This window comes from Opisthocomus hoazin, chromosome W (genome assembly GCF_030867145.1).
Source record: "Opisthocomus hoazin isolate bOpiHoa1 chromosome W, bOpiHoa1.hap1, whole genome shotgun sequence".
In the NCBI taxonomy this organism is placed as follows: Eukaryota; Metazoa; Chordata; class Aves; order Opisthocomiformes; family Opisthocomidae; genus Opisthocomus; species Opisthocomus hoazin.
Window position 1 is genome coordinate 36,595,981 of NC_134453.1, and position 115,555 is coordinate 36,711,535.

The 115,555-nt window shown below is 51.5% G+C and overlaps 1 protein-coding gene and 7 long non-coding RNA genes across 10 annotated transcripts in view; all 8 read right to left on the minus strand.

Annotated features, from left to right (window-relative positions):
- Positions 1-9,724, minus strand: part of LOC142365581 (uncharacterized) — a 122,170-nt gene extending 112,446 nt beyond the window's left edge. Inside the window, exons 1-2 of one of the 2 annotated variants that reach the window (XR_012766496.1) lie at positions 8,789-9,724; positions 5,842-7,219 (exon numbers count right to left, since the gene is read on the minus strand). The gene's annotated coding sequence lies outside the window, so the exon portion shown is untranslated. Of the gene's footprint in view, positions 1-5,841; positions 7,220-8,788 lie in introns of those variants that run through there. The other variant, XM_075446479.1, reaches the window with a different exon arrangement.
- An 8,861-nt stretch (positions 9,725-18,585) lies between these two features.
- Positions 18,586-21,761, minus strand: LOC142365693 (uncharacterized). The gene is made up of 2 exons (XR_012766562.1): positions 20,858-21,761; positions 18,586-19,486 (listed from the first exon to the last, which is right to left on the minus strand). It is a non-coding gene; the product is annotated as an uncharacterized LOC142365693 (long non-coding RNA).
- A 15,351-nt stretch (positions 21,762-37,112) lies between these two features.
- Positions 37,113-39,661, minus strand: LOC142365638 (uncharacterized). 2 transcript variants are annotated; one of them, XR_012766515.1, is made up of 2 exons: positions 39,575-39,661; positions 37,113-38,011 (listed from the first exon to the last, which is right to left on the minus strand). It is a non-coding gene; the product is annotated as an uncharacterized LOC142365638 (long non-coding RNA). The 2 variants fall into 2 exon arrangements; XR_012766516.1 differs by lacking the exon at positions 39,575-39,661 and adding an exon at positions 39,388-39,568.
- A 9,716-nt stretch (positions 39,662-49,377) lies between these two features.
- Positions 49,378-52,376, minus strand: LOC142365632 (uncharacterized). The gene is made up of 2 exons (XR_012766514.1): positions 51,653-52,376; positions 49,378-50,276 (listed from the first exon to the last, which is right to left on the minus strand). It is a non-coding gene; the product is annotated as an uncharacterized LOC142365632 (long non-coding RNA).
- A 9,248-nt stretch (positions 52,377-61,624) lies between these two features.
- On the minus strand, positions 61,625-64,712 carry LOC142365631 (uncharacterized). The gene is made up of 2 exons (XR_012766513.1): positions 64,166-64,712; positions 61,625-62,523 (listed from the first exon to the last, which is right to left on the minus strand). It is a non-coding gene; the product is annotated as an uncharacterized LOC142365631 (long non-coding RNA).
- A 21,513-nt stretch (positions 64,713-86,225) lies between these two features.
- On the minus strand, positions 86,226-89,290 carry LOC142365691 (uncharacterized). Its single transcript, XR_012766558.1, has 2 exons — positions 88,497-89,290; positions 86,226-87,124 (listed from the first exon to the last, which is right to left on the minus strand). It is a non-coding gene; the product is annotated as an uncharacterized LOC142365691 (long non-coding RNA).
- A 9,244-nt stretch (positions 89,291-98,534) lies between these two features.
- Positions 98,535-101,531, minus strand: LOC142365688 (uncharacterized). Its single transcript, XR_012766557.1, has 2 exons — positions 100,985-101,531; positions 98,535-99,433 (listed from the first exon to the last, which is right to left on the minus strand). It is a non-coding gene; the product is annotated as an uncharacterized LOC142365688 (long non-coding RNA).
- A 9,252-nt stretch (positions 101,532-110,783) lies between these two features.
- LOC142365649 (uncharacterized) lies at positions 110,784-113,742 on the minus strand. The gene is made up of 2 exons (XR_012766524.1): positions 113,059-113,742; positions 110,784-111,682 (listed from the first exon to the last, which is right to left on the minus strand). It is a non-coding gene; the product is annotated as an uncharacterized LOC142365649 (long non-coding RNA).
- Between the last annotated feature and the right edge of the window lie 1,813 nt (positions 113,743-115,555).

Below are 115,555 nucleotides of genomic sequence, written 5' to 3' on the forward strand. Positions count from 1 at the left end.
GAAGTACATACCCAGGGATGAGCAGTGCTTTATATCCCTACTTTCAGTCAAAAAGCTCAGTTCCGTTACAAGCTAGAGGCAAAAGGTTACAGCGCCAGAAAACCCAAAATAGCCTACCGCGCCCTATCAAGAGGGAAAGAGTCTAGTAAATTAGGAACTAATTACAGGTACAGTTTAGCATACAGAAAGCTTCCCCAGTACTTACAGATTCACCAGAACCTTCTGCTTCAGATAACCTGATAATTGGCTCCTTAGGCATGACTAGGAAAAGCGTCGGAGCTTGGGGTGAAAGATCGCGGAACGCAAGGCACTGGAGGAAGAGCAAACAGTTACAACGTGATTGGCTTCAGAGAAAGGCAATAGCTTAAGCAAATCAATATGCCCCACTGAACTCGTGCAGAAGCAGGTTACCGGATACCCCAAACGCAAGCCGAAACGTTGACTTTTCTTACGTGATATCAATACTTTCTATACACAAAATACAACGTATTTACAGAGCCCCCTCCAGAAGCGGGATTCAGCATGCAAGATGATGGGGGCAAGGAGACGGGCCAGGACTTCACATTAGCGACCTCCAGTATGTTTTGATTTGGGTTCACCATTTCCTAAGCACTTTTTCCATTCGATGTGGTCCACGCAGAGGCAGGAGACAAAGGGCTTAACTGAATCAGCAAAGAATTCGGCGAAGTGGAAGATCAGCAGCCATTTGTTTTCCATGCTACAGAGAACTCCAGTACTGAGCAAAAGCATAATCACAGGAAGCCTGCAAGTGCAGCGTACCAGTCTGTCTTCTACATTGCACATAAACCCTACCTTCAAGAGCAGAAGACATCCCTAACTGTTAACTGTCAGCAGTTTAATAACAAAATGATACGGGATACTAACTTAAAGTTACCATCGTGTAGGTAAGGGCTGCTTCCCCCCCCCCCCCCAAGTCTGAGCAGCTCGCTCGAGTTCCTAGCACGTCGTGGTGCACCAGCATCCGTGAACCTTGCAAGCATGCTGTTATCACGGCCCCACCTCACCACAGCAACGAGATCTGGGAAGCTTTTGCAGCCTGCAGGATGACCGGTTTCTAGATTGTTTTTTTTTTGTTTTGTTTTTTACGAAAAAGAAGAAAAGCTGTAATTCTTTGCTTTAATAATCCAGTTCGGGGCTTCAGAACCAAAGCCTTGCACAGCAGAGCTGTGAAATCTCTATAATGCTATTACGAGGCACATCAGGACCTGCATTTCTCCTATGCAGAACTAAATCCTTACGGTCGCTACTCAGACGTCCACTGTTTACACACCCCCCACATCCCCACCACCCCCCCCAGCCGAATCCCCGAGGACACTGACTGCGTGTGCTTAATCTACGGTCTTCAAGACTATCATCCTACACGAGGCAGGACCGCTCCCATCCCCTCGGCAGCAAACTTTGCACGACTTGCAGTGCCAAAGGGATATCACGGCGGCAAACGTCTGCGGCTGCCACCAAGAGCGTTACCGTCAGAGGCCCTCCTCTGCGCACGCGCGCACGCGCCACGGTGGGGGCTGGGAACCGAGGCGAGCCGGAACAGCACCAGCAAACCCAGGTACGCGCCGCGGCAGCCGGGGGGGGGCACCCGAAGAAAGCGCGATGTTTTAGGGATGGTGCAGTAGAGAGCGTCACAACCCAGAGAGGCCCCCGCCCCGTCCTCCGTCCCTCCACCCACCCTGCCGCGCTCCCCGGGCACCGCGCAACGGGCCCTCGGCTCAGGGTGCCTGCAGCGAGGCGCGCGAGGGAGGGAAGGGAAGGGAAGGGAAGGAAGGGAAGGGAAGGGGAAGGGAAGGGAGAGGGAAGGGAGGGGAAGGGAAGGGAGAGGGAAGGAAGGGAAGGGACAGGGAAGGGAAGGGAAGGGAAGGGAAGGGAAGGGGGACCGCGCACAGAGCAAAGCCAGCGGCTACCCTCCTTCGTCCTCGCTCAGATGACGTCTGGCGGAGGAAGCGCCTTCCCGAAGACAGTGGCTGGCGCCCCAATAATCTCGTCAGCCACGACAACGCCCCCTTGTCGCCTCCCCCCCGCGCTTCCTCCACTCGGCCAGGCCCTCCGCGGCGCCCATTGGGCCGCCAGATCGCCCGCCGGCCCGATCCCGCGTCTCGATGGGCTGTCTCGTCTGTCGTTTTTCGCTTGTCCCCGTCCCCCCTGGCGGGGCCCGCCCTCGTCGACCTGGGCTGCTTGCCGTGGGCTCAGGGAGGTTTGCGTGCTCTCGGGGGCGCGGAGGGATCCGACCCGGGGGCGGAGGGAGAAGACGTTGGCCGAGTCCGCGGAGGGATCTGCGGCCGTGTAGTGCCTGCGACCCCTGTGGGGCGGGCAACGAGGTCTCAACAAGAGGCTGGTGTAGTTAGAAGTACTGCTTACTCGTTATTTATTACCGCAGCAAGTCCACCCCAAACGTGCTTGTGGCTTTTTGGCGCTGCTCCCTCCAGTCACATGACTGCCTTTTCTTGCCAGGGCAGGGCAGGCCTTAACTTTTCAGAACATTTCGCAGAGCCAACAGAAGGTGCTCTAAATTGTTCCCTGAAAGCCCCACTTCAATTGCAGCCGTTTCTAAGCTGCACGCCTCCCGGGAGAAAATAAAATACAAAGCGTGTGTTCAGACACTGGTGGCTTGAGGGCTGGAGGGCAGATCAAGATAGGACTTGCGCTAAGCTGGGTAGGAGGCTTTTAGAAAAATAGGCAGAGCCCCCAAAGGCTGCCCGAGGGTGGTCTGTGGTGCCCTGCACCCCCGGGTGAGAGCGAGCAATTCGATTGCTCTACACAACTGTAGTGTAACCATACATAAACCCTGCTTTCCTCTATATCGGGCTAAGGATAGCCTTAGCCGCCTTTGCGGCAAGGGCACGTTGTCGGCTCGCGTTCAACTTGGTGTCCACCAGGAGCCCCCCACGTCCTTTTCTGCAAAGCTGCTTTCCAGCCAGTCGGCCTCCAGCATATACCTGGTGCACTGGGGTTGTTCCTCCCCAGGCGCGGGACTTTGCACTTCCCCTTGTTGAACTGCACGAGGCTCCTGCCTGCCCATTTCTCCAGCCCGTCGAGGTCCCTCTGGATGGCAGCACAACCCCCTGGGGTATCAGCCACTCCTCCCAGTTCTGTATCATCAGCAAACTCGCTGAGGGTACGGTCTGTCTACCCATCATCCAGATCATGGATGTGGGAACAGTGATTGCCAGTGAAAACGGAGGAAAAAAATCGTCTGTCTGTAGATCGTCCTGTCTTATTTATCGGAGGGGGGGGGGGGTGTGGTGTGGTGTGTGTGCGTAGTGTGGTGTGTGTCTTTAGTCTTCCTTTTCTGACCAACGCCCCAGTAGAAGCCCTTCCTACGATTCTTCACACCCCTTGCCAAATTCAGCTCCGGCTGTGCTTAGCTTTCCTCATCCCATCCCCACGCACCCCGGGCAGCATCCTTACATTCTTCCCAGGCTGCCTGTCCGCGCTTCCACTGCCTACGCGTTTCCTTCTCGCGCTTCAGCTCGACCAGAAGGTCCTCACTCAGCCACGTTTGTTACCCGTGCTGCGCGCGTTGCGTTGAGACGCTTCAGTTGGGCTGTCGACCGCATCACCTTTTTGGAGGATCGCGCCCCAGTTCCTTTGCGGCATTTCTCAGGTGTTCCCCTGTTGGTTCCTAACGCATCAGCAGCCCCTGCTCTTCTCTGTTGCTCAAAACTCCATCCCCTTCCCCGCCGAGTCTAGTTTAAAGCCCTCCTTGTGAGTCTGGTCAGCTCGTTGGCGAAGCCCCTCTTGCCCTGCTTGGTCAGGTGAATCCCATCAACTGCCAACAGACCCGGCTTCTCAAAGGTAGATCCATGATCACAGAAGGCAAAAACCTTGAGCATGGCCACCAGCTACGCGGCCAGGCATTCACCTGTTCAATTCCGCCTTCCTCCTTCCTGGACCCATTCCTCTGACTGGGAGGATAGAGGAGACCACCACCTCTGCTCCTGATTCTTTTAACGTTGCTCCGAGGGACATATAGTCTCTTTGGAGGGTTCCAAGTTGCCTCGTCACACCCTACACGGAACAGTAGGAGCGGATGATAATCTGTAGGGTTCACCAGGCTCGGCAGCCTCTCAGTGACGCCACGGATGCGAGCTCCTGGTAGGCAGCAGACTTCTCCAGAGAAACCGTCTGGACGGCAAATGGGTGCTTCGGTGCCTCTCAGTAGGGAATCTCCAATTACTAATACCTTACGTGCTTTTCCGGTGGCACTGGTTCGAATGCAGGTGGGTGGTTGGGTCAGCTTTGCATGGCTGGCTTGTCCTGGATCCTGTCCATTACTCGCGTGCTCTTCAGTCCCCAAGCCCAGAGCATCCTGTCTGTTATGTAGGGACACTTCAGGAGAGGGGGGAGGGTTCTTCCTTCTAGCCCAAGCACAGACAAGCGTCCAGCCTCCTTCATCTCGTGAGTTACTTGCGTCAGTCAGCTCGAGGTTGGATCAGGCAGAAGAGAAAGATCCATGGAATGTGGAAAGAGGGACTGGCCACTTGGGAAGAGTACAGAAACGTGGTGAGAGCATGCAGGGATGCGACGAGGAAGGCCAAGGCTCACCTGGAATTGAAGCTGGCAAGGGATGTCAAAAACAACAAGAAGGGCTTCTTCAACTACATCAGCAGCAAAAGGAAGGCTAGGGACAACGTGGGGCCGCTGCTGAATGAGGTGGGTGTCCTGGTGACGGAGGATGCGGAGAAGGCAGAGCTACTGAATGCCTTCTTTGCTTCAGTCTTCAGTGCTAAGACTGGCCCTCAGGAATCTCAGGCCCCGGAGATAAGAGAAGAAGCCTACAAAGAGGACGACTTTCCCTTGGTCGAGGAGGACTGTGTGAGGGATCGCTTAAGTGATCTGGATGTCCACAAATCCATGGGCCCCGATGGAATGCACCCACGAGTGCTGAGGGAGCTGGCGGATGTCATTGCTGAGCCACTCTCCATCATCTTTGAGAGGTCCTGGAGGACAGGAGAGGTGCCCGAGGACTGGAGAAAGGCCAATGTCACTCCAATCTTCAAAAAGGGCAAGAAGGAGGACCCAGGGAACTACAGGCCGGTCAGCCTCACCTCCATCCCGGGAAAGGTGATGGAGCAGCTTATCCTGGAGGCCATCATCAAGCAAGTGGAAGAAGGTTATCAGGAGTAGTCAGCATGGATTCACCAAGGGGAAATCATGCCTGACCAATCTGATAGCTTTCTACAATGACATGACTGGCTGGGTAGACAAAGGGAGAGCCGTGGATGTTGTCTACCTCGACTTCAGCAAGGCTTTCGACACAGTCTCCCATGATATCCTCCTAGGGAAGCTGAGGAAGTGTGGGCTGGATGAGTGGTCGGTGAAGTGGATAGAGAACTGGCTGAATGGCAGAACTCAGAGGGTTGTCATCAGCGGCTCTGAGTCTAGTTGGAGGCTGGTAACAAGTGGTGTCCCCCAGGGGTCAGTACTGGGCCCAGCCGTGTTTAACTTCTTCATCAACGACCTGGATGAAGAGTTAGAATGTACCCTCAGCAAGTTTGCTGACGACACCAAACTGGGAGGTGTGGTAGATACACCAGAAGGCTGTGCTGCCATTCAGCGTGACCTGGATAGGCTGGAAAGCTGGGCAGAGAGGAACCTGATGAGGTTCAACAAAGGCAAATGCAGGGTCCTGCACCTGGGGAGGAACAACCTCATGCACCAGTACAGGCTTGGGGTGGACCTGCTGGAGAGCAGCTCTGCGGAGAGGGACCTGGGTGTCCTGGTGGACGACAGGTTAACCATGAGCCAGCAGTGTGCCCTGGCTGCCAAGAAAGCCAATGGGATCCTGGGGTGCATCAAGAAGAGTGTGGCCAGCAGGACGAGGGAGGTTCTCCTTCCCCTCTACACTGCCCTGGTGAGGCCTCATCTGGAGTACTGTGTCCAGTTCTGGGCTCCCCAGTTCAAGAAAGATGAAGAGCTACTGGAGAGAGTCCACCGGAGGGCTACGAGGATGATGAGGGGACTGGAGCATCTCCCCTACGAGGAGAGGTTGAGGGAGCTGGGCTTGTTCAGCCTGAAGAAGAGAAGGCTGCGAGGGGACCTAATAAATGCTTACAAATATCTGAAGGGTGGGTGTCAGGAGGATGGGGCCAAGCTCTTTTCAGTGGTGCCCAGTGACAGGACAAGGGGCAATGGGCACAAACTGAGGCACAGGAAGTTCCGTCTGAACATGAGGAAGAACTTCTTCCCTCTGAGGGTGACGGAGCACTGGAACAGGCTGCCCAGGGAGGTTGTGGAGTCTCCTTCTCTGGAGATATTCAAGACCCGCCTGGACAAGGTCCTGTGCAGCTTGCTGTAGGTGACCCTGCTTCGGCAGGAGCGTTGGACTAGATGACCCACAGAGGTCCCTTCCAACCCCTACTATTCTGTGATTCTGTGATTCAGAATCACAGTAGCTAGATTGACGTGCAACAGACGAAATCCATTCAGTGGCGGTTCGTACACGTGGGGCAACTCTTGCGGTGCAAAAATCTTAGCCAGGCGGCCAGCCCAACTGACGGCCACCCAGAATATGTAGATGTACGCGACAGACAGGCTGCCCACCCTCGGGCCCTTCATCCACAACCATCCGGAATCCATGTGTCAGGCCCAGGTGAGCAGCACGCTTCTTCCCAGCGGGCATTAAATGCCCAAGAAGCTGGAGAAAGGAAGTACAAAACCGTAAACAAATAAAATGAAAAGCCACACACAAAGAGGGGAGAGGGCAGGAAGGGAAGGAAGGAGAGCAGAGAACCACCCAGAGAAACCAGTTAGCCAATTCCTAGCAATTCAGCCACTGCGCTTCAAACTACCGTCTGTCCGCCTGCAACCGACATTTTCCTCTCTCTCTCAACCATGACAACAGGCATCAGACTGCGCTCCAAAGCGACACCGCATTTTGCACCAGAAGTACATACCCAGGGATGAGCAGTGCTTTATATCCCTACTTTTAGTCAAAAAGCTCAGTTCCGTTACAAGCTAGAGGCAAAAGGTTACAGCGCCAGAAAACCCAAAATAGCCTACCGCGCCCTATCAAGAGGGAAAGAGTCTAGTAAATTAGGAACTAATTACAGGTACAGTTTAGCATACAGAAAGCTTCCCCAGTACTTACAGATTCACCAGAACCTTCTGCTTCAGATAACCTGATAATTGGCTCCTTAGGCATGACTAGGAAAAGCGTCGGAGCTTGGGGTGAAAGATCGCGGAACGCAAGGCACTGGAGGAAGAGCAAACAGTTACAACGTAATTGGCTTCAGAGAAAGGCAATAGCTTAAGCAAATCAATATGCCCCACTGAACTCGTGCAGAAGCAGGTTACCGGATACCCCAAACGCAAGCCGAAACGTTGACTTTTCTTACGTGATATCAATACTTTCTATACACAAAATACAACGTATTTACAGAGCCCCCTCCAGAAGCGGGATTCAGCATGCAAGATGATGGGGGCAAGGAGACGGGCCAGGACTTCACATTAGCGACCTCCAGTATGTTTTGATTTGGGTTCACCATTTCCTAAGCACTTTTTCCATTCGATGTGGTCCACGCAGAGGCAGGAGACAAAGGGCTTAACTGAATCAGCAAAGAATTCGGCGAAGTGGAAGATCAGCGGCCATTTGTTTTCCATGCTACAGAGAACTCCAGTACTGAGCAAAAGCATAATCACAGGAAGCCTGCAAGTGCAGCGTACCAGTCTGTCTTCTACATTGCACATAAACCCTACCTTCAAGAGCAGAAGACATCCCTAACTGTTAACTGTCAGCAGTTTAATAACAAAATGATACGGGATACTAACTTAAAGTTACCATCGTGTAGGTAAGGACTGCTTTCCCCCCCCCCCCCCCAAGTCTGAGCAGCTCGCTCGAGTTCCTAGCACGTCGTGGTGCACCAGCATCCGTGAACCTTGCAAGCATGCTGTTATCACGGCCCCACCTCACCACAGCAACGAGATCTGGGAAGCTTTTGCAGCCTGCAGGATGACCGGTTTCTAGATTTGTTTTTTTTTTGTTTTGTTTTTTACGAAAAATAAGAAAAGCTGTAATTCTTTGCTTTAATAATCCAGTTCGGGGCTTCAGAACCAAAGCCTTGCACAGCAGAGCTGTGAAATCTCTATAATGCTATTACGAGGCACATCAGGACCTGCATTTCTCCTATGCAGAACTAAATCCTTACGGTCGCTACTCAGACGTCCACTGTTTACACACCCCCCACATCCCCACCCCCCCCCCAGCCGAATCCCCAAGGACACTGACTGCGTGTGCTTAATCTACGGTTTCAAGACTATCATCCTACACGAGGCAGGACCGCTCCCATCCCTCGGCAGCAAACTTTGCACGACTTGCAGTGCCAAAGGGATATCACGCGGCAAACGTCTGCGGCTGCCACCAAGAGCGTTACCGTCAGAGGCCCTCCTCTGCGCACGCGCGCACGCGCCACGGTGGGGCTGGGAACCGAGGCGAGCCGGACAGCACCAGCAACCCAGTACGCGCCGCGGCAGCCGGGGGGGGGCACCGAAGAAGCGCGATGTTTTAGGGATGGTGCAGTAGAGAGCGTCACAACCCAGAGAGGCCCCGCCCGTCCCCCGTCCCTCCACCCACCCTGCCGCGTTCCCGGGCACCGCGCAACGGGCCCTCGGCTCAGGGTGCCTGCGAGCGCGGGGGAGGGAAGGGAAGGGAAGGGAAGGGAAGGGAAGGGAAGGGAAGGGAAGGGAAGGGAAGGGAAGGGAAGGGAAGGGAAGGGAAGGGAAGGGAAGGGAAGGGGGACCGCGCACAGAGCAAAGCCGCGGCTACCTCCTTGTCCTCGCAGATGATGTTGGCGGGGAAGCGCCTTCCCGAAGACAGTGGCGGCGCCCCAATAATCTCGTCAGCCACGACAACGCCCCTTGTCGCCCCCGCGCTTCCTCCACTCGGCCAGGCCCTCCGCGGCGCCCATTGGGCCGCCAGATCGCCGCCGGCCGATCCCGCGTCTCGATGGGCTGTCTCGTCTGTCGTTTTCGCTTGTCCCCGCCCCCCTGGCGGGGCCGCCCTCGTCGACCTGGTGCTTGCCGGGGCTCAGGGAGTTTGCGTGCTCTCGGGGCGCGGAGGGATCCGACCCGGGGGCGGAGGGAGAAGACGTTGGCCGAGTCCGCGGAGGGATCTGCGCCGTGTAGTGCTGCGACCCTGTGGGCGGGCAACGAGGTCTCACAAGAGGCTGGTGTAGTTAGAAGTACTGCTTACTGTTATTTATTACCGCAGCAAGTCCACCCCAAACGTGCTTGTGGCTTTTTGGCGCTGCTCCCTCCAGTCACATGACTGCTTTTGCCAGGGCAGGGCAGGCCTTAACTTTTCAGAACATTTCGCAGAGCCAACAGAAGGTGCTCTAAATTGTTCCCTGAAAGCCCCACTTCAATTGCAGCCGTTTCTAAGCTGCACGCCTCCCGGGAGAAAATAAAATACAAAGCGCGTGTTCAGCACTGGTGGCTTGAGGGCTGGAGGGCAGATCAAGATAGGACTTGCGCTAAGCTGGGTAGGAGGCTTTTAGAAAAATAGGCAGAGCCCCCAAAGCTGCCCGAGGGTGGTCTGTGGTGCCCTGCACCCCCGGGGAGAGCGAGCAATTCGATTGCTCTACACAACTGTAGTGTAACATACATAAACCCTGCTTTCCTCTATATCGGGCTAAGGATAGCCTTAGCCTTCTTTGCGGCAAGGGCACGTTGTCGGCTCGCGTTCAACTTGGTGTCCACCAGGAGCCCCCCACGTCCTTTTCTGCAAAGCTGCTTTCCAGCCAGTCGGCCTCCAGCATATACTGGTGCATGGGGTTGTTCCTCCCCAGGCGCGGGACTTTGCACTTCCCCTTGTTGAACTGCACGAGGCTCCTGCCTGCCCATTTCTCCAGCCCGTCGAGGTCCCTCTGGATGGCAGCACAACCCCCTGGGGTATCAGCCACTCCTCCCAGTTCTGTATCATCAGCAAACTCGCTGAGGGTACGGTCTGTCTACCCATCATCCAGATCATGGATGTGGGAACAGTGATTGCCAGTGAAAACGGAGGAAAAAAATCGTCTGTCTGTAGATCTCCTGTCTTATTTATCGGAGGGGGGGGGTGTGGTGTGGTGTGTGTGCGTAGTGTGGTGTGTGTCTTTAGTCTTCCTTTTCTGACCAACGCCCCAGTAGAAGCCCTTCCTACGATTCTTCACACCCCTTGCCAAATTCAGCTCCGGCTGTGCCTTAGCTTTCCTCATCCCATCCCCACGCACCCGGGCAGCATCCTTACATTCTTCCCAGGCTGCCTGTCCCCGCTTCCACTGCCTACGCGTTTCCTTCTCGCGCTTCAGCTCGACCAGAAGGTCCTCACTCAGCCACGTTTGTTACCCGTGCTGCGCGCGTTGGCGTTGAGACGCTTCAGTTGGGCTGTCGACCGCATCACCTTTTTGGAGGATCGCGCCCCAGTTCCTTTGCGGCATTTCTCAGGTGTTCCCCTGTTGGTTCCTAACGCATCAGCAGCCCCTGGCTCTTCTCTGTTGCTCAAAACTCCATCCCCTTCCCCCGCCGAGTCTAGTTTAAAGCCCTCCTTGTGAGTCTGGTCAGCTCGTTGGCGAAGCCCCTCTTGCCCCGCTTGGTCAGGTGAATCCCATCAGCTGCCAACAGACCCGGCTTCTCAAAGGTAGATCCATGATCACAGAAGGCAAAACCTTGAGCATGGCACCAGCTACGCGGCCAGGCATTCACCTGTTCAATTCGCCTCCTCCTTCCTGGACCCATTCCTCTGACTGGGAGGATAGAGGAGACCACCACCTCTGCTCCTGATTCTTTTAACGTTGCTCCGAGGGACATATAGTCTCTTTGGAGGGTTCCAAGTTGCCTCGTCACACCCTACACGGAACAGTAGGAGCGGATGATAATCTGTAGGGTTCACCAGGCTCGGCAGCCTCTCAGTGACGCCACGGATGCGAGCTCCTGGTAGGCAGCAGACTTCTCCAGAGAAACCGTCTGGACGGCAAATGGGTGCTTCGGTGCCTCTCAGTAGGGAATCTCCAATTACTAATACCTTACGTGCTTTTCCGGTGGCACTGGTTCGAATGCGGGTCGGTGGTTGGGTCAGCTTTGCATGGCTGGCTTGTCCTGGATCCTGTCCGTTACTCGCGTGCTCTTCAGTCCCCAAGCCCAGAGCATCCTGTCTGTTATGTAGGGACACTTCAGGAGAGGGGGGAGGGTTCTTCCTTCTAGCCCAAGCACAGACAAGCGTCCAGCCTCCTTCATCTCGTGAGTTACTTGCGTCAGTCAGCTCGAGGTTGGATTCAGGCTCACCTTCCTCTTGCGCAGCCTTAAGGCTCGTTGCGACGGACCGCTCTTGAGCTCGGAGGAAGTGACCCTCTAATATTAACCAGCTTCCTTGGGCCCCTCTTCCCTCCAGGGCCCTATCCCACAGGACGCCTCCAAGCAGATCCCTGAAGAGGCCAGAGTCGGCTCTCCTCAAGTCCAGGGTTGCGAGCTTGCTTTTTACCCTCCTCTCGGGATCCTGAACTCCGCCATCTCACGGCCGCTGCAGCCAAGGCTGCCTTTGGCCTTCGCATCCCCAACGAGCCCCTCCTTGTTGTTCAGCAGGAGGTCCAGCAGAGCACCTCTCCTCGTGCTTTTTCCCCATACTGCGCGCTTTAGCGTGCAGGCACTTCAGAGAGGCACCCCAGCACGTTGACTCCCTAGAAGGGGCTCTGGGGATTTCTCCATTGATGCCGTGAAAAGCCGGAATTGAAGACTCAATAGTTGGCAGACTGTTAAGCAGGTATTCTTTATTGCGACGCCGGGCACACGGGGGATCTCTCCTCCAAACGTGCGCGCCAAACACCCTGTCATTTCAGGTTAGATACAATCACAATATACAGATTCATTATATTTCCGAGAAATGCTTAGCATATTCATGACTTTTCCAAAAACTAATTAGCATATGTTAATGTCTTTAACGCATGTCTGTTAGCGTCCTCGGGTGGTCTTTGAGGGTCTCAAGGTGAAGGCTTATACTCCTCATCACAGTGTCTGCTGGTTGACCTTTGTTTCTGCGCAAACTCAGGTCTAAGATTACGTATACCGTGTCCTTCCAGGTTGTTTTGCTCCGGTCTTGTCGCCCTCTTGGTGCCTCTTTACCTCTGTAGCTTGGTGCATCTGCCCTCCCAAGGCTGAGCTGTCCAAATAACATTATTTAGGAGTCTCTCTATCTTAGAGCTTTCCTATCCCTCCCCAAAACAGCAAGTCAAGTTTGTCCAAGTAGTGTCGTTTAGGAGCCTCTTTATCTTAGCGCTTTCCTGTCTTCTCAAATCAGCAAGGATCTACTTCAGTTTCATTACAATCACTCTGGTAAGTGGAAATTTTACATTTACAGGTATCACCATGATGGTGCCTTGTAGGCACTTCCTTGCTTACATGCAAGTGCTGGAGGTGACCCCGCTTAAGCCCCCTTTTGTTGATTTTGTGATCCCTTCCCGTCACATCACCCCCTGCCCTTTGCTCATTGACCCTGTCCCTCACTCCCTCGCAGGGCTGCTGGTTACTCTCTCCCTCCCCCTCGTTCTTAGTTTAAAGCCCTCCTAATGAGGTCAGCTAGCCTACTGGCAAAAATACCTTTGCCCCGCTTAGTGAGGTGGATCCCCTCTCCCCCAAGCAGACGCTGATCCGCAGACAGGGTCCCACGGTCATAAGAACCCAAACCCCTGTCGCCAGCACCGGCTCCGCAGCCAATTATTGACCCGCATTATCAGTGCCCTCCTCCTCCTCCTCCTCCTCCTCCTCCCACCCTTTCCCCTCACTGGCAGGACTGAGGAGAACACCACCTGGGCCCCCATGCCCTTGACTACCGCCCTCAGAGCTCTGGGGTCATTGCTAGGGGAAGCCTGCTGTGACGGATGCGCTCCTCCTGTCCAAACTAACTGAACTTTGGTCCAGGCAGATGCTCAACAAGCAGGCCTAACCCAAGTTAGTCCTGTTGTGTGAGGCTGTAGAAAATGTTGTATTTACTCGAAAAAGTTAAGAATTTAGGTTAGAATAAGTTAACTATAGTATAAGGCTAAATGCAACCAGAATGCCACTCGAAAGGCCTGAGATGTTGTTCTCAGCCTTGTCCCTTGTACAGACCCACCCGAGACTGGCTTAAAACCCAGTCGAGCTAATCACACAAAGACAATATTAACAAAAGATGATTAATTATCTGAAACAGGTGTATCGCAGTATAGAAGGAAACTTTTTGTATGAGAAAATTGCTCGCTTTAACTAAACTTTTAATAGAACATCTTGAAGCCTCTCGAAGTCTTTCTCAGAATTGTACCAAACAGAATTCACAGAAGAAGATAAAGGACAGGCGACGACCCCGAGCCGACCCTGAAACCAAACGGGACCTGCAACCAGCGAGGGGGAATTCTGCTAAGAGAGAAGAACAGAGAGAATTGAATAAATGATGTATTTAAGGAACTGGACGGTTGCTTAGAAACTTATGAAGATTCTAGACTTGATGCAATCGGTTTAAGAAATGTATATAAACTGGTCTAAGCGAGTTGAGCTTTGCCACTCACTCAGGTGATGGCCCAACTCCGAGTTGTCAATAGAGCAAACCTAGAGGTACTCACGTCTGGTTTTTCCCTTGTAGAGATGGCACCCCAGATGGGACTCTAGGACACAAGAGGAAGGAGAGCCAGGAAATCCTCCGGACAAGCCCCTTACCAACGCTCACTTGCCGGCAACAATAGGTGAGTTCACCTACGAGACTTGGGCACGGGTGATTCCAGACAAAACTGGGAGTACTCTTGTGTTTAAACTTGCTAAGAGCTTAGCTAAGTCCATTAGAATTTTTGTGAAAATGGGAACTGTACCCAGCGTTGGAAGGGGGACGCCCCTTGCTGAGGTCTTAGAGAATTGGAAGCAAATAACTTTGGCACAAACTTTACAGGAGCGAAGGTTAATTTTGCTGTGCCAGGAGGAATGGCCGTTCCTGACTCGGACTAGAGGAGGAGGACGACCTATGGATATTTGGCCTCCTACAGGAACAACCTTTAAACTCCATAAATTAAAATTTTTAAGGATAATATTGGAAGATTCTGGCAGCCAGGATATTGATTATTGGCATATATGGTATAATTGGGCTTATCGAAGGCGTAAACCACCTAAGACAAAAGTGAGCTCACCTCCCTCCGCCCCAGAGGCCGAGGAGGTTAATTATGAGAGATTTAATTATGTGGCAAAGTAAAATGCCAAGACTGAGAGATGATGCCGAAAAACGTGCACAAATGTCGTCTGGAATAGTTACTGACTATACTCCTAATCGGAATGATGTGAAAACTCTGTTGAGAGAATTATTCCAGATGGATGAAAGAGAAAAGATTTTCCAAAAGGACAGAGAAATTGCTCAAAGAGGGCAAGGGGTAAACCCCTGGCCCACTGAAAATCCTCTTTGCGACCTAACTACTCCAGATGGCATGCAAGCCTACCAGGTTGCTGTCCGGCAATTATTAGATGCCGTGCGGCAGTGTGGTGAAAAGACTGCAAATTGGACAAAAGTTTTAGAGTGCAGACAAAAACCTGATGAACATCCAAGCGATTACTGGACACAGCTAAAAGCAACTTTATTAAAGTATGGGGGGATGACAAGGGAAAATTTTCAGGAACCACTAGCCATTAGTGTTTTTGTGGAACAATCATCCCCAGACATTAATAAATATTTTAAAAAGCACATGCCAGGATGGCAAGGGGAAACCTTAACTGAAATACTTAGTATTGCTACCTTTGTTTGTGACGGAAGAGACGAAGAAAAACAGAAGAGAGAGAGAGTGAGCAACAGAAACAGGAAAGAAAGCGAGAACGACAGGGAAAGGAGAGGGAAATCAGTCTATTGGCGGCTGCTATAACACAAACTTACAACCCCAGGGGAAGAGGTAGGGGTCTCTCAAGAGGAAACCCGAGCGGCAGAGGACGTGGGGGAAAAGCCCCATTTCCCCCATTTCAAAACCAGTCAACTTCTAATACTCTAGAATGTTTTTATTGTGGAAATTCAGGACATCTTCAACAGGAATGTCCGCTTCGCCCAAGAAGTCCTGGACGAGGAGCCACCCCTGCATATCCACCGCGTCCTCATTCGCAGTGAAATATTAGAGACTCCACACTTGCCGGAGAAACGCGAAAATGTCCCTCGAAGGAGTAGAGGTAAATGAGTACGGACGAGTTCCTGCAAAGGTAAATGGGATTTCTGTTCAGTTTTTAGTAGATACGGGAGCAACGTTGTCTCTATTAAGCTATGCCATTCCACAAGTTTCAGAAGAAAAGGTAATTCTACGGGGAGTTGTAGGAGAAGAAGTAAAATACCTCTCTACACCCCTTCCTATTATTTTGGCCGGAAAATTGGCGTGGGGGGAAGGTTTGTGATCTCCCCAAATTCACCCGTATCGTTGCTGGGATGTGACCTTTTGCAGGAATTTGGCACTCAGATACTTCTTGCTCCTAGCGGAATCCAATTGGTAATAACGGGATCTGAAATTATACACATCCCCAAGGACGAAGTTTTATCTTCTAGAATTCCTCAAGGACTCGAAGCGGTTCCCCGGGAACTATGGAGTAACTCTAGCGAAGACTCTTTTCAGTGGTGCCCAGCGACAGGACAAGGGGCAATGGGCACAAAATGAAGCACAGGAAGTTTCGTCTGAACATGAGGAAGAACTTCTTCCCTCTGAGGGTGACGGAGCAGTGGAACAGGCTGCCCAGGGAGGTTGTGGAGTCTCCTTCTCTGGAGATATTCAAGACCCGCCTGGACAAGGTCCTATGCAGCCTGCTCTAGGTGACCCTGCTTCGGCAGGGGGGTTGGACTAGATGACCCACAGAGGTCCCTTCCAACCCCTACCATTCTGTGATTCTGTGAAGACGCAGGATTGCTCTTATCTGCAGAACCGGTAATTATTAAAACAAAAGGAGGCTCGCCCCCTTCGATACCACAGTACCCCATTGTTGATGAAGCTATACCGAGTATACATAAACAAACCGAGTCTTTCTTGAGAAAGGGCACACTTAGAGAATGTCAAAGTCCTTATAATACTCCTATTCTACCCGTAAGCAAACATCGATTATTAGATAAAGATGGGGACCCAGAGTATAGATTTGTTCGAGATCTCTGTGCTGTAAATGAACATGTTATTTCCCCACATCCTGTAGTCCCTGACCCCAGTTTAATTCTTACTCGGATACCTGCGTGCGCTCAATATTATACTGTTTTAGATTTAACTGGAGCATTTTTTAGTATTCCTGTTGCTGAAGAGAGTCAATTAATATCTTTGCCTTTACCTGGCAAGGGAAACAACTGACATGGACCCGATTGCCACAAGGGTTCACTAGCTCACCTACAATCTTTCCTCAAATTTTGAGAAATGACTTCAGGGATTTAAAGATCCCAGGAGGTTCTGTTAACCGAAGTTAGTCCTGTTGTGTGAGGCTATCAGTGAGAACCCAGCACCAAACCCAACAAACCAGTTTGGCTGGAGACTGGGCTGATAAGCGGCCAAAACTGCGTGAACACGGCAGAAAATCTGACTACGACTCAACCACTTTACGCTAGAAATATGTGCGGCCATCAGGGTCCGTCGAGCTCTCCCTCCATAGCAGCTGGCTGCGCGGCGGCGATCTTCCCTTGAGTAGGGACGCCCCCCAAAGGTTACCCCTCGAGGCCGAGAGATCCCTTACCTGACACCAGGCATCGATGGGTTGGTAAGTGACCTTTTTTTGCATGCATCTAACATTTAAGATACGTACAAGTAAGCTTACGCGATCATCTTTGTATCCCATACTAACTTTAAGCGGATGTTTTCACAGGGGCACCACCAGCTTCGCCGAGTTGCTCAGCTTTGGCCTGCGGCGAGTCCGGTGCCTAGCTGGCTGGAACCAGCTGTGTCCAGCCCAGGGCAGACCCTGGCCTCTTCTCACAGAGGTCACCCCTGCAGGCTGCACCTGCAGCGCTGTGTCCAGTTCTGGTCCCCACAATTCAAAAAAAACCCAGAAAAACAACAAACCGAAAAAAGACACAGACAGACTGGAGAGGGTCCCGAGGAGGGCCACAAAGACGATCAAAGGGCTGGAGAACCCGCCCTGTGAGGAAAGGCTGAAGGAGTTGGGTCTTTTCTCCCTTGGAGAAGAGAAGGCTCAGGGGGGACCTCATCACAGCATGCCAGTACCAGTACTTAAAGGGTGGCTACAAAGAGGCCGGAGGTGCTCTCTTCGCGAGGAGCCACATGGAGAAGACAAGGGGCAACGGGTACAAGTTGCACCAGGAGAGAGGTTTCATCTCGATACAAGACAGACATTTTGTCTCAACGCTGGAGGTTTTCAAGATGCGATTGGACAGGGTGCTAGATAATCTCATCTAGGCTCCCTTTGCCACAAAAGGCTGGGCCAGACGATCTTTCGAGGTCCCTGCCCACCTGGGCTGCTCCAGGATGCTACGATTCTTCAGCGGATCACCGTTTAATAACCCTTTGCTCTCTCTGGTTTGGAACAAAGTATCGGCAACGTTGCCAGCGAGGCGAGACATAGATTCCACCAGGCGCCAGAGACCTCCTAAACCTACGGCAATCACCCGGTCTCTCTGAATGTATGAGCCATGCCTAGCTGCTTCAGAATTCCCCCGCCCCCAGAAGCGGGAACACCTTCGGGATACCTTAGGGAGTTTACACAGCCAGAACTTCTCCCCGGGAAGATTAAATAAAGGTGAAGGCCTCGCGTTACTTACGCGCCCGCATCACCAAACTTCACCCCATTGCTTGGGGATACAGAAGAGATGAAGACGCCTTCCAGTGGGCGTCTCTGGTGCCTCAGTAACACGGTGTTTCAAGGGCAACGAAGGATCGCCCTGCTTTCCCGTGCCCATCTCCCTTTTTTAAAAGCCATTAAAGAAAGATGAAGTTTGCCGTCTCCCCGCGATGTAGTTTTGGTTTGGCCCTGGCTGGGATGGAGGCGACTTTCCCCATAGCAGCCCTCACAGTGCTGTGCTTTGCAGTTGTAACACACCAATGTTTTGACTAACTGCTGAGCAGTGCTCCCACAGCATGGAGGCTCTCTCTCCAACCACCCCCAAACTCCAGAAAGCTGGGGGTGGGCAAGAGGTTGGGAGGGGACAGAGCCAGGACAGCTGACCCAAACCGACAAAAGAGAGATTCCACTGTGCTATGGAAGCCCCACAGCTGCCATTCAGACCGAGTGTTTTCCCCTACCATATCCCTCCTCACCAGAAAAGGGATAAAGTGCTCCAACAGGAGTTGGATGCTTCTCCAACACACTGCACTGTGCCAAAACCACCCTCGTATGGCACGCCTGTAGCGTCACGTACAGCGTTTTCTAAAGTGTTAGCAGCGGCCTACACTGGCTTTATGTACATTTGTGTACCACTTCCAAAAAGCTAAGCGTTTGCTTCCCACAAGACGCAGGAGACTGCCAAGCGGTTCCAGCGTCACGCTTCAAATGACTGGCCAAATCACTGCCTATCTACAGAACGCTGTTAACAGACTGAAACATTCCACATACTTACGCTCCGGGGAGACACCATTTTAACTTGCAGAACTATTTCCCTCAGTAAGACGCTCAAGACAGAGGTGATATCCCCATGCTAAATCTTTATTGTGCAACTGCTGCTCAAAAGCCTTTGTTACCTTCCACAGACACACGTCACAAAAAATGAGACATCGACAGTAGCTAGATTGACGGGCAACAGACGAAATCCATTCAGTGGCGGTTCGTACACGTGGGGCAACTCTTGCGGTGCAAAAATCTTAGCCAGGCGGCCAGCCCAACTGACGGCCACCCAGAATACGTAGATGTACGCGACAGACAGGCTGCCCACCCTCGGGCCCTTCATCCACAACCATCCGGAATCCATCGGTCAGGCCCAGGTGAGCAGCACGCTTCTTCCCAGCGGGCATTAAATGCCCAAGAAGCTGGAGAAAGGAAGTACAAAACCGTAAACAAATAAAATAAAAAGCCACACACAAAGAGGGGAGAGGGCAGGAAGGGAAGGAAGGAGAGCAGAGAACCACCCAGAGAAACCAGTTAGCCAATTCCTAGCAATTCAGCCACTGCGCTTCAAACTACCGTCTGTCCGCCTGCAACCGACATTTTCCTCTCTCTCTCTCAACCATGACAACAGGCATCAGACTGCGCTCCAAAGCGACACCGCATTTTGCACCAGAAGTACATACCCAGGGATGAGCAGTGCTTTATATCCCTACTTTCAGTCAAAAAGCTCAGTTCCGTTACAAGCTAGAGGCAAAAGGTTACAGCGCCAGAAAACCCAAAATAGCCTACCGCGCCCTATCAAGAGGGAAAGAGTCTAGTAAATTAGGAACTAATTACAGGTACAGTTTAGCATACAGAAAGCTTCCCCAGTACTTACAGATTCACCAGAACCTTCTGCTTCAGATAACCTGATAATTGGCTCCTTAGGCATGACTAGGAAAAGCGTCGGAGCTTGGGGTGAAAGATCGCGGAACGCAAGGCACTGGAGGAAGAGCAAACAGTTACAACGTAATTGGCTTCAGAGAAAGGCAATAGCTTAAGCAAATCAATATGCCCCACTGAACTCGTGCAGAAGCAGGTTACCGGATACCCCAAACGCAAGCCGAAACGTTGACTTTTCTTACGTGATATCAATACTTTCTATACACAAAATACAACGTATTTACAGAGCCCCCTCCAGAAGCGGGATTCAGCATGCAAGATGATGGGGGCAAGGAGACGGGCCAGGACTTCACATTAGCGACCTCCAGTATGTTTTGATTTGGGTTCACCATTTCCTAAGCACTTTTTCCATTCGATGTGGTCCACGCAGAGGCAGGAGACAAAGGGCTTAACTGAATCAGCAAAGAATTCGGCGAAGTGGAAGATCAGCAGCCATTTGTTTTCCATGCTACAGAGAACTCCAGTACTGAGCAAAAGCATAATCACAGGAAGCCTGCAAGTGCAGCGTACCAGTCTGTCTTCTACATTGCACATAAACCCTACCTTCAAGAGCAGAAGACATCCCTAACTGTTAACTGTCAGCAGTTTAATAACAAAATGATACGGGATACTAACTTAAAGTTACCATCGTGTAGGTAAGGGCTGCTTTCCCCCCCCCCCCAAGTCTGAGCAGTTCGCTCGAGTTCCTAGCATGTCGTGGTGCACCAGCATCCGTGAACCTTGCAAGCATGCTGTTATCACGGCCCCACCTCACCACAGCAACGAGATCTGGGAAGCTTTTGCAGCCTGCAGGGTGACCGGTTTCTAGATTTGTTTTTTGTTTTGTTTTTCACGAAAAATAAGAAAAGCTGTAATTCTTTGCTTTAATAATCCAGTTCGGGGCTTCAGAACCAAAGCCTTGCACAGCAGAGCTGTGAAATCTCTATAACGCTATTACGAGGCACATCAGGACATGCATTTCTCCTATGCAGAACTAACTCCTTACGGTCGCTACTCAGACGTCCACTGTTTACACACACCCCACATCCCCACCCCCCCCCCCAGCCGAATCCCCGAGGACACTGACTGCGTGTGCTTAATCTACGGTTTCAAGACTATCATCCTACACGAGGCAGGACCGCTCCCATCCCTCGGCAGCAAACTTTGCACGACTTGCAGTGCCAAAGGGATATCACGCGGCAAACGTCTGCGGCTGCCACCAAGAGCGTTACCGTCAGAGGCCCTCCTCTGCGCACGCGCGCACGCGCCACGGTGGGGCTGGGAACCGAGGCGAGCCGGACAGCACCAGCAACCCAGTACGCGCCGCGGCAGCCGGGGGGGGGCACCGAAGAAGCGCGATGTTTTAGGGATGGTGCAGTAGAGAGCGCCACAACCCAGAGAGGCCCCGCCCGTCCCCCGTCCCTCCACCCACCCTGCCGCGCTCCCGGGCACCGCGCAACGGGCCCTCGGCTCAGGGTGCCTGCGAGCGCGGGGGAGAGAAGGGAAGGGAAGGGAAGGGAAGGGAAGGGAAGGGAAGGGAAGGGAAGGGAAGGGAAGGGAAGGGAAGGGAAGGGAAGGGAAGGGAAGGGAAGGGAAGGGAAGGGAAGGGAAGGGAAGGGAAGGGAAGGGAAGGGGAGGGGAGGGAAGGGGAGGGAAGGGGAGGGAAGGGGAGGGAAGGGGAGGGAAGGGGAGGGAAGGGAAGGGGAGGGAAGGGGAGGGAAGGGGAGGGAAGGGGAGGGGAGGGGAGGGGAGGGGAGGGGGACCGCGCACAGAGCAAAGCCGCGGCGACCTCCTCGTCCTCGCAGATGACGTTGGCGGGGAAGCGCCTTCCCGAAGACAGTGGCGGCGCCCCAATAATCTCGTCAGCCACGACAACGCCCCTTGTCGCCCCCGCGCTTCCTCCACTCGGCCAGGCCCTCCGCGGCGCCCATTGGGCCGCCAGATCGCCGCCGGCCGATCCCGCGTCTCGATGGGCTGTCTCGTCTGTCGTTTTCGCTTGTCCCCGCCCCCCTGGCGGGGCCGCCCTCGTCGACCTGGTGCTTGCCGGGGCTCAGGGAGTTTGCGTGCTCTCGGGGCGCGGAGGGATCCGACCCGGGGGCGGAGGGAGAAGACGTTGGCCGAGTCCGCGGAGGGATCTGCGCCGTGTAGTGCTGCGACCCTGTGGGCGGGCAACGAGGTCTCACAAGAGGCTGGTGTAGCTAGAAGTACTGCTTACTGTTATTTATTACCGCAGCAAGTCCACCCCAAACGTGCTTGTGGCTTTTTGGCGCTGCTCCCTCCAGTCACATGACTGCTTTTGCCAGGGCAGGGCAGGCCTTAACTTTTCAGAACATTTCGCAGAGCCAACAGAAGGTGCTCTAAATTGTTCCCTGAAAGCCCCACTTCAATTGCAGCCGTTTCTAAGCTGCACGCCTCCCGGGAGAAAATAAAATACAAAGCGTGTGTTCAGCACTGGTGGCTTGAGGGCTGGAGGGCAGATCAAGATAGGACTTGCGCTAAGCTGGGTAGGAGGCTTTTAGAAAAATAGGCAGAGCCCCCAAAGCTGCCCGAGGGTGGTCTGTGGTGCCCTGCACCCCCGGGGAGAGCGAGCAATTCGATTGCTCTACACAACTGTAGTGTAACATACATAAACCCTGCTTTCCTCTATATCGGGCTAAGGATAGCCTTAGCCTTCTTTGCGGCAAGGGCACGTTGTCGGCTCGCGTTCAACTTGGTGTCCACCAGGAGCCCCCCACGTCCTTTTCTGCAAAGCTGCTTTCCAGCCAGTCGGCCTCCAGCATATACTGGTGCATGGGGTTGTTCCTCCCCAGGCGCGGGACTTTGCACTTCCCCTTGCTGAACTGCACGAGGCTCCTGCCTGCCCATTTCTCCAGCCCGTCGAGGTCCCTCTGGATGGCAGCACAACCCCCCGGGGTATCAGCCACTCCTCCCAGTTCTGTATCATCAGCAAACTCGCTGAGGGTACGGTCTGTCTACCCATCATCCAGATCATGGATGTGGGAACAGTGATTGCCAGTGAAAACGGAGGAAAAAAATCGTCTGTCTGTAGATCTCCTGTCTTATTTATCGGAGGGGGGGGGGGGGGGGTGTGGTGTGGTGTGTGTGCGTAGTGTGGTGTGTGTCTTTAGTCTTCCTTTTCTGACCAACGCCCCAGTAGAAGCCCTTCCTACGATTCTTCACACCCCTTGCCAAATTCAGCTCCGGCTGTGCCTTAGCTTTCCTCATCCCATCCCCACGCACCCGGGCAGCATCCTTACATTCTTCCCAGGCTGCCTGTCCCCGCTTCCACTGCCTACGCGTTTCCTTCTCGCGCTTCAGCTCGACCAGAAGGTCCTCACTCAGCCACGTTTGTTACCCGTGCTGCGCGCGTTGGCGTTGAGACGCTTCAGTTGGGCTGTCGACCGCATCACCTTTTTGGAGGATCGCGCCCCAGTTCCTTTGCGGCATTTCTCAGGTGTTCCCCTGTTGGTTCCTAACGCATCAGCAGCCCCTGGCTCTTCTCTGTTGCTCAAAACTCCATCCCCTTCCCCCGCCGAGTCTAGTTTAAAGCCCTCCTTGTGAGTCTGGTCAGCTCGTTGGCGAAGCCCCTCTTGCCCCGCTTGGTCAGGTGAATCCCATCAGCTGCCAACAGACCCGGCTTCTCAAAGGTAGATCCATGATCACAGAAGGCAAAACCTTGAGCATGGCACCAGCTACGCGGCCAGGCATTCACCTGTTCAATTCGCCTCCTCCTTCCTGGACCCATTCCTCTGACTGGGAGGATAGAGGAGACCACCACCTCTGCTCCTGATTCTTTTAACGTTGCTCCGAGGGACATATAGTCTCTTTGGAGGGTTCCAAGTTGCCTCGTCACACCCTACACGGAACAGTAGGAGCGGATGATAATCTGTAGGGTTCACCAGGCTCGGCAGCCTCTCAGTGACGCCACGGATGCGAGCTCCTGGTAGGCAGCAGACTTCTCCAGAGAAACCGTCTGGACGGCAAATGGGTGCTTCGGTGCCTCTCAGTAGGGAATCTCCAATTACTAATACCTTACGTGCTTTTCCGGTGGCACTGGTTCGAATGCGGGTCGGTGGTTGGGTCAGCTTTGCATGGCTGGCTTGTCCTGGATCCTGTCCGTTACTCGCGTGCTCTTCAGTCCCCAAGCCCAGAGCATCCTGTCTGTTATGTAGGGACACTTCAGGAGAGGGGGGAGGGTTCTTCCTTCTAGCCCAAGCACAGACAAGCGTCCAGCCTCCTTCATCTCGTGAGTTACTTGCGTCAGTCAGCTCGAGGTTGGATTCAGGCTCACCTTCCTCTTGCGCAGCCTTAAGGCTCGTTGCGACGGACCGCTCTTGAGCTCGGAGGAAGTGACCCTCTAATATTAACCAGCTTCCTTGGGCCCCTCTTCCCTCCAGGGCCCTATCCCACGGGACGCCTCCAAGCAGATCCCTGAAGAGGCCAGAGTCGGCTCTCCTCAAGTCCAGGGTTGCGAGCTTGCTTTTTACCCTCCTCTCGGGATCCTGAACTCCGCCATCTCACGGCCGCTGCAGCCAAGGCTGCCTTTGGCCTTCGCATCCCCAACGAGCCCCTCCTTGTTGTTCAGCAGGAGGTCCAGCAGAGCACCTCTCCTCGTGCTTTTTCCCCATACTGCGCGCGTTAGCGTGCAGGCACTTCAGAGAGGCACCCCAGCACGTTGACTCCCTAGAAGGGGCTCTGGGGATTTCTCCATTGATGCCGTGAAAAGCCGGAATTGAAGACTCAATAGTTGGCAGACTGTTAAGCAGGTATTCTTTATTGCGACGCCGGGCACACGGGGGATCTCTCCTCCAAACGTGCGCGCCAAACACCCTGTCATTTCAGGTTAGATACAATCACAATATACAGATTCATTATATTTCCGAGAAATGCTTAGCATATTCATGACTTTTCCAAAAACTAATTAGCATATGTTAATGTCTTTAACGCATGTCTGTTAGCGTCCTCGGGTGGTCTTTGAGGGTCTCAAGGTGAAGGCTTATACTCCTCATCACAGTGTCTGCTGGTTGACCTTTGTTTCTGCGCAAACTCAGGTCTAAGATTACGTATACCGTGTCCTTCCAGGTTGTTTTGCTCCGGTCTTGTCGCCCTCTTGGTGCCTCTTTACCTCTGTAGCTTGGTGCATCTGCCCTCCCAAGGCTGAGCTGTCCAAATAACATTATTTAGGAGTCTCTCTATCTTAGAGCTTTCCTATCCCTCCCCAAAACAGCAAGTCAAGTTTGTCCAAGTAGTGTCGTTTAGGAGCCTCTTTATCTTAGCGCTTTCCTGTCTTCTCAAATCAGCAAGGATCTACTTCAGTTTCATTACAATCACTCTGGTAAGTGGAAATTTTACATTTACAGGTATCACCATGATGGTGCCTTGTAGGCACTTCCTTGCTTACATGCAAGTGCTGGAGGTGACCCCGCTTAAGCCCCCTTTTGTTGATTTTGTGATCCCTTCCCGTCACATCACCCCCTGCCCTTTGCTCATTGACCCTGTCCCTCACTCCCTCGCAGGGCTGCTGGTTACTCTCTCCCTCCCCCTCGTTCTTAGTTTAAAGCCCTCCTAATGAGGTCAGCTAGCCTACTGGCAAAAATACCTTTGCCCCGCTTAGTGAGGTGGATCCCCTCTCCCCCAAGCAGACGCTGATCCGCAGACAGGGTCCCACGGTCATAAGAACCCAAACCCCTGTCGCCAGCACCGGCTCCGCAGCCAATTATTGACCCGCATTATCAGTGCCCTCCTCCTCCTCCTCCTCCTCCTCCTCCCACCCTTTCCCCTCACTGGCAGGACTGAGGAGAACACCACCTGGGCCCCCATGCCCTTGACTACCGCCCTCAGAGCTCTGGGGTCATTGCTAGGGGAAGCCTGCTGTGACGGATGCGCTCCTCCTGTCCAAACTAACTGAACTTTGGTCCAGGCAGATGCTCAACAAGCAGGCCTAACCCAAGTTAGTCCTGTTGTGTGAGGCTGTAGAAAATGTTGTATTTACTCGAAAAAGTTAAGAATTTAGGTTAGAATAAGTTAACTATAGTATAAGGCTAAATGCAACCAGAATGCCACTCGAAAGGCCTGAGATGTTGTTCTCAGCCTTGTCCCTTGTACAGACCCATGTGGGCCTCAGCAGGGCCCCCAGCGCGGTGCAATTGATGAGGGAGGATGTGTTGGAACTTGTGGGCCATAAACCCTGGGAAGAAGGGAGTTAGTGCCCAGCCATCCTGACCCTGAGAAGAAGAGAGATAGTGCCGAGCCATCCTGAGGGAGGAAGCAAGGCCTTGGATAAGATAAGAAAAGAATGTGTCTGCATGGCCTTAGTTTAGATGAGCTTAGGAAAAGAATGTGTCTGTATTAGCAACTGTGTTAACCAATCAATAGGTGCCTAGTTTGAAACTTAACCAATCAGTTTAAAACACGCTACCTTCTGATCTGTATAAATGTATGTGTGTAAGAACAATAAAACGATCATCCTGCTTGCATCAAGCGGTGTCCCGTCTCTCAGTCGCGGCAAATTGGTGACCCCGACGTGATTCGGAGAAAAACCACCTATCTGCGTGGCATGCTGCGAGTCCCACAGGACGTTGAATGAGCTGCTGAAAGGAAGCAGGAGCCGGCTTAAACAATCCCTCTGGAGCTGAGAGGTGAGCTGTGGGAAACATGGGAAGTCAGACATCTTCCCCAGAGAGAGACGTATATGAGCTTATGAAAGCTCTCCTTAAAAGACATGGAAAGAATATTTCTGGGCATGATCTTAAACTAATGCTTAAATGGGTACAAATGAAGATGCCCACCGTAACTGCGTCTACTATCTTTACGCGGGAACTTTGGGACGATGTGGGGGTGAAACTATGGGACGCGGCAACAACAGGGAACGCCGAAGCGCAGCGTATGCTCCCCTGGTGGAGGAGTGTTTTTGAGACTTTAAAAGCGCAAGAGAAAAATCATAAAGACAAAGCAGGGGAGGAGGATAACTCTCCCACGGCGCCTCCGGTGCTGCCGGAGAACAAACCCTTAAGAGTGTGTGCTGCAGGATACCCCCCGGGGGGGGATCCTTTTGACCCGGGTCCGGTGGATCCTGAAAAAGAACCGTATCTCTACCCCCCTAACCCGCGCGATGTGTGGGCTAATATAAAATGCCAAGCCTTGAAGGAGGGGGAGTTAGAAATTGCTAAAACAATTGTAGCCCCTGTGATCTATCAGGGTCGGGGGGCTCAGTGGGAGGCTTTATCTTTCTCAGTAATTAAGGAACTGCGTCGTACTGTTACTGAGCACAGGCTTTCGTCTCCGTATTTTGCAAGTTTGCTGTCTTCTGTTTTCGACACTTATGTTATGACTCCGCATGATTTAAAATCTTTAGCGCAACTGTTACTGACTCCGACACAGTACTCCCTGTGGGAGTCACACTGGAGGGGGGGACTCCAGGCACTTCTCATGACTTATGTGGGTCATGGCAATGCAGCTATAGCTGCGCTGACTATCGAGCACCTTACTGGCACGGGTCAGTATTCTGATCCGGTGGCTCAACCCCGGGATATCCCACGGGAAGCTCTTGAAGCGATTCGTGAAAAAGCTAAACAAGGCCCTTTTTAAGGTCCCTGACTCACAAAAACTGCTAAAAACCTTCACTACGATTACCCAGGACCCCCGGGAACCTTATATGCAGTTTATTGACAGGCTGAAGCAAGCTCTGGAGCGTCAGATAGACAACACGGAAGCGCGGGAGATTTTGTTGTTAAAATTGGCTGTAGAAAATGCTAATGTGGATTGTAAAAAGTTACTGAAATCTCTCCCAAATCCAAACCCCACACTGGTGGAAATGGTAGAAGCTTGTAATAGAATTGGCACTATGGATCATAAACTTGAAGCCATGGCTGCTGCTTTCGCGGCCATGCACAGCTCTGGGGGGCCCAGGAATTGTTATGGTTGCGGCAAACCAGGTCATTTGAAAAGGAACTGTTTGGCTACCAATGCTGGTACCAGGCCCCAGGCCCCTGGGGTCTGCCCTAGATGCTGAAAAGGGCATCATTATGCTAATCAATGTCGGTCTAAGTATGATTTCCAGGGTCAACCGATACAGGGAAACCGATCGCGGAGCGCGGGGCAGCGACGCGCACAGACACAAGTACCGCAGCCGACCTTTCAACCCCTACAGAGGGAACCAGCAGTGTCTCAAGTCTCCACCCAACAGCAGCTGGTAGCGCCGGATTGGACCTGGCAACCTCCCACACAGTAACGTTGCTCGATTCCTCGGTTCACTTATTGTTAACAAACGTTTCGGGACCCCTACCCCCAAAAACTCAAGCGCTTTTGTTAGGAAGATCTTCTACCACCTTGTCAGGACTTTTTGTACTACCAGAGGTTATTGATTCTGACAGTACTGATGAAATTAAAATCATGGCATGGACCCCGTTTCCTCCTTGCACGGTACCAGAAGGCAGCCGTATAGCACAATTGATATTGATTCCCACAGTGACGGACTCCCCAATTCCTAACCAACCTCAACAAAGGCAGGGAGGGTTTAAATCTACGGGGGACCCACAAATTTTATGGGTACAGTCTATTTCTCAGAAACGACCTGTGTACCAATGTACCCTTATTCGTGGGGGGCAGAAAGTAATATTAAATGGGATTATTGATACTGGAGCTGATGTCACAGTAATATCCCAGGCCAAGTGGCCTCCACAATGGCCTCTGGCTAATGTTTCCCAGACATTGGCTGGAATTGGGGGAACTGGTAAAAGCCACCAAAGCGTAGAATTAATCCAAATCCAAGGTCCGGAAGGGCATACAGCTTCTGTTAAGCCTTTTGTGTTACCTGTTCCTATGGTTCTGTGGGGGCGTGACGTACTGTCTCAGTGGGGAATGTCTATTCGGACCCATTTTTAGGTGGGGCCATTGAAGTGCGCGACACCCTGAAATTAACTTGGAAAACCGATGACCCTATTTGGGTAGATCAACGGCCCCTCCCTCTGGAAAAGCTTCGCGCCCTCCAGGAATTAGTCACGGAGCAGTTAACAAAAGGGCACATCGTGCCCTCCACTAGCCCTTGGAATTCACCTGTCTTTGTCATCAAGAAACAAACTGGCAAGTGGCGCTTACTCCATGACCTTAGAAAAATTAATGACGCTATGGAAGACATGGGAGCCCTTCAACCAGGACTCCCGTCCCCTACTATGATCCCTCGAGATTGGCACTTGACTGTTATTGACCTCAAAGACTGCTTTTTTAATATCCCACTGCATCCAGACGATGCTCCTAAATTTGCCTTTTCAGTTCCAAGTGTCAACATGCAAGCCCCATTGCAAAGATACCAGTGGGCTGTGCTGCCACAGGGAATGAAGAATAGTCCTACGATTTGTCAGTGGTACGTAGCTAAAGTACTTACCCCTGTTAGAACTACAATGCCTAGTGTCTTGTTGTATCACTATATGGATGACATCCTGGTGGCTGCACAACTCCATGAGGTCATGGAGGAAGCCGTAGCTCTTGTCATGGCTGCCGTTAACTCGGCAGGCCCCTGTATTGCGCCGGAAAAAATTCAAAAAATATCTCCATGGAAATACTTAGGTTGGCGCATCAGGGCCCAAACTATGATTCCCCAACCTCTGCAGATACAGACAGACATACAAAATTTACATGATGCACAGAAATTATTGGGAACAATCAATTGGGTTCGACCACTGTTGGGGATTTCTAATGCAGATTTAAGTCCTTTATTTAGACTGCTAAAAGGGGACACTGACTTGCACTCCCCCCGCAGTCTTGACCCTGAAGCCACTACTTCCCTGCAAAAGGTTGCTACAGCAATTAGTCTTCGACAAGCACATCGATGGGCTCCCGAGCTACACTTTTTTCTGATTATTCTGAACCCCGCTCGACAACCGCATGCGCTAATATTTCAGTGGGATTCTCAGAAATCAGACCCACTGCTGATTATTGAATGGGTTTTCTTACCGAATCAGTCTTCAAAGACTATTTCAACACAGCACGAAATGTTTGCATCTTTAATCATTAGAGCCCGACAACGTTTGCTGACACTATCAGGAATGGACTTTGCCTGCATCTGTTTGCCTGTGGCAAGTACTTACTTACAGTGGCTCCACCAACAATCTGATGCCTTCAGTATAGCAATAGCTGGCTATACAGGACAACTTACTTCTCACCCGCCATCTCATAAGCTACTCAATGCTGACTTTCGTCTTCTGTCCAGGCCAAAAAGAAGCGACCAACCCTTGCAGGCCCTCACCGTGTTTACGGATGGCTCTGGAAAGTCGCATAAATCGGTCATCTTATGGTGGGATGACCAACGTGGACAATGGGACTCGGATATAGAGACTGTGCCTGGTTCTCCTCAGATAGTAGAACTGAACGCAGTTGTTCGAGTTTTCCGAAAGTGGTCCACACCGCTTAACATAATTACTGACTCAGCTTATGTTACAGGAATTGTTGAACGAGCTGAAGCATCTGTGTTACGTGATGTCTCACATTCTGAATTGTTTGCTTTATTGCAGGAACTTATTTTCCTCCTGGACTCGCGCCCTCATCCCTATTTTGTCATGCACGTCAGGGCACATACTGCTTTACCTGGTTTTATTGCAGAAGGGAATCGACGAGCTGATGTACTTACATTACCAGTGCAAGTATTACCGGATCGCATAGCACAGGCTAAACTCAGCCATTCTTTCTTTCACCAGAATGCTGGAGGTCTTAAACGGCAATTTGACCTCACTACCCAGCAAGCAACTAACATTATCGCCGTGTGTCCTGACTGTCAAAAACACTCCTTTCCGTCGGTAGCGGGAGGGGTTAATCCTAGGGGACTGCAGAGCTTACAACTGTGGCAAACTGATGTAACCCACTTTTCAGAATTTGGTCATCTAAAATGTATTCACTCTTCCATTGATACCTTTTCTGGTGCCCTATTTGCCTCCTGCCACACAGGAGAAAAGACACGTGATGTTCAAAAACATTTAATGCGTGCCTTTGCCACTTTAGGTATACCCTCTCAAATCAAGACGGACAACGGCCCTGCCTACGTGTCCGCCGCAACAAAAGCTTTTTTTAACTCCTGGGGGATTACTCACGTTACTGGCATTCCTCACTCCCCTACAGGCCAATCCTTAATTGAACGCTCTCATCAATCTCTGAAACGTTTGTTACAACAACAAAAAGGGGGAGTAGGGACTGCTACCCCTGAGGAGCGTCTACAGAAAGCCTTATATGTTTTTAATTTTTTAAATTGTTCTCTGTTAGACAGCAACCCTCCGATAGTTCGTCATTTTAATACAAACGCTTCGTTTGAAGCAACAATCAAGGCCCCAGTATTGATTCGAGATCCTGAAACAGGTAAGATCATGGGACCCTACCCCCTTATCACGTGGGGCAGAGGTTATGCTTGTGTTTCCACAGAAAGAGGCCCCCGATGGATTCCAGCAAAAAGTGTGCGGCCTTTCCGTGAATCGTTGCCACAACCGTCTGAGGACGAATCGGATCGCACCCGGGACCAACCTTCAGAGCAGCAAGTTGGTGAACCTCCTCCAGAGGACCGGGACAATCAGGACGGTTGAATCATAAACATAGAAGGACTGTATGAACCAGCATATAGAAACACCAGTCACGAAAGTTTCGTGTCTTTTCTGTAACACTTGCGAACCATGGGTTTTGTGTACATGCTATAAAGACAGCAGTGTATGCTTTAGCTGTTTTTATTTTTCTGTTATTACTCCTTCCATGCCTGTTGCAGTGTTTGCAAAAACTAATAACACGCTCAGTAAAAGGAATTCTTATTGTACAACAGGAAGGGGGAGATGTGGGCCTCAGCAGGGCCCCCAGCGCGGTGCAATTGATGAGGGAGGATGTGTTGGAACTTGTGGGCCATAAACCCTGGGAAGAAGGGAGTTAGTGCCCAGCCATCCTGACCCTGAGAAGAAGAGAGATAGTGCCGAGCCATCCTGAGGGAGGAAGCAAGGCCTTGGATAAGATAAGAAAAGAATGTGTCTGCATGGCCTTAGTTTAGATGAGCTTAGGAAAAGAATGTGTCTGTATTAGCAACTGTGTTAACCAATCAATAGGTGCCTAGTTTGAAACTTAACCAATCAGTTTAAAACACGCTACCTTCTGATCTGTATAAATGTATGTGTGTAAGAACAATAAAACGATCATCCTGCTTGCATCAAGCGGTGTCCCGTCTCTCAATCGCGGCAGACCCACCCGAGACTGGCTTAAAACCCAGTCAAGCTAATCACACAAAGACAATATTAACAAAAGATGATTAATTATCTGAAACAGGTGTATCGCAGTATAGAAGGAAACTTTTTGTATGAGAAAATTGCTCGCTTTAACTAAACTTTTAATAGAACATCTTGAAGCCTCTCGAAGTCTTTCTCAGAATTGTACCAAACAGAATTCACAGAAGAAGATAAAGGACAGGCGACGACCCCGAGCCGACCCTGAAACCAAACGGGACCTGCAACCAGCGAGGGGGAATTCTGCTAAGAGAGAAGAACAGAGAGAATTGAATAAATGATGTATTTAAGGAACTGGACGGTTGCTTAGAAACTTATGAAGATTCTAGACTTGATGCAATCGGTTTAAGAAATGTATATAAACTGGTCTAAGCGAGTTGAGCTTTGCCACTCACTCAGGTGACGGCCCAAATCCGAGTTGTCAATAAAGCAAACCTAGAGGTACTCACGTCTGGTTTTTCCCTTGTAGAGATGGCACCCCAGATGGGACTCTAGGACACAAGAGGAAGGAGAGCCAGGAAATCCTCCGGACAAGCCCCTTACCAACGCTCACTTGCCGGCAACAATAGGTGAGTTCACCTACGAGACTTGGGCACGGGTGATTCCAGACAAAACTGGGAGTACTCTTGTGTTTAAACTTGCTAAGAGCTTAGCTAAGTCCATTAGAATTTTTGTGAAAATGGGAACTGTACCCAGCGTTGGAAGGGGGACGCCCCTTGCTGAGGTCTTAGAGAATTGGAAGCAAATAACTTTGGCACAAACTTTACAGGAGCGAAGGTTAATTTTGCTGTGCCAGGAGGAATGGCCGTTCCTGACTCGGACTAGAGGAGGAGGACGACCTATGGATATTTGGCCTCCTACAGGAACAACCTTTAAACTCCATAAATTAAAATTTTTAAGGATAATATTGGAAGATTCTGGCAGCCAGGATATTGATTATTGGCATATATGGTATAATTGGGCTTATCGAAGGCGTAAACCACCTAAGACAAAAGTGAGCTCACCTCCCTCCGCCCCAGAGGCCGAGGAGGTTAATTATGAGAGATTTAATTATGTGGCAAAGTAAAATGCCAAGACTGAGAGATGATGCCGAAAAACGTGCACAAATGTCGTCTGGAATAGTTACTGACTATACTCCTAATCGGAATGATGTGAAAACTCTGTTGAGAGAATTATTCCAGATGGATGAAAGAGAAAAGATTTTCCAAAAGGACAGAGAAATTGCTCAAAGAGGGCAAGGGGTAAACCCCTGGCCCACTGAAAATCCTCTTTGCGACCTAACTACTCCAGATGGCATGCAAGCCTACCAGGTTGCTGTCCGGCAATTATTAGATGCCGTGCGGCAGTGTGGTGAAAAGACTGCAAATTGGACAAAAGTTTTAGAGTGCAGACAAAAACCTGATGAACATCCAAGCGATTACTGGACACAGCTAAAAGCAACTTTATTAAAGTATGGGGGGATGACAAGGGAAAATTTTCAGGAACCACTAGCCATTAGTGTTTTTGTGGAACAATCATCCCCAGACATTAATAAATATTTTAAAAAGCACATGCCAGGATGGCAAGGGGAAACCTTAACTGAAATACTTAGTATTGCTACCTTTGTTTGTGACGGAAGAGACGAAGAAAAACAGAAGAGAGAGAGAGTGAGCAACAGAAACAGGAAAGAAAGCGAGAACGACAGGGAAAGGAGAGGGAAATCAGTCTATTGGCGGCTGCTATAACACAAACTTACAACCCCAGGGGAAGAGGTAGGGGTCTCTCAAGAGGAAACCCGAGCGGCAGAGGACGTGGGGGAAAAGCCCCATTTCCCCCATTTCAAAACCAGTCAACTTCTAATACTCTAGAATGTTTTTATTGTGGAAATTCAGGACATCTTCAACAGGAATGTCCGCTTCGCCCAAGAAGTCCTGGACGAGGAGCCACCCCTGCATATCCACCGCGTCCTCATTCGCAGTGAAATATTAGAGACTCCACACTTGCCGGAGAAACGCGAAAATGTCCCTCGAAGGAATAGAGGTAAATGAGTACGGACGAGTTCCTGCAAAGGTAAATGGGATTTCTGTTCAGTTTTTAGTAGATACGGGAGCAACGTTGTCTCTATTAAGCTATGCCATTCCACAAGTTTCAGAAGAAAAGGTAATTCTACGGGGAGTTGTAGGAGAAGAAGTAAAATACCTCTCTACACCCCTTCCTATTATTTTGGCCGGAAAATTGGCGTGGGGGGAAGGTTTGTGATCTCCCCAAATTCACCCGTATCGTTGCTGGGATGTGACCTTTTGCAGGAATTTGGCACTCAGATACTTCTTGCTCCTAGCGGAATCCAATTGGTAATAACGGGATCTGAAATTATACACATCCCCAAGGACGAAGTTTTATCTTCTAGAATTCCTCAAGGACTCGAAGCGGTTCCCCGGGAACTATGGAGTAACTCTAGCGAAGACTCTTTTCAGTGGTGCCCAGCGACAGGACAAGGGGCAATGGGCACAAAATGAAGCACAGGAAGTTTCGTCTGAACATGAGGAAGAACTTCTTCCCTCTGAGGGTGACGGAGCAGTGGAACAGGCTGCCCAGGGAGGTTGTGGAGTCTCCTTCTCTGGAGATATTCAAGACCCGCCTGGACAAGGTCCTATGCAGCCTGCTCTAGGTGACCCTGCTTCGGCAGGGGGGTTGGACTAGATGACCCACAGAGGTCCCTTCCAACCCCTACCATTCTGTGATTCTGTGAAGACGCAGGATTGCTCTTATCTGCAGAACCGGTAATTATTAAAACAAAAGGAGGCTCGCCCCCTTCGATACCACAGTACCCCATTGTTGATGAAGCTATACCGAGTATACATAAACAAACCGAGTCTTTCTTGAGAAAGGGCACACTTAGAGAATGTCAAAGTCCTTATAATACTCCTATTCTACCCGTAAGCAAACATCGATTATTAGATAAAGACGGGGACCCAGAGTATAGATTTGTTCGAGATCTCTGTGCTGTAAATGAACATGTTATTTCCCCACATCCTGTAGTCCCTGACCCCAGTTTAATTCTTACTCGGATACCTGCGTGCGCTCAATATTATACTGTTTTAGATTTAACTGGAGCATTTTTTAGTATTCCTGTTGCTGAAGAGAGTCAATTAATATCTTTGCCTTTACCTGGCAAGGGAAACAACTGACATGGACCCGATTGCCACAAGGGTTCACTAGCTCACCTACAATCTTTCCTCAAATTTTGAGAAATGACTTCAGGGATTTAAAGATCCCAGGAGGTTCTGTTAACCGAAGTTAGTCCTGTTGTGTGAGGCTATCAGTGAGAACCCAGCACCAAACCCAACAAACCGGTTTGGCTGGAGACTGGGCTGATAAGCGGCCAAAACTGCGTGAACACGGCAGAAAATCTGACTACGACTCAACCACTTTACGCTAGAAATATGTGCGGCCATCAGGGTCCGTCGAGCTCTCCCTCCATAGCAGCTGGCTGCGCGGCGGCGATCTCCCCTTGAGTAGGGACGCCCCCCAAAGGTTACCCCTCGAGGCCGAGAGATCCCTTACCTGACACCAGGCATCGATGGGTTGGTAAGTGACCTTTTTTTGCATGCATCTAACATTTAAGATACGTACAAGTAAGCTTACGCGATCATCTTTGTATCCCATACTAACTTTAAGCGGATGTTTTCACAGGGGCACCACCAGCTTCGCCGAGTTGCTCAGCTTTGGCCTGCGGCGAGTCCGGTGCCTAGCTGGCTGGAACCAGCTGTGTCCAGCCCAGGGCAGACCCTGGCCTCTTCTCACAGAGGTCACCCCTGCAGGCTGCACCTGCAGCGCTGTGTCCAGTTCTGGTCCCCACAATTCAAAAAAAACCCAGAAAAACAACAAACCGAAAAAAGACACAGACAGACTGGAGAGGGTCCTGAGGAGGGCCACAAAGACGATCAAAGGGCTGGAGAACCCGCCCTGTGAGGAAAGGCTGAAGGAGTTGGGTCTTTTCTCCCTTGGAGAAGAGAAGGCTCAGGGGGGACCTCGTCACAGCATGCCAGTACCAGTACTTAAAGGGTGGCTACAAAGAGGCCGGAGGTGCTCTCTTCGCGAGGAGCCACATGGAGAAGACAAGGGGCAACGGGTACAAGTTGCACCAGGAGAGAGGTTTCATCTCGATACAAGACAGACATTTTGTCTCAACGCTGGAGGTTTTCAAGATGCGATTGGACAGGGTGCTAGATAATCTCATCTAGGCTCCCTTTGCCACAAAAGGCTGGGCCAGACGATCTTTCGAGGTCCCTGCCCACCTGGGCTGCTCTAGGATGCTACGATTCTTCAGCGGATCACCGTTTAATAACCCTTTGCTCTCTCTGGTTTGGAACAAAGTATCGGCAACGTTGCCAGCGAGGCGAGACATAGATTCCACCAGGCGCCAGAGACCTCCTAAACCTATGGCAATCACCCGGTCTCTCTGAATGTATGAGCCATGCCTAGCTGCTTCAGAATTCCCCCGCCCCCAGAAGCGGGAACACCTTCGGGATACCTTAGGGAGTTTACACAGCCAGAACTTCTCCCCGGGAAGATTAAATAAAGGTGAAGGCCTCGCGTTACTTACGCGCCCGCATCACCAAACTTCACCCCATTGCTTGGGGATACAGAAGAGATGAAGACGCCTTCCAGTGGGCATCTCTGGTGCCTCAGTAACACGGTGTTTCAAGGGCAACGAAGGATCGCCCTGCTTTCCCGTGCCCATCTCCCTTTTTTAAAAGCCATTAAAGAAAGATGAAGTTTGCCGTCTCCCCGCGATGTAGTTTTGGTTTGGCCCTGGCTGGGATGGAGGCGACTTTCCCCATAGCAGCCCTCACAGTGCTGTGCTTTGCAGTTGTAACACACCAATGTTTTGACTAACTGCTGAGCAGTGCTCCCACAGCATGGAGGCTCTCTCTCCAACCACCCCCAAACTCCAGAAAGCTGGGGGTGGGCAAGAGGTTGGGAGGGGACAGAGCCAGGACAGCTGACCCAAACCGACAAAAGAGAGATTCCACTGTGCTATGGAAGCCCCACAGCTGCCATTCAGACCGAGTGTTTTCCCCTACCATATCCCTCCTCACCAGAAAAGGGATAAAGTGCTCCAACAGGAGTTGGATGCTTCTCCAACACACTGCACTGTGCCAAAACCACCCTCGTATGGCACGCCTGTAGCGTCACGTACAGCGTTTTCTAAAGTGTTAGCAGCGGCCTACACTGGCTTTATGTACATTTGTGTACCACTTCCAAAAAGCTAAGCGTTTGCTTCCCACAAGACGCAGGAGACTGCCAAGCGGTTCCAGCGTCACGCTTCAAATGACTGGCCAAATCACTGCCTATCTACAGAACGCTGTTAACAGACTGAAACATTCCACATACTTACGCTCCGGGGAGACACCATTTTAACTTGCAGAACTATTTCCCTCAGTAAGACGCTCAAGACAGAGGTGATATCCCCATGCTAAATCTTTATTGTGCAACTGCTGCTCAAAAGCCTTTGTTACCTTCCACAGACACACGTCACAAAAAATGAGACATCGACAGTAGCTAGATTGACGGGCAACAGACGAAATCCATTCAGTGGCGGTTCGTACACGTGGGGCAACTCTTGCGGTGCAAAAATCTTAGCCAGGCGGCCAGCCCAACTGACGGCCACCCAGAATACGTAGATGTACGCGACAGACAGGCTGCCCACCCTCGGGCCCTTCATCCACAACCATCCGGAATCCATGTGTCAGGCCCAGGTGAGCAGCACGCTTCTTCCCAGCGGGCATTAAATGCCCAAGAAGCTGGAGAAAGGAAGTACAAAACCGTAAACAAATAAAATAAAAAGCCACACACAAAGAGGGGAGAGGGCAGGAAGGGAAGGAAGGAGAGCAGAGAACCACCCAGAGAAACCAGTTAGCCAATTCCTAGCAATTCAGCCACTGCGCTTCAAACTACCGTCTGTCCGCCTGCAACCGACATTTTCCTCTCTCTCTCAACCATGACAACAGGCATCAGACTGCGCTCCAAAGCGACACCGCATTTTGCACCAGAAGTACATACCCAGGGATGAGCAGTGCTTTATATCCCTACTTTCAGTCAAAAAGCTCAGTTCCGTTACAAGCTAGAGGCAAAAGGTTACAGCGCCAGAAAACCCAAAATAGCCTACCGCGCCCTATCAAGAGGGAAAGAGTCTAGTAAATTAGGAACTAATTACAGGTACAGTTTAGCATACAGAAAGCTTCCCCAGTACTTACAGATTCACCAGAACCTTCTGCTTCAGATAACCTGATAATTGGCTCCTTAGGCATGACTAGGAAAAGCGTCGGAGCTTGGGGTGAAAGATCGCGGAACGCAAGGCACTGGAGGAAGAGCAAACAGTTAAAACGTGATTGGCTTCAGAGAAAGGCAATAGCTTAAGCAAATCAATATGCCCCACTGAACTCGTGCAGAAGCAGGTTACCGGATACCCCAAACGCAAGCCGAAACGTTGACTTTTCTTACGTGATATCAATACTTTCTATACACAAAATACAACGTATTTACAGAGCCCCCTCCAGAAGCGGGATTCAGCATGCAAGATGATGGGGGCAAGGAGACGGGCCAGGACTTCACATTAGCGACCTCCAGTATGTTTTGATTTGGGTTGACCATTTCCTAAGCACTTTTTCCATTCGATGTGGTCCACGCAGAGGCAGGAGACAAAGGGCTTAACTGAATCAGCAAAGAATTCGGCGAAGTGGAAGATCAGCAGCCATTTGTTTTCCATGCTACAGAGAACTCCAGTACTGAGCAAAAGCATAATCACAGGAAGCCTGCAAGTGCAGCGTACCAGTCTGTCTTCTACATTGCACATAAACCCTACCTTCAAGAGCAGAAGACATCCCTAACTGTTAACTGTCAGCAGTTTAATAACAAAATGATACGGGATACTAACTTAAAGTTACCATCGTGTAGGTAAGGGCTGCTTTCCCCCCCCCCCCAAGTCTGAGCAGTTCGCTCGAGTTCCTAGCATGTCGTGGTGCACCAGCATCCGTGAACCTTGCAAGCATGCTGTTATCACGGCCCCACCTCACCACAGCAACGAGATCTGGGAAGCTTTTGCAGCCTGCAGGATGACCGGTTTCTAGATTTGTTTTTTGTTTTGTTTTTCACGAAAAATAAGAAAAGCTGTAATTCTTTGCTTTAATAATCCAGTTCGGGGCTTCAGAACCAAAGCCTTGCACAGCAGAGCTGTGAAATCTCTATAACGCTATTACGAGGCACATCAGGACATGCATTTCTCCTATGCAGAACTAAATCCTTACGGTCGCTACTCAGACGTCCACTGTTTACACACACCCCACATCCCCCCCCCCCCCCCCCCCCCAGCCGAATCCCCGAGGACACTGACTGCGTGTGCTTAATCTACGGTTTCAAGACTATCATCCTACACGAGGCAGGACCGCTCCCATCCCTCGGCAGCAAACTTTGCACGACTTGCAGTGCCAAAGGGATATCACGCGGCAAACGTCTACGGCTGCCACCAAGAGCGTTACCGTCAGAGGCCCTCCTCTGCGCACGCGCGCACGCGCCACGGTGGGGCTGGGAACCGAGGCGAGCCGGACAGCACCAGCAACCCAGTACGCGCCGCGGCAGCCGGGGGGGGGCACCGAAGAAGCGCGATGTTTTAGGGATGGTGCAGTAGAGAGCGCCACAACCCAGAGAGGCCCCGCCCGTCCCCCGTCCCTCCACCCACCCTGCCGCGCTCCCGGGCACCGTGCAACGGGCCCTCGGCTCAGGGTGCCTGCGAGCGCGGGGGAGGGAAGGGAAGGGAAGGGAAGGGAAGGGAAGGGAAGGGAAGGGAAGGGAAGGGAAGGGAAGGGAAGGGAAGGGAAGGGAAGGGAAGGGAAGGGGGACCGCGCACAGAGCAAAGCCGCGGCGACCTCCTCGTCCTCGCAGATGACGTTGGCGAGGAAGCGCCTTCCCGAAGACAGTGGCGGCGCCCCAATAATCTCGTCAGCCACGACAACGCCCCTTGTCGCCCCCGCGCTTCCTCCACTCGGCCAGGCCCTCCGCGGCGCCCATTGGGCCGCCAGATCGCCGCCGGCCGATCCCGCGTCTCGATGGGCTGTCTCGTCTGTCGTTTTCGCTTGTCCCCGCCCCCCTGGCGGGGCCGCCCTCGTCGACCTGGTGCTTGCCGGGGCTCAGGGAGTTTGCGTGCTCTCGGGGCGCGGAGGGATCCGACCCGGGGGCGGAGGGAGAAGACGTTGGCCGAGTCCGCGGAGGGATCTGCGCCGTGTAGTGCTGCGACCCTGTGGGCGGGCAACGAGGTCTCACAAGAGGCTGGTGTAGCTAGAAGTACTGCTTACTGTTATTTATTACCGCAGCAAGTCCACCCCAAACGTGCTTGTGGCTTTTTGGCGCTGCTCCCTCCAGTCACATGACTGCTTTTGCCAGGGCAGGGCAGGCCTTAACTTTTCAGAACATTTCGCAGAGCCAACAGAAGGTGCTCTAAATTGTTCCCTGAAAGCCCCACTTCAATTGCAGCCGTTTCTAAGCTGCACGCCTCCCGGGAGAAAATAAAATACAAAGCGTGTGTTCAGCACTGGTGGCTTGAGGGCTGGAGGGCAGATCAAGATAGGACTTGCGCTAAGCTGGGTAGGAGGCTTTTAGAAAAATAGGCAGAGCCCCCAAAGCTGCCCGAGGGTGGTCTGTGGTGCCCTGCACCCCCGGGGAGAGCGAGCAATTCGATTGCTCTACACAACTGTAGTGTAACATACATAAACCCTGCTTTCCTCTATATCGGGCTAAGGATAGCCTTAGCCTTCTTTGCGGCAAGGGCACGTTGTCGGCTCGCGTTCAACTTGGTGTCCACCAGGAGCCCCCCACGTCCTTTTCTGCAAAGCTGCTTTCCAGCCAGTCGGCCTCCAGCATATACTGGTGCATGGGGTTGTTCCTCCCCAGGCGCGGGACTTTGCACTTCCCCTTGCTGAACTGCACGAGGCTCCTGCCTGCCCATTTCTCCAGCCCGTCGAGGTCCCTCTGGATGGCAGCACAACCCCCCGGGGTATCAGCCACTCCTCCCAGTTCTGTATCATCAGCAAACTCGCTGAGGGTACGGTCTGTCTACCCATCATCCAGATCATGGATGTGGGAACAGTGATTGCCAGTGAAAACGGAGGAAAAAAATCGTCTGTCTGTAGATCTCCTGTCTTATTTATCGGAGGGGGGGGGGGGGGGTGTGGTGTGGTGTGTGTGCGTAGTGTGGTGTGTGTCTTTAGTCTTCCTTTTCTGACCAACGCCCCAGTAGAAGCCCTTCCTACGATTCTTCACACCCCTTGCCAAATTCAGCTCCGGCTGTGCCTTAGCTTTCCTCATCCCATCCCCACGCACCCGGGCAGCATCCTTACATTCTTCCCAGGCTGCCTGTCCCCGCTTCCACTGCCTACGCGTTTCCTTCTCGCGCTTCAGCTCGACCAGAAGGTCCTCACTCAGCCACGTTTGTTACCCGTGCTGCGCGCGTTGGCGTTGAGACGCTTCAGTTGGGCTGTCGACCGCATCACCTTTTTGGAGGATCGCGCCCCAGTTCCTTTGCGGCATTTCTCAGGTGTTCCCCTGTTGGTTCCTAACGCATCAGCAGCCCCTGGCTCTTCTCTGTTGCTCAAAACTCCATCCCCTTCCCCCGCCGAGTCTAGTTTAAAGCCCTCCTTGTGAGTCTGGTCAGCTCGTTGGCGAAGCCCCTCTTGCCCCGCTTGGTCAGGTGAATCCCATCAGCTGCCAACAGACCCGGCTTCTCAAAGGTAGATCCATGATCACAGAAGGCAAAACCTTGAGCATGGCACCAGCTACGCGGCCAGGCATTCACCTGTTCAATTCGCCTCCTCCTTCCTGGACCCATTCCTCTGACTGGGAGGATAGAGGAGACCACCACCTCTGCTCCTGATTCTTTTAACGTTGCTCCGAGGGACATATAGTCTCTTTGGAGGGTTCCAAGTTGCCTCGTCACACCCTACACGGAACAGTAGGAGCGGATGATAATCTGTAGGGTTCACCAGGCTCGGCAGCCTCTCAGTGACGCCACGGATGCGAGCTCCTGGTAGGCAGCAGACTTCTCCAGAGAAACCGTCTGGACGGCAAATGGGTGCTTCGGTGCCTCTCAGTAGGGAATCTCCAATTACTAATACCTTACGTGCTTTTCCGGTGGCACTGGTTCGAATGCGGGTCGGTGGTTGGGTCAGCTTTGCATGGCTGGCTTGTCCTGGATCCTGTCCGTTACTCGCGTGCTCTTCAGTCCCCAAGCCCAGAGCATCCTGTCTGTTATGTAGGGACACTTCAGGAGAGGGGGGAGGGTTCTTCCTTCTAGCCCAAGCACAGACAAGCGTCCAGCCTCCTTCATCTCGTGAGTTACTTGCGTCAGTCAGCTCGAGGTTGGATTCAGGCTCACCTTCCTCTTGCGCAGCCTTAAGGCTCGTTGCGACGGACCGCTCTTGAGCTCGGAGGAAGTGACCCTCTAATATTAACCAGCTTCCTTGGGCCCCTCTTCCCTCCAGGGCCCTATCCCACAGGACGCCTCCAAGCAGATCCCTGAAGAGGCCAGAGTCGGCTCTCCTCAAGTCCAGGGTTGCGAGCTTGCTTTTTACCCTCCTCTCGGGATCCTGAACTCCGCCATCTCACGGCCGCTGCAGCCAAGGCTGCCTTTGGCCTTCGCATCCCCAACGAGCCCCTCCTTGTTGTTCAGCAGGAGGTCCAGCAGAGCACCTCTCCTCGTGCTTTTTCCCCATACTGCACGCGTTAGCGTGCAGGCACTTCAGAGAGGCACCCCAGCACGTTGACTCCCTAGAAGGGGCTCTGGGGATTTCTCCATTGATGCCGTGAAAAGCCGGAATTGAAGACTCAATAGTTGGCAGACTGTTAAGCAGGTATTCTTTATTGCGACGCCGGGCACACGGGGGATCTCTCCTCCAAACGTGCGCGCCAAACACCCTGTCATTTCAGGTTAGATACAATCACAATATACAGATTCATTATATTTCCGAGAAATGCTTAGCATATTCATGACTTTTCCAAAAACTAATTAGCATATGTTAATGTCTTTAACGCATGTCTGTTAGCGTCCTCGGGTGGTCTTTGAGGGTCTCAAGGTGAAGGCTTATACTCCTCATCACAGTGTCTGCTGGTTGACCTTTGTTTCTGCGCAAACTCAGGTCTAAGATTACGTATACCGTGTCCTTCCAGGTTGTTTTGCTCCGGTCTTGTCGCCCTCTTGGTGCCTCTTTACCTCTGTAGCTTGGTGCATCTGCCCTCCCAAGGCTGAGCTGTCCAAATAACATTATTTAGGAGTCTCTCTATCTTAGAGCTTTCCTATCCCTCCCCAAAACAGCAAGTCAAGTTTGTCCAAGTAGTGTCGTTTAGGAGCCTCTTTATCTTAGCGCTTTCCTGTCTTCTCAAATCAGCAAGGATCTACTTCAGTTTCATTACAATCACTCTGGTAAGTGGAAATTTTACATTTACAGGTATCACCATGATGGTGCCTTGTAGGCACTTCCTTGCTTACATGCAAGTGCTGGAGGTGACCCCGCTTAAGCCCCCTTTTGTTGATTTTGTGATCCCTTCCCGTCACATCACCCCCTGCCCTTTGCTCATTGACCCTGTCCCTCACTCCCTCGCAGGGCTGCTGGTTACTCTCTCCCTCCCCCTCGTTCTTAGTTTAAAGCCCTCCTAATGAGGTCAGCTAGCCTACTGGCAAAAATACCTTTGCCCCGCTTAGTGAGGTGGATCCCCTCTCCCCCAAGCAGACGCTGATCCGCAGACAGGGTCCCACGGTCATAAGAACCCAAACCCCTGTCGCCAGCACTGGCTCCGCAGCCAATTATTGACCCGCATTATCAGTGCCCTCCTCCTCCTCCTCCTCCTCCTCCTCCCACCCTTTCCCCTCACTGGCAGGACTGAAGAGAACACCACCTGGGCCCCCATGCCCTTGACTACCGCCCTCAGAGCTCTGGGGTCGTTGCTAGGGGAAGCCTGCTGTGACGGATGCGCTCCTCCTGTCCAAACTAACTGAACTTTGGTCCAGGCAGATGCTCAACAAGCAGGCCTAACCCAAGTTAGTCCTGTTGTGTGAGGCTGTAGAAAATGTTGTATTTACTCGAAAAAGTTAAGAATTTAGGTTAGAATAAGTTAACTATAGTATAAGGCTAAATGCAACCAGAATGCCACTCGAAAGGCCTGAGATGTTGTTCTCAGCCTTGTCCCTTGTACAGACCCACCCGAGACTGGCTTAAAACCCAGTCAAGCTAATCACACAAAGACAATATTAACAAAAGATGATTAATTATCTGAAACAGGTGTATCGCAGTATAGAAGGAAACTTTTTGTATGAGAAAATTGCTCGCTTTAACTAAACTTTTAATAGAACATCTTGAAGCCTCTCGAAGTCTTTCTCAGAATTGTACCAAACAGAATTCACAGAAGAAGATAAAGGACAGGCGACGACCCCGAGCCGACCCTGAAACCAAACGGGACCTGCAACCAGCGAGGGGGAATTCTGCTAAGAGAGAAGAACAGAGAGAATTGAATAAATGATGTATTTAAGGAACTGGACGGTTGCTTAGAAACTTATGAAGATTCTAGACTTGATGCAATCGGTTTAAGAAATGTATATAAACTGGTCTAAGCGAGTTGAGCTTTGCCACTCACTCAGGTGACGGCCCAAATCCGAGTTGTCAATAAAGCAAACCTAGAGGTACTCACGTCTGGTTTTTCCCTTGTAGAGATGGCACCCCAGATGGGACTCTAGGACACAAGAGGAAGGAGAGCCAGGAAATCCTCCGGACAAGCCCCTTACCAACGCTCACTTGCCGGCAACAATAGGTGAGTTCACCTACGAGACTTGGGCACGGGTGATTCCAGACAAAACTGGGAGTACTCTTGTGTTTAAACTTGCTAAGAGCTTAGCTAAGTCCATTAGAATTTTTGTGAAAATGGGAACTGTACCCAGCGTTGGAAGGGGGACGCCCCTTGCTGAGGTCTTAGAGAATTGGAAGCAAATAACTTTGGCACAAACTTTACAGGAGCGAAGGTTAATTTTGCTGTGCCAGGAGGAATGGCCGTTCCTGACTCGGACTAGAGGAGGAGGACGACCTATGGATATTTGGCCTCCTACAGGAACAACCTTTAAACTCCATAAATTAAAATTTTTAAGGATAATATTGGAAGATTCTGGCAGCCAGGATATTGATTATTGGCATATATGGTATAATTGGGCTTATCGAAGGCGTAAACCACCTAAGACAAAAGTGAGCTCACCTCCCTCCGCCCCAGAGGCCGAGGAGGTTAATTATGAGAGATTTAATTATGTGGCAAAGTAAAATGCCAAGACTGAGAGATGATGCCGAAAAACGTGCACAAATGTCGTCTGGAATAGTTACTGACTATACTCCTAATCGGAATGATGTGAAAACTCTGTTGAGAGAATTATTCCAGATGGATGAAAGAGAAAAGATTTTCCAAAAGGACAGAGAAATTGCTCAAAGAGGGCAAGGGGTAAACCCCTGGCCCACTGAAAATCCTCTTTGCGACCTAACTACTCCAGATGGCATGCAAGCCTACCAGGTTGCTGTCCGGCAATTATTAGATGCCGTGCGGCAGTGTGGTGAAAAGACTGCAAATTGGACAAAAGTTTTAGAGTGCAGACAAAAACCTGATGAACATCCAAGCGATTACTGGACACAGCTAAAAGCAACTTTATTAAAGTATGGGGGGATGACAAGGGAAAATTTTCAGGAACCACTAGCCATTAGTGTTTTTGTGGAACAATCATCCCCAGACATTAATAAATATTTTAAAAAGCACATGCCAGGATGGCAAGGGGAAACCTTAACTGAAATACTTAGTATTGCTACCTTTGTTTGTGACGGAAGAGACGAAGAAAAACAGAAGAGAGAGAGAGTGAGCAACAGAAACAGGAAAGAAAGCGAGAACGACAGGGAAAGGAGAGGGAAATCAGTCTATTGGCGGCTGCTATAACACAAACTTACAACCCCAGGGGAAGAGGTAGGGGTCTCTCAAGAGGAAACCCGAGCGGCAGAGGACGTGGGGGAAAAGCCCCATTTCCCCCATTTCAAAACCAGTCAACTTCTAATACTCTAGAATGTTTTTATTGTGGAAATTCAGGACATCTTCAACAGGAATGTCCGCTTCGCCCAAGAAGTCCTGGACGAGGAGCCACCCCTGCATATCCACCGCGTCCTCATTCGCAGTGAAATATTAGAGACTCCACACTTGCCGGAGAAACGCGAAAATGTCCCTCGAAGGAGTAGAGGTAAATGAGTACGGACGAGTTCCTGCAAAGGTAAATGGGATTTCTGTTCAGTTTTTAGTAGATACGGGAGCAACGTTGTCTCTATTAAGCTATGCCATTCCACAAGTTTCAGAAGAAAAGGTAATTCTACGGGGAGTTGTAGGAGAAGAAGTAAAATACCTCTCTACACCCCTTCCTATTATTTTGGCCGGAAAATTGGCGTGGGGGGAAGGTTTGTGATCTCCCCAAATTCACCCGTATCGTTGCTGGGATGTGACCTTTTGCAGGAATTTGGCACTCAGATACTTCTTGCTCCTAGCGGAATCCAATTGGTAATAACGGGATCTGAAATTATACACATCCCCAAGGACGAAGTTTTATCTTCTAGAATTCCTCAAGGACTCGAAGCGGTTCCCCGGGAACTATGGAGTAACTCTAGCGAAGACTCTTTTCAGTGGTGCCCAGCGACAGGACAAGGGGCAATGGGCACAAAATGAAGCACAGGAAGTTCCGTCTGAACATGAGGAAGAACTTCTTCCCTCTGAGGGTGACGGAGCAGTGGAACAGGCTGCCCAGGGAGGTTGTGGAGTCTCCTTCTCTGGAGATATTCAAGACCCGCCTGGACAAGGTCCTATGCAGCCTGCTCTAGGTGACCCTGCTTCGGCAGGGGGGTTGGACTAGATGACCCACAGAGGTCCCTTCCAACCCCTACCATTCTGTGATTCTGTGAAGACGCAGGATTGCTCTTATCTGCAGAACCGGTAATTATTAAAACAAAAGGAGGCTCGCCCCCTTCGATACCACAGTACCCCATTGTTGATGAAGCTATACCGAGTATACATAAACAAACCGAGTCTTTCTTGAGAAAGGGCACACTTAGAGAATGTCAAAGTCCTTATAATACTCCTATTCTACCCGTAAGCAAACATCGATTATTAGATAAAGATGGGGACCCAGAGTATAGATTTGTTCGAGATCTCTGTGCTGTAAATGAACATGTTATTTCCCCACATCCTGTAGTCCCTGACCCCAGTTTAATTCTTACTCGGATACCTGCGTGCGCTCAATATTATACTGTTTTAGATTTAACTGGAGCATTTTTTAGTATTCCTGTTGCTGAAGAGAGTCAATTAATATCTTTGCCTTTACCTGGCAAGGGAAACAACTGACATGGACCCGATTGCCACAAGGGTTCACTAGCTCACCTACAATCTTTCCTCAAATTTTGAGAAATGACTTCAGGGATTTAAAGTTCCCAGGAGGTTCTGTTAACCGAAGTTAGTCCTGTTGTGTGAGGCTATCAGTGAGAACCCAGCACCAAACCCAACAAACCGGTTTGGCTGGAGACTGGGCTGATAAGCGGCCAAAACTGCGTGAACACGGCAGAAAATCTGACTACGACTCAACCACTTTACGCTAGAAATATGTGCGGCCATCAGGGTCCGTCGAGCTCTCCCTCCATAGCAGCTGGCTGCGCGGCGGCGATCTCCCCTTGAGTAGGGACGCCCCCCAAAGGTTACCCCTCGAGGCCGAGAGATCCCTTACCTGACACCAGGCATCGATGGGTTGGTAAGTGACCTTTTTTTGCATGCATCTAACATTTAAGATACGTACAAGTAAGCTTACGCGATCATCTTTGTATCCCATACTAACTTTAAGCGGATGTTTTCACAGGGGCACCACCAGCTTCGCCGAGTTGCTCAGCTTTGGCCTGCGGCGAGTCCGGTGCCTAGCTGGCTGGAACCAGCTGTGTCCAGCCCAGGGCAGACCCTGGCCTCTTCTCACAGAGGTCACCCCTGCAGGCTGCACCTGCAGCGCTGTGTCCAGTTCTGGTCCCCACAATTCAAAAAAAACCCAGAAAAACAACAAACCGAAAAAAGACACAGACAGACTGGAGAGGGTCCTGAGGAGGGCCACAAAGACGATCAAAGGGCTGGAGAACCCGCCCTGTGAGGAAAGGCTGAAGGAGTTGGGTCTTTTCTCCCTTGGAGAAGAGAAGGCTCAGGGGGGACCTCGTCACAGCATGCCAGTACCAGTACTTAAAGGGTGGCTACAAAGAGGCCGGAGGTGCTCTCTTCGCGAGGAGCCACATGGAGAAGACAAGGGGCAACGGGTACAAGTTGCACCAGGAGAGAGGTTTCATCTCGATACAAGACAGACATTTTGTCTCAACGCTGGAGGTTTTCAAGATGCGATTGGACAGGGTGCTAGATAATCTCATCTAGGCTCCCTTTGCCACAAAAGGCTGGGCCAGACGATCTTTCGAGGTCCCTGCCCACCTGGGCTGCTCCAGGATGCTACGATTCTTCAGCGGATCACCGTTTAATAACCCTTTGCTCTCTCTGGTTTGGAACAAAGTATCGGCAACGTTGCCAGCGAGGCGAGACATAGATTCCACCAGGCGCCAGAGACCTCCTAAACCTATGGCAATCACCCGGTCTCTCTGAATGTATGAGCCATGCCTAGCTGCTTCAGAATTCCCCCGCCCCCAGAAGCGGGAACACCTTCGGGATACCTTAGGGAGTTTACACAGCCAGAACTTCTCCCCGGGAAGATTAAATAAAGGTGAAGGCCTCGCGTTACTTACGCGCCCGCATCACCAAACTTCACCCCATTGCTTGGGGATACAGAAGAGATGAAGACGCCTTCCAGTGGGCGTCTCTGGTGCCTCAGTAACACGGTGTTTCAAGGGCAACGAAGGATCGCCCTGCTTTCCCGTGCCCATCTCCCTTTTTTAAAAGCCATTAAAGAAAGATGAAGTTTGCCGTCTCCCCGCGATGTAGTTTTGGTTTGGCCCTGGCTGGGATGGAGGCGACTTTCCCCATAGCAGCCCTCACAGTGCTGTGCTTTGCAGTTGTAACACACCAATGTTTTGACTAACTGCTGAGCAGTGCTCCCACAGCATGGAGGCTCTCTCTCCAACCACCCCCAAACTCCAGAAAGCTGGGGGTGGGCAAGAGGTTGGGAGGGGACAGAGCCAGGACAGCTGACCCAAACCGACAAAAGAGAGATTCCACTGTGCTATGGAAGCCCCACAGCTACCATTCAGACCGAGTGTTTTCCCCTACCATATCCCTCCTCACCAGAAAAGGGATAAAGTGCTCCAACAGGAGTTGGATGCTTCTCCAACACACTGCACTGTGCCAAAACCACCCTCGTATGGCACGCCTGTAGCGTCACGTACAGCGTTTTCTAAAGTGTTAGCAGCGGCCTACACTGGCTTTATGTACATTTGTGTACCACTTCCAAAAAGCTAAGCGTTTGCTTCCCACAAGACGCAGGAGACTGCCAAGCGGTTCCAGCGTCACGCTTCAAATGACTGGCCAAATCACTGCCTAGCTACAGAACGCTGTTAACAGACTGAAACATTCCACATACTTACGCTCCGGGGAGACACCATTTTAACTTGCAGAACTATTTCCCTCAGTAAGACGCTCAAGACAGAGGTGATATCCCCATGCTAAATCTTTATTGTGCAACTGCTGCTCAAAAGCCTTTGTTACCTTCCACAGACACACGTCACAAAAAATGAGACATCGACAGTAGCTAGATTGACGGGCAACAGACGAAATCCATTCAGTGGCGGTTCGTACACGTGGGGCAACTCTTGCGGTGCAAAAATCTTAGCCAGGCGGCCAGCCCAACTGACGGCCACCCAGAATACGTAGATGTACGCGACAGACAGGCTGCCCACCCTCGGGCCCTTCATCCACAACCATCCGGAATCCATGTGTCAGGCCCAGGTGAGCAGCACGCTTCTTCCCAGCGGGCATTAAATGCCCAAGAAGCTGGAGAAAGGAAGTACAAAACCGTAAACAAATAAAATGAAAAGCCACACACAAAGAGGGGAGAGGGCAGGAAGGGAAGGAAGGAGAGCAGAGAACCACCCAGAGAAACCAGTTAGCCAATTCCTAGCAATTCAGCCACTGCGCTTCAAACTACCGTCTGTCCGCCTGCAACCGACATTTTCCTCTCTCTCTCAACCATGACAACAGGCATCAGACTGCGCTCCAAAGCGACACCGCATTTTGCACCAGAAGTACATACCCAGGGATGAGCAGTGCTTTATATCCCTACTTTCAGTCAAAAAGCTCAGTTCCGTTACAAGCTAGAGGCAAAAGGTTACAGCGCCAGAAAACCCAAAATAGCCTACCGCGCCCTATCAAGAGGGAAAGGGTCTAGTAAATTAGGAACTAATTACAGGTACAGTTTAGCATACAGAAAGCTTCCCCAGTACTTACAGATTCACCAGAACCTTCTGCTTCAGATAACCTGATAATTGGCTCCTTAGGCATGACTAGGAAAAGCGTCGGAGCTTGGGGTGAAAGATCGCGGAACGCAAGGCACTGGAGGAAGAGCAAACAGTTAAAACGTGATTGGCTTCAGAGAAAGGCAATAGCTTAAGCAAATCAATATGCCCCACTGAACTCGTGCAGAAGCAGGTTACCGGATACCCCAAACGCAAGCCGAAACGTTGACTTTTCTTACGTGATATCAATACTTTCTATACACAAAATACAACGTATTTACAGAGCCCCCTCCAGAAGCGGGATTCAGCATGCAAGATGATGGGGGCAAGGAGACGGGCCAGGACTTCACATTAGCGACCTCCAGTATGTTTTGATTTGGGTTGACCATTTCCTAAGCACTTTTTCCATTCGATGTGGTCCACGCAGAGGCAGGAGACAAAGGGCTTAACTGAATCAGCAAAGAATTCGGCGAAGTGGAAGATCAGCAGCCATTTGTTTTCCATGCTACAGAGAACTCCAGTACTGAGCAAAAGCATAATCACAGGAAGCCTGCAAGTGCAGCGTATCAGTCTGTCTTCTACATTGCACATAAACCCTACCTTCAAGAGCAGAAGACATCCCTAACTGTTAACTGTCAGCAGTTTAATAACAAAATGATACGGGATACTAACTTAAAGTTACCATCGTGTAGGTAAGGGCTGCTTTCCCCCCCCCCCCCCCCCCAAGTCTGAGCAGCTCGCTCGAGTTCCTAGCACGTCGTGGTGCACCAGCATCCGTGAACCTTGCAAGCATGCTGTTATCACGGCCCCACCTCACCACAGCAACGAGATCTGGGAAGCTTTTGCAGCCTGCAGGATGACCGGTTTCTAGATTTGTTTTTTGTTTTGTTTTTCACGAAAAATAAGAAAAGCTGTAATTCTTTGCTTTAATAATCCAGTTCGGGGCTTCAGAACCAAAGCCTTGCACAGCAGAGCTGTGAAATCTCTATAACGCTATTACGAGGCACATCAGGACATGCATTTCTCCTATGCAGAACTAACTCCTTACGGTCGCTACTCAGACGTCCACTGTTTACACACACCCCACATCCCCACCCCCCCCCCCAGCCGAATCCCCGAGGACACTGACTGCGTGTGCTTAATCTACGGTTTCAAGACTATCATCCTACACGAGGCAGGACCGCTCCCATCCCTCGGCAGCAAACTTTGCACGACTTGCAGTGCCAAAGGGATATCACGCGGCAAACGTCTGCGGCTGCCACCAAGAGCGTTACCGTCAGAGGCCCTCCTCTGCGCACGCGCGCACGCGCCACGGTGGGGCTGGGAACCGAGGCGAGCCGGACAGCACCAGCAACCCAGTACGCGCCGCGGCAGCCGGGGGGGGCACCGAAGAAGCGCGATGTTTTAGGGATGGTGCAGTAGAGAGCGCCACAACCCAGAGAGGCCCCGCCCGTCCCCCGTCCCTCCACCCACCCTGCCGCGCTCCCGGGCACCGCGCAACGGGCCCTCGGCTCAGGGTGCCTGCGAGCGCGGGGGAGGGAAGGGAAGGGAAGGGAAGGGAAGGGAAGGGAAGGGAAGGGAAGGGAAGGGAAGGGAAGGGAAGGGAAGGGAAGGGAAGGGGGACCGCGCACAGAGCAAAGCCGCGGCGACCTCCTCGTCCTCGCAGATGACGTTGGCGGGGAAGCGCCTTCCCGAAGACAGTGGCGGCGCCCCAATAATCTCGTCAGCCACGACAACGCCCCTTGTCGCCCCCGCGCTTCCTCCACTCGGCCAGGCCCTCCGCGGCGCCCATTGGGCCGCCAGATCGCCGCCGGCCGATCCCGCGTCTCGATGGGCTGTCTCGTCTGTCGTTTTCGCTTGTCCCCGCCCCCCTGGCGGGGCCGCCCTCGTCGACCTGGTGCTTGCCGGGGCTCAGGGAGTTTGCGTGCTCTCGGGGCGCGGAGGGATCCGACCCGGGGGCGGAGGGAGAAGACGTTGGCCGAGTCCGCGGAGGGATCTGCGCCGTGTAGTGCTGCGACCCTGTGGGCGGGCAACGAGGTCTCACAAGAGGCTGGTGTAGCTAGAAGTACTGCTTACTGTTATTTATTACCGCAGCAAGTCCACCCCAAACGTGCTTGTGGCTTTTTGGCGCTGCTCCCTCCAGTCACATGACTGCTTTTGCCAGGGCAGGGCAGGCCTTAACTTTTCAGAACATTTCGCAGAGCCAACAGAAGGTGCTCTAAATTGTTCCCTGAAAGCCCCACTTCAATTGCAGCCGTTTCTAAGCTGCACGCCTCCCGGGAGAAAATAAAATACAAAGCGTGTGTTCAGCACTGGTGGCTTGAGGGCTGGAGGGCAGATCAAGATAGGACTTGCGCTAAGCTGGGTAGGAGGCTTTTAGAAAAATAGGCAGAGCCCCCAAAGCTGCCCGAGGGTGGTCTGTGGTGCCCTGCACCCCCGGGGAGAGCGAGCAATTCGATTGCTCTACACAACTGTAGTGTAACATACATAAACCCTGCTTTCCTCTATATCGGGCTAAGGATAGCCTTAGCCGCCTTTGCGGCAAGGGCACGTTGTCGGCTCGCGTTCAACTTGGTGTCCACCAGGAGCCCCCCACGTCCTTTTCTGCAAAGCTGCTTTCCAGCCAGTCGGCCTCCAGCATATACTGGTGCATGGGGTTGTTCCTCCCCAGGCGCGGGACTTTGCACTTCCCCTTGCTGAACTGCACGAGGCTCCTGCCTGCCCATTTCTCCAGCCCGTCGAGGTCCCTCTGGATGGCAGCACAACCCCCCGGGGTATCAGCCACTCCTCCCAGTTCTGTATCATCAGCAAACTCGCTGAGGGTACGGTCTGTCTACCCATCATCCAGATCATGGATGTGGGAACAGTGATTGCCAGTGAAAACGGAGGAAAAAAATCGTCTGTCTGTAGATCTCCTGTCTTATTTATCGGAGGGGGGGGGGGTGTGGTGTGGTGTGTGTGCGTAGTGTGGTGTGTGTCTTTAGTCTTCCTTTTCTGACCAACGCCCCAGTAGAAGCCCTTCCTACGATTCTTCACACCCCTTGCCAAATTCAGCTCCGGCTGTGCCTTAGCTTTCCTCATCCCATCCCCACGCACCCGGGCAGCATCCTTACATTCTTCCCAGGCTGCCTGTCCCCGCTTCCACTGCCTACGCGTTTCCTTCTCGCGCTTCAGCTCGACCAGAAGGTCCTCACTCAGCCACGTTTGTTACCCGTGCTGCGCGCGTTGGCGTTGAGACGCTTCAGTTGGGCTGTCGACCGCATCACCTTTTTGGAGGATCGCGCCCCAGTTCCTTTGCGGCATTTCTCAGGTGTTCCCCTGTTGGTTCCTAACGCATCAGCAGCCCCTGGCTCTTCTCTGTTGCTCAAAACTCCATCCCCTTCCCCCGCCGAGTCTAGTTTAAAGCCCTCCTTGTGAGTCTGGTCAGCTCGTTGGCGAAGCCCCTCTTGCCCCGCTTGGTCAGGTGAATCCCATCAGCTGCCAACAGACCCGGCTTCTCAAAGGTAGATCCATGATCACAGAAGGCAAAACCTTGAGCATGGCACCAGCTACGCGGCCAGGCATTCACCTGTTCAATTCGCCTCCTCCTTCCTGGACCCATTCCTCTGACTGGGAGGATAGAGGAGACCACCACCTCTGCTCCTGATTCTTTTAACGTTGCTCCGAGGGACATATAGTCTCTTTGGAGGGTTCCAAGTTGCCTCGTCACACCCTACACGGAACAGTAGGAGCGGATGATAATCTGTAGGGTTCACCAGGCTCGGCAGCCTCTCAGTGACGCCACGGATGCGAGCTCCTGGTAGGCAGCAGACTTCTCCAGAGAAACCGTCTGGACGGCAAATGGGTGCTTCGGTGCCTCTCAGTAGGGAATCTCCAATTACTAATACCTTACGTGCTTTTCCGGTGGCACTGGTTCGAATGCGGGTCGGTGGTTGGGTCAGCTTTGCATGGCTGGCTTGTCCTGGATCCTGTCCGTTACTCGCGTGCTCTTCAGTCCCCAAGCCCAGAGCATCCTGTCTGTTATGTAGGGACACTTCAGGAGAGGGGGGAGGGTTCTTCCTTCTAGCCCAAGCACAGACAAGCGTCCAGCCTCCTTCATCTCGTGAGTTACTTGCGTCAGTCAGCTCGAGGTTGGATTCAGGCTCACCTTCCTCTTGCGCAGCCTTAAGGCTCGTTGCGACGGACCGCTCTTGAGCTCGGAGGAAGTGACCCTCTAATATTAACCAGCTTCCTTGGGCCCCTCTTCCCTCCAGGGCCCTATCCCACAGGACGCCTCCAAGCAGATCCCTGAAGAGGCCAGAGTCGGCTCTCCTCAAGTCCAGGGTTGCGAGCTTGCTTTTTACCCTCCTCTCGGGATCCTGAACTCCGCCATCTCACGGCCGCTGCAGCCAAGGCTGCCTTTGGCCTTCGCATCCCCAACGAGCCCCTCCTTGTTGTTCAGCAGGAGGTCCAGCAGAGCACCTCTCCTCGTGCTTTTTCCCCATACTGCGCGCGTTAGCGTGCAGGCACTTCAGAGAGGCACCCCAGCACGTTGACTCCCTAGAAGGGGCTCTGGGGATTTCTCCATTGATGCCGTGAAAAGCCGGAATTGAAGACTCAATAGTTGGCAGACTGTTAAGCAGGTATTCTTTATTGCGACGCCGGGCACACGGGGGATCTCTCCTCCAAATGTGCGCGCCAAACACCCTGTCATTTCAGGTTAGATACAATCACAATATACAGATTCATTATATTTCCGAGAAATGCTTAGCATATTCATGACTTTTCCAAAAACTAATTAGCATATGTTAATGTCTTTAACGCATGTCTGTTAGCGTCCTCGGGTGGTCTTTGAGGGTCTCAAGGTGAAGGCTTATACTCCTCATCACAGTGTCTGCTGGTTGACCTTTGTTTCTGCGCAAACTCAGGTCTAAGATTACGTATACCGTGTCCTTCCAGGTTGTTTTGCTCCGGTCTTGTCGCCCTCTTGGTGCCTCTTTACCTCTGTAGCTTGGTGCATCTGCCCTCCCAAGGCTGAGCTGTCCAAATAACATTATTTAGGAGTCTCTCTATCTTAGAGCTTTCCTATCCCTCCCCAAAACAGCAAGTCAAGTTTGTCCAAGTAGTGTCGTTTAGGAGCCTCTTTATCTTAGCGCTTTCCTGTCTTCTCAAATCAGCAAGGATCTACTTCAGTTTCATTACAATCACTCTGGTAAGTGGAAATTTTACATTTACAGGTATCACCATGATGGTGCCTTGTAGGCACTTCCTTGCTTACATGCAAGTGCTGGAGGTGACCCCGCTTAAGCCCCCTTTTGTTGATTTTGTGATCCCTTCCCGTCACATCACCCCCTGCCCTTTGCTCATTGACCCTGTCCCTCACTCCCTCGCAGGGCTGCTGGTTACTCTCTCCCTCCCCCTCGTTCTTAGTTTAAAGCCCTCCTAATGAGGTCAGCTAGCCTACTGGCAAAAATACCTTTGCCCCGCTTAGTGAGGTGGATCCCCTCTCCCCCAAGCAGACGCTGATCCGCAGACAGGGTCCCACGGTCATAAGAACCCAAACCCCTGTCGCCAGCACCGGCTCCGCAGCCAATTATTGACCCGCATTATCAGTGCCCTCCTCCTCCTCCTCCTCCTCCTCCTCCCACCCTTTCCCCTCACTGGCAGGACTGAGGAGAACACCACCTGGGCCCCCATGCCCTTGACTACCGCCCTCAGAGCTCTGGGGTCGTTGCTAGGGGAAGCCTGCTGTGACGGATGCGCTCCTCCTGTCCAAACTAACTGGACTTTGGTCCAGGCAGATGCTCAACAAGCAGGCCTAACCCAAGTTAGTCCTGTTGTGTGAGGCTGTAGAAAATGTTGTATTTACTCGAAAAAGTTAAGAATTTAGGTTAGAATAAGTTAACTATAGTATAAGGCTAAATGCAACCAGAATGCCACTCGAAAGGCCTGAGATGTTGTTCTCAGCCTTGTCCCTTGTACAGACCCACCCGAGACTGGCTTAAAACCCAGTCAAGCTAATCACACAAAGACAATATTAACAAAAGATGATTAATTATCTGAAACAGGTGTATCGCAGTATAGAAGGAAACTTTTTGTATGAGAAAATTGCTCGCTTTAACTAAACTTTTAATAGAACATCTTGAAGCCTCTCGAAGTCTTTCTCAGAATTGTACCAAACAGAATTCACAGAAGAAGATAAAGGACAGGCGACGACCCCGAGCCGACCCTGAAACCAAACGGGACCTGCAACCAGCGAGGGGGAATTCTGCTAAGAGAGAAGAACAGAGAGAATTGAATAAATGATGTATTTAAGGAACTGGACGGTTGCTTAGAAACTTATGAAGATTCTAGACTTGATGCAATCGGTTTAAGAAATGTATATAAACTGGTCTAAGCGAGTTGAGCTTTGCCACTCACTCAGGTGATGGCCCAACTCCGAGTTGTCAATAGAGCAAACCTAGAGGTACTCACGTCTGGTTTTTCCCTTGTAGAGATGGCACCCCAGATGGGACTCTAGGACACAAGAGGAAGGAGAGCCAGGAAATCCTCCGGACAAGCCCCTTACCAACGCTCACTTGCCGGCAACAATAGGTGAGTTCACCTACGAGACTTGGGCACGGGTGATTCCAGACAAAACTGGGAGTACTCTTGTGTTTAAACTTGCTAAGAGCTTAGCTAAGTCCATTAGAATTTTTGTGAAAATGGGAACTGTACCCAGCGTTGGAAGGGGGACGCCCCTTGCTGAGGTCTTAGAGAATTGGAAGCAAATAACTTTGGCACAAACTTTACAGGAGCGAAGGTTAATTTTGCTGTGCCAGGAGGAATGGCCGTTCCTGACTCGGACTAGAGGAGGAGGACGACCTATGGATATTTGGCCTCCTACAGGAACAACCTTTAAACTCCATAAATTAAAATTTTTAAGGATAATATTGGAAGATTCTGGCAGCCAGGATATTGATTATTGGCATATATGGTATAATTGGGCTTATCGAAGGCGTAAACCACCTAAGACAAAAGTGAGCTCACCTCCCTCCGCCCCAGAGGCCGAGGAGCTTAATTATGAGAGATTTAATTATGTGGCAAAGTAAAATGCCAAGACTGAGAGATGATGCCGAAAAACGTGCACAAATGTCGTCTGGAATAGTTACTGACTATACTCCTAATCGGAATGATGTGAAAACTCTGTTGAGAGAATTATTCCAGATGGATGAAAGAGAAAAGATTTTCCAAAAGGACAGAGAAATTGCTCAAAGAGGGCAAGGGGTAAACCCCTGGCCCACTGAAAATCCTCTTTGCGACCTAACTACTCCAGATGGCATGCAAGCCTACCAGGTTGCTGTCCGGCAATTATTAGATGCCGTGCGGCAGTGTGGTGAAAAGACTGCAAATTGGACAAAAGTTTTAGAGTGCAGACAAAAACCTGATGAACATCCAAGCGATTACTGGACACAGCTAAAAGCAACTTTATTAAAGTATGGGGGGATGACAAGGGAAAATTTTCAGGAACCACTAGCCATTAGTGTTTTTGTGGAACAATCATCCCCAGACATTAATAAATATTTTAAAAAGCACATGCCAGGATGGCAAGGGGAAACCTTAACTGAAATACTTAGTATTGCTACCTTTGTTTGTGACGGAAGAGACGAAGAAAAACAGAAGAGAGAGTGAGCAACAGAAACAGGAAAGAAAGCGAGAACGACAGGGAAAGGAGAGGGAAATCAGTCTATTGGCGGCTGCTATAACACAAACTTACAACCCCAGGGGAAGAGGTAGGGGTCTCTCAAGAGGAAACCCGAGCGGCAGAGGACGTGGGGGAAAAGCCCCATTTCCCCCATTTCAAAACCAGTCAACTTCTAATACTCTAGAATGTTTTTATTGTGGAAATTCAGGACATCTTCAACAGGAATGTCCGCTTCGCCCAAGAAGTCCTGGACGAGGAGCCACCCCTGCATATCCACCGCGTCCTCATTCGCAGTGAAATATTAGAGACTCCACACTTGCCGGAGAAACGCGAAAATGTCCCTCGAAGGAGTAGAGGTAAATGAGTACGGACGAGTTCCTGCAAAGGTAAATGGGATTTCTGTTCAGTTTTTAGTAGATACGGGAGCAACGTTGTCTCTATTAAGCTATGCCATTCCACAAGTTTCAGAAGAAAAGGTAATTCTACGGGGAGTTGTAGGAGAAGAAGTAAAATACCTCTCTACACCCCTTCCTATTATTTTGGCCGGAAAATTGGCGTGGGGGGAAGGTTTGTGATCTCCCCAAATTCACCCGTATCGTTGCTGGGATGTGACCTTTTGCAGGAATTTGGCACTCAGATACTTCTTGCTCCTAGCGGAATCCAATTGGTAATAACGGGATCTGAAATTATACACATCCCCAAGGACGAAGTTTTATCTTCTAGAATTCCTCAAGGACTCGAAGCGGTTCCCCGGGAACTATGGAGTAACTCTAGCGAAGACTCTTTTCAGTGGTGCCCAGCGACAGGACAAGGGGCAATGGGCACAAAATGAAGCACAGGAAGTTTCGTCTGAACATGAGGAAGAACTTCTTCCCTCTGAGGGTGACGGAGCAGTGGAACAGGCTGCCCAGGGAGGTTGTGGAGTCTCCTTCTCTGGAGATATTCAAGACCCGCCTGGACAAGGTCCTATGCAGCCTGCTCTAGGTGACCCTGCTTCGGCAGGGGGGTTGGACTAGATGACCCACAGAGGTCCCTTCCAACCCCTACCATTCTGTGATTCTGTGAAGACACAGGATTGCTCTTATCTGCAGAACCGGTAATTATTAAAACAAAAGGAGGCTCGCCCCCTTCGATACCACAGTACCCCATTGTTGATGAAGCTATACCGAGTATACATAAACAAACCGAGTCTTTCTTGAGAAAGGGCACACTTAGAGAATGTCAAAGTCCTTATAATACTCCTATTCTACCCGTAAGCAAACATCGATTATTAGATAAAGACGGGGACCCAGAGTATAGATTTGTTCGAGATCTCTGTGCTGTAAATGAACATGTTATTTCCCCACATCCTGTAGTCCCTGACCCCAGTTTAATTCTTACTCGGATACCTGCGTGCGCTCAATATTATACTGTTTTAGATTTAACTGGAGCATTTTTTAGTATTCCTGTTGCTGAAGAGAGTCAATTAATATCTTTGCCTTTACCTGGCAAGGGAAACAACTGACATGGACCCGATTGCCACAAGGGTTCACTAGCTCACCTACAATCTTTCCTCAAATTTTGAGAAATGACTTCAGGGATTTAAAGTTCCCAGGAGGTTCTGTTAACCGAAGTTAGTCCTGTTGTGTGAGGCTATCAGTGAGAACCCAGCACCAAACCCAACAAACCGGTTTGGCTGGAGACTGGGCTGATAAGCGGCCAAAACTGCGTGAACACGGCAGAAAATCTGACTACGACTCAACCACTTTACGCTAGAAATATGTGCGGCCATCAGGGTCCGTCGAGCTCTCCCTCCATAGCAGCTGGCTGCGCGGCGGCGATCTCCCCTTGAGTAGGGACGCCCCCCAAAGGTTACCCCTCGAGGCCGAGAGATCCCTTACCTGACACCAGGCATCGATGGGTTGGTAAGTGACCTTTTTTTGCATGCATCTAACATTTAAGATACGTACAAGTAAGCTTACGCGATCATCTTTGTATCCCATACTAACTTTAAGCGGATGTTTTCACAGGGGCACCACCAGCTTCGCCGAGTTGCTCAGCTTTGGCCTGCGGCGAGTCCGGTGCCTAGCTGGCTGGAACCAGCTGTGTCCAGCCCAGGGCAGACCCTGGCCTCTTCTCACAGAGGTCACCCCTGCAGGCTGCACCTGCAGCGCTGTGTCCAGTTCTGGTCCCCACAATTCAAAAAAAACCCAGAAAAACAACAAACCGAAAAAAGACACAGACAGACTGGAGAGGGTCCCGAGGAGGGCCACAAAGACGATCAAAGGGCTGGAGAACCCGCCCTGTGAGGAAAGGCTGAAGGAGTTGGGTCTTTTCTCCCTTGGAGAAGAGAAGGCTCAGGGGGGACCTCGTCACAGCATGCCAGTACCAGTACTTAAAGGGTGGCTACAAAGAGGCCGGAGGTGCTCTCTTCGCGAGGAGCCACATGGAGAAGACAAGGGGCAACGGGTACAAGTTGCACCAGGAGAGAGGTTTCATCTCGATACAAGACAGACATTTTGTCTCAACGCTGGAGGTTTTCAAGATGCGATTGGACAGGGTGCTAGATAATCTCATCTAGGCTCCCTTTGCCACAAAAGGCTGGGCCAGACGATCTTCCGAGGTCCCTGCCCACCTGGGCTGCTCCAGGATGCTACAGTTCTTCAGCAGATCACCGTTTAATAACCCTTTGCTCTCTCTGGTTTGGAACAAAGTATCGGCAACGTTGCCAGCGAGGCGAGACATAGATTCCACCAGGCGCCAGAGACCTCCTAAACCTACGGCAATCACCCGGTCTCTCTGAATGTATGAGCCATGCCTAGCTGCTTCAGAATTCCCCCGCCCCCAGAAGCGGGAACACCTTCGGGATACCTTAGGGAGTTTACACAGCCAGAACTTCTCCCCGGGAAGATTAAATAAAGGTGAAGGCCTCGCGTTACTTACACGCCCGCATCACCAAACTTCACCCCATTGCTTGGGGATACAGAAGAGATGAAGACGCCTTCCAGTGGGCGTCTCTGGTGCCTCAGTAACACGGTGTTTCAAGGGCAACGAAGGATCGCCCTGCTTTCCCGTGCCCATCTCCCTTTTTTAAAAGCCATTAAAGAAAGATGAAGTTTGCCGTCTCCCCGCGATGTAGTTTTGGTTTGGCCCTGGCTGGGATGGAGGCGACTTTCCCCATAGCAGCCCTCACAGTGCTGTGCTTTGCAGTTGTAACACACCAATGTTTTGACTAACTGCTGAGCAGTGCTCCCACAGCATGGAGGCTCTCTCTCCAACCACCCCCAAACTCCAGAAAGCTGGGGGTGGGCAAGAGGTTGGGAGGGGACAGAGCCAGGACAGCTGACCCAAACCGACAAAAGAGAGATTCCACTGTGCTATGGAAGCCCCACAGCTGCCATTCAGACCGAGTGTTTTCCCCTACCATATCCCTCCTCACCAGAAAAGGGATAAAGTGCTCCAACAGGAGTTGGATGCTTCTCCAACACACTGCACTGTGCCAAAACCACCCTCGTATGGCACGCCTGTAGCGTCACGTACAGCGTTTTCTAAAGTGTTAGCAGCGGCCTACACTGGCTTTATGTACATTTGTGTACCACTTCCAAAAAGCTAAGCGTTTGCTTCCCACAAGACGCAGGAGACTGCCAAGCGGTTCCAGCGTCACGCTTCAAATGACTGGCCAAATCACTGCCTAGCTACAGAACGCTGTTAACAGACTGAAACATTCCACATACTTACGCTCCGGGGAGACACCATTTTAACTTGCAGAACTATTTCCCTCAGTAAGACGCTCAAGACAGAGGTGATATCCCCATGCTAAATCTTTATTGTGCAACTGCTGCTCAAAAGCCTTTGTTACCTTCCACAGACACACGTCACAAAAAATGAGACATCGACAGTAGCTAGATTGACGGGCAACAGACGAAATCCATTCAGTGGCGGTTCGTACACGTGGGGCAACTCTTGCGGTGCAAAAATCTTAGCCAGGCGGCCAGCCCAACTGACGGCCACCCAGAATACGTAGATGTACGCGACAGACAGGCTGCCCACCCTCGGGCCCTTCATCCACAACCATCCGGAATCCATGTGTCAGGCCCAGGTGAGCAGCACGCTTCTTCCCAGCGGGCATTAAATGCCCAAGAAGCTGGAGAAAGGAAGTACAAAACCGTAAACAAATAAAATAAAAAGCCACACACAAAGAGGGGAGAGGGCAGGAAGGGAAGGAAGGAGAGCAGAGAACCACCCAGAGAAACCAGTTAGCCAATTCCTAGCAATTCAGCCACTGCGCTTCAAACTACCGTCTGTCCGCCTGCAACCGACATTTTCCTCTCTCTCTCAACCATGACAACAGGCATCAGACTGCGCTCCAAAGCGACACCGCATTTTGCACCAGAAGTACATACCCAGGGATAAGCAGTGCTTTATATCCCTACTTTCAGTCAAAAAGCTCAGTTCCGTTACAAGCTAGAGGCAAAAGGTTACAGCGCCAGAAAACCCAAAATAGCCTACCGCGCCCTATCAAGAGGGAAAGAGTCTAGTAAATTAGGAACTAATTACAGGTACAGTTTAGTATACAGAAAGCTTCCCCAGTACTTACAGATTCACCAGAACCTTCTGCTTCAGATAACCTGATAATTGGCTCCTTAGGCATGACTAGGAAAAGCGTCGGAGCTTGGGGTGAAAGATCACGGAACGCAAGGCACTGGAGGAAGAGCAAACAGTTAAAACGTGATTGGCTTCAGAGAAAGGCAATAGCTTAAGCAAATCAATATGCCCCACTGAACTCGTGCAGAAGCAGGTTACCGGATACCCCAAACGCAAGCCGAAACGTTGACTTTTCTTACGTGATATCAATACTTTCTATACACAAAATACAACGTATTTACAGAGCCCCCTCCAGAAGCGGGATTCAGCATGCAAGATGATGGGGGCAAGGAGACGGGCCAGGACTTCACATTAGCGACCTCCAGTATGTTTTGATTTGGGTTGACCATTTCCTAAGCACTTTTTCCATTCGATGTGGTCCACGCAGAGGCAGGAGACAAAGGGCTTAACTGAATCAGCAAAGAATTCGGCGAAGTGGAAGATCAGCAGCCATTTGTTTTCCATGCTACAGAGAACTCCAGTACTGAGCAAAAGCATAATCACAGGAAGCCTGCAAGTGCAGCGTACCAGTCTGTCTTCTACATTGCACATAAACCCTACCTTCAAGAGCAGAAGACATCCCTAACTGTTAACTGTCAGCAGTTTAATAACAAAATGATACGGGATACTAACTTAAAGTTACCATCGTGTAGGTAAGGGCTGCTTCCCCCCCCCCCCCCAAGTCTGAGCAGTTCGCTCGAGTTCCTAGCACGTCGTGGTGCACCAGCATCCGTGAACCTTGCAAGCATGCTGTTATCACGGCCCCACCTCACCACAGCAACGAGATCTGGGAAGCTTTTGCAGCCTGCAGGATGACCGGTTTCTAGATTTGTTTTTTGTTTTGTTTTTCACGAAAAATAAGAAAAGCTGTAATTCTTTGCTTTAATAATCCAGTTCGGGGCTTCAGAACCAAAGCCTTGCACAGCAGAGCTGTGAAATCTCTATAATGCTATTACGAGGCACATCAGGACATGCATTTCTCCTATGCAGAACTAACTCCTTACGGTCGCTACTCAGACGTCCACTGTTTACACACACCCCACATCCCCACCCCCCCCCCAGCCGAATCCCCGAGGACACTGACTGCGTGTGCTTAATCTACGGTTTCAAGACTATCATCCTACACGAGGCAGGACCGCTCCCATCCCTCGGCAGCAAACTTTGCACGACTTGCAGTGCCAAAGGGATATCACGCGGCAAACGTCTGCGGCTGCCACCAAGAGCGTTACCGTCAGAGGCCCTCCTCTGCGCACGCGCGCACGCGCCACGGTGGGGCTGGGAACCGAGGCGAGCCGGACAGCACCAGCAACCCAGTACGCGCCGCGGCAGTCGGGGGGGGCACCGAAGAAGCGCGATGTTTTAGGGATGGTGCAGTAGAGAGCGCCACAACCCAGAGAGGCCCCGCCCGTCCCCCGTCCCTCCACCCACCCTGCCGCGCTCCCGGGCACCGCGCAACGGGCCCTCGGCTCAGGGTGCCTGCGAGCGCGGGGGAGGGAAGGGAAGGGAAGGGAAGGGAAGGGAAGGGAAGGGAAGGGAAGGGAAGGGAAGGGAAGGGAAGGGAAGGGAAGGGAAGGGAAGGGAAGGGAAGGGAAGGGAAGGGAAGGGAAGGGAAGGGAAGGGAAGGGAAGGGAAGGGAAGGGAAGGGAAGGGAAGGGAAGGGAAGGGAAGGGGGACCGCGCACAGAGCAAAGCCGCGGCGACCTCCTCGTCCTCGCAGATGACGTTGGCGAGGAAGCGCCTTCCCGAAGACAGTGGCGGCGCCCCAATAATCTCGTCAGCCACGACAACGCCCCTTGTCGCCCCCGCGCTTCCTCCACTCGGCCAGGCCCTCCGCGGCGCCCATTGGGCCGCCAGATCGCCGCCGGCCGATCCCGCGTCTCGATGGGCTGTCTCGTCTGTCGTTTTCGCTTGTCCCCGCCCCCCTGGCGGGGCCGCCCTCGTCGACCTGGTGCTTGCCGGGGCTCAGGGAGTTTGCGTGCTCTCGGGGCGCGGAGGGATCCGACCCGGGGGCGGAGGGAGAAGACGTTGGCCGAGTCCGCGGAGGGATCTGCGCCGTGTAGTGCTGCGACCCTGTGGGCGGGCAACGAGGTCTCACAAGAGGCTGGTGTAGCTAGAAGTACTGCTTACTGTTATTTATTACCGCAGCAAGTCCACCCCAAACGTGCTTGTGGCTTTTTGGCGCTGCTCCCTCCAGTCACATGACTGCTTTTGCCAGGGCAGGGCAGGCCTTAACTTTTCAGAACATTTCGCAGAGCCAACAGAAGGTGCTCTAAATTGTTCCCTGAAAGCCCCACTTCAATTGCAGCCGTTTCTAAGCTGCACGCCTCCCGGGAGAAAATAAAATACAAAGCGTGTGTTCAGCACTGGTGGCTTGAGGGCTGGAGGGCAGATCAAGATAGGACTTGCGCTAAGCTGGGTAGGAGGCTTTTAGAAAAATAGGCAGAGCCCCCAAAGCTGCCCGAGGGTGGTCTGTGGTGCCCTGCACCCCCGGGGAGAGCGAGCAATTCGATTGCTCTACACAACTGTAGTGTAACATACATAAACCCTGCTTTCCTCTATATCGGGCTAAGGATAGCCTTAGCCGCCTTTGCGGCAAGGGCACGTTGTCGGCTCGCGTTCAACTTGGTGTCCACCAGGAGCCCCCCACGTCCTTTTCTGCAAAGCTGCTTTCCAGCCAGTCGGCCTCCAGCATATACTGGTGCATGGGGTTGTTCCTCCCCAGGCGCGGGACTTTGCACTTCCCCTTGCTGAACTGCACGAGGCTCCTGCCTGCCCATTTCTCCAGCCCGTCGAGGTCCCTCTGGATGGCAGCACAACCCCCCGGGGTATCAGCCACTCCTCCCAGTTCTGTATCATCAGCAAACTCGCTGAGGGTACGGTCTGTCTACCCATCATCCAGATCATGGATGTGGGAACAGTGATTGCCAGTGAAAACGGAGGAAAAAAATCGTCTGTCTGTAGATCTCCTGTCTTATTTATCGGAGGGGGGGGGGGTGTGGTGTGGTGTGTGTGCGTAGTGTGGTGTGTGTCTTTAGTCTTCCTTTTCTGACCAACGCCCCAGTAGAAGCCCTTCCTACGATTCTTCACACCCCTTGCCAAATTCAGCTCCGGCTGTGCCTTAGCTTTCCTCATCCCATCCCCACGCACCCGGGCAGCATCCTTACATTCTTCCCAGGCTGCCTGTCCCCGCTTCCACTGCCTACGCGTTTCCTTCTTGCGCTTCAGCTCGACCAGAAGGTCCTCACTCAGCCACGTTTGTTACCCGTGCTGCGCGCGTTGGCGTTGAGACGCTTCAGTTGGGCTGTCGACCGCATCACCTTTTTGGAGGATCGCGCCCCAGTTCCTTTGCGGCATTTCTCAGGTGTTCCCCTGTTGGTTCCTAACGCATCAGCAGCCCCTGGCTCTTCTCTGTTGCTCAAAACTCCATCCCCTTCCCCCGCCGAGTCTAGTTTAAAGCCCTCCTTGTGAGTCTGGTCAGCTCGTTGGCGAAGCCCCTCTTGCCCCGCTTGGTCAGGTGAATCCCATCAGCTGCCAACAGACCCGGCTTCTCAAAGGTAGATCCATGATCACAGAAGGCAAAACCTTGAGCATGGCACCAGCTACGCGGCCAGGCATTCACCTGTTCAATTCGCCTCCTCCTTCCTGGACCCATTCCTCTGACTGGGAGGATAGAGGAGACCACCACCTCTGCTCCTGATTCTTTTAACGTTGCTCCGAGGGACATATAGTCTCTTTGGAGGGTTCCAAGTTGCCTCGTCACACCCTACACGGAACAGTAGGAGCGGATGATAATCTGTAGGGTTCACCAGGCTCGGCAGCCTCTCAGTGACGCCACGGATGCGAGCTCCTGGTAGGCAGCAGACTTCTCCAGAGAAACCGTCTGGACGGCAAATGGGTGCTTCGGTGCCTCTCAGTAGGGAATCTCCAATTACTAATACCTTACGTGCTTTTCCGGTGGCACTGGTTCGAATGCGGGTCGGTGGTTGGGTCAGCTTTGCATGGCTGGCTTGTCCTGGATCCTGTCCGTTACTCGCGTGCTCTTCAGTCCCCAAGCCCAGAGCATCCTGTCTGTTATGTAGGGACACTTCAGGAGAGGGGGGAGGGTTCTTCCTTCTAGCCCAAGCACAGACAAGCGTCCAGCCTCCTTCATCTCGTGAGTTACTTGCGTCAGTCAGCTCGAGGTTGGATTCAGGCTCACCTTCCTCTTGCGCAGCCTTAAGGCTCGTTGCGACGGACCGCTCTTGAGCTCGGAGGAAGTGACCCTCTAATATTAACCAGCTTCCTTGGGCCCCTCTTCCCTCCAGGGCCCTATCCCACAGGACGCCTCCAAGCAGATCCCTGAAGAGGCCAGAGTCGGCTCTCCTCAAGTCCAGGGTTGCGAGCTTGCTTTTTACCCTCCTCTCGGGATCCTGAACTCCGCCATCTCACGGCCGCTGCAGCCAAGGCTGCCTTTGGCCTTCGCATCCCCAACGAGCCCCTCCTTGTTGTTCAGCAGGAGGTCCAGCAGAGCACCTCTCCTCGTGCTTTTTCCCCATACTGCGCGCGTTAGCGTGCAGGCACTTCAGAGAGGCACCCCAGCACGTTGACTCCCTAGAAGGGGCTCTGGGGATTTCTCCATTGATGCCGTGAAAAGCCGGAATTGAAGACTCAATAGTTGGCAGACTGTTAAGCAGGTATTCTTTATTGCGACGCCGGGCACACGGGGGATCTCTCCTCCAAATGTGCGCGCCAAACACCCTGTCATTTCAGGTTAGATACAATCACAATATACAGATTCATTATATTTCCGAGAAATGCTTAGCATATTCATGACTTTTCCAAAAACTAATTAGCATATGTTAATGTCTTTAACGCATGTCTGTTAGCGTCCTCGGGTGGTCTTTGAGGGTCTCAAGGTGAAGGCTTATACTCCTCATCACAGTGTCTGCTGGTTGACCTTTGTTTCTGCGCAAACTCAGGTCTAAGATTACGTATACCGTGTCCTTCCAGGTTGTTTTGCTCCGGTCTTGTCGCCCTCTTGGTGCCTCTTTACCTCTGTAGCTTGGTGCATCTGCCCTCCCAAGGCTGAGCTGTCCAAATAACATTATTTAGGAGTCTCTCTATCTTAGAGCTTTCCTATCCCTCCCCAAAACAGCAAGTCAAGTTTGTCCAAGTAGTGTCGTTTAGGAGCCTCTTTATCTTAGCGCTTTCCTGTCTTCTCAAATCAGCAAGGATCTACTTCAGTTTCATTACAATCACTCTGGTAAGTGGAAATTTTACATTTACAGGTATCACCATGATGGTGCCTTGTAGGCACTTCCTTGCTTACATGCAAGTGCTGGAGGTGACCCCGCTTAAGCCCCCTTTTGTTGATTTTGTGATCCCTTCCCGTCACATCACCCCCTGCCCTTTGCTCATTGACCCTGTCCCTCACTCCCTCGCAGGGCTGCTGGTTACTCTCTCCCTCCCCCTCGTTCTTAGTTTAAAGCCCTCCTAATGAGGTCAGCTAGCCTACTGGCAAAAATACCTTTGCCCCGCTTAGTGAGGTGGATCCCCTCTCCCCCAAGCAGACGCTGATCCGCAGACAGGGTCCCACGGTCATAAGAACCCAAACCCCTGTCGCCAGCACCGGCTCCGCAGCCAATTATTGACCCGCATTATCAGTGCCCTCCTCCTCCTCCTCCTCCTCCTCCTCCCACCCTTTCCCCTCACTGGCAGGACTGAGGAGAACACCACCTGGGCCCCCATGCCCTTGACTACCGCCCTCAGAGCTCTGGGGTCATTGCTAGGGGAAGCCTGCTGTGACGGATGCGCTCCTCCTGTCCAAACTAACTGAACTTTGGTCCAGGCAGATGCTCAACAAGCAGGCCTAACCCAAGTTAGTCCTGTTGTGTGAGGCTGTAGAAAATGTTGTATTTACTCGAAAAAGTTAAGAATTTAGGTTAGAATAAGTTAACTATAGTATAAGGCTAAATGCAACCAGAATGCCACTCGAAAGGCCTGAGATGTTGTTCTCAGCCTTGTCCCTTGTACAGACCCACCCGAGACTGGCTTAAAACCCAGTCAAGCTAATCACACAAAGACAATATTAACAAAAGATGATTAATTATCTGAAACAGGTGTATCGCAGTATAGAAGGAAACTTTTTGTATGAGAAAATTGCTCGCTTTAACTAAACTTTTAATAGAACATCTTGAAGCCTCTCGAAGTCTTTCTCAGAATTGTACCAAACAGAATTCACAGAAGAAGATAAAGGACAGGCGACGACCCCGAGCCGACCCTGAAACCAAACGGGACCTGCAACCAGCGAGGGGGAATTCTGCTAAGAGAGAAGAACAGAGAGAATTGAATAAATGATGTATTTAAGGAACTGGACGGTTGCTTAGAAACTTATGAAGATTCTAGACTTGATGCAATCGGTTTAAGAAATGTATATAAACTGGTCTAAGCGAGTTGAGCTTTGCCACTCACTCAGGTGATGGCCCAACTCCGAGTTGTCAATAGAGCAAACCTAGAGGTACTCACGTCTGGTTTTTCCCTTGTAGAGATGGCACCCCAGATGGGACTCTAGGACACAAGAGGAAGGAGAGCCAGGAAATCCTCCGGACAAGCCCCTTACCAACGCTCACTTGCCGGCAACAATAGGTGAGTTCACCTACGAGACTTGGGCACGGGTGATTCCAGACAAAACTGGGAGTACTCTTGTGTTTAAACTTGCTAAGAGCTTAGCTAAGTCCATTAGAATTTTTGTGAAAATGGGAACTGTACCCAGCGTTGGAAGGGGGACGCCCCTTGCTGAGGTCTTAGAGAATTGGAAGCAAATAACTTTGGCACAAACTTTACAGGAGCGAAGGTTAATTTTGCTGTGCCAGGAGGAATGGCCGTTCCTGACTCGGACTAGAGGAGGAGGACGACCTATGGATATTTGGCCTCCTACAGGAACAACCTTTAAACTCCATAAATTAAAATTTTTAAGGATAATATTGGAAGATTCTGGCAGCCAGGATATTGATTATTGGCATATATGGTATAATTGGGCTTATCGAAGGCGTAAACCACCTAAGACAAAAGTGAGCTCACCTCCCTCCGCCCCAGAGGCCGAGGAGCTTAATTATGAGAGATTTAATTATGTGGCAAAGTAAAATGCCAAGACTGAGAGATGATGCCGAAAAACGTGCACAAATGTCGTCTGGAATAGTTACTGACTATACTCCTAATCGGAATGATGTGAAAACTCTGTTGAGAGAATTATTCCAGATGGATGAAAGAGAAAAGATTTTCCAAAAGGACAGAGAAATTGCTCAAAGAGGGCAAGGGGTAAACCCCTGGCCCACTGAAAATCCTCTTTGCGACCTAACTACTCCAGATGGCATGCAAGCCTACCAGGTTGCTGTCCGGCAATTATTAGATGCCGTGCGGCAGTGTGGTGAAAAGACTGCAAATTGGACAAAAGTTTTAGAGTGCAGACAAAAACCTGATGAACATCCAAGCGATTACTGGACACAGCTAAAAGCAACTTTATTAAAGTATGGGGGGATGACAAGGGAAAATTTTCAGGAACCACTAGCCATTAGTGTTTTTGTGGAACAATCATCCCCAGACATTAATAAATATTTTAAAAAGCACATGCCAGGATGGCAAGGGGAAACCTTAACTGAAATACTTAGTATTGCTACCTTTGTTTGTGACGGAAGAGACGAAGAAAAACAGAAGAGAGAGAGAGTGAGCAACAGAAACAGGAAAGAAAGCGAGAACGACAGGGAAAGGAGAGGGAAATCAGTCTATTGGCGGCTGCTATAACACAAACTTACAACCCCAGGGGAAGAGGTAGGGGTCTCTCAAGAGGAAACCCGAGCGGCAGAGGACGTGGGGGAAAAGCCCCATTTCCCCCATTTCAAAACCAGTCAACTTCTAATACTCTAGAATGTTTTTATTGTGGAAATTCAGGACATCTTCAACAGGAATGTCCGCTTCGCCCAAGAAGTCCTGGACGAGGAGCCACCCCTGCATATCCACCGCGTCCTCATTCGCAGTGAAATATTAGAGACTCCACACTTGCCGGAGAAACGCGAAAATGTCCCTCGAAGGAGTAGAGGTAAATGAGTACGGACGAGTTCCTGCAAAGGTAAATGGGATTTCTGTTCAGTTTTTAGTAGATACGGGAGCAACGTTGTCTCTATTAAGCTATGCCATTCCACAAGTTTCAGAAGAAAAGGTAATTCTACGGGGAGTTGTAGGAGAAGAAGTAAAATACCTCTCTACACCCCTTCCTATTATTTTGGCCGGAAAATTGGCGTGGGGGGAAGGTTTGTGATCTCCCCAAATTCACCCGTATCGTTGCTGGGATGTGACCTTTTGCAGGAATTTGGCACTCAGATACTTCTTGCTCCTAGCGGAATCCAATTGGTAATAACGGGATCTGAAATTATACACATCCCCAAGGACGAAGTTTTATCTTCTAGAATTCCTCAAGGACTCGAAGCGGTTCCCCGGGAACTATGGAGTAACTCTAGCGAAGACTCTTTTCAGTGGTGCCCAGCGACAGGACAAGGGGCAATGGGCACAAAATGAAGCACAGGAAGTTTCGTCTGAACATGAGGAAGAACTTCTTCCCTCTGAGGGTGACGGAGCAGTGGAACAGGCTGCCCAGGGAGGTTGTGGAGTCTCCTTCTCTGGAGATATTCAAGACCCGCCTGGACAAGGTCCTATGCAGCCTGCTCTAGGTGACCCTGCTTCGGCAGGGGGGTTGGACTAGATGACCCACAGAGGTCCCTTCCAACCCCTACCATTCTGTGATTCTGTGAAGACGCAGGATTGCTCTTATCTGCAGAACCGGTAATTATTAAAACAAAAGGAGGCTCGCCCCCTTCGATACCACAGTACCCCATTGTTGATGAAGCTATACCGAGTATACATAAACAAACCGAGTCTTTCTTGAGAAAGGGCACACTTAGAGAATGTCAAAGTCCTTATAATACTCCTATTCTACCCGTAAGCAAACATCGATTATTAGATAAAGATGGGGACCCAGAGTATAGATTTGTTCGAGATCTCTGTGCTGTAAATGAACATGTTATTTCCCCACATCCTGTAGTCCCTGACCCCAGTTTAATTCTTACTCGGATACCTGCGTGCGCTCAATATTATACTGTTTTAGATTTAACTGGAGCATTTTTTAGTATTCCTGTTGCTGAAGAGAGTCAATTAATATCTTTGCCTTTACCTGGCAAGGGAAACAACTGACATGGACCCGATTGCCACAAGGGTTCACTAGCTCACCTACAATCTTTCCTCAAATTTTGAGAAATGACTTCAGGGATTTAAAGTTCCCAGGAGGTTCTGTTAACCGAAGTTAGTCCTGTTGTGTGAGGCTATCAGTGAGAACCCAGCACCAAACCCAACAAACCGGTTTGGCTGGAGACTGGGCTGATAAGCGGCCAAAACTGCGTGAACACGGCAGAAAATCTGACTACGACTCAACCACTTTACGCTAGAAATATGTGCGGCCATCAGGGTCCGTCGAGCTCTCCCTCCATAGCAGCTGGCTGCGCGGCGGCGATCTCCCCTTGAGTAGGGACGCCCCCCAAAGGTTACCCCTCGAGGCCGAGAGATCCCTTACCTGACACCAGGCATCGATGGGTTGGTAAGTGACCTTTTTTTGCATGCATCTAACATTTAAGATACGTACAAGTAAGCTTACGCGATCATCTTTGTATCCCATACTAACTTTAAGCGGATGTTTTCACAGGGGCACCACCAGCTTCGCCGAGTTGCTCAGCTTTGGCCTGCGGCGAGTCCGGTGCCTAGCTGGCTGGAACCAGCTGTGTCCAGCCCAGGGCAGACCCTGGCCTCTTCTCACAGAGGTCACCCCTGCAGGCTGCACCTGCAGCGCTGTGTCCAGTTCTGGTCCCCACAATTCAAAAAAAACCCAGAAAAACAACAAACCGAAAAAAGACACAGACAGACTGGAGAGGGTCCCGAGGAGGGCCACAAAGACGATCAAAGGGCTGGAGAACCCGCCCTGTGAGGAAAGGCTGAAGGAGTTGGGTCTTTTCTCCCTTGGAGAAGAGAAGGCTCAGGGGGGACCTCGTCACAGCATGCCAGTACCAGTACTTAAAGGGTGGCTACAAAGAGGCCGGAGGTGCTCTCTTCGCGAGGAGCCACATGGAGAAGACAAGGGGCAACGGGTACAAGTTGCACCAGGAGAGAGGTTTCATCTCGATACAAGACAGACATTTTGTCTCAACGCTGGAGGTTTTCAAGATGCGATTGGACAGGGTGCTAGATAATCTCATCTAGGCTCCCTTTGCCACAAAAGGCTGGGCCAGACGATCTTCCGAGGTCCCTGCCCACCTGGGCTGCTCCAGGATGCTACAGTTCTTCAGCAGATCACCGTTTAATAACCCTTTGCTCTCTCTGGTTTGGAACAAAGTATCGGCAACGTTGCCAGCGAGGCGAGACATAGATTCCACCAGGCGCCAGAGACCTCCTAAACCTACGGCAATCACCCGGTCTCTCTGAATGTATGAGCCATGCCTAGCTGCTTCAGAATTCCCCCGCCCCCAGAAGCGGGAACACCTTCGGGATACCTTAGGGAGTTTACACAGCCAGAACTTCTCCCCGGGAAGATTAAATAAAGGTGAAGGCCTCGCGTTACTTACACGCCCGCATCACCAAACTTCACCCCATTGCTTGGGGATACAGAAGAGATGAAGACGCCTTCCAGTTGGCGTCTCTGGTGCCTCAGTAACACGGTGTTTCAAGGGCAACGAAGGATCGCCCTGCTTTCCCGTGCCATCTCCCTTTTTTTTAAAAGCCATTAAAGAAAGATGAGTTTGCCGTCTCCCCGCGATGTAGTTTTGGTTTGGCCCTGGCTGGGATGGAGGCGACTTTCCCCATAGCAGCCCTCACAGTGCTGTGCTTTGCAGTTGTAACACACCAATGTTTTGACTAACTGCTGAGCAGTGCTCCCACAGCATGGAGGCTCTCTCTCCAACCACCCCAAAACTCCAGAAAGGCTGGGGTGGGCAAGAGGTTGGGAGGGGACAGAGCCAGGACAGCTGACCCAAACGACAAAAGAGAGATTCCACTGTGCTATGGAAGCCCCACAGCTGCCATTCAGACCGAGTGTTTTCCCCTACCATATCCCTCCTCACCAGAAAAGGGAATAAAGTGCTCCAACAGGAGTTGGATGCTTCTCCAACACACTGCACTGTGCCAAAACCACCCTCGTATGGCACGCCTGTAGCGTCACGTACAGCGTTTTCTAAAGTGTTAGCAGCGGCCTACACTGGCTTTATGTACATTTGTGTACCACTTCCAAAAAGCTAAGCGTTTGCTTCCCACAAGACGCAGGAGACTGCCAAGCGGTTCCAGCGTCACGCTTCAATGACTGGCCAATCACTGCCTAGCTACAGAACGCTGTTAACAGACTGAAACATTCCACATACTTACGCTCCGGGGAGACACCATTTTAACTTGCAGAACTATTTCCCTCAGTAAGACGCTCAAGACAGAGGTGATATCCCCATGCTAAATCTTTATTGTGCAACTGCTGCTCAAAAGCCTTTGTTACCTTCCACAGACACACGTCACAAAAATGAGACATCGACAGTAGCTAGATTGACGGGCAACAGACGAAATCCATTCAGTGGCGGTTCGTACACGTGGGGCAACTCTTGCGGTGCAAAAATCTTAGCCAGGCGGCCAGCCAACTGACGGCCACCCAGAATACGTAGATGTACGCGACAGACAGGCTGCCCACCCTCGGGCCCTTCATCCACAACCATCCGGAATCCATGTGTCAGGCCCAGGTGAGGCAGCACGCTTCTCCCAGCGGGCATTAAATGCCCAAGAAGCTGGAGAAAGGAAGTACAAAACCGTAAACAAATAAAATAAAAAGCCACACACAAAGAGGGGAGAGGGCAGGAAGGGAAGGAAGGAGAGCAGAGAACCACCCAGAGAAACCAGTTAGCCAATTCCTAGCAATTCAGCCACTGCGCTTCAAACTACCGTCTGTCCGCCTGCAACCGACATTTTCCTCTCTCTCTCAACCATGACAACAGGCATCAGACTGCGCTCCAAAGCGACACCGCATTTTGCACCAGAAGTACATACCCAGGGATAAGCAGTGCTTTATATCCCTACTTTCAGTCAAAAAGCTCAGTTCCGTTACAAGCTAGAGGCAAAAGGTTACAGCGCCAGAAAACCCAAAATAGCCTACCGCGCCCTATCAAGAGGGAAAGAGTCTAGTAAATTAGGAACTAATTACAGGTACAGTTTAGTATACAGAAAGCTTCCCCAGTACTTACAGATTCACCAGAACCTTCTGCTTCAGATAACCTGATAATTGGCTCCTTAGGCATGACTAGGAAAAGCGTCGGAGCTTGGGGTGAAAGATCACGGAACGCAAGGCACTGGAGGAAGAGCAAACAGTTAAAACGTGATTGGCTTCAGAGAAAGGCAATAGCTTAAGCAAATCAATATGCCCCACTGAACTCGTGCAGAAGCAGGTTACCGGATACCCCAAACGCAAGCCGAAACGTTGACTTTTCTTACGTGATATCAATACTTTCTATACACAAAATACAACGTATTTACAGAGCCCCCTCCAGAAGCGGGATTCAGCATGCAAGATGATGGGGGCAAGGAGACGGGCCAGGACTTCACATTAGCGACCTCCAGTATGTTTTGATTTGGGTTGACCATTTCCTAAGCACTTTTTCCATTCGATGTGGTCCACGCAGAGGCAGGAGACAAAGGGCTTAACTGAATCAGCAAAGAATTCGGCGAAGTGGAAGATCAGCAGCCATTTGTTTTCCATGCTACAGAGAACTCCAGTACTGAGCAAAAGCATAATCACAGGAAGCCTGCAAGTGCAGCGTACCAGTCTGTCTTCTACATTGCACATAAACCCTACCTTCAAGAGCAGAAGACATCCCTAACTGTTAACTGTCAGCAGTTTAATAACAAAATGATACGGGATACTAACTTAAAGTTACCATCGTGTAGGTAAGGGCTGCTTCCCCCCCCCCCCCCAAGTCTGAGCAGTTCGCTCGAGTTCCTAGCACGTCGTGGTGCACCAGCATCCGTGAACCTTGCAAGCATGCTGTTATCACGGCCCCACCTCACCACAGCAACGAGATCTGGGAAGCTTTTGCAGCCTGCAGGATGACCGGTTTCTAGATTTGTTTTTTGTTTTGTTTTTCACGAAAAATAAGAAAAGCTGTAATTCTTTGCTTTAATAATCCAGTTCGGGGCTTCAGAACCAAAGCCTTGCACAGCAGAGCTGTGAAATCTCTATAATGCTATTACGAGGCACATCAGGACATGCATTTCTCCTATGCAGAACTAACTCCTTACGGTCGCTACTCAGACGTCCACTGTTTACACACACCCCACATCCCCACCCCCCCCCCAGCCGAATCCCCGAGGACACTGACTGCGTGTGCTTAATCTACGGTTTCAAGACTATCATCCTACACGAGGCAGGACCGCTCCCATCCCTCGGCAGCAAACTTTGCACGACTTGCAGTGCCAAAGGGATATCACGCGGCAAACGTCTGCGGCTGCCACCAAGAGCGTTACCGTCAGAGGCCCTCCTCTGCGCACGCGCGCACGCGCCACGGTGGGGCTGGGAACCGAGGCGAGCCGGACAGCACCAGCAACCCAGTACGCGCCGCGGCAGTCGGGGGGGGCACCGAAGAAGCGCGATGTTTTAGGGATGGTGCAGTAGAGAGCGCCACAACCCAGAGAGGCCCCGCCCGTCCCCCGTCCCTCCACCCACCCTGCCGCGCTCCCGGGCACCGCGCAACGGGCCCTCGGCTCAGGGTGCCTGCGAGCGCGGGGGAGGGAAGGGAAGGGAAGGGAAGGGAAGGGAAGGGAAGGGAAGGGAAGGGAAGGGAAGGGAAGGGAAGGGAAGGGAAGGGAAGGGAAGGGAAGGGAAGGGAAGGGGGACCGCGCACAGAGCAAAGCCGCGGCGACCTCCTCGTCCTCGCAGATGACGTTGGCGAGGAAGCGCCTTCCCGAAGACAGTGGCGGCGCCCCAATAATCTCGTCAGCCACGACAACGCCCCTTGTCGCCCCCGCGCTTCCTCCACTCGGCCAGGCCCTCCGCGGCGCCCATTGGGCCGCCAGATCGCCGCCGGCCGATCCCGCGTCTCGATGGGCTGTCTCGTCTGTCGTTTTCGCTTGTCCCCGCCCCCCTGGCGGGGCCGCCCTCGTCGACCTGGTGCTTGCCGGGGCTCAGGGAGTTTGCGTGCTCTCGGGGCGCGGAGGGATCCGACCCGGGGGCGGAGGGAGAAGACGTTGGCCGAGTCCGCGGAGGGATCTGCGCCGTGTAGTGCTGCGACCCTGTGGGCGGGCAACGAGGTCTCACAAGAGGCTGGTGTAGCTAGAAGTACTGCTTACTGTTATTTATTACCGCAGCAAGTCCACCCCAAACGTGCTTGTGGCTTTTTGGCGCTGCTCCCTCCAGTCACATGACTGCTTTTGCCAGGGCAGGGCAGGCCTTAACTTTTCAGAACATTTCGCAGAGCCAACAGAAGGTGCTCTAAATTGTTCCCTGAAAGCCCCACTTCAATTGCAGCCGTTTCTAAGCTGCACGCCTCCCGGGAGAAAATAAAATACAAAGCGTGTGTTCAGCACTGGTGGCTTGAGGGCTGGAGGGCAGATCAAGATAGGACTTGCGCTAAGCTGGGTAGGAGGCTTTTAGAAAAATAGGCAGAGCCCCCAAAGCTGCCCGAGGGTGGTCTGTGGTGCCCTGCACCCCCGGGGAGAGCGAGCAATTCGATTGCTCTACACAACTGTAGTGTAACATACATAAACCCTGCTTTCCTCTATATCGGGCTAAGGATAGCCTTAGCCGCCTTTGCGGCAAGGGCACGTTGTCGGCTCGCGTTCAACTTGGTGTCCACCAGGAGCCCCCCACGTCCTTTTCTGCAAAGCTGCTTTCCAGCCAGTCGGCCTCCAGCATATACTGGTGCATGGGGTTGTTCCTCCCCAGGCGCGGGACTTTGCACTTCCCCTTGCTGAACTGCACGAGGCTCCTGCCTGCCCATTTCTCCAGCCCGTCGAGGTCCCTCTGGATGGCAGCACAACCCCCCGGGGTATCAGCCACTCCTCCCAGTTCTGTATCATCAGCAAACTCGCTGAGGGTACGGTCTGTCTACCCATCATCCAGATCATGGATGTGGGAACAGTGATTGCCAGTGAAAACGGAGGAAAAAAATCGTCTGTCTGTAGATCTCCTGTCTTATTTATCGGAGGGGGGGGGGGTGTGGTGTGGTGTGTGTGCGTAGTGTGGTGTGTGTCTTTAGTCTTCCTTTTCTGACCAACGCCCCAGTAGAAGCCCTTCCTACGATTCTTCACACCCCTTGCCAAATTCAGCTCCGGCTGTGCCTTAGCTTTCCTCATCCCATCCCCACGCACCCGGGCAGCATCCTTACATTCTTCCCAGGCTGCCTGTCCCCGCTTCCACTGCCTACGCGTTTCCTTCTTGCGCTTCAGCTCGACCAGAAGGTCCTCACTCAGCCACGTTTGTTACCCGTGCTGCGCGCGTTGGCGTTGAGACGCTTCAGTTGGGCTGTCGACCGCATCACCTTTTTGGAGGATCGCGCCCCAGTTCCTTTGCGGCATTTCTCAGGTGTTCCCCTGTTGGTTCCTAACGCATCAGCAGCCCCTGGCTCTTCTCTGTTGCTCAAAACTCCATCCCCTTCCCCCGCCGAGTCTAGTTTAAAGCCCTCCTTGTGAGTCTGGTCAGCTCGTTGGCGAAGCCCCTCTTGCCCCGCTTGGTCAGGTGAATCCCATCAGCTGCCAACAGACCCGGCTTCTCAAAGGTAGATCCATGATCACAGAAGGCAAAACCTTGAGCATGGCACCAGCTACGCGGCCAGGCATTCACCTGTTCAATTCGCCTCCTCCTTCCTGGACCCATTCCTCTGACTGGGAGGATAGAGGAGACCACCACCTCTGCTCCTGATTCTTTTAACGTTGCTCCGAGGGACATATAGTCTCTTTGGAGGGTTCCAAGTTGCCTCGTCACACCCTACACGGAACAGTAGGAGCGGATGATAATCTGTAGGGTTCACCAGGCTCGGCAGCCTCTCAGTGACGCCACGGATGCGAGCTCCTGGTAGGCAGCAGACTTCTCCAGAGAAACCGTCTGGACGGCAAATGGGTGCTTCGGTGCCTCTCAGTAGGGAATCTCCAATTACTAATACCTTACGTGCTTTTCCGGTGGCACTGGTTCGAATGCGGGTCGGTGGTTGGGTCAGCTTTGCATGGCTGGCTTGTCCTGGATCCTGTCCGTTACTCGCGTGCTCTTCAGTCCCCAAGCCCAGAGCATCCTGTCTGTTATGTAGGGACACTTCAGGAGAGGGGGGAGGGTTCTTCCTTCTAGCCCAAGCACAGACAAGCGTCCAGCCTCCTTCATCTCGTGAGTTACTTGCGTCAGTCAGCTCGAGGTTGGATTCAGGCTCACCTTCCTCTTGCGCAGCCTTAAGGCTCGTTGCGACGGACCGCTCTTGAGCTCGGAGGAAGTGACCCTCTAATATTAACCAGCTTCCTTGGGCCCCTCTTCCCTCCAGGGCCCTATCCCACAGGACGCCTCCAAGCAGATCCCTGAAGAGGCCAGAGTCGGCTCTCCTCAAGTCCAGGGTTGCGAGCTTGCTTTTTACCCTCCTCTCGGGATCCTGAACTCCGCCATCTCACGGCCGCTGCAGCCAAGGCTGCCTTTGGCCTTCGCATCCCCAACGAGCCCCTCCTTGTTGTTCAGCAGGAGGTCCAGCAGAGCACCTCTCCTCGTGCTTTTTCCCCATACTGCGCGCGTTAGCGTGCAGGCACTTCAGAGAGGCACCCCAGCACGTTGACTCCCTAGAAGGGGCTCTGGGGATTTCTCCATTGATGCCGTGAAAAGCCGGAATTGAAGACTCAATAGTTGGCAGACTGTTAAGCAGGTATTCTTTATTGCGACGCCGGGCACACGGGGGATCTCTCCTCCAAACGTGCGCGCCAAACACCCTGTCATTTCAGGTTAGATACAATCACAATATACAGATTCATTATATTTCCGAGAAATGCTTAGCATATTCATGACTTTTCCAAAAACTAATTAGCATATGTTAATGTCTTTAACGCATGTCTGTTAGCGTCCTCGGGTGGTCTTTGAGGGTCTCAAGGTGAAGGCTTATACTCCTCATCACAGTGTCTGCTGGTTGACCTTTGTTTCTGCGCAAACTCAGGTCTAAGATTACGTATACCGTGTCCTTCCAGGTTGTTTTGCTCCGGTCTTGTCGCCCTCTTGGTGCCTCTTTACCTCTGTAGCTTGGTGCATCTGCCCTCCCAAGGCTGAGCTGTCCAAATAACATTATTTAGGAGTCTCTCTATCTTAGAGCTTTCCTATCCCTCCCCAAAACAGCAAGTCAAGTTTGTCCAAGTAGTGTCGTTTAGGAGCCTCTTTATCTTAGCGCTTTCCTGTCTTCTCAAATCAGCAAGGATCTACTTCAGTTTCATTACAATCACTCTGGTAAGTGGAAATTTTACATTTACAGGTATCACCATGATGGTGCCTTGTAGGCACTTCCTTGCTTACATGCAAGTGCTGGAGGTGACCCCGCTTAAGCCCCCTTTTGTTGATTTTGTGATCCCTTCCCGTCACATCACCCCCTGCCCTTTGCTCATTGACCCTGTCCCTCACTCCCTCGCAGGGCTGCTGGTTACTCTCTCCCTCCCCCTCGTTCTTAGTTTAAAGCCCTCCTAATGAGGTCAGCTAGCCTACTGGCAAAAATACCTTTGCCCCGCTTAGTGAGGTGGATCCCCTCTCCCCCAAGCAGACGCTGATCCGCAGACAGGGTCCCACGGTCATAAGAACCCAAACCCCTGTCGCCAGCACCGGCTCCGCAGCCAATTATTGACCCGCATTATCAGTGCCCTCCTCCTCCTCCTCCTCCTCCTCCTCCCACCCTTTCCCCTCACTGGCAGGACTGAGGAGAACACCACCTGGGCCCCCATGCCCTTGACTACCGCCCTCAGAGCTCTGGGGTCATTGCTAGGGGAAGCCTGCTGTGACGGATGCGCTCCTCCTGTCCAAACTAACTGAACTTTGGTCCAGGCAGATGCTCAACAAGCAGGCCTAACCCAAGTTAGTCCTGTTGTGTGAGGCTGTAGAAAATGTTGTATTTACTCGAAAAAGTTAAGAATTTAGGTTAGAATAAGTTAACTATAGTATAAGGCTAAATGCAACCAGAATGCCACTCGAAAGGCCTGAGATGTTGTTCTCAGCCTTGTCCCTTGTACAGACCCACCCGAGACTGGCTTAAAACCCAGTCAAGCTAATCACACAAAGACAATATTAACAAAAGATGATTAATTATCTGAAACAGGTGTATCGCAGTATAGAAGGAAACTTTTTGTATGAGAAAATTGCTCGCTTTAACTAAACTTTTAATAGAACATCTTGAAGCCTCTCGAAGTCTTTCTCAGAATTGTACCAAACAGAATTCACAGAAGAAGATAAAGGACAGGCGACGACCCCGAGCCGACCCTGAAACCAAACGGGACCTGCAACCAGCGAGGGGGAATTCTGCTAAGAGAGAAGAACAGAGAGAATTGAATAAATGATGTATTTAAGGAACTGGACGGTTGCTTAGAAACTTATGAAGATTCTAGACTTGATGCAATCGGTTTAAGAAATGTATATAAACTGGTCTAAGCGAGTTGAGCTTTGCCACTCACTCAGGTGATGGCCCAACTCCGAGTTGTCAATAGAGCAAACCTAGAGGTACTCACGTCTGGTTTTTCCCTTGTAGAGATGGCACCCCAGATGGGACTCTAGGACACAAGAGGAAGGAGAGCCAGGAAATCCTCCGGACAAGCCCCTTACCAACGCTCACTTGCCGGCAACAATAGGTGAGTTCACCTACGAGACTTGGGCACGGGTGATTCCAGACAAAACTGGGAGTACTCTTGTGTTTAAACTTGCTAAGAGCTTAGCTAAGTCCATTAGAATTTTTGTGAAAATGGGAACTGTACCCAGCGTTGGAAGGGGGACACCCCTTGCTGAGGTCTTAGAGAATTGGAAGCAAATAACTTTGGCACAAACTTTACAGGAGCGAAGGTTAATTTTGCTGTGCCAGGAGGAATGGCCGTTCCTGACTCGGACTAGAGGAGGAGGACGACCTATGGATATTTGGCCTCCTACAGGAACAACCTTTAAACTCCATAAATTAAAATTTTTAAGGATAATATTGGAAGATTCTGGCAGCCAGGATATTGATTATTGGCATATATGGTATAATTGGGCTTATCGAAGGCGTAAACCACCTAAGACAAAAGTGAGCTCACCTCCCTCCGCCCCAGAGGCCGAGGAGGTTAATTATGAGAGATTTAATTATGTGGCAAAGTAAAATGCCAAGACTGAGAGATGATGCCGAAAAACGTGCACAAATGTCGTCTGGAATAGTTACTGACTATACTCCTAATCGGAATGATGTGAAAACTCTGTTGAGAGAATTATTCCAGATGGATGAAAGAGAAAAGATTTTCCAAAAGGACAGAGAAATTGCTCAAAGAGGGCAAGGGGTAAACCCCTGGCCCACTGAAAATCCTCTTTGCGACCTAACTACTCCAGATGGCATGCAAGCCTACCAGGTTGCTGTCCGGCAATTATTAGATGCCGTGCGGCAGTGTGGTGAAAAGACTGCAAATTGGACAAAAGTTTTAGAGTGCAGACAAAAACCTGATGAACATCCAAGCGATTACTGGACACAGCTAAAAGCAACTTTATTAAAGTATGGGGGGATGACAAGGGAAAATTTTCAGGAACCACTAGCCATTAGTGTTTTTGTGGAACAATCATCCCCAGACATTAATAAATATTTTAAAAAGCACATGCCAGGATGGCAAGGGGAAACCTTAACTGAAATACTTAGTATTGCTACCTTTGTTTGTGACGGAAGAGACGAAGAAAAACAGAAGAGAGAGAGAGTGAGCAACAGAAACAGGAAAGAAAGCGAGAACGACAGGGAAAGGAGAGGGAAATCAGTCTATTGGCGGCTGCTATAACACAAACTTACAACCCCAGGGGAAGAGGTAGGGGTCTCTCAAGAGGAAACCCGAGCGGCAGAGGACGTGGGGGAAAAGCCCCATTTCCCCCATTTCAAAACCAGTCAACTTCTAATACTCTAGAATGTTTTTATTGTGGAAATTCAGGACATCTTCAACAGGAATGTCCGCTTCGCCCAAGAAGTCCTGGACGAGGAGCCACCCCTGCATATCCACCGCGTCCTCATTCGCAGTGAAATATTAGAGACTCCACACTTGCCGGAGAAACGCGAAAATGTCCCTCGAAGGAGTAGAGGTAAATGAGTACGGACGAGTTCCTGCAAAGGTAAATGGGATTTCTGTTCAGTTTTTAGTAGATACGGGAGCAACGTTGTCTCTATTAAGCTATGCCATTCCACAAGTTTCAGAAGAAAAGGTAATTCTACGGGGAGTTGTAGGAGAAGAAGTAAAATACCTCTCTACACCCCTTCCTATTATTTTGGCCGGAAAATTGGCGTGGGGGGAAGGTTTGTGATCTCCCCAAATTCACCCGTATCGTTGCTGGGATGTGACCTTTTGCAGGAATTTGGCACTCAGATACTTCTTGCTCCTAGCGGAATCCAATTGGTAATAACGGGATCTGAAATTATACACATCCCCAAGGACGAAGTTTTATCTTCTAGAATTCCTCAAGGACTCGAAGCGGTTCCCCGGGAACTATGGAGTAACTCTAGCGAAGACTCTTTTCAGTGGTGCCCAGCGACAGGACAAGGGGCAATGGGCACAAAATGAAGCACAGGAAGTTTCGTCTGAACATGAGGAAGAACTTCTTCCCTCTGAGGGTGACGGAGCAGTGGAACAGGCTGCCCAGGGAGGTTGTGGAGTCTCCTTCTCTGGAGATATTCAAGACCCGCCTGGACAAGGTCCTATGCAGCCTGCTCTAGGTGACCCTGCTTCGGCAGGGGGGTTGGACTAGATGACCCACAGAGGTCCCTTCCAACCCCTACCATTCTGTGATTCTGTGAAGACGCAGGATTGCTCTTATCTGCAGAACCGGTAATTATTAAAACAAAAGGAGGCTCGCCCCCTTCGATACCACAGTACCCCATTGTTGATGAAGCTATACCGAGTATACATAAACAAACCGAGTCTTTCTTGAGAAAGGGCACACTTAGAGAATGTCAAAGTCCTTATAATACTCCTATTCTACCCGTAAGCAAACATCGATTATTAGATAAAGATGGGGACCCAGAGTATAGATTTGTTCGAGATCTCCGTGCTGTAAATGAACATGTTATTTCCCCACATCCTGTAGTCCCTGACCCCAGTTTAATTCTTACTCGGATACCTGCGTGCGCTCAATATTATACTGTTTTAGATTTAACTGGAGCATTTTTTAGTATTCCTGTTGCTGAAGAGAGTCAATTAATATCTTTGCCTTTACCTGGCAAGGGAAACAACTGACATGGACCCGATTGCCACAAGGGTTCACTAGCTCACCTACAATCTTTCCTCAAATTTTGAGAAATGACTTCAGGGATTTAAAGTTCCCAGGAGGTTCTGTTAACCGAAGTTAGTCCTGTTGTGTGAGGCTATCAGTGAGAACCCAGCACCAAACCCAACAAACCGGTTTGGCTGGAGACTGGGCTGATAAGCGGCCAAAACTGCGTGAACACGGCAGAAAATCTGACTACGACTCAACCACTTTACGCTAGAAATATGTGCGGCCATCAGGGTCCGTCGAGCTCTCCCTCCATAGCAGCTGGCTGCGCGGCGGCGATCTCCCCTTGAGTAGGGACGCCCCCCAAAGGTTACCCCTCGAGGCCGAGAGATCCCTTACCTGACACCAGGCATCGATGGGTTGGTAAGTGACCTTTTTTTGCATGCATCTAACATTTAAGATACATACAAGTAAGCTTACGCGATCATCTTTGTATCCCATACTAACTTTAAGCGGATGTTTTCACAGGGGCACCACCAGCTTCGCCGAGTTGCTCAGCTTTGGCCTGCGGCGAGTCCAGTGCCTAGCTGGCTGGAACCAGCTGTGTCCAGCCCAGGGCAGACCCTGGCCTCTTCTCACAGAGGTCACCCCTGCAGGCTGCACCTGCAGCGCTGTGTCCAGTTCTGGTCCCCACAATTCAAAAAAAACCCAGAAAAACAACAAACCGAAAAAAGACACAGACAGACTGGAGAGGGTCCCGAGGAGGGCCACAAAGACGATCAAAGGGCTGGAGAACCCGCCCTGTGAGGAAAGGCTGAAGGAGTTGGGTCTTTTCTCCCTTGGAGAAGAGAAGGCTCAGGGGGGACCTCGTCACAGCATGCCAGTACCAGTACTTAAAGGGTGGCTACAAAGAGGCCGGAGGTGCTCTCTTCGCGAGGAGCCACATGGAGAAGACAAGGGGCAACGGGTACAAGTTGCACCAGGAGAGAGGTTTCATCTCGATACAAGACAGACATTTTGTCTCAACGCTGGAGGTTTTCAAGATGCGATTGGACAGGGTGCTAGATAATCTCATCTAGGCTCCCTTTGCCACAAAAGGCTGGGCCAGACGATCTTTCGAGGTCCCTGCCCACCTGGGCTGCTCCAGGATGCTACGATTCTTCAGCGGATCACCGTTTAATAACCCTTTGCTCTCTCTGGTTTGGAACAAAGTATCGGCAACATTGCCAGCGAGGCGAGACATAGATTCCACCAGGCGCCAGAGACCTCCTAAACCTACGGCAATCACCCGGTCTCTCTGAATGTATGAGCCATGCCTAGCTGCTTCAGAATTCCCCCGCCCCCAGAAGCGGGAACACCTTCGGGATACCTTAGGGAGTTTACACAGCCAGAACTTCTCCCCGGGAAGATTAAATAAAGGTGAAGGCCTCGCGTTACTTACGCGCCCGCATCACCAAACTTCACCCCATTGCTTGGGGATACAGAAGAGATGAAGACGCCTTCCAGTGGGCGTCTCTGGTGCCTCAGTAACACGGTGTTTCAAGGGCAACGAAGGATCGCCCTGCTTTCCCGTGCCCATCTCCCTTTTTTAAAAGCCATTAAAGAAAGATGAAGTTTGCCGTCTCCCCGCGATGTAGTTTTGGTTTGGCCCTGGCTGGGATGGAGGCGACTTTCCCCATAGCAGCCCTCACAGTGCTGTGCTTTGCAGTTGTAACACACCAATGTTTTGACTAACTGCTGAGCAGTGCTCCCACAGCATGGAGGCTCTCTCTCCAACCACCCCCAAACTCCAGAAAGCTGGGGGTGGGCAAGAGGTTGGGAGGGGACAGAGCCAGGACAGCTGACCCAAACCGACAAAAGAGAGATTCCACTGTGCTATGGAAGCCCCACAGCTGCCATTCAGACCGAGTGTTTTCCCCTACCATATCCCTCCTCACCAGAAAAGGGATAAAGTGCTCCAACAGGAGTTGGATGCTTCTCCAACACACTGCACTGTGCCAAAACCACCCTCGTATGGCACGCCTGTAGCGTCACGTACAGCGTTTTCTAAAGTGTTAGCAGCGGCCTACACTGGCTTTATGTACATTTGTGTACCACTTCCAAAAAGCTAAGCGTTTGCTTCCCACAAGACGCAGGAGACTGCCAAGCGGTTCCAGCGTCACGCTTCAAATGACTGGCCAAATCACTGCCTAGCTACAGAACGCTGTTAACAGACTGAAACATTCCACATACTTACGCTCCGGGGAGACACCATTTTAACTTGCAGAACTATTTCCCTCAGTAAGACGCTCAAGACAGAGGTGATATCCCCATGCTAAATCTTTATTGTGCAACTGCTGCTCAAAAGCCTTTGTTACCTTCCACAGACACACGTCACAAAAAATGAGACATCGACAGTAGCTAGATTGACGGGCAACAGACGAAATCCATTCAGTGGCGGTTCGTACACGTGGGGCAACTCTTGCGGTGCAAAAATCTTAGCCAGGCGGCCAGCCCAACTGACGGCCACCCAGAATACGTAGATGTACGCGACAGACAGGCTGCCCACCCTCGGGCCCTTCATCCACAACCATCCGGAATCCATGTGTCAGGCCCAGGTGAGCAGCACGCTTCTTCCCAGCGGGCATTAAATGCCCAAGAAGCTGGAGAAAGGAAGTACAAAACCGTAAACAAATAAAATAAAAAGCCACACACAAAGAGGGGAGAGGGCAGGAAGGGAAGGAAGGAGAGCAGAGAACCACCCAGAGAAACCAGTTAGCCAATTCCTAGCAATTCAGCCACTGCGCTTCAAACTACCGTCTGTCCGCCTGCAACCGACATTTTCCTCTCTCTCTCAACCATGACAACAGGCATCAGACTGCGCTCCAAAGCGACACCGCATTTTGCACCAGAAGTACATACCCAGGGATGAGCAGTGCTTTATATCCCTACTTTCAGTCAAAAAGCTCAGTTCCGTTACAAGCTAGAGGCAAAAGGTTACAGCGCCAGAAAACCCAAAATAGCCTACCGCGCCCTATCAAGAGGGAAAGAGTCTAGTAAATTAGGAACTAATTACAGGTACAGTTTAGCATACAGAAAGCTTCCCCAGTACTTACAGATTCACCAGAACCTTCTGCTTCAGATAACCTGATAATTGGCTCCTTAGGCATGATTAGGAAAAGCGTCGGAGCTTGGGGTGAAAGATCGCGGAACGCAAGGCACTGGAGGAAGAGCAAACAGTTAAAACGTGATTGGCTTCAGAGAAAGGCAATAGCTTAAGCAAATCAATATGCCCCACTGAACTCGTGCAGAAGCAGGTTACCGGATACCCCAAACGCAAGCCGAAACGTTGACTTTTCTTACGTGATATCAATACTTTCTATACACAAAATACAACGTATTTACAGAGCCCCCTCCAGAAGCGGGATTCAGCATGCAAGATGATGGGGGCAAGGAGACGGGCCAGGACTTCACATTAGCGACCTCCAGTATGTTTTGATTTGGGTTGACCATTTCCTAAGCACTTTTTCCATTCGATGTGGTCCACGCAGAGGCAGGAGACAAAGGGCTTAACTGAATCAGCAAAGAATTCGGCGAAGTGGAAGATCAGCAGCCATTTGTTTTCCATGCTACAGAGAACTCCAGTACTGAGCAAAAGCATAATCACAGGAAGCCTGCAAGTGCAGCGTACCAGTCTGTCTTCTACATTGCACATAAACCCTACCTTCAAGAGCAGAAGACATCCCTAACTGTTAACTGTCAGCAGTTTAATAACAAAATGATACGGGATACTAACTTAAAGTTACCATCGTGTAGGTAAGGGCTGCTTCCCCCCCCCCCCCCCCAAGTCTGAGCAGTTCGCTCGAGTTCCTAGCACGTCGTGGTGCACCAGCATCCGTGAACCTTGCAAGCATGCTGTTATCACGGCCCCACCTCACCACAGCAACGAGATCTGGGAAGCTTTTGCAGCCTGCAGGATGACCGGTTTCTAGATTTGTTTTTTGTTTTGTTTTTCACGAAAAATAAGAAAAGCTGTAATTCTTTGCTTTAATAATCCAGTTCGGGGCTTCAGAACCAAAGCCTTGCACAGCAGAGCTGTGAAATCTCTATAATGCTATTACGAGGCACATCAGGACATGCATTTCTCCTATGCAGAACTAACTCCTTACGGTCGCTACTCAGACGTCCACTGTTTACACACACCCCACATCCCCACCCCCCCCCCAGCCGAATCCCCGAGGACACTGACTGCGTGTGCTTAATCTACGGTTTCAAGACTATCATCCTACACGAGGCAGGACCGCTCCCATCCCTCGGCAGCAAACTTTGCACGACTTGCAGTGCCAAAGGGATATCACGCGGCAAACGTCTGCGGCTGCCACCAAGAGCGTTACCGTCAGAGGCCCTCCTCTGCGCACGCGCGCACGCGCCACGGTGGGGCTGGGAACCGAGGCGAGCCGGACAGCACCAGCAACCCAGTACGCGCCGCGGCAGCCGGGGGGGGCACCGAAGAAGCGCGATGTTTTAGGGATGGTGCAGTAGAGAGCGCCACAACCCAGAGAGGCCCCGCCCGTCCCCCGTCCCTCCACCCACCCTGCCGCGCTCCCGGGCACCGCGCAACGGGCCCTCGGCTCAGGGTGCCTGCGAGCGCGGGGGAGGGAAGGGAAGGGAAGGGAAGGGAAGGGAAGGGAAGGGAAGGGAAGGGAAGGGAAGGGAAGGGAAGGGAAGGGAAGGGAAGGGAAGGGAAGGGAAGGGAAGGGAAGGGAAGGGAAGGGAAGGGAAGGGAAGGGAAGGGAAGGGAAGGGAAGGGGGACCGCGCACAGAGCAAAGCCGCGGCGACCTCCTCGTCCTCGCAGATGACGTTGGCGGGGAAGCGCCTTCCCGAAGACAGTGGCGGCGCCCCAATAATCTCGTCAGCCACGACAACGCCCCTTGTCGCCCCCGCGCTTCCTCCACTCGGCCAGGCCCTCCGCGGCGCCCATTGGGCCGCCAGATCGCCGCCGGCCGATCCCGCGTCTCGATGGGCTGTCTCGTCTGTCGTTTTCGCTTGTCCCCGCCCCCCTGGCGGGGCCGCCCTCGTCGACCTGGTGCTTGCCGGGGCTCAGGGAGTTTGCGTGCTCTCGGGGCGCGGAGGGATCCGACCCGGGGGCGGAGGGAGAAGACGTTGGCCGAGTCCGCGGAGGGATCTGCGCCGTGTAGTGCTGCGACCCTGTGGGCGGGCAACGAGGTCTCACAAGAGGCTGGTGTAGCTAGAAGTACTGCTTACTGTTATTTATTACCGCAGCAAGTCCACCCCAAACGTGCTTGTGGCTTTTTGGCGCTGCTCCCTCCAGTCACATGACTGCTTTTGCCAGGGCAGGGCAGGCCTTAACTTTTCAGAACATTTCGCAGAGCCAACAGAAGGTGCTCTAAATTGTTCCCTGAAAGCCCCACTTCAATTGCAGCCGTTTCTAAGCTGCACGCCTCCCGGGAGAAAATAAAATACAAAGCGTGTGTTCAGCACTGGTGGCTTGAGGGCTGGAGGGCAGATCAAGATAGGACTTGCGCTAAGCTGGGTAGGAGGCTTTTAGAAAAATAGGCAGAGCCCCCAAAGCTGCCCGAGGGTGGTCTGTGGTGCCCTGCACCCCCGGGGAGAGCGAGCAATTCGATTGCTCTACACAACTGTAGTGTAACATACATAAACCCTGCTTTCCTCTATATCGGGCTAAGGATAGCCTTAGCCGCCTTTGCGGCAAGGGCACGTTGTCGGCTCGCGTTCAACTTGGTGTCCACCAGGAGCCCCCCACGTCCTTTTCTGCAAAGCTGCTTTCCAGCCAGTCGGCCTCCAGCATATACTGGTGCATGGGGTTGTTCCTCCCCAGGCGCGGGACTTTGCACTTCCCCTTGCTGAACTGCACGAGGCTCCTGCCTGCCCATTTCTCCAGCCCGTCGAGGTCCCTCTGGATGGCAGCACAACCCCCCGGGGTATCAGCCACTCCTCCCAGTTCTGTATCATCAGCAAACTCGCTGAGGGTACGGTCTGTCTACCCATCATCCAGATCATGGATGTGGGAACAGTGATTGCCAGTGAAAACGGAGGAAAAAAATCGTCTGTCTGTAGATCTCCTGTCTTATTTATCGGAGGGGGGGGGGGTGTGGTGTGGTGTGTGTGCGTAGTGTGGTGTGTGTCTTTAGTCTTCCTTTTCTGACCAACGCCCCAGTAGAAGCCCTTCCTACGATTCTTCACACCCCTTGCCAAATTCAGCTCCGGCTGTGCCTTAGCTTTCCTCATCCCATCCCCACGCACCCGGGCAGCATCCTTACATTCTTCCCAGGCTGCCTGTCCCCGCTTCCACTGCCTACGCGTTTCCTTCTTGCGCTTCAGCTCGACCAGAAGGTCCTCACTCAGCCACGTTTGTTACCCGTGCTGCGCGCGTTGGCGTTGAGACGCTTCAGTTGGGCTGTCGACCGCATCACCTTTTTGGAGGATCGCGCCCCAGTTCCTTTGCGGCATTTCTCAGGTGTTCCCCTGTTGGTTCCTAACGCATCAGCAGCCCCTGGCTCTTCTCTGTTGCTCAAAACTCCATCCCCTTCCCCCGCCGAGTCTAGTTTAAAGCCCTCCTTGTGAGTCTGGTCAGCTCGTTGGCGAAGCCCCTCTTGCCCCGCTTGGTCAGGTGAATCCCATCAGCTGCCAACAGACCCGGCTTCTCAAAGGTAGATCCATGATCACAGAAGGCAAAACCTTGAGCATGGCACCAGCTACGCGGCCAGGCATTCACCTGTTCAATTCGCCTCCTCCTTCCTGGACCCATTCCTCTGACTGGGAGGATAGAGGAGACCACCACCTCTGCTCCTGATTCTTTTAACGTTGCTCCGAGGGTCTCTTTGGAGGGTTCCAAGTTGCCTCGTCACACCCTACACGGAACAGTAGGAGCGGATGATAATCTGTAGGGTTCACCAGGCTCGGCAGCCTCTCAGTGACGCCACGGATGCGAGCTCCTGGTAGGCAGCAGACTTCTCCAGAGAAACCGTCTGGACGGCAAATGGGTGCTTCGGTGCCTCTCAGTAGGGAATCTCCAATTACTAATACCTTACGTGCTTTTCCGGTGGCACTGGTTCGAATGCGGGTCGGTGGTTGGGTCAGCTTTGCATGGCTGGCTTGTCCTGGATCCTGTCCGTTACTCGCGTGCTCTTCAGTCCCCAAGCCCAGAGCATCCTGTCTGTTATGTAGGGACACTTCAGGAGAGGGGGGAGGGTTCTTCCTTCTAGCCCAAGCACAGACAAGCGTCCAGCCTCCTTCATCTCGTGAGTTACTTGCGTCAGTCAGCTCGAGGTTGGATTCAGGCTCACCTTCCTCTTGCGCAGCCTTAAGGCTCGTTGCGACGGACCGCTCTTGAGCTCGGAGGAAGTGACCCTCTAATATTAACCAGCTTCCTTGGGCCCCTCTTCCCTCCAGGGCCCTATCCCACAGGACGCCTCCAAGCAGATCCCTGAAGAGGCCAGAGTCGGCTCTCCTCAAGTCCAGGGTTGCGAGCTTGCTTTTTACCCTCCTCTCGGGATCCTGAACTCCGCCATCTCACGGCCGCTGCAGCCAAGGCTGCCTTTGGCCTTCGCATCCCCAACGAGCCCCTCCTTGTTGTTCAGCAGGAGGTCCAGCAGAGCACCTCTCCTCGTGCTTTTTCCCCATACTGCGCGCGTTAGCGTGCAGGCACTTCAGAGAGGCACCCCAGCACGTTGACTCCCTAGAAGGGGCTCTGGGGATTTCTCCATTGATGCCGTGAAAAGCCGGAATTGAAGACTCAATAGTTGGCAGACTGTTAAGCAGGTATTCTTTATTGCGACGCCGGGCACACGGGGGATCTCTCCTCCAAACGTGCGCGCCAAACACCCTGTCATTTCAGGTTAGATACAATCACAATATACAGATTCATTATATTTCCGAGAAATGCTTAGCATATTCATGACTTTTCCAAAAACTAATTAGCATATGTTAATGTCTTTAACGCATGTCTGTTAGCGTCCTCGGGTGGTCTTTGAGGGTCTCAAGGTGAAGGCTTATACTCCTCATCACAGTGTCTGCTGGTTGACCTTTGTTTCTGCGCAAACTCAGGTCTAAGATTACGTATACCGTGTCCTTCCAGGTTGTTTTGCTCCGGTCTTGTCGCCCTCTTGGTGCCTCTTTACCTCTGTAGCTTGGTGCATCTGCCCTCCCAAGGCTGAGCTGTCCAAATAACATTATTTAGGAGTCTCTCTATCTTAGAGCTTTCCTATCCCTCCCCAAAACAGCAAGTCAAGTTTGTCCAAGTAGTGTCGTTTAGGAGCCTCTTTATCTTAGCGCTTTCCTGTCTTCTCAAATCAGCAAGGATCTACTTCAGTTTCATTACAATCACTCTGGTAAGTGGAAATTTTACATTTACAGGTATCACCATGATGGTGCCTTGTAGGCACTTCCTTGCTTACATGCAAGTGCTGGAGGTGACCCCGCTTAAGCCCCCTTTTGTTGATTTTGTGATCCCTTCCCGTCACATCACCCCCTGCCCTTTGCTCATTGACCCTGTCCCTCACTCCCTCGCAGGGCTGCTGGTTACTCTCTCCCTCCCCCTCGTTCTTAGTTTAAAGCCCTCCTAATGAGGTCAGCTAGCCTACTGGCAAAAATACCTTTGCCCCGCTTAGTGAGGTGGATCCCCTCTCCCCCAAGCAGACGCTGATCCGCAGACAGGGTCCCACGGTCATAAGAACCCAAACCCCTGTCGCCAGCACCGGCTCCGCAGCCAATTATTGACCCGCATTATCAGTGCCCTCCTCCTCCTCCTCCTCCTCCTCCTCCCACCCTTTCCCCTCACTGGCAGGACTGAGGAGAACACCACCTGGGCCCCCATGCCCTTGACTACCGCCCTCAGAGCTCTGGGGTCATTGCTAGGGGAAGCCTGCTGTGACGGATGCGCTCCTCCTGTCCAAACTAACTGAACTTTGGTCCAGGCAGATGCTCAACAAGCAGGCCTAACCCAAGTTAGTCCTGTTGTGTGAGGCTGTAGAAAATGTTGTATTTACTCGAAAAAGTTAAGAATTTAGGTTAGAATAAGTTAACTATAGTATAAGGCTAAATGCAACCAGAATGCCACTCGAAAGGCCTGAGATGTTGTTCTCAGCCTTGTCCCTTGTACAGACCCACCCGAGACTGGCTTAAAACCCAGTCAAGCTAATCACACAAAGACAATATTAACAAAAGATGATTAATTATCTGAAACAGGTGTATCGCAGTATAGAAGGAAACTTTTTGTATGAGAAAATTGCTCGCTTTAACTAAACTTTTAATAGAACATCTTGAAGCCTCTCGAAGTCTTTCTCAGAATTGTACCAAACAGAATTCACAGAAGAAGATAAAGGACAGGCGACGACCCCGAGCCGACCCTGAAACCAAACGGGACCTGCAACCAGCGAGGGGGAATTCTGCTAAGAGAGAAGAACAGAGAGAATTGAATAAATGATGTATTTAAGGAACTGGACGGTTGCTTAGAAACTTATGAAGATTCTAGACTTGATGCAATCGGTTTAAGAAATGTATATAAACTGGTCTAAGCGAGTTGAGCTTTGCCACTCACTCAGGTGATGGCCCAACTCCGAGTTGTCAATAAAGCAAACCTAGAGGTACTCACGTCTGGTTTTTCCCTTGTAGAGATGGCACCCCAGATGGGACTCTAGGACACAAGAGGAAGGAGAGCCAGGAAATCCTCCGGACAAGCCCCTTACCAACGCTCACTTGCCGGCAACAATAGGTGAGTTCACCTACGAGACTTGGGCACGGGTGATTCCAGACAAAACTGGGAGTACTCTTGTGTTTAAACTTGCTAAGAGCTTAGCTAAGTCCATTAGAATTTTTGTGAAAATGGGAACTGTACCCAGCGTTGGAAGGGGGACACCCCTTGCTGAGGTCTTAGAGAATTGGAAGCAAATAACTTTGGCACAAACTTTACAGGAGCGAAGGTTAATTTTGCTGTGCCAGGAGGAATGGCCGTTCCTGACTCGGACTAGAGGAGGAGGACGACCTATGGATATTTGGCCTCCTACAGGAACAACCTTTAAACTCCATAAATTAAAATTTTTAAGGATAATATTGGAAGATTCTGGCAGCCAGGATATTGATTATTGGCATATATGGTATAATTGGGCTTATCGAAGGCGTAAACCACCTAAGACAAAAGTGAGCTCACCTCCCTCCGCCCCAGAGGCCGAGGAGGTTAATTATGAGAGATTTAATTATGTGGCAAAGTAAAATGCCAAGACTGAGAGATGATGCCGAAAAACGTGCACAAATGTCGTCTGGAATAGTTACTGACTATACTCCTAATCGGAATGATGTGAAAACTCTGTTGAGAGAATTATTCCAGATGGATGAAAGAGAAAAGATTTTCCAAAAGGACAGAGAAATTGCTCAAAGAGGGCAAGGGGTAAACCCCTGGCCCACTGAAAATCCTCTTTGCGACCTAACTACTCCAGATGGCATGCAAGCCTACCAGGTTGCTGTCCGGCAATTATTAGATGCCGTGCGGCAGTGTGGTGAAAAGACTGCAAATTGGACAAAAGTTTTAGAGTGCAGACAAAAACCTGATGAACATCCAAGCGATTACTGGACACAGCTAAAAGCAACTTTATTAAAGTATGGGGGGATGACAAGGGAAAATTTTCAGGAACCACTAGCCATTAGTGTTTTTGTGGAACAATCATCCCCAGACATTAATAAATATTTTAAAAAGCACATGCCAGGATGGCAAGGGGAAACCTTAACTGAAATACTTAGTATTGCTACCTTTGTTTGTGACGGAAGAGACGAAGAAAAACAGAAGAGAGAGAGAGTGAGCAACAGAAACAGGAAAGAAAGCGAGAACGACAGGGAAAGGAGAGGGAAATCAGTCTATTGGCGGCTGCTATAACACAAACTTACAACCCCAGGGGAAGAGGTAGGGGTCTCTCAAGAGGAAACCCGAGCGGCAGAGGACGTGGGGGAAAAGCCCCATTTCCCCCATTTCAAAACCAGTCAACTTCTAATACTCTAGAATGTTTTTATTGTGGAAATTCAGGACATCTTCAACAGGAATGTCCGCTTCGCCCAAGAAGTCCTGGACGAGGAGCCACCCCTGCATATCCACCGCGTCCTCATTCGCAGTGAAATATTAGAGACTCCACACTTGCCGGAGAAACGCGAAAATGTCCCTCGAAGGAGTAGAGGTAAATGAGTACGGACGAGTTCCTGCAAAGGTAAATGGGATTTCTGTTCAGTTTTTAGTAGATACGGGAGCAACGTTGTCTCTATTAAGCTATGCCATTCCACAAGTTTCAGAAGAAAAGGTAATTCTACGGGGAGTTGTAGGAGAAGAAGTAAAATACCTCTCTACACCCCTTCCTATTATTTTGGCCGGAAAATTGGCGTGGGGGGAAGGTTTGTGATCTCCCCAAATTCACCCGTATCGTTGCTGGGATGTGACCTTTTGCAGGAATTTGGCACTCAGATACTTCTTGCTCCTAGCGGAATCCAATTGGTAATAACGGGATCTGAAATTATACACATCCCCAAGGACGAAGTTTTATCTTCTAGAATTCCTCAAGGACTCGAAGCGGTTCCCCGGGAACTATGGAGTAACTCTAGCGAAGACTCTTTTCAGTGGTGCCCAGCGACAGGACAAGGGGCAATGGGCACAAAATGAAGCACAGGAAGTTTCGTCTGAACATGAGGAAGAACTTCTTCCCTCTGAGGGTGACGGAGCAGTGGAACAGGCTGCCCAGGGAGGTTGTGGAGTCTCCTTCTCTGGAGATATTCAAGACCCGCCTGGACAAGGTCCTATGCAGCCTGCTCTAGGTGACCCTGCTTCGGCAGGGGGGTTGGACTAGATGACCCACAGAGGTCCCTTCCAACCCCTACCATTCTGTGATTCTGTGAAGACGCAGGATTGCTCTTATCTGCAGAACCGGTAATTATTAAAACAAAAGGAGGCTCGCCCCCTTCGATACCACAGTACCCCATTGTTGATGAAGCTATACCGAGTATACATAAACAAACCGAGTCTTTCTTGAGAAAGGGCACACTTAGAGAATGTCAAAGTCCTTATAATACTCCTATTCTACCCGTAAGCAAACATCGATTATTAGATAAAGATGGGGACCCAGAGTATAGATTTGTTCGAGATCTCCGTGCTGTAAATGAACATGTTATTTCCCCACATCCTGTAGTCCCTGACCCCAGTTTAATTCTTACTCGGATACCTGCGTGCGCTCAATATTATACTGTTTTAGATTTAACTGGAGCATTTTTTAGTATTCCTGTTGCTGAAGAGAGTCAATTAATATCTTTGCCTTTACCTGGCAAGGGAAACAACTGACATGGACCCGATTGCCACAAGGGTTCACTAGCTCACCTACAATCTTTCCTCAAATTTTGAGAAATGACTTCAGGGATTTAAAGTTCCCAGGAGGTTCTGTTAACCGAAGTTAGTCCTGTTGTGTGAGGCTATCAGTGAGAACCCAGCACCAAACCCAACAAACCGGTTTGGCTGGAGACTGGGCTGATAAGCGGCCAAAACTGCGTGAACACGGCAGAAAATCTGACTACGACTCAACCACTTTACGCTAGAAATATGTGCGGCCATCAGGGTCCGTCGAGCTCTCCCTCCATAGCAGCTGGCTGCGCGGCGGCGATCTCCCCTTGAGTAGGGACGCCCCCCAAAGGTTACCCCTCGAGGCCGAGAGATCCCTTACCTGACACCAGGCATCGATGGGTTGGTAAGTGACCTTTTTTTGCATGCATCTAACATTTAAGATACGTACAAGTAAGCTTACGCGATCATCTTTGTATCCCATACTAACTTTAAGCGGATGTTTTCACAGGGGCACCACCAGCTTCGCCGAGTTGCTCAGCTTTGGCCTGCGGCGAGTCCAGTGCCTAGCTGGCTGGAACCAGCTGTGTCCAGCCCAGGGCAGACCCTGGCCTCTTCTCACAGAGGTCACCCCTGCAGGCTGCACCTGCAGCGCTGTGTCCAGTTCTGGTCCCCACAATTCAAAAAAAACCCAGAAAAACAACAAACCGAAAAAAGACACAGACAGACTGGAGAGGGTCCCGAGGAGGGCCACAAAGACGATCAAAGGGCTGGAGAACCCGCCCTGTGAGGAAAGGCTGAAGGAGTTGGGTCTTTTCTCCCTTGGAGAAGAGAAGGCTCAGGGGGGACCTCGTCACAGCATGCCAGTACCAGTACTTAAAGGGTGGCTACAAAGAGGCCGGAGGTGCTCTCTTCGCGAGGAGCCACATGGAGAAGACAAGGGGCAACGGGTACAAGTTGCACCAGGAGAGAGGTTTCATCTCGATACAAGACAGACATTTTGTCTCAACGCTGGAGGTTTTCAAGATGCGATTGGACAGGGTGCTAGATAATCTCATCTAGGCTCCCTTTGCCACAAAAGGCTGGGCCAGACGATCTTTCGAGGTCCCTGCCCACCTGGGCTGCTCCAGGATGCTACGATTCTTCAGCGGATCACCGTTTAATAACCCTTTGCTCTCTCTGGTTTGGAACAAAGTATCGGCAACGTTGCCAGCGAGGCGAGACATAGATTCCACCAGGCGCCAGAGACCTCCTAAACCTACGGCAATCACCCGGTCTCTCTGAATGTATGAGCCATGCCTAGCTGCTTCAGAATTCCCCCGCCCCCAGAAGCGGGAACACCTTCGGGATACCTTAGGGAGTTTACACAGCCAGAACTTCTCCCCGGGAAGATTAAATAAAGGTGAAGGCCTCGCGTTACTTACGCGCCCGCATCACCAAACTTCACCCCATTGCTTGGGGATACAGAAGAGATGAAGACGCCTTCCAGTGGGCGTCTCTGGTGCCTCAGTAACACGGTGTTTCAAGGGCAACGAAGGATCGCCCTGCTTTCCCGTGCCCATCTCCCTTTTTTAAAAGCCATTAAAGAAAGATGAAGTTTGCCGTCTCCCCGCGATGTAGTTTTGGTTTGGCCCTGGCTGGGATGGAGGCGACTTTCCCCATAGCAGCCCTCACAGTGCTGTGCTTTGCAGTTGTAACACACCAATGTTTTGACTAACTGCTGAGCAGTGCTCCCACAGCATGGAGGCTCTCTCTCCAACCACCCCCAAACTCCAGAAAGCTGGGGGTGGGCAAGAGGTTGGGAGGGGACAGAGCCAGGACAGCTGACCCAAACCGACAAAAGAGAGATTCCACTGTGCTATGGAAGCCCCACAGCTGCCATTCAGACCGAGTGTTTTCCCCTACCATATCCCTCCTCACCAGAAAAGGGATAAAGTGCTCCAACAGGAGTTGGATGCTTCTCCAACACACTGCACTGTGCCAAAACCACCCTCGTATGGCACGCCTGTAGCGTCACGTACAGCGTTTTCTAAAGTGTTAGCAGCGGCCTACACTGGCTTTATGTACATTTGTGTACCACTTCCAAAAAGCTAAGCGTTTGCTTCCCACAAGACGCAGGAGACTGCCAAGCGGTTCCAGCGTCACGCTTCAAATGACTGGCCAAATCACTGCCTAGCTACAGAACGCTGTTAACAGACTGAAACATTCCACATACTTACGCTCCGGGGAGACACCATTTTAACTTGCAGAACTATTTCCCTCAGTAAGACGCTCAAGACAGAGGTGATATCCCCATGCTAAATCTTTATTGTGCAACTGCTGCTCAAAAGCCTTTGTTACCTTCCACAGACACACGTCACAAAAAATGAGACATCGACAGTAGCTAGATTGACGGGCAACAGACGAAATCCATTCAGTGGCGGTTCGTACACGTGGGGCAACTCTTGCGGTGCAAAAATCTTAGCCAGGCGGCCAGCCCAACTGACGGCCACCCAGAATACGTAGATGTACGCGACAGACAGGCTGCCCACCCTCGGGCCCTTCATCCACAACCATCCGGAATCCATGTGTCAGGCCCAGGTGAGCAGCACGCTTCTTCCCAGCGGGCATTAAATGCCCAAGAAGCTGGAGAAAGGAAGTACAAAACCGTAAACAAATAAAATGAAAAGCCACACACAAAGAGGGGAGAGGGCAGGAAGGGAAGGAAGGAGAGCAGAGAACCACCCAGAGAAACCAGTTAGCCAATTCCTAGCAATTCAGCCACTGCGCTTCAAACTACCGTCTGTCCGCCTGCAACCGACATTTTCCTCTCTCTCTCAACCATGACAACAGGCATCAGACTGCGCTCCAAAGCGACACCGCATTTTGCACCAGAAGTACATACCCAGGGATGAGCAGTGCTTTATATCCCTACTTTCAGTCAAAAAGCTCAGTTCCGTTACAAGCTAGAGGCAAAAGGTTACAGCGCCAGAAAACCCAAAATAGCCTACCGCGCCCTATCAAGAGGGAAAGAGTCTAGTAAATTAGGAACTAATTACAGGTACAGTTTAGCATACAGAAAGCTTCCCCAGTACTTACAGATTCACCAGAACCTTCTGCTTCAGATAACCTGATAATTGGCTCCTTAGGCATGACTAGGAAAAGCGTCGGAGCTTGGGGTGAAAGATCGCGGAACGCAAGGCACTGGAGGAAGAGCAAACAGTTAAAACGTGATTGGCTTCAGAGAAAGGCAATAGCTTAAGCAAATCAATATGCCCCACTGAACTCGTGCAGAAGCAGGTTACCGGATACCCCAAACGCAAGCCGAAACGTTGACTTTTCTTACGTGATATCAATACTTTCTATACACAAAATACAACGTATTTACAGAGCCCCCTCCAGAAGCGGGATTCAGCATGCAAGATGATGGGGGCAAGGAGACGGGCCAGGACTTCACATTAGCGACCTCCAGTATGTTTTGATTTGGGTTGACCATTTCCTAAGCACTTTTTCCATTCGATGTGGTCCACGCAGAGGCAGGAGACAAAGGGCTTAACTGAATCAGCAAAGAATTCGGCGAAGTGGAAGATCAGCAGCCATTTGTTTTCCATGCTACAGAGAACTCCAGTACTGAGCAAAAGCATAATCACAGGAAGCCTGCAAGTGCAGCGTACCAGTCTGTCTTCTACATTGCACATAAACCCTACCTTCAAGAGCAGAAGACATCCCTAACTGTTAACTGTCAGCAGTTTAATAACAAAATGATACGGGATACTAACTTAAAGTTACCATCGTGTAGGTAAGGGCTGCTTTCCCCCCCCCCCCCCCCAAGTCTGAGCAGCTCGCTCGAGTTCCTAGCACGTCGTGGTGCACCAGCATCCGTGAACCTTGCAAGCATGCTGTTATCACGGCCCCACCTCACCACAGCAACGAGATCTGGGAAGCTTTTGCAGCCTGCAGGATGACCGGTTTCTAGATTTGTTTTTTGTTTTGTTTTTCACGAAAAATAAGAAAAGCTGTAATTCTTTGCTTTAATAATCCAGTTCGGGGCTTCAGAACCAAAGCCTTGCACAGCAGAGCTGTGAAATCTCTATAACGCTATTACGAGGCACATCAGGACATGCATTTCTCCTATGCAGAACTAACTCCTTACGGTCGCTACTCAGACGTCCACTGTTTACACACACCCCACATCCCCACCCCCCCCCCCAGCCGAATCCCCGAGGACACTGACTGCGTGTGCTTAATCTACGGTTTCAAGACTATCATCCTACACGAGGCAGGACCGCTCCCATCCCTCGGCAGCAAACTTTGCACGACTTGCAGTGCCAAAGGGATATCACGCGGCAAACGTCTGCGGCTGCCACCAAGAGCGTTACCGTCAGAGGCCCTCCTCTGCGCACGCGCGCACGCGCCACGGTGGGGCTGGGAACCGAGGCGAGCCGGACAGCACCAGCAACCCAGTACGCGCCGCGGCAGCCGGGGGGGGCACCGAAGAAGCGCGATGTTTTAGGGATGGTGCAGTAGAGAGCGCCACAACCCAGAGAGGCCCCGCCCGTCCCCCGTCCCTCCACCCACCCTGCCGCGCTCCCGGGCACCGCGCAACGGGCCCTCGGCTCAGGGTGCCTGCGAGCGCGGGGGAGGGAAGGGAAGGGAAGGGAAGGGAAGGGAAGGGAAGGGAAGGGAAGGGAAGGGAAGGGAAGGGAAGGGAAGGGAAGGGAAGGGGGACCGCGCACAGAGCAAAGCCGCGGCGACCTCCTCGTCCTCGCAGATGACGTTGGCGAGGAAGCGCCTTCCCGAAGACAGTGGCGGCGCCCCAATAATCTCGTCAGCCACGACAACGCCCCTTGTCGCCCCCGCGCTTCCTCCACTCGGCCAGGCCCTCCGCGGCGCCCATTGGGCCGCCAGATCGCCGCCGGCCGATCCCGCGTCTCGATGGGCTGTCTCGTCTGTCGTTTTCGCTTGTCCCCGCCCCCCTGGCGGGGCCGCCCTCGTCGACCTGGTGCTTGCCGGGGCTCAGGGAGTTTGCGTGCTCTCGGGGCGCGGAGGGATCCGACCCGGGGGCGGAGGGAGAAGACGTTGGCCGAGTCCGCGGAGGGATCTGCGCCGTGTAGTGCTGCGACCCTGTGGGCGGGCAACGAGGTCTCACAAGAGGCTGGTGTAGCTAGAAGTACTGCTTACTGTTATTTATTACCGCAGCAAGTCCACCCCAAACGTGCTTGTGGCTTTTTGGCGCTGCTCCCTCCAGTCACATGACTGCTTTTGCCAGGGCAGGGCAGGCCTTAACTTTTCAGAACATTTCGCAGAGCCAACAGAAGGTGCTCTAAATTGTTCCCTGAAAGCCCCACTTCAATTGCAGCCGTTTCTAAGCTGCACGCCTCCCGGGAGAAAATAAAATACAAAGCGTGTGTTCAGCACTGGTGGCTTGAGGGCTGGAGGGCAGATCAAGATAGGACTTGCGCTAAGCTGGGTAGGAGGCTTTTAGAAAAATAGGCAGAGCCCCCAAAGCTGCCCGAGGGTGGTCTGTGGTGCCCTGCACCCCCGGGGAGAGCGAGCAATTCGATTGCTCTACACAACTGTAGTGTAACATACATAAACCCTGCTTTCCTCTATATCGGGCTAAGGATAGCCTTAGCCGCCTTTGCGGCAAGGGCACGTTGTCGGCTCGCGTTCAACTTGGTGTCCACCAGGAGCCCCCCACGTCCTTTTCTGCAAAGCTGCTTTCCAGCCAGTCGGCCTCCAGCATATACTGGTGCATGGGGTTGTTCCTCCCCAGGCGCGGGACTTTGCACTTCCCCTTGCTGAACTGCACGAGGCTCCTGCCTGCCCATTTCTCCAGCCCGTCGAGGTCCCTCTGGATGGCAGCACAACCCCCCGGGGTATCAGCCACTCCTCCCAGTTCTGTATCATCAGCAAACTCGCTGAGGGTACGGTCTGTCTACCCATCATCCAGATCATGGATGTGGGAACAGTGATTGCCAGTGAAAACGGAGGAAAAAAATCGTCTGTCTGTAGATCTCCTGTCTTATTTATCGGAGGGGGGGGGTGTGTGGTGTGGTGTGTGTGCGTAGTGTGGTGTGTGTCTTTAGTCTTCCTTTTCTGACCAACGCCCCAGTAGAAGCCCTTCCTACGATTCTTCACACCCCTTGCCAAATTCAGCTCCGGCTGTGCCTTAGCTTTCCTCATCCCATCCCCACGCACCCGGGCAGCATCCTTACATTCTTCCCAGGCTGCCTGTCCCCGCTTCCACTGCCTACGCGTTTCCTTCTCGCGCTTCAGCTCGACCAGAAGGTCCTCACTCAGCCACGTTTGTTACCCGTGCTGCGCGCGTTGGCGTTGAGACGCTTCAGTTGGGCTGTCGACCGCATCACCTTTTTGGAGGATCGCACCCCAGTTCCTTTGCGGCATTTCTCAGGTGTTCCCCTGTTGGTTCCTAACGCATCAGCAGCCCCTGGCTCTTCTCTGTTGCTCAAAACTCCATCCCCTTCCCCCGCCGAGTCTAGTTTAAAGCCCTCCTTGTGAGTCTGGCCAGCTCGTTGGCGAAGCCCCTCTTGCCCCGCTTGGTCAGGTGAATCCCATCAGCTGCCAACAGACCCGGCTTCTCAAAGGTAGATCCATGATCACAGAAGGCAAAACCTTGAGCATGGCACCAGCTACGCGGCCAGGCATTCACCTGTTCAATTCGCCTCCTCCTTCCTGGACCCATTCCTCTGACTGGGAGGATAGAGGAGACCACCACCTCTGCTCCTGATTCTTTTAACGTTGCTCCGAGGGACATATAGTCTCTTTGGAGGGTTCCAAGTTGCCTCGTCACACCCTACACGGAACAGTAGGAGCGGATGATAATCTGTAGGGTTCACCAGGCTCGGCAGCCTCTCAGTGACGCCACGGATGCGAGCTCCTGGTAGGCAGCAGACTTCTCCAGAGAAACTGTCTGGACGGCAAATGGGTGCTTCGGTGCCTCTCAGTAGGGAATCTCCAATTACTAATACCTTACGTGCTTTTCCGGTGGCACTGGTTCGAATGCGGGTCGGTGGTTGGGTCAGCTTTGCATGGCTGGCTTGTCCTGGATCCTGTCCGTTACTCGCGTGCTCTTCAGTCCCCAAGCCCAGAGCATCCTGTCTGTTATGTAGGGACACTTCAGGAGAGGGGGGAGGGTTCTTCCTTCTAGCCCAAGCACAGACAAGCGTCCAGCCTCCTTCATCTCGTGAGTTACTTGCGTCAGTCAGCTCGAGGTTGGATTCAGGCTCACCTTCCTCTTGCGCAGCCTTAAGGCTCGTTGCGACGGACCGCTCTTGAGCTCGGAGGAAGTGACCCTCTAATATTAACCAGCCTCCTTGGGCCCCTCTTCCCTCCAGGGCCCTATCCCACAGGACGCCTCCAAGCAGATCCCTGAAGAGGCCAGAGTCGGCTCTCCTCAAGTCCAGGGTTGCGAGCTTGCTTTTTACCCTCCTCTCGGGATCCTGAACTCCGCCATCTCACGGCCGCTGCAGCCAAGGCTGCCTTTGGCCTTCGCATCCCCAACGAGCCCCTCCTTGTTGTTCAGCAGGAGGTCCAGCAGAGCACCTCTCCTCGTGCTTTTTCCCCATACTGCGCGCGTTAGCGTGCAGGCACTTCAGAGAGGCACCCCAGCACGTTGACTCCCTAGAAGGGGCTCTGGGGATTTCTCCATTGATGCCGTGAAAAGCCGGAATTGAAGACTCAATAGTTGGCAGACTGTTAAGCAGGTATTCTTTATTGCGACGCCGGGCACACGGGGGATCTCTCCTCCAAACGTGCGCGCCAAACACCCTGTCATTTCAGGTTAGATACAATCACAATATACAGATTCATTATATTTCCGAGAAATGCTTAGCATATTCATGACTTTTCCAAAAACTAATTAGCATATGTTAATGTCTTTAACGCATGTCTGTTAGCGTCCTCGGGTGGTCTTTGAGGGTCTCAAGGTGAAGGCTTATACTCCTCATCACAGTGTCTGCTGGTTGACCTTTGTTTCTGCGCAAACTCAGGTCTAAGATTACGTATACCGTGTCCTTCCAGGTTGTTTTGCTCCGGTCTTGTCGCCCTCTTGGTGCCTCTTTACCTCTGTAGCTTGGTGCATCTGCCCTCCCAAGGCTGAGCTGTCCAAATAACATTATTTAGGAGTCTCTCTATCTTAGAGCTTTCCTATCCCTCCCCAAAACAGCAAGTCAAGTTTGTCCAAGTAGCGTCGTTTAGGAGCCTCTTTATCTTAGCGCTTTCCTGTCTTCTCAAATCAGCAAGGATCTACTTCAGTTTCATTACAATCACTCTGGTAAGTGGAAATTTTACATTTACAGGTATCACCATGATGGTGCCTTGTAGGCACTTCCTTGCTTACATGCAAGTGCTGGAGGTGACCCCGCTTAAGCCCCCTTTTGTTGATTTTGTGATCCCTTCCCGTCACATCACCCCCTGCCCTTTGCTCATTGACCCTGTCCCTCACTCCCTCGCAGGGCTGCTGGTTACTCTCTCCCTCCCCCTCGTTCTTAGTTTAAAGCCCTCCTAATGAGGTCAGCTAGCCTACTGGCAAAAATACCTTTGCCCCGCTTAGTGAGGTGGATCCCCTCTCCCCCAAGCAGACGCTGATCCGCAGACAGGGTCCCACGGTCATAAGAACCCAAACCCCTGTCGCCAGCACCGGCTCCGCAGCCAATTATTGACCTGCATTATCAGTGCCCTCCTCCTCCTCCTCCTCCTCCTCCTCCCACCCTTTCCCCTCACTGGCAGGACTGAGGAGAACACCACCTGGGCCCCCATGCCCTTGACTACCGCCCTCAGAGCTCTGGGGTCATTGCTAGGGGAAGCCTGCTGTGACGGATGCGCTCCTCCTGTCCAAACTAACTGGACTTTGGTCCAGGCAGATGCTCAACAAGCAGGCCTAACCCAAGTTAGTCCTGTTGTGTGAGGCTGTAGAAAATGTTGTATTTACTCGAAAAAGTTAAGAATTTAGGTTAGAATAAGTTAACTATAGTATAAGGCTAAATGCAACCAGAATGCCACTCGAAAGGCCTGAGATGTTGTTCTCAGCCTTGTCCCTTGTACAGACCCACCCGAGACTGGCTTAAAACCCAGTCGAGCTAATCACACAAAGACAATATTAACAAAAGATGATTAATTATCTGAAACAGGTGTATCGCAGTATAGAAGGAAACTTTTTGTATGAGAAAATTGCTCGCTTTAACTAAACTTTTAATAGAACATCTTGAAGCCTCTCGAAGTCTTTCTCAGAATTGTACCAAACAGAATTCACAGAAGAAGATAAAGGACAGGCGACGACCCCGAGCCGACCCTGAAACCAAACGGGACCTGCAACCAGCGAGGGGGAATTCTGCTAAGAGAGAAGAACAGAGAGAATTGAATAAATGATGTATTTAAGGAACTGGACGGTTGCTTAGAAACTTATGAAGATTCTAGACTTGATGCAATCGGTTTAAGAAATGTATATAAACTGGTCTAAGCGAGTTGAGCTTTGCCACTCACTCAGGTGATGGCCCAACTCCGAGTTGTCAATAGAGCAAACCTAGAGGTACTCACGTCTGGTTTTTCCCTTGTAGAGATGGCACCCCAGATGGGACTCTAGGACACAAGAGGAAGGAGAGCCAGGAAATCCTCCGGACAAGCCCCTTACCAACGCTCACTTGCCGGCAACAATAGGTGAGTTCACCTACGAGACTTGGGCACGGGTGATTCCAGACAAAACTGGGAGTACTCTTGTGTTTAAACTTGCTAAGAGCTTAGCTAAGTCCATTAGAATTTTTGTGAAAATGGGAACTGTACCCAGCGTTGGAAGGGGGACGCCCCTTGCTGAGGTCTTAGAGAATTGGAAGCAAATAACTTTGGCACAAACTTTACAGGAGCGAAGGTTAATTTTGCTGTGCCAGGAGGAATGGCCGTTCCTGACTCGGACTAGAGGAGGAGGACGACCTATGGATATTTGGCCTCCTACAGGAACAACCTTTAAACTCCATAAATTAAAATTTTTAAGGATAATATTGGAAGATTCTGGCAGCCAGGATATTGATTATTGGCATATATGGTATAATTGGGCTTATCGAAGGCGTAAACCACCTAAGACAAAAGTGAGCTCTCCTCCCTCCGCCCCAGAGGCCGAGGAGGTTAATTATGAGAGATTTAATTATGTGGCAAAGTAAAATGCCAAGACTGAGAGATGATGCCGAAAAACGTGCACAAATGTCGTCTGGAATAGTTACTGACTATACTCCTAATCGGAATGATGTGAAAACTCTGTTGAGAGAATTATTCCAGATGGATGAAAGAGAAAAGATTTTCCAAAAGGACAGAGAAATTGCTCAAAGAGGGCAAGGGGTAAACCCCTGGCCCACTGAAAATCCTCTTTGCGACCTAACTACTCCAGATGGCATGCAAGCCTACCAGGTTGCTGTCCGGCAATTATTAGATGCCGTGCGGCAGTGTGGTGAAAAGACTGCAAATTGGACAAAAGTTTTAGAGTGCAGACAAAAACCTGATGAACATCCAAGCAATTACTGGACACAGCTAAAAGCAACTTTATTAAAGTATGGGGGGATGACAAGGGAAAATTTTCAGGAACCACTAGCCATTAGTGTTTTTGTGGAACAATCATCCCCAGACATTAATAAATATTTTAAAAAGCACATGCCAGGATGGCAAGGGGAAACCTTAACTGAAATACTTAGTATTGCTACCTTTGTTTGTGACGGAAGAGACGAAGAAAAACAGAAGAGAGAGAGAGTGAGCAACAGAAACAGGAAAGAAAGCGAGAACGACAGGGAAAGGAGAGGGAAATCAGTCTATTGGCGGCTGCTATAACACAAACTTACAACCCCAGGGGAAGAGGTAGGGGTCTCTCAAGAGGAAACCCGAGCGGCAGAGGACGTGGGGGAAAAGCCCCATTTCCCCCATTTCAAAACCAGTCAACTTCTAATACTCTAGAATGTTTTTATTGTGGAAATTCAGGACATCTTCAACAGGAATGTCCGCTTCGCCCAAGAAGTCCTGGACGAGGAGCCACCCCTGCATATCCACCGCGTCCTCATTCGCAGTGAAATATTAGAGACTCCACACTTGCCGGAGAAACGCGAAAATGTCCCTCGAAGGAGTAGAGGTAAATGAGTACGGACGAGTTCCTGCAAAGGTAAATGGGATTTCTGTTCAGTTTTTAGTAGATACGGGAACAACGTTGTCTCTATTAAGCTATGCCATTCCACAAGTTTCAGAAGAAAAGGTAATTCTACGGGGAGTTGTAGGAGAAGAAGTAAAATACCTCTCTACACCCCTTCCTATTATTTTGGCCGGAAAATTGGCGTGGGGGGAAGGTTTGTGATCTCCCCAAATTCACCCGTATCGTTGCTGGGATGTGACCTTTTGCAGGAATTTGGCACTCAGATACTTCTTGCTCCTAGCGGAATCCAATTGGTAATAACGGGATCTGAAATTATACACATCCCCAAGGACGAAGTTTTATCTTCTAGAATTCCTCAAGGACTCGAAGCGGTTCCCCGGGAACTATGGAGTAACTCTAGCGAAGACTCTTTTCAGTGGTGCCCAGCGACAGGACAAGGGGCAATGGGCACAAAATGAAGCACAGGAAGTTTCGTCTGAACATGAGGAAGAACTTCTTCCCTCTGAGGGTGACGGAGCAGTGGAACAGGCTGCCCAGGGAGGTTGTGGAGTCTCCTTCTCTGGAGATATTCAAGACCCGCCTGGACAAGGTCCTATGCAGCCTGCTCTAGGTGACCCTGCTTCGGCAGGGGGGTTGGACTAGATGACCCACAGAGGTCCCTTCCAACCCCTACCATTCTGTGATTCTGTGAAGACGCAGGATTGCTCTTATCTGCAGAACCGGTAATTATTAAAACAAAAGGAGGCTCGCCCCCTTCGATACCACAGTACCCCATTGTTGATGAAGCTATACCGAGTATACATAAACAAACCGAGTCTTTCTTGAGAAAGGGCACACTTAGAGAATGTCAAAGTCCTTATAATACTCCTATTCTACCCGTAAGCAAACATCGATTATTAGATAAAGATGGGGACCCAGAGTATAGATTTGTTCGAGATCTCCGTGCTGTAAATGAACATGTTATTTCCCCACATCCTGTAGTCCCTGACCCCAGTTTAATTCTTACTCGGATACCTGCGTGCGCTCAATATTATACTGTTTTAGATTTAACTGGAGCATTTTTTAGTATTCCTGTTGCTGAAGAGAGTCAATTAATATCTTTGCCTTTACCTGGCAAGGGAAACAACTGACATGGACCCGATTGCCACAAGGGTTCACTAGCTCACCTACAATCTTTCCTCAAATTTTGAGAAATGACTTCAGGGATTTAAAGTTCCCAGGAGGTTCTGTTAACCGAAGTTAGTCCTGTTGTGTGAGGCTATCAGTGAGAACCCAGCACCAAACCCAACAAACCGGTTTGGCTGGAGACTGGGCTGATAAGCGGCCAAAACTGCGTGAACACGGCAGAAAATCTGACTACGACTCAACTACTTTACGCTAGAAATATGTGCGGCCATCAGGGTCCGTCGAGCTCTCCCTCCATAGCAGCTGGCTGCGCGGCGGCGATCTCCCCTTGAGTAGGGACGCCCCCCAAAGGTTACCCCTCGAGGCCGAGAGATCCCTTACCTGACACCAGGCATCGATGGGTTGGTAAGTGACCTTTTTTTGCATGCATCTAACATTTAAGATACGTACAAGTAAGCTTACGCGATCATCTTTGTATCCCATACTAACTTTAAGCGGATGTTTTCACAGGGGCACCACCAGCTTCGCCGAGTTGCTCAGCTTTGGCCTGCGGCGAGTCCAGTGCCTAGCTGGCTGGAACCAGCTGTGTCCAGCCCAGGGCAGACCCTGGCCTCTTCTCACAGAGGTCACCCCTGCAGGCTGCACCTGCAGCGCTGTGTCCAGTTCTGGTCCCCACAATTCAAAAAAAACCCAGAAAAACAACAAACCGAAAAAAGACACAGACAGACTGGAGAGGGTCCCGAGGAGGGCCACAAAGACGATCAAAGGGCTGGAGAACCCGCCCTGTGAGGAAAGGCTGAAGGAGTTGGGTCTTTTCTCCCTTGGAGAAGAGAAGGCTCAGGGGGGACCTCGTCACAGCATGCCAGTACCAGTACTTAAAGGGTGGCTACAAAGAGGCCGGAGGTGCTCTCTTCGCGAGGAGCCACATGGAGAAGACAAGGGGCAACGGGTACAAGTTGCACCAGGAGAGAGGTTTCATCTCGATACAAGACAGACATTTTGTCTCAACGCTGGAGGTTTTCAAGATGCGATTGGACAGGGTGCTAGATAATCTCATCTAGGCTCCCTTTGCCACAAAAGGCTGGGCCAGACGATCTTTCGAGGTCCCTGCCCACCTGGGCTGCTCCAGGATGCTACGATTCTTCAGCGGATCACCGTTTAATAACCCTTTGCTCTCTCTGGTTTGGAACAAAGTATCGGCAACATTGCCAGCGAGGCGAGACATAGATTCCACCAGGCGCCAGAGACCTCCTAAACCTATGGCAATCACCCGGTCTCTCTGAATGTATGAGCCATGCCTAGCTGCTTCAGAATTCCCCCGCCCCCAGAAGCGGGAACACCTTCGGGATACCTTAGGGAGTTTACACAGCCAGAACTTCTCCCCGGGAAGATTAAATAAAGGTGAAGGCCTCGCGTTACTTACGCGCCCGCATCACCAAACTTCACCCCATTGCTTGGGGATACAGAAGAGATGAAGACGCCTTCCAGTGGGCGTCTCTGGTGCCTCAGTAACACGGTGTTTCAAGGGCAACGAAGGATCGCCCTGCTTTCCCGTGCCCATCTCCCTTTTTTAAAAGCCATTAAAGAAAGATGAAGTTTGCCGTCTCCCCGCGATGTAGTTTTGGTTTGGCCCTGGCTGGGATGGAGGCGACTTTCCCCATAGCAGCCCTCACAGTGCTGTGCTTTGCAGTTGTAACACACCAATGTTTTGACTAACTGCTGAGCAGTGCTCCCACAGCATGGAGGCTCTCTCTCCAACCACCCCCAAACTCCAGAAAGCTGGGGGTGGGCAAGAGGTTGGGAGGGGACAGAGCCAGGACAGCTGACCCAAACCGACAAAAGAGAGATTCCACTGTGCTATGGAAGCCCCACAGCTGCCATTCAGACCGAGTGTTTTCCCCTACCATATCCCTCCTCACCAGAAAAGGGATAAAGTGCTCCAACAGGAGTTGGATGCTTCTCCAACACACTGCACTGTGCCAAAACCACCCTCGTATGGCACGCCTGTAGCGTCACGTACAGCGTTTTCTAAAGTGTTAGCAGCGGCCTACACTGGCTTTATGTACGTTTGTGTACCACTTCCAAAAAGCTAAGCGTTTGCTTCCCACAAGACGCAGGAGACTGCCAAGCGGTTCCAGCGTCACGCTTCAAATGACTGGCCAAATCACTGCCTATCTACAGAACGCTGTTAACAGACTGAAACATTCCACATACTTACGCTCCGGGGAGACACCATTTTAACTTGCAGAACTATTTCCCTCAGTAAGACGCTCAAGACAGAGGTGATATCCCCATGCTAAATCTTTATTGTGCAACTGCTGCTCAAAAGCCTTTGTTACCTTCCACAGACACACGTCACAAAAAATGAGACATCGACAGTAGCTAGATTGACGGGCAACAGACGAAATCCATTCAGTGGCGGTTCGTACACGTGGGGCAACTCTTGCGGTGCAAAAATCTTAGCCAGGCGGCCAGCCCAACTGACGGCCACCCAGAATACGTAGATGTACGCGACAGACAGGCTGCCCACCCTCGGGCCCTTCATCCACAACCATCCGGAATCCATGTGTCAGGCCCAGGTGAGCAGCACGCTTCTTCCCAGCGGGCATTAAATGCCCAAGAAGCTGGAGAAAGGAAGTACAAAACCGTAAACAAATAAAATAAAAAGCCACACACAAAGAGGGGAGAGGGCAGGAAGGGAAGGAAGGAGAGCAGAGAACCACCCAGAGAAACCAGTTAGCCAATTCCTAGCAATTCAGCCACTGCGCTTCAAACTACCGTCTGTCCGCCTGCAACCGACATTTTCCTCTCTCTCTCAACCATGACAACAGGCATCAGACTGCGCTCCAAAGCGACACCGCATTTTGCACCAGAAGTACATACCCAGGGATGAGCAGTGCTTTATATCCCTACTTTCAGTCAAAAAGCTCAGTTCCGTTACAAGCTAGAGGCAAAAGGTTACAGCGCCAGAAAACCCAAAATAGCCTACCGCGCCCTATCAAGAGGGAAAGAGTCTAGTAAATTAGGAACTAATTACAGGTACAGTTTAGCATACAGAAAGCTTCCCCAGTACTTACAGATTCACCAGAACCTTCTGCTTCAGATAACCTGATAATTGGCTCCTTAGGCATGACTAGGAAAAGCGTCGGAGCTTGGGGTGAAAGATCGCGGAACGCAAGGCACTGGAGGAAGAGCAAACAGTTAAAACGTGATTGGCTTCAGAGAAAGGCAATAGCTTAAGCAAATCAATATGCCCCACTGAACTCGTGCAGAAGCAGGTTACCGGATACCCCAAACGCAAGCCGAAACGTTGACTTTTCTTACGTGATATCAATACTTTCTATACACAAAATACAACGTATTTACAGAGCCCCCTCCAGAAGCGGGATTCAGCATGCAAGATGATGGGGGCAAGGAGACGGGCCAGGACTTCACATTAGCGACCTCCAGTATGTTTTGATTTGGGTTGACCATTTCCTAAGCACTTTTTCCATTCGATGTGGTCCACGCAGAGGCAGGAGACAAAGGGCTTAACTGAATCAGCAAAGAATTCGGCGAAGTGGAAGATCAGCAGCCATTTGTTTTCCATGCTACAGAGAACTCCAGTACTGAGCAAAAGCATAATCACAGGAAGCCTGCAAGTGCAGCGTACCAGTCTGTCTTCTACATTGCACATAAACCCTACCTTCAAGAGCAGAAGACATCCCTAACTGTTAACTGTCAGCAGTTTAATAACAAAATGATACGGGATACTAACTTAAAGTTACCATCGTGTAGGTAAGGGCTGCTTTCCCCCCCCCCCCCCCCCCAAGTCTGAGCAGCTCGCTCGAGTTCCTAGCACGTCGTGGTGCACCAGCATCCGTGAACCTTGCAAGCATGCTGTTATCACGGCCCCACCTCACCACAGCAACGAGATCTGGGAAGCTTTTGCAGCCTGCAGGATGACCGGTTTCTAGATTTGTTTTTTGTTTTGTTTTTCACGAAAAATAAGAAAAGCTGTAATTCTTTGCTTTAATAATCCAGTTCGGGGCTTCAGAACCAAAGCCTTGCACAGCAGAGCTGTGAAATCTCTATAACGCTATTACGAGGCACATCAGGACATGCATTTCTCCTATGCAGAACTAACTCCTTACGGTCGCTACTCAGACGTCCACTGTTTACACACACCCCACATCCCCACCCCCCCCCCCAGCCGAATCCCCGAGGACACTGACTGCGTGTGCTTAATCTACGGTTTCAAGACTATCATCCTACACGAGGCAGGACCGCTCCCATCCCTCGGCAGCAAACTTTGCACGACTTGCAGTGCCAAAGGGATATCACGCGGCAAACGTCTGCGGCTGCCACCAAGAGCGTTACCGTCAGAGGCCCTCCTCTGCGCACGCGCGCACGCGCCACGGTGGGGCTGGGAACCGAGGCGAGCCGGACAGCACCAGCAACCCAGTACGCGCCGCGGCAGCCGGGGGGGGCACCGAAGAAGCGCGATGTTTTAGGGATGGTGCAGTAGAGAGCGCCACAACCCAGAGAGGCCCCGCCCGTCCCCCGTCCCTCCACCCACCCTGCCGCGCTCCCGGGCACCGCGCAACGGGCCCTCGGCTCAGGGTGCCTGCGAGCGCGGGGGAGAGAAGGGAAGGGAAGGGAAGGGAAGGGAAGGGAAGGGAAGGGGGACCGCGCACAGAGCAAAGCCGCGGCGACCTCCTCGTCCTCGCAGATGACGTTGGCGGGGAAGCGCCTTCCCGAAGACAGTGGCGGCGCCCCAATAATCTCGTCAGCCACGACAACGCCCCTTGTCGCCCCCGCGCTTCCTCCACTCGGCCAGGCCCTCCGCGGCGCCCATTGGGCCGCCAGATCGCCGCCGGCCGATCCCGCGTCTCGATGGGCTGTCTCGTCTGTCGTTTTCGCTTGTCCCCGCCCCCCTGGCGGGGCCGCCCTCGTCGACCTGGTGCTTGCCGGGGCTCAGGGAGTTTGCGTGCTCTCGGGGCGCGGAGGGATCCGACCCGGGGGCGGAGGGAGAAGACGTTGGCCGAGTCCGCGGAGGGATCTGCGCCGTGTAGTGCTGCGACCCTGTGGGCGGGCAACGAGGTCTCACAAGAGGCTGGTGTAGCTAGAAGTACTGCTTACTGTTATTTATTACCGCAGCAAGTCCACCCCAAACGTGCTTGTGGCTTTTTGGCGCTGCTCCCTCCAGTCACATGACTGCTTTTGCCAGGGCAGGGCAGGCCTTAACTTTTCAGAACATTTCGCAGAGCCAACAGAAGGTGCTCTAAATTGTTCCCTGAAAGCCCCACTTCAATTGCAGCCGTTTCTAAGCTGCACGCCTCCCGGGAGAAAATAAAATACAAAGCGTGTGTTCAGCACTGGTGGCTTGAGGGCTGGAGGGCAGATCAAGATAGGACTTGCGCTAAGCTGGGTAGGAGGCTTTTAGAAAAATAGGCAGAGCCCCCAAAGCTGCCCGAGGGTGGTCTGTGGTGCCCTGCACCCCCGGGGAGAGCGAGCAATTCGATTGCTCTACACAACTGTAGTGTAACATACATAAACCCTGCTTTCCTCTATATCGGGCTAAGGATAGCCTTAGCCGCCTTTGCGGCAAGGGCACGTTGTCGGCTCGCGTTCAACTTGGTGTCCACCAGGAGCCCCCCACGTCCTTTTCTGCAAAGCTGCTTTCCAGCCAGTCGGCCTCCAGCATATACTGGTGCATGGGGTTGTTCCTCCCCAGGCGCGGGACTTTGCACTTCCCCTTGCTGAACTGCACGAGGCTCCTGCCTGCCCATTTCTCCAGCCCGTCGAGGTCCCTCTGGATGGCAGCACAACCCCCCGGGGTATCAGCCACTCCTCCCAGTTCTGTATCATCAGCAAACTCGCTGAGGGTACGGTCTGTCTACCCATCATCCAGATCATGGATGTGGGAACAGTGATTGCCAGTGAAAACGGAGGAAAAAAATCGTCTGTCTGTAGATCTCCTGTCTTATTTATCGGAGGGGGGGGGGGTGTGGTGTGGTGTGTGTGCGTAGTGTGGTGTGTGTCTTTAGTCTTCCTTTTCTGACCAACGCCCCAGTAGAAGCCCTTCCTACGATTCTTCACACCCCTTGCCAAATTCAGCTCCGGCTGTGCCTTAGCTTTCCTCATCCCATCCCCACGCACCCGGGCAGCATCCTTACATTCTTCCCAGGCTGCCTGTCCCCGCTTCCACTGCCTACGCGTTTCCTTCTCGCGCTTCAGCTCGACCAGAAGGTCCTCACTCAGCCACGTTTGTTACCCGTGCTGCGCGCGTTGGCGTTGAGACGCTTCAGTTGGGCTGTCGACCGCATCACCTTTTTGGAGGATCGCGCCCCAGTTCCTTTGCGGCATTTCTCAGGTGTTCCCCTGTTGGTTCCTAACGCATCAGCAGCCCCTGGCTCTTCTCTGTTGCTCAAAACTCCATCCCCTTCCCCCGCCGAGTCTAGTTTAAAGCCCTCCTTGTGAGTCTGGTCAGCTCGTTGGCGAAGCCCCTCTTGCCCCGCTTGGTCAGGTGAATCCCATCAGCTGCCAACAGACCCGGCTTCTCAAAGGTAGATCCATGATCACAGAAGGCAAAACCTTGAGCATGGCACCAGCTACGCGGCCAGGCATTCACCTGTTCAATTCGCCTCCTCCTTCCTGGACCCATTCCTCTGACTGGGAGGATAGAGGAGACCACCACCTCTGCTCCTGATTCTTTTAACGTTGCTCCGAGGGACATATAGTCTCTTTGGAGGGTTCCAAGTTGCCTCGTCACACCCTACACGGAACAGTAGGAGCGGATGATAATCTGTAGGGTTCACCAGGCTCGGCAGCCTCTCAGTGACGCCACGGATGCGAGCTCCTGGTAGGCAGCAGACTTCTCCAGAGAAACCGTCTGGACGGCAAATGGGTGCTTCGGTGCCTCTCAGTAGGGAATCTCCAATTACTAATACCTTACGTGCTTTTCCGGTGGCACTGGTTCGAATGCGGGTCGGTGGTTGGGTCAGCTTTGCATGGCTGGCTTGTCCTGGATCCTGTCCGTTACTCGCGTGCTCTTCAGTCCCCAAGCCCAGAGC